Below are 141,138 nucleotides of genomic sequence, written 5' to 3'. Positions count from 1 at the left end.
TAATTAATAAGACGTTCCACTAGTTTTCGAGTTTCAGAAGAATACAACTCTCCAAAGAAAATAGTCTGCATGTTCAACAACAAAACAAGAACCATCAAATCAATATTTATGGAGGAAAGCAAGTTCATCGATATGATAACCAACGAGGAATCAAAGGCACAATTCCATATTTGAGCTATTCTGCCCAAGTGATATGGGCTAGACACTATATATATATAAAAAAAAGGGCAGGAAACTTATAAAAGATTAATGTAAACAATGCTAGGTATGTTAGTGATGCCACTTGCAAGATATTGAGGCTTGAATTCAAATTTTCAGTCCATGGATTCCAAGAATATCTTTTCCTAGTTCCAGTAGCCTTGAGTTTTTATAAAGCTCGTCTCTCTTTATCAAATAAGAAGACTTTACTGGAAAAGAATGAAGCAAAAAGTACAGCGAGGACATAACATCAAGTAGTGCAAGTAAAGGCGATCAAATCAGAAGGGCTTCCTGTTACATATCTAACTTTGAAAACTCCCCTAAATCTCCCTAAGCAATAAATCATAAAGAGACCAAAAGAAAACATCCTATGTGCACAATAATTAATCATTCTGCTTACAAACCCATACAAGAACAAGATGGCATCCCATTTCTTTCAGGCAGCAATTTATGTGCTAACTTCTATTCTAAAGCAATAGCCTTGTTCCTTTAGACACAATATGCACACCATTAGACAAGCAATAACAACCCAGCAAGCATGCAAACTGTAGAAAATCATAGTATAAATTTATAAGAATCGTATTTCACCATATTTTTGTGTCATAACTTAAAACTTAAGTAGATCCTCCTACACAAATTGCTCAAGTCACTACATAAATCTCTGAAGATAAATATTAAAAAATCAATAGTTATAAACCAGAACCGATTTGGAAAAAGTTGAAAGAACTCACCTTGAGACAAAGATTGAGTAGTAGAAATACATTGAATACAAAATTCACCAACAATGCAATGGTTGCATAAGAACTGAACAGAAGCTCAAGCGCACGGTTGACATTCTCCGAGTTGATAGAACTCTCACCAATCAAACCATCTGATCTCAATCTACCTAAAGACACCTCCGTCCAACATTGAAGACCCACAAAACTCAAAGCCGTACAGACTGCTGAAATCGCTATATAACTCAAACCCATTTCTAAGCTAAAACAGCCTCTACACAAAAACCCACCTCCCAAAAAAAAAAAACCTAACTTACATGCCTCTTCCCAACCAACAGTCACAACTTCACATTAAACCACAAAGAGCAAGACTATCAAATGACTCAATCAGCTTGAAACTCGAGCCAGAAACCAATATATTATATTACCGATCTACAAACCCCTCCCCACACACACACACAAAAACCTGCAGAAAAAACAAATAATCAGCAATCAATCATTAATTTTGAAACAAAAGATGAACATAGAGTTTTCAGTTTTCAGCATCAAATCAATTTGATTAAGAAAAAAATCCCGAACCCCGTTTTCATTTAGACAGAAACGTTAAATAAAACAAGATGATCACATGTGACAGGATCAATTACAATTAATCAAACTTACAACCAAAATTAGGCAAAAAGAAAAAAAACAACCTAGATTTACATTAAAAAAAAAAGACATTGAGAATCATTTGATTGATTGGAGAAATGTCAAAGGAACCTGATTTGATCCAATAAGGAGAAGAAAGTGTTGGTGCTGGTGGCGATGCTGGGTGGCAGAGAGAATAATAAAAAGGGCTATTGTTTTTAAAGAGAGGGCGAGGGGAGGGAGATGGGACTTCTGCGGGAAAGCAAAGGCAAAACAAAGAGCTTCATGTCGAGTTATGTGTCATAATACATAATTACATATACTCTGTTTTTTATTCAATTATTTAATAAATGATATTTCAAATGTTGACAGTCTGTGTTTTTTATGGTAAATTATATTTTTATCTGAGTAAAAAAATATTCTGAAATCAGTATAATCCAAACTAAGCTTAAATTTTGATTGAAGACTTACTTTTTCCTATTTACAAAGACTTGCAGTACTGCGACTTTATAAAATGATGATGTTTCGGTTTTGTCCTTGCCTTGGGGCAGGTAGCTCGTCAGATTCTTGTTCTTCATTCCATATATTGTTCCTTTCTCGGGTCATATTTAATGGCAAGTTATCCTCTAGAATTGTGGTGATGTTTTGATCTCGGACTTGAATGATACAGAAAAATTATGAAGAAAACAAACTAATTGGTGCATCCATTGCACTCATTAGCCATGTTGGTCGCTTAGGCTAGGTCCAAATGATTAGCATTTCAACTGTCAAGTGACATGTTTCTTAGTTGATATAAATTTGGTATTTCAAGCATTGATTTAATCCGGACTCACCTTGACTCATCTTGATTTGTCTAATCTTATCTCGACACGCACCTCTATGTATTTTTTAAAAGTTTTCAAGAGTCGTACATATAATTTTTTATTCATGCATTGCTTTTTATAAGCAGTGCAGGTACCATATTTCTAGTCAATGATTATTTTCTTATGCTATAACTTGCCAATATCTCCACCGATGATACACATGTCATAACACTCCTCAACTTTCTAAGAAACTTTTGCCACGAATATCACCATTAATGGCAACATTCAATAATTCAATTTTCTAGGAAAATATTTTCATTCTCCATGAAGTAAGTTTAAAAACCAGGTGTATAAATATCTCAGTTACTTGTAAGAATAAACAAGTCTTACTTCTTTGTCTTTACACACAACCATTAAAGTTATGGCCATGCAATCTTATACATAACCATCAACCACCCAACAATCTCAAGAACCAACAATAATCATTCACGACTATTAGAGTCATAAACAACCACCAAACAATTTCTAGAACCACAAACAACCACTCACTGATTTATATAACATATAACTTCTCTTACATTTTCCAGTTATTTTTCTATTTACCATACATTATTTTCTCCTATTATATTTTACTAACTTAAGCATTGGAGTGTCCTCTATGCCCACATGGGACTTGTTTTGCAGGAAAGCTTACGGACCAGCCCAAGATTACAAACCTTGGAAAAATCAATTCTTATATAAAGTTTTTCTCGACTTCATAGTGGCACCGCTTGTTGGAAACTGAACAAAAACTAGTTTATTCTCTTTCACTAAAAGCTATTTCAATGGCTAGCGAAACTCTAGGATATAAGAGAATAATTTATCTCACCATTATAATAACTCCCTCGTATCTCCATCTACTCCATTAGTGCAAGTGTTAAAAAATATTGTTCTAGTCATATAAAAATAGCTTCTCACTTTTCTATTTCATCAATAGAAAATACAACACACGACTTCATCATATACACTAAATACATAGAGATAACTTAAACTTCATGAAGAAAAAGCATAAAACAATATGCAAAGCATGGATGATATTTCTACTATATAAATAAGGCATTCTCGATATAAAAGGCACTTTTTAATAGACAATAGCCATAACCATGGCTTTTACCATCAAAGATTTTTTAAAATCTCACTCATATGCCATGCTCTTAATAAACAAGACACAAACACAAATGAGATCAATAAATACACGAGTTATTTAAAATGAATATCATCACCACTAAATATAAGACTTTTCATCGTGTCATCGAGTGTTACATACTTATTTCTTTAAAGACAGTGTCTCTACAAAGGCTAACCTAGACAACTATAATGGTCTTATAGATCCTATAGAGTACATACAAAATATAAGAAGCATCATAAAGCTTGTAATGCAAAAGAGTGATGTTATGTGCAAAATCTACTAATGGTATTTTGTAGATATGCTCAGGTCTAGTATCATAACCTTAAGTCTAACTCTATCATTGATTTTCATGATTTTTATATTAAGGCTCATCTTTTATCGCATCACTAGTATTTCAATTAAAAAGAGCATGCTTAGAGTTTTTTTTATCACTTAATAAAAAGATAAAAGCATCAAAATATATCTCTAGAGATTTTGACAAGGAAATGCTAAACATGAAAGAACTTGTAACGGCCTCAACATTTAAAACATGATTTAACATATTCAAGGTATAAAATAAATTATTTCTATTCTTTCAACTTTTCATTTTATATTCTACATACTAATCACTGCACATTTATCTTACAAAAATTTAACATAAACAAGGTATAGAAGATTAGTAAATTAAATCCCATATATTTCTGTCCTACAATGTGTGATCATCCTGCAAAATGTATAATCACAAAATAATAAACGGATTTAGTACTTAATTTCATGAAATGAATTTGATAATAATAGGCAAGATCAATAACTTTTTACATCCATATCTACATTCTAACTTTTTCATTCCAAACCTTTTTACTAACTTCATAAATTTTTCTTTTAAATTCATTCATATTTTTCTTTTTGGTTGTCCTTACCAATGACCATCTATTAACACTCTACTATAATTAGATATTGTCAATATTTTTTAACTTTACCATTCATTTACCTCCGTCCATGACAACAAACTTAACATTCAATAACTTCCATACAAGGCAGTAAGTTTAACACTTATTGGCTTCCATAAAAGATGGCAAGCTTGTCTTTCATTGGCTTCCATCGAAGATGACAAGCTTGTCTTTTATTTCACTTTTTTATTTCACTTTTTTTTAACCATTTCATTTCTATATGTTACCTTCATTTCTCATATATCCTCTTTATTTCCCTTTTTGAATACCATAATAAAACAATATAAATTAAAGAAACTTATAACAATAAAATAAAGAGATAAGGTGTTAAGCACCTACATGTTCCTCTAGTAGAAAATAAAGAAACTTATATTTTTTTTGTATTTTCTCTTGGCTATTGGTAATTTCGTACAACCTTCATGAACTCTAGTTTACCTAAAGTTTAATCTAAGGTAGAACAATATGTCAGGAGACTACTTAAAAACTTTCAGTCTGATCCAGCAATTGAATTGAGAGTTATGTTTTATAGTGTAAAACTAGATAATAAAAAATATTTTTACTCAAAAATCCAAATTTGCATATTTATTTATTTATTTAAATCATCAAGATTTTCAAACTAATTTATTTGAGATTTTCATCGCTATTTATCCCTCATAAAAACTCAATTTCAATTAATTTCATCCTTATTTTATTTTTATTTATTTCCTATAATAAAATTTTACCACTTATTGACAGAACTCACACATTTTTTTTTGTACTGAAGAGTTTGTATTTATTTTGTCCGATTAATACATATTTGAATTGATTTAAAAGCTTTTCAATAATTTCTTAAAATTTCAATCTAGGGGCTTACAAAGAGTATTCCTAATTTTTGCATTGGTAAGTATAAATATTCCTGATTCTGACATAAATAAATATTAAGATGATATTCTCAATTTTAGCATTGGTGGATAACAATCCAAGTCGATATTCCAGACTCTAGCGTAAGGAAATAAAAAAAATAAATTGAAAATATTTTTTTCATGAAAATTATTATTATTTTTTATTGTTCAAGATGGCTTGTTATAATTCCATTTAACAAATATTTTTTATTTTAAAAAAATAAGGTTAATGGTTTTATTATTTTAAAAATCTAGGTATATCGGTCCAATGGTCTTAACAAACTTGTTATTAAGTACAATTATGCAAGTAAAGAATTTTTGTATTTTCTTCATTCATTTTTATAAATTGTGTGAAAATGCTAAAACAAAATACTTTATCAAATGTTGACATGTGGCAATATGCTTTTTCTTCTTCTTCTTCTTCTTCTTTTACGTTGTTACTTTGTAAAACGGCTAGAAAAAGGCATAAATAGATGCAAATGCATTTTTTTGGTGATTTTTTTTAGGACTTGGCCATGCATTAATTTTGTTATAAAAAAAAACCTTGATGAACACTAATTTTATTTTGAAGGAAAAGGAATTTTGCCGACCCGCAAATAAATTAATTGCAACAATTGAAAGACGACCATCTCCACAAACCTTAAGGATTGGCCCACCCTCTGCTCAAATAAACAGATAAAACGTGGATTGAAGCATGCCATGCAGAGAAGAAAAATCATGACAGCATGATGAAGCACTCAGCAAATTAATGAGACAATGAAAATAATTGAGGCTGTATTTTCACATGACAAGAATCAAAAACAAAAGAAGGAAAATCACCGTCACTCAGATAGGACCACACCACCACCTACTTGTTCCTGCCCTAACATTGTTAAATGGCGTTTACCAGGTCTTGAAAATCAGCATACAGCACCCCAAAAAAAAAAAAAAAAAAACTCAAGCACTTTAGGGTGTTCTTGAGTATTCCATATTTTTTTAAGTGTTTTTTATTTAAAATATATTAAATTAATTTTTTTAGTTTTGTAAAAATTATTTGTGATATTTATCTGTAAAAAATAATGTCAAAACGATATGAAAATATTAATTTAAAACATTTAAACCAACCCGTACATGCTCCTTTCCACAAAACTCCTTGCGCTTATAATAAATAATCCTTTTCAGACCCAATATATATATATATATATATATATTCTTTTACTGTACAGTCTTCATGGTCTCAGCATATATAAAAGTCTAAACATGGTCCCATAAAAAACATGATCAAAGGTTGATAACATAAAGATTGAACTTTGGAACAGTGAATAAACTTAACATGAAAGGGAAAGGTAGAAACTTTACCTGTCAAGGTAGTTTCTTTTGCTGTTCAGATGAGAAAATATTAAGGTCCACACGATGTACATTCCATTGTGAAACCAATGTTAGAGCAAGTGAGCAAACGGGAGAGGCTTGCAGTCTTGGAGTTAGAAGGATTGGCCCAGCTAGCAGCGTCTCCTCAAAAGTTTTCTTGGATTCTCGAGGGATGGTTCGGGGGGTGGAGGTTGGCAGTGGTGTTGGCTGTTGTTTTTTTTTTACAGTGGAGGAGAGATGAGGCATGTATTGCTTTGACCAAATGGAAGGAGCGATCGAGGGCACGGTCCTCCTCTTTTCTCTTTTCTCTTTTTTTTCTCTTTTTTTATTTTTTTTGTTAGTAAATGTTTTCGTGTGGTTTTATAAGGAAGGGTAGGAAGATTCTATAGCTTATAAAATGGGTAACAGGATGTTATATTGCTGGGAAATATATTAAAATAATATTTTTTAAAAAAATTATTTTTAATATTAGCACATCAAAATGATATGAAAATATCAAAAAATATTAATTTGAAGCAAATAAAAAATAAAAAAATAATAATTTTTTTCAAAAATAATTTTAAAATACAAAAACAAACAAAAGTTTTTGATGTTGTTTGAGAGATAAAAGTCTTTGATTGAAAATAATAACAAAGATTCTACTGAAGAGGATATTAAAAGTCCTACCAATTTTTTACTCTTTGAGGATGGATATTTGTTGTGTCAATGGAGCATTTCAAGGGCAAAGGAAACATATCACATCTATAAGAATTGAAAGAGATAATCTAGGCTATGATTTGGGGAAGATTTGGTGCATCTTGTTCGGAAAAATAGGTCGAACCAAAAGGGCTAACATGGCTACTCGAGTAGTTGTTTTATTGGTTCAAAACATGATAAATCAACGAGAAATACAATGAGCAGTACTAGATTACAAGTCATCTGATCTTTAAAAAAAAAACATATTGAAACAACATTGTTTCTCTCTAATACACACAACTTTGCCATAAAATGCATCGTTTCATCAATGTTGTTTCTTTAACCTATGTTGATTAGGGTTTTAACCTTTTCCAAGTCAATTTTGATCCTTGTTTTCTTGTAATCTCACAATCACACCTCCAATTGGTCCTAATATTTGGAAATCTTTTTAATTGTGCCTTTAGCCTTCTTTAATTGAGCCCTTAGACTTTACTTCCTTTTACAGTATGGTCTTTAGTCTTAAAATTCTTCAATTTTTTTCTAAATTGACTTCTAAACTTTGATGTTTCTTCAATTAAGTTCTTCATTGCTTTAATTAGACCAATCCAAAGTTCAATTAAGTCCTTATACTTATTCATTCTTCTAATTTTGATTAAATTAACTTCCAAACTTCATTTATCTTTCAATTTAGCTCCTGATTAAGCCAATTAAGCCTTCCCAAAGTTCAATTAGGTCTTTTGTTAATTTTTGCAATTTTGTCTTCATCTGTAACTTTGTTCTTAATTAAGCCTTCATTTATCAAAATTGGACCGCCAAACTTTGCAACCTTGTCCATGTTAGTCCTCAAACCTCCAATTTATGCAGTCTTGACAATATTTTCAGTCCATTTTCTAAAATTTCTTCAGCAAGACCCTAAATCATCCATCCATATAGCATGCTGACTAGTTTGTGAATTAAATGCATGTCTAATTCCGATTCAAAGTGTTATTTTTTTACCGATTCAAAGTGTTATTTTTTTAATATTGTTACTTTTTCTTCTTCTTTTTTTCTTTTTCTTTTTTCTTTTTCTCTCTTTATTTTTTGAAAGAAAAATATTTTTTACATGAAAAATAAGAAATTTTAGGAAACTTAAAATTAGGTTATGACAATTGTCTTCTCTCTTGCAATATTTATGGTGCAAAAGCATTGAAATATTTTTTTTTTGGGCTCTGTGCAGTAAATTTGTAAAGAAAAAAAAACAATAAAGTGAAAAATTTTTTTTACCTTGTAAAACTTCGAGAGTGGCCGGAAATGTATTTAATGAAGTAAGTTTGGTAAATTGTGTGATAGCTCAAGGCGGAATTGCATTGCAGATTAATTTTTATAATGACTTTTTTTATCACAATATTTGTCGTGACACTAATGTATTGTTTGGATATATCTTACCACTATATCATAAACACTTAAATCAACCATTAAACATAATAAAATTAAAATTTATAATTAGGAATATATGTGGTTAATATAATCTCATCATAATAATGCTCATCTAACTGCAAAATGCAACCAATGAGCTCCAGCTAAAATAACATTAATATCCCATCTTCTATTAAAAAAATCAATATCCAGTTCTTGCCTCTTTTTTATATAAAAAAAATTATTAAATGCAGAATAAATTTTATAAATTCAAGTGTTGATTGTTACAAAACCTTCCTTATATTAATGGAAAATATAATTATATTACCCAGCCATTTCCACGCATTGTTTGCTAAGCTTAGAATTCAACCATTGATGTGGCTGGAAAAATAGGGTTTTTTTACCCAAAAACTTATTTTCAATTTATTTTTTACCCAAAACATTTAGGAAACAACTTAAGAATCTTGTTAAACTAATCCATGGCTTCTAAAAACATAAAAAGTAATCCAAGACCCGAAAGCAACCCTAAACTCAAAAATCTTCTTAAGTCCAAATTTGTTTTTTTAGGTATTTTTTAAAGTAAAAAAACATGTAATCATAACTCTCCTCGTTATATAGAACCATTTGACACAAAGAACGATCATTTTGATGGATAAAATCATCACCAATGATAGCTTTCTCTCTCTACACTGGAATCTGACGACTAACGCTCTCTCTCCTTCAACCAAATAAGGATTTAAAAATAACAAATATAAAGTTCAATATCAAAAATAAATTTTTAAAAATTACAGGGACTAGTAACATAATATTTCAAAAAGATGAGGAACAAAAATGAATGTCCTTAAAAAATTTCAAACACACCCTTTATTTTACCCGTCGTTTTCATTTTAGTCCCTTGTCTTTTAATTCAACTCTTTCTCTTTAAAAAATATGTAATTGGAGGCTAATTTGGGTTCAAAAGAGCTAAATCGCAAAAAATAAAAGTTTGAGAATCAAATTGAAAATTAACAAAAAAAACACTGCTTTAATCCACAGTATTTTGTGAAAGAGTGAATAGTAACCAAAAAAACTGATATCTTTTAGTATATTGTATAATCTAATAATATCTCTTCTCTCCTCTCTTTTTTCTTTCTTTTTATTAAAAATAAAATACAACATCTTTAACACATTGCATAGAATTCAAGATAAAAAAAAAACACAACAGTATATATAAATATTGCTCGTTATTTTATCAATAATTATTAATACATATGTATAGGCAAGTAAATCTGATAGCTTTCATGCGCATGCATATTTTTATTATTATGTAATTAAATAAAAAAATAAAATTGTTATAACTAATTAAGTCATATATTTGATGAGTTAATCTAAGTTGATTCAAGATGTTATTGTATAGGCAAGTAAATCTGATAGCTTTCATGCGCATGCATATTTTTATTATTATGTACTTAAATAAAAAAATAATTTGAAAAAATAAAATTGTTATAACTAATTAAGTCATATATTTGACGAGTTAATCTAAGTTGATTCAAGATGTTATTGTCTGAATATTTAAAAAATATTGTTAAAACACCATCGCCTTGACTTTTTTAAAAAAGTAAAATTGAATTTTTACTAGGTCAATCATGCCGCACTTTGACTCCGACTGGATTAGTTTAAAACTCAGGCCAAGAAATAACCCAGCCCAAAAATATCTTTAATTTTATTTGAAATTAATTAAAATATTAACAGAACTGCAAAATTTTGTTTTGCGATCAAAACTAATTTTTAATCTGACTCACAAGCCCATGTAAACTAATTTTGGATTTTAATAGTAATTTTTAATCTGACTCACAACTAAGCCCATGTAAACTAATTTTGGATTTTAATAGTAATTCCTTTTTCTGGTCCTTCATTTTTTTTCAATCCAAATTATCTTAGATTTTTTTTTTCAATTTCAATTAAGTTTTTTTTATGCTAGAAAACATGTTAGGAACACATACATGTTTTATTTTTACATTTAAAATAATTTTAATTCGACCTGTAGCACGGTAGTTTATAATACAATGATTATTTTTCTCTATTTTTTTTCCATAAACAAAGCTTCTAAAAACTTTTTTTTTCTAAAAAAAATCGAACTCATCATGACATCTTTATCGGATCTTAACCATGATATTTTCTTTAATTACAAAAACAAAATTGTATCAATTTTTTTAAAAAAGAAAGAGGAATACTAATAGCAGTTAAGTTATAGTTCACGTAGATCTTAACCATGGTTTTACTTCTTCTTCTTCTTAATGTAATATTACTTTTTAAAGTATTTTTATTTGAAAATATTTTAAAATAATATTTTTTAATTTATTTTTTATATAACATATTAAAACAAATCAAAAACATTAAAAAAATTAAATTTTAAAAAAAATTCATTTTTTTCCTGTCCTTCATTTTTTTTTTCTATCCTAATTATCTTAGTTCTTTTCTTAATTTCAATCAATTTTTTACGTTAGAAAACATGCTAGGACACATATATGTTCTTTTATTATGTTAGAAATAATTTTAATATGATCAGCAACGCGGGTAGTTTACTAAAAAAAAACACAAGCTACCTCTTATCCAAACATTTTTAAAAATTCTTTTGCTCTTTTTTTTTTTATAAACAAAGTTTCTAAAAACTCTATTTCTTTTATTTAAAAAAATAAAAAAAAACTTCTCGTGACATTTTTATCTGATCTTAACCACGATCCTTTCTTTAATTACATAAAAACAATTGTAACAAAGTTTTTTAAAGAAAAAAGAATACTAATAGTAGTTAAGCTAAGACTCAAGTACATCTTAATTTACTTTTTGTTTTTCTATAAAGATCATGATTTAAGGTTTCGTGGAATAGTGATAGATATTATTTTTTAATATATTAAAATAATATTTTTATTTATTTTTAAAAATTTTATTTTTATATTATCATATAAAATAATCTAAAATTATATAAAAAATTAATTTAAAATAAAAAATTAAAATTTCTAAAAGCTGGACTAAAGAACCTTTTAGGCCCGGTTTATTTTTATGTTTTAAAAATATTTTAAAAAAATATAATTTTTTTAATTTTTTAATTTTTTTATATCATTTTAATACATTAATTTTAAAAATAATATTTTAAAAAAATATATTATTTTAGTATATTTTTAAATAAAAAACACGAAACCGAAACCATACTTCTATGGACTCCAAACCTCGGCTACTCCTTTTGTTATTTCTCCCGTTCTCTTCGGCCCGTGCCTGCCACGCCTACGTCGCTAAGAAAACGCCGGTCTCCTCTACTTGGGTTCCCGATCTTTCCACCAACCAAAAAACATCATCCCCGAAAAACCCTTATAGTAGAAGCAGCAGCAGCCGCGATGGGGATAATCAAGAGTGGCTTCTCGTTCATAGTAGGAACTGTGTGTGGGGTTTACATTGCTCAGAACTACGATGTACCCAACATCAAGAAGCTTGCCACCACTGGACTTTTCATGGCTAAGCTCGTTGAAGAGAAATATCGCAAGCCCAAGTCTCGAAATGATGGCGATGACTAGTTAGTTACCTTCTCAACCATCCCCAGGTCTTTCGTTTTTTGTAATTCTTGAATTGATGGGTCATAATACAAAATTTGTTGAAAGAGAACGGATATAAAATGGAATTTGATGTTAAAAAGTTTACTTTCGATCACTTCGTTGAATGAATTCTAGATATTTACTTGCCCTTTTGAAAAATAGATGTATATTCGAGAATGGATTCTGATTTTTATTGGATCCTTAGTTTTTGACAAATTTTTATGTTTGATAGCTGTCTTTGTTTGTTTAGAAGGCATAAAGGGTACCGTGTGATTCAAATAATGGTCAAGCTGTTGAAGTGGAGGTTTGCTAGAGAAAAGGCTTTCAAAATTTTAGATAATTGAAAAGAAGATGCTTTTATGGACACATTGAATAAGTTGGTTGTTGAAGAATTTAGAGTGCTCAGTTTGAAGGGCACAATCTATGATTCTATTCTGTGGCTGGTATCTGCCCTACTTGGGCTGATTTGATTTCGCAATTCAAAATGTAGGTATTGCTAAAGCAGGTGCAGACTGACTCCTGTAAGTCACACCGTATATCAGTCTGATTTTCAATGTTAGTTTGAACTCCTTCATTATATGTAGTAAATTCTTTGGCACCACCATGCTATTGTCTCCCGTAAGTTATACAAGTAATCACTGCTAGGCAGCTGGTATCTCTAGTTGTGACAGGCACAATACCAACATTGTCGTGTCTGGTTTAAGCTCCTTTTCCTATTCCTTTTCTCCCCAATGGATCTGGTCCATAACCATAGGTTCCTGTAAGCTTTTTCCGCTGGTTTTGAGCCTAGCATTATCACCATCCCATTTCAGCTTTTTAGTCATTGTAGCTAAAGCCAAGAGTTTTCTGGTTTTAGAAAGTAGTAATCTTGGTTTCTATTCATACCACCAACATCAGCTCTGCTGGATTTAGAAAGTAGTACAATAGAAAACCTGGTTTGTAGTTTACAGGGCAAGTGTCCTGGTCATGGTTCACATGGGGCAAAAGGAGGCAGTGGATGTCCAAGAACTCATGAAGAACTATTTGCATACCAACCCTGACATAATGCTTTAATCCTAAGTCTTAACCCCATAAATGCATGTTCATCTAAATGCTCCGACCTTAGGCTCAAAGTAGGATGCTGTGTCTCCTGAGATGTGGATTTAAAGGTTGTTGGTCATGCTCATTGCCTTGTATGATGCATACGTTTGTGACCTTTCAGATTAGAACTAGCATGATTCTAAGGATTTTCAGGTTGTTTGGTTTATTCTCACTATAAAATCTATATCTTATCTGGTTCTTGTGCTTATTCTTTAGTCTGAAAGTAGTTGGTGGTTCATTTCCGAAGACATTTTCATTCCCAAGTGTTTGGTTGACTTAATTTGAAGCCTCCACTACATAGTTGCTGTAGATTTTGTTAAAGAAAGTGTTGCAGGGGACAAGTAGTATCTGTGCATTCTTATTTAGAATCTGCAATGCAAAGGTAGATTCTGTAAATTCTGGACCTCGAAATTCTGCACACTTGTTAGAAAATGCAAAATTTCCCTGGTACTACTGTGTAACCTGTACTAGAATTCTTACATAGGTCATAAAAAAAACTAAAACGGAAGGTGGAATCACTGTTGCTCTGGACATAAACTACTATTCACTACAGCAGTGCTTATTATTTTTGCGTTTTGGGATCCTCTTGCCTGGGTTCTTCTTGGCTTATGTTAGCTTCTTTGGCTTGGTTGTGGGGGTTGTTGGCTTCTCTGCCCAGGTTATCTCTATATAAACCTCCATGACAGGCTCTACAATCCTTTTCCAATCACAATCCATTATCGCGACCAAGCAAGTCTCCCATTGAGAATCCCTTGTACACCTAAATCTTGCCTGGGTTCCTGTTATCTTATGCAATGCATGGATTTGGGTGTTATCTATTTTAGCTCTTGATTTTGTTGAGAAGGAGATGAAACAATGATTCATTTCTCGGATGAAATAGTGAATCATGTCTTCTCCTTGTGCCACCATGCAAAAGCAGCTTGGTCGCATGTAATATTTAGAACTTGGTTGTTTGACACTAAACATCAATTGAGATTGATGGGAGGGGGAGCCGGCTGTTACCCACAGTACATGTATGTGCTGGGAAATTTGGAAAGCCAGGACAAAATGGGTATTGGAAGGCAATGAAGCAGAGCCTATTAGAACTGCCGATGTAGCTGAGTGTTTTTCGAAGGAGCTGATGGAAGTAAAGTGCTTTTAATTTCCACCAAAAGTAAATCAGAGCCGAGCCTTGAACAGGATACCTACTCAATGGACGAGATGTGCTTTTGACCTGGATAATGGTAATATCAGACTCTCTCTTGTTATTGGATTACATATACAGACCGAGCATTTTGTTTTCCAGCAATTTGTTTTCCTGAGATTTGTTTTTCCGTTGTACCTCTTTCCATAGCCTCCATACCAACAACAAATGACGAGTGTTACAGTGCTCGTATAGCACTGTTCGCGAAGCTACCTCAGAGAGCCATTCGAAGAGCAAGGATAAGCTTGTTAGAGCAGCGCGCTGGTATGCTAACTTTATCATTCGGGGTTCAAAATCTAAGGAAAAACGATTGAAGTTTTTCCTTTTCTTGTGAACATATCAACCCGCTGTAAATCTTAAGATGAAAAGGAAAAAAAGTAAAAAAAAAATAAAAAACAATGTATCGTTCCAACCTTGTACCATAGCTTGTAAGTTGGTTTCTTGAAAGATTTTCTTTTCTTCTCCCTCTTTTTTGACAAGGATATCCAGGCAAATCTTTTGTTTATAAAAATGGGTTGGAGTTGTTTTCGATAGTTAGAGCGTGATAAAAACAAGGATCCATTATTCGGCCAGCTCCATTCCTTCGCCTCCTTGCTCCCGTGTGGATTTTGAATTTGTAACAAAGGAAATGATTTTGGCCATTGATGCTGAGCATACTTAGAAAAGGCAATCTAGCCTTTTTATTCTTCACCAAGGAAAATATCCCCAAGAGTTGACCAACCTTAAAGAAATTTCTTACGAGAATTGAATCCAAATCCTAGTTTAGCAGGTGTATAGCCAAAGTTTTACCACTGACCCCAATAGATCCTTCGAAAGTGCAACTTGATGCAAAGAAGACAGAAGCGAGCCATTTAAAAGCACCTCATTATTGGTGCTCCAAACAATTCCCTCTTGCTCATTTTTTAAATCAAAAGCATCCTGCAATTGATCATCGGAACCCCGCATGCAAAACAGCAATCGATAGTCTTAAGAAGTTAGCAGAATCTTAACAGCCCTTCTGGGTGATGTTACATTGCTTAAATTGATATATAACGTATGAAAAAATGTACATATACACAAAAAACATAGGAGTACAGGACAGACCCTGTCTTCCCTCCATTTCTTCTTCCTACCTCTACCCCCGGTCAAACTAATTCATGGAGAAGGTTTAAAAACAATCCTCTCTCATCTTCATCCCCATCAAGTGATTTAGGTTTAAAAGCATCCTCTCCCATCTTCATCCCTATCAAGAGGAATTTTCCTCGTCATTTTAATCAGCAGAGCTCATAAAACACTCTGAAAACCACTCGCAAATATAGATATAACCCCTGTTACCTCCCTCCATAAATCACACATCAAATGCAGCTGCCTGTGCTTTTGATGCAGGAGATCCTTGAGACCTCGATTCAGCAATCTTTGCAGCCACTTCAGCCACAACAAGTCTAGTCAATAGTAGACCTGCAACTAGAGCTGCAGCCATTAACATTGTGAAAACTGCACCCCAGCTCTTAGCAGAAATGTAACCTGTTAATAAAGGTCCGATTGCAGCTCCAACCGAGCCTGTTCCGTCTATGATTGCCGTAACAGTTGCCAATGCCCTCGAGTTCCCTTTCAAGGAACTGTGAGTTCCCAAGTCAGCTGAGACGGCTGTTGTTATAAGAGCATAAGGACCGTTCACAAACATGCCAGTAAGAAGCATAAAAGCAATGTTTAGACCCAAGGAAAGGTGTCCATAGCTCCGGTAGAAGAAAAGAGCAGGGATGGAACAATACATGAAGCTTGCTGCTGTAATTGCTCTGGCATCTAGGCGATCAGAAATGTGCCCAGCTAAAATCCCCCCAACCACCCCTCCAACATCAAACAATGTTGACAAGTTCCCAGCAGTTCCATCAGATAAGTACTTTCCGTCAATGGCTGCAAGATTGACGAGAATTCATGAGACCTCATCATAGATACTAATATGCGAAAGAGCAGCAAAATGAACACATTTCCCAGTTGCAAAATGACAAACACGAATATTTTAGATCTAAGATTATGAACGAGTATATTAGGATGTTAAGAGTTTCGACCAGAGTCATTGAAGTCTCATGAAACCAATGAATCTCATGTTCTCCCTTCATGTTTTTAGCACATTAAAGAATGCTACACAAATTCAAATTGATCACAAAATCAAAAAAAGCTAAGCAGCCCATTTTACCTGTTTGGCTAATGTAGAAAGGAAGCCAGTAGAGAAAAGTGTAGGCCACCAGTTTGGCAAAAAATAGACAGAGAGCAAAGGGCGCAACTCCAGGTATTTTCCATGCTTCAATGAACCCCACAGCTTCCTGTTTAACGTCAGAGTCCGATACCAAAAGGGGCTCTGTAACTTCCTCCCCAGCTTTATTTGGAGAATCCAATTCATCTTCATCTTTGTCAGCTCCAACAGCCTCGGGACTAACAGGCAGTAGTGCAAACACAAGCAAGCCAGCAAAAGCAATGAGGAGACCAGGCAAAACAAAGGACCAGCCCCATCCATAGCTCAACATTGCAGCAGCAATCAAAGAGCCTGAAATATTCCCAACAGAAGTGTGGGCATTCCATATACCCATAATTAGCCCTCTCTTCTTCTTCCCAAACCAGTTACCAACCACTGCAACCACTGAAGGCCATCCAGTTGATTGGAACAGCCCAGCAAGCATTTGCACTATCAAGTAATAGTAAAAGTTATGCACATTTGCCCAAAATCCAACACCGAATAATGAAGTAAATATACCAGTTCCAACCATTCCTATTGTCAAAAGCATCCTTAAATTCATTCTATCACCCAGGTGCCCTGAGAAGTACATTCCCAAGGCATATATAGCAAGGAAAGCCAAGTCGAGTTCACCAAGCAAGGCTGTCCCATCCGAGGCATTAAATGGAGCCCAACCATCTCCAAGTTTCCATGAAAGACTTTTTCTTTCAACTGGTTCACTTAAGTAAGTAATCCTCCATGGGACAAACTTCAAACCCACCTCGGAAGACTCTGGATCAAGGGTGCTCTTGACAATGCTCGTGGTTTTCCGAGCAGCATGGTAGCTAGTGTATGCCAAAAAAGTTACAATCAAGACAATGGCTTGGTGGGTTCTGTAGGAAAGCCTTTTCTTCTTTATGCTCTCTAAGAATCGAATACCAATAGGGGGCTTATTTTGGTTTCTTTCAGCTGCTTCGCGAAATGGACCCATGTAAGGATTCTTAACTCTTCAAGGAATGAAGAGGAGGTAGGGATTCAACTTCCTCTCTTAGAACAAAAGCAGCACGCTGCAGCACAGATAAACAACAACGTTTAACATTTGTTCACAATCATAACTTGGTAACAGCAGCAAAAGGAGAAAAACACTCAAGTCTGGAACTCTTCTTTTATAGAGTTCGAAGTGACTCTTTGCAGACTCTTGAAATAGAACATCACGAACTTCACATACTGCATACATGCATGAACTCCGAACAAATGACTCTGTATTTTCTAGATCAATTCCTAACACACAATCCAACTCTGAGTATTATACAAAATTATATTTTTTATACTATTATCTAATTATATGAAATAATTTCTAAATTACAGAAGTTACTTCAGTCTGGTACAAGCTTAACAGAACTCATAGCAAATCAAACGAAGAAACTCAATTGACACAACTTGATAACTTTTCATTGTTGTATAAGAATGATAAATGAAAAAAAAAATACTCAAATTAAATTTGCATCAATTGACCAGAGGAGGAATTCAATTACAATTTTTTTATATATATATATAAAAAAGAAACTCTCAAAACTCTGTCAGTTAATATTTGAAAAAATAAAAAATAAAAAACCCCTGAAACTCTCTAAAAGCTACTGATATCTCCGGTTTCCAAAGTTACTGTTACACCTATGTCCAGAAACTATTTTTAAATTCGGGTCGAGTAAAAGCCGTGTTGAAGAAGACAACAGAAAGAACTATGCAAACCAGAAAAGACCATCTCTCAGGAAAAATTTCAAACTTTACTTCTGCAAACACAAGACTTGATAGTCTATGTATCCACTATATTATAACAGATTGAATCCAGAAAAAGAAAAAAGTCCACAATACACAACAACCAGAAACAAAAATTCAATCAATGGAAAAACTGATCAACAATCAGACACGAACCCAAATTTTTCTTTGGCAGTAAATTTTCAGTTCAACAAAAACCCATTTCTCAAAATCAACTTCTGAACACTCTCTCCTTGACAAAAAGAAACACCAACAATGAAATTAATAACCAAATTTCAAAACCGAAAATATGAAAAACATACATGAATAAACATAGAAACTGAAGAGTAACAACATACCTTGTTTTGGAGTAACTGAGCTCACAGGAGAATGTTTGCTGTTGCTTTCTCGTTGTAGAAAACTATCAATTTCTCTCTCTGAAAATAAAAGCCCCCCCTGCTTCCTTCTCTTTGTTTCTGATTCTTAACGAAAAAGAGACGCTGCCCACTGGTTGCTTATAAACGGGTGGATTCTTAAGCCTGGCGTTAACGAATATTTTTCTCCTTTTTCAGTTGTCGACTCTGTCCTTGGCTTCATTTAGCTAAAAGTTGTTTTGCTTTTATTTTATTTTGTGTTATTTAACGGAAATGCCCTTGACTAACTAAATCTCTCCGGATTAAGGGAAATGGATTAGTTTTTTTTTTTACTGTTATTTTTTTTAAATGATAGTATTTATTAAGTAAAAATTAATCTGAAATACTGTTTTGGTTTCAATTCCTCCTTTATATTTTCTTTTTCTCTCCTCGTGCTGCATTAAAAATGACTTCTATCATTTTCAAATCGTGTTTATGTGATTTGAAAGCAATTGATTGCAATCCAATGAGGGTCTAATTTCCTTACTAGGGTGCACGCACGCGCGGTAGCTTTTTTTTTTTTTTTTTTTATTCTCCCTTTGATTTTTTTCTTTCATTGTCGTTGATTTTACCTTTTAATATTTATTTAATTTTAAATTTGTTTTTATAATTGATTTGATTTTTTTTATAAGGTTAATGAAGTTTCAAACAAATATCTCTATATTTTATTTGTATATAGTTTGTATTTTATTTTATAAATATTTATTTTTATTATCATATAATTAAATAAAAAAATTAAAAAAGTTTTTAAATTTCATAGAGTCCATCACCTAAATCACATATTTAGTTGGTTAAGTCATGAAATCTAGGTCGATTCAATATATTTTAGTCTTGATATTAAAAAAGTATATTTATCTTGAATTAATTTTTTAAGTCAAGTAATACTTTTTATCAATTTTTTGAGTTGTATTTAGACCTTTCAAATCAATTGAATTACATCAGAATAACTTCCATATAATTTAATTATAACTCAACTAGATAAAGCAACAGGTCATAAGAATTCAAGGTTGGCCCGTAAATAAATGTTTAATAACAATATTAAATAATTTTTAATAACCTATATATTTTCTTTATATTCAAGAACAAATTTATTCAAATCGCAACATAGCGTGGTCATTTAAACTAATTATTATGTAGATATTTCATTTCCTTTTTCCCCAACTAGGAACATTAAAGATTATCATTTAAAAAATAAATTTAACTATTTTTAAATGTATTAAAATGATATGAGAGTATATATTTAAAATTATCAAAAAAGAATCTTCATTTTGATTCACGTGTAAATTAGTTTAAAAATATTTCTAAACATTTCAAAATTTAAAAAAAAAATGAAAAGGGTTTAAGATGACATTATAATTTTTTTTTAATATCTTGGTATAATATTTAATCATGTTTGCGACAAATTTAGTTCATTTAGATAGAAAAAAATAAACAAAATGATAGGTTGAGAACTCAGTCATTTTACAAATATAAAATTAATCTAGTTAAAGATATAGAGATAGATTTAAAACTATATATACAGGAATGACAATAGGTACCCTAGTGTTGGGTTTCTCTATATCTATATCCTATTGGATAATGAATTTAGATATTCATGCTCTATCTATCAAGTTTCAAGTATCAATTATTTAATATCAAATGCTAGCCTATAAAACTCTTAAACACCTTAATAAACTCGTTAATGACTTTAAAAAACCAAAACAACCACATGAATTAACCCTAAACTAAAAATTTTTTCGAGCTTATTCATGTTTTTTCAAATAATTTTAAGCTAGAAAAACACTCAAGTAGAACTCCTCTTGCTAAATAAAATTCACTGCAACCAAAATCATTGTTAATAGTGATTTTTTTTATCTGTTACCAAAATCTAATATGTTTCTCTCTTTTCTCTTAAATCACAAACCTAAAAATAAAAATAATAAAGTTTTAGATCAAAATTTATTTGTTTTGAAATTCTAAAAATTAAAGACGCCTAATTTTTAGAATTTGAAAAATACATGAACTAAGTTGAATTTTCACTAAAAATCTTTAAAACCACTTGTTTCTTTGTTTTTTTTTTCACTTTGATCTTCTATCTTTTAATTTTACTCTTCCTTGATAATTTTAGTTAAATTAGCATTCAATTAGATCCCTGACGAACAAATTTAAAAGAAAAAAAAAAGAGAAGGGATGAAAAGAAAACTCACGAGCACAATAAATTTATAGGGTTTATCAGTGTGTGTATATAGTGTGCTGGGGAACCATATTTACCCTTTTGGGCACTGATTGGAAACGCAGAGTTCCATGAAGATAAAAATAAATGGTTTAAATTTAACTTTTTATGGTTTTAAAATTATTTTGATGTGTTAATATTAACAACCACAAACATATTTTTAAATATCCTAAAAATCTTTTTAATAATAATTTTGTAAGATTGGCAGGTGAGTTCAAATGGTCCAAGCTAGTGCTGAAAGCTAGCATTTACGACTTTGCCCGTACGCTGATGCCAAGCCCTCCTGCCTTCTGTTATGATGAACGCGAAGCTTCAGTTCAGGACCACAGAAGCGCATACTTTTTCTCTTTTGCTTGCATGATAAGCTGGTTCGTGTCTGTTCGTTAGGTGTTCTGGTCAGCTGATTAGTTAAGACATCACTTTCTTGACAATTGACACAGTAATTTTCAAATAACTTCAGAATTAGTTGTTATCTGGATTATTTTCCTGGCGGGTGAATTAATTTAAAAAAAACTATTCAATGTGTTGCTATCATATTTTCAGGAAAAAAAAAGGTAATTTTGAATTTTTCATAGATTAATATGATATAACCCGGTCTATTTGGTAAGTTCAAAAACAACATGTACAATCAGAAAAAAAAACATAATTTGATTAAAAAAGATTTTAAAATGATATTTTTTTTAAAAAAATACTTAGATGATAATATATTTTATCAACCCGGAACAACCAAAATTAATATGTAAAATTTGCGATCCGGGTCATTGGATTGTGACAACTTCATAAAAAGTAAATTAGAAAACATATTGAATCTCAATTCTCAATTAACCCAATTTAAAAAAAAAGAAAAAAAAAGAAAAAAAAAGGACCCAAGTCAACATGGTGTAACTTGATAAACCTAGATCATAAGATTATGATAATCTAATAGAAAACAAATCAAAACAAATTATAAATATTAGTTCTCAATCAATCTAATGTTGAAGGATGAGATTGAAAAAAAAATCAATAAAAAATAGAACAAAAAAAAACTCAAGCCAGCTCGTCAAACCTTAACTCGGTAATGAGACTAAGATAATCTCATGGAGAGCAACCTATAATAAAGTATGAATTTTAATTATCAATCAACTCAAATATTGAATGATGATTTTTTTTTAAAAAAATCAATTATATATAAAAAAACTTGAGTAATCAGATTAACTTGCAAAACTCGTGATCTAGGTTATAATACTGAGATAACCTTAAAAAAAGTAAAATAAAATAAATAATGAAGTCAATCTCTAATAAATTTAATATTAAATAAAAAAATAAAAAACCTTAAATTTTAAAAAATAAAAAAACAAAGTACTTTTTCAATCAAATACTTTAAACGAAGAATAACAGTGATTTCTCACCCTCAATTAGTTGTGGTTACTGAGAACATATTTGGAAACGCGGTGCAAACTGCGTTCTCAAAAAAATTAAATTTTTTTTTGTTAAAATTTAATATGATTTGTACGTTTTGAATCGTTTTGATGTTCTAATGTAAAAAATATTTTTTAAAAAATAAAAAAACATAATTGACATATATTTCAGTACAAAAAAATATTTAAAAAATAACCACTACCAAACTGTCAAGCACCCTCTAAATTATTTAGGGAAAAACAAAAACTTAAAGCAAGAGAATTGAATGAACAGAGGACTTTCTTTGTTCTGCAAAAACCCCTTTTCTATTTAATCCAGAAATCACCCAAAAAAATAACAAGAACAGGACTTGACAGCCTACGAACATAAAGGTCCCAGCTCGAAATCCAGAAGGGCAGATTAGTCAAGATGCATAAAATTATTAAACAGGACGCTGTCATTATTTCACAATCGCAGCAGGGCTATTCTTGTAATTCCAGCAGCAGCGCAACTTATCAATAACGGACCGCGGGAACGCATATTCGCATATCCAAGAAGAATTATACTTAAGGGGCAGGGGATATCCTCCAGCCAAAACACTCCATGGCCCCGTGTCCACGTGGAAGTACGGAAACATGACGTGGCGAGATTGACGGATGCAGTAGAAGAGGGTGATGGGTGCACGTGGCAACTGGCACTCGTTCATGGTTGTGCAGAGAATAGTTGTCTGTTTCAGAAAGAAGATGGAAACTTCCTTTTCTGGCTTGTTTCGATGTCCATTATTATACGGGAGCTTGTTTCTACTGTATTGGTCTTTGGATCTTGCGCTGGAGGGTATTTGGTCAGGATTGTAGGGGCAATCCCCCCCCATTCCTCTTGTTCTTTATCCTTTTATCTGATCAGTTTTCTGATAGCAGAGAGCTCACAATTATCGAGCTTTGCGATTTGTGATTCGAATCCTATCGAATTAATTATGGGCCCGCGATTGAATTAACGTCGTAGGTTGTCATTTTTTTTTAATTAACTGTTCAGATTGTTTTTTACCCAGATTTTACATCCTATGATTAAGTTTTTTCGATCAAATGTTAATTAGGCTAATCAAGATTTAATAGAAACCATAAAAAAAATGAGATTGGTTTTGAACACATGATTAAATCCACAATTTCTAGACTGTGGATTGTGTGTTTCGAATTCAAAATGCTTTTTAGATGAGGAGGTAACGAACTGACTTTTTTTTTCCGTACTTTTGATGACAATCTCTCGATCGAAGATCGATCGAAGATGATGATAGATGAATGAAGTTTGAAGTATAATTTATATTATTTTTTAAATTAAATTTTTTTAAATTTAAAATTTGTATGAGCTTATATTATTATGTATTTAATTTTCATTAAATAAATAAAATAATAAAATTTAAATTCATAACCGTTTTAGTCTCTAAAATTATGATACTATGTTAATGTATTATTTTTTATTTTTTAATATATTCCTCAAATTAAAATTTTTTAGACTTGAAACTTGTATTAACTCATATTATCATGTGCTTAATTTTCATTAAATAAATAAAATAATAAAATTTGAATTCATGATTGTTTTAGTTATTAAAACTATGATATTATGTTAAGAAATTAATTTAATTTAAAAACTTAAACTATTAAGTGAGTTATCAAAATATAATTTATATTATTATAATTTTTATGGTTATTTAAAGATATTATAATTACATAACTTAAATTTTATTCAAAAGATTTAAACACCCGATGAAAATTAGGAGGATCAGAAATCTAGTTCATAGAACAACCTACGCCCAACAGCTCCAGCAAACCAATCTGCTACACATTTCGCACTTGTAATAGTAGCTAAAATTATGACATCAGGGTGCTGTGCGAGCAATGGCTTGAGATCCTCCACAAAATCATCCATCTCGCATTGAACAACTCCATTAATAATAATAATAATAATAATAATAATAATAATCATAGAATCACAGCACTGTCTCCAAGCACCTAGTCACTTACTTGAAAAGGAAGAACAAAGGAAAAGTCTCGGCATGCCCATTTGCAGCACGCAGGATGGGGCCTTTTGTACCATGCGAGGAAGGCTGCTTAGATAAACCGCCGGCCATGTGCAAGCTACTATATGTTAAAAATATATATGTTTGGAATAATGCAATTTATATGTTTTAATAGTGCAACCTCAAAATAAATAAACTCAACATGTTACATGTTAAGATATAGATAAAATAAAATGTGAAGATTACGTTGCTGGGAAATAATGCAACTTGCACAAATATTTTAAACATTCATTAATTTGGACAAATTCCTCCACATTTGTTTTTAAATATTCAATAGATTGTGCTATTAAAAACAATGTAATCTTAAAAAAAATATAAGTTGTTTTAAAAAAAGCAGCCTATGAATTTTATAAAAAAAAACTAGATCATCCCCCTGTGATATCTCATGTTCAAGTTCTGTGGTTGCTAATAGTGATAGTCACTAGAGGTTTATATTATTGTTAACTTCAGAACCCGTAAAATTAGTCACGACACGCATAAATTGACCTGAACATTCACATTAATTTAAAAAAAAAAAGATTAATAACAACACAATTTATACATTACTTTGTTCTAACACACAATTCATGAGCCTGTAATATTTCACCAAATATTTTTTTTCTTGCTGGTTGCCAAAATTATTTTAATCAGTACTATTTCTATTTAAAAAACATCAATTAAGTTCCTCATTCAAAAGTCAGGCACGCCACCAAAGATATAATTTTTTGTTGTTGCTTAAACCGCACTATGATTTGCCACATATAGCGCACGTTCTTCAACATAAATAATTTGTGAGACATGTAAGAAATGTTCCTTCTAATTTCAACTAGTTTTTATCCTAAAAAGTAGTGTTAGTTTAATCAGACACAAGAGGAGGTGGGTTTTTTCTGGCTTTCCTAGCTCTAGACAACGATAAGTCAATTTCTCGGCACCACATACGAGGGCAGTGGTGCTGGTTACATTAATCCGAACTTCAATTTGCAGCCAGGCCAGTTGAAAGTTTTAATAATGGCCATGGATTTATGCCAATCAAGTTCCGTGATGGATGGCCCTTATGAGCACAGATACAAGAAAAGGTGGTCCTCTGTTCTTCATGGATGGTGATATGTAGCAGATCCAATATATTTGGATAAAGAAGAAGAAGAAGAAGAAGCAGGGGTCGTGTATGCATATAACTTTAATGGGCTGGCTAGCCTTTGGATGATGATTGAGGTGATTGCTGGATTGGATTCCAGTCGAAGAGATATACGTAGATAGCCAGGTCGTCTTGATGCTGGTTTGTGGACAGGATTGCTTTCGTTAATGGCAAATCGTGGTCCAACATGAACATGGCAGGCATATTCATTTTTCAATGAAAGTATTTTCGAAGCTGGTTACATTTTTTCTCCCCAAGACAGTCATTTTACAGTCAGCGTTCTGACCCGTCGTGCAACCCTTGGATTGGGAATATGTTTGCTTGAAATTACTTTGATAGCATTACAATTACAAAAGAAACTAAAATATTCAGGGTTTCTGCAGAGCAAAAACACTGTAGATGATAATAGTGCCACCTGTTCTTTCTTTTTTTATTCACCTAAGTTTTCCTATTCTTTTCAAGTTTTTTCTTTCAAATTAGGTTGATTGTGGACCAAATTAGATGATTTGCTTTTGATTGGTTTCATGTAGAGTTCTCGCGGTGTTGGAGAAAAAAATATAGTATTCAACTAATAATCAATTTGATAAAATAAAGTTTAATATATTTGATTTAAAGCAATTAAAGCTTTAAGAGCTGAATTTAAAGCTGAAATAAGTGTTCATAGATCGAATTCGACAAAAAAGAAAAAAATAACTCGCGCGTGTAACACGCGCATTGACAACCAATGCACTTGGGCAGCCACAACTTTCGAAGACGGCCTTTTTTGGTATCGTTTCATTCTTATAAGCGTGATCTTTCTTCTAAGATTATGAGTGCACACATCGAAGCTTTGATTTGGCTTCGGTGGCTCATTCTTTTTTTTTATTTATTCTTCTTTCTCTTTTCTCTCTCCTTTTCTTAGTTCACACACCTCACTCTCTTTAAAATAACAAAGTGGGCTATCGTTTATTTTTTTATGTTAAATTTGATTCTTATTTTTTGAATATAGTTTTTTTAAAATTCATCATTTAACATTTGGTTGGTTGGAAATTGGGCTTTGTAATTTTTTTGACTTGTTTTCTATGAGATTATCTCGGTATCATGACTTGGGTTGCATGTTAACTTGGGTTGTTTTTTAAGTCATTTTTAATTGCTTTTTTTTTTAAATTTTATCATTCAACATTGAGTTGGTTGAGAATTGGGTAATGCGATTTTTTTATTTTCTTTTTATAGGGTTATCTCGATATTGTAACCCAAGTTGTGTATTTGGAATTTTAGTCTGAATTGACTTGGATTATTTTTTTCTAATACTTTTTATTATTTTTTTTTTCAAGTTCATCCTTTAATATTGAGTTGGTTGGAGATTGAGCTTCATGATTTTTTTTAATTGTTTTTATAAGCTTATCTCAGTTTTATAATTCGGTTGACTTAAGTTTTTTTTTGTTTTTTTTTTCCAATTTCATTCTCCAACACTGAGTTGATAGAGGATTAGGCTTCATGATTTTTTTTGTTTAATTTATTTTCTACAGAATTATCTCATTTTCATGACTCAGGCTGTAAGTTTGAGGGGTTAATCCTAGTTGACTTGAGTTTTTTTTTAAAAAAAATTGAATGATTTTTTTATCAGTTTTGTCATTCAATATTTTATTGATTGAAAATTAAGTTTTATCATTTATTTTGATATTTTTTTCTATGAGATTACCATGAACTCATGATCTGGGTTGCGGATCTCGCAAGTTATTCAAGGTTAACATGCGTTTATCTAATATGTTCCTTCTAAATAAGACATTAACAAATGCTTATGCTTTTTTTTATGCTAAACAAAAAGGTAATCCAGCTTGCAACATAACACATGTCAATGATCTAGTATATACTTAAAGATCTAAGGTTTTTTTTTCCCATGTACTTCACTGTTCATATGAACACTGAAGAAACTTGGGTTTTTTCTTTCATTTTCAAGCATTTTTTTCTTGTAATTGAATCCTTCTATAGCCTAATTTGATTGAAATAGGCTTAAGAATATGAAGAAAATATACTAAATTAAAAAATAGAGGATTGAAATGTAAAAAAAGAAAAAAGAAAAAATATGCCTAACCCCACACTCTCGACAATTCTCATCTTGATTCAAAAGTTCATTTCATTCATCTTTTAGTTCCTGAATTTGAGAGAGGAAAAAAAAAGTCACCAAAAAACAGTAAAGAAAGAGAAAATCATTGGTTGGATCACTTTTTGACAACAAAACTTGTCGTTTTTGGTGTTAATGATTTTTATTCGAAAAAAAAAGTTTGATTAAGGTTATTTTGAACCTTCATCTTGTATAGAAAAACAAATCAGGGTTGAGAGAGAATATTTATTCTCAATTTAATCTTGTATTTTTTAGTCATTTTAGGGGGTTTTTTCGCTTGATAAATTGGTTTTTTTTATAAATATTCTAGGGGTTTTTCATATCAATAAAATCTCAACCTTGATTTTCTAGTTATCATAGTGGTTACTAGATTTTAGGCAAGAAACGTCTTCTACCTTAAGTTTTTTCAAAAAAATTAGGGTTGCCCGCCATTAACAAAATAAAAAGGTCACATTAGCTCGGGCCTGGAAGCCCACCCCATGCTTATACTCCTGGGTTTTTTTTGTACGGTCTAGGCGCATTGGGCCACCAAACCCATATAACTGGCTTGTTTTTTATAAAAAAAATTTCATTTGCAATACCACTTTTTTTGTTAATTGAGTTTTTTAGATAATCTAGTTTTACAGGAAAATAAAAACAAGCAAGATAAATTTTTTTATATAAATAACATGGTTTTTTTTGTTTAGTATTTTTCTCCTTCTTTGTTTTTTGTTATTACATTATATCTTTTCAATCTCTCCTTTTTACATCTTTTTAAAATATATATTTTTTACATTTTTAAGTAAATTCTCACTTTGTTATTTTTAATTGGATGATAATTTTTTATTGGTTTGGGTTTTAAAATTTACTTCTTATTTTTATTTTTACATGCATAGTTTTATTTTTTAAGTAATGATTTTATTAGTCAATGTATAATTTTTTAACAAGTGTCATATGATTTAACATAATTAGTTGAATAGAATCACAAAAGATTTTCTTACAGGAAAAAAATTCCACCAAAAAAAAATACAAGGGAAAACATGCCATTCACCGGTTTTAATTGGTTAAATGCATAGATAATTAACACTTGGTATATTAAATAAAAAATAAATAAAAGAACATAAATTTTAATAAAAGTAGCTTTTTATACATATGATCAATAAAATATATATGATGACAATGAATCTTCATAATTTAAAAAACATATACCTGGACTTGTGTGGCCATTTAATTACAAGTAAAAAGAATTTCATGAAGGTTATTAAGCTAAATCACTTGAATATCACACACAAGATCCATAAGTAAACCATTATAACATAAGTAGATCTTTAAAAGAAAATAAAAATTAATGATATTATTAATAAATATAAAATTATACTTGTTGTTAAAGATTTTAGACAACAACAAGATGTGAAATATTTTAATATATATTTACTCATGTCAAGAGTAATTTCTGTCAAATATTAATAGCCATCACAATTATTAACAAGTTTGAAATACATCAAGTGAATATAAAAACAACTTTATTAAATGGTGATCTTGATGAGAATGTTTATATAGAATATATCCAAAAGGTTTGTTGTCAATAAATGATAAAAGAAAATATGCAAGCTTATTAAACCATTATATGGTTTGAAATAAGTACCCAAACAATGACATACAAAAATTAACAAGATTATGTTGTCAAATGAATACAAAATCAACGAAGTTGATAAATGTGTTTATGTGAAAAATACAGATAAAAATTATATCATTATATGTCTCTTTATAGACAATATGTTTATTTTAGACATAATGACTACATAATCAAGTCTACTAAAAAAATATTAACTAATAAATTTGATATAAAAGATTTTAGGGTTGCAAATATCATACAATTAATAAATATTTCTATGATATCTAATAAAATATATATGACTTTCTTCGTAAGGTTGGCCTTTCTAAATGCAAACCTCCTCCTCTATAAGTAAGGGTGATCATTTTCGATTTGATTCGGTCCGGTTTTTACCTTTAAAAAACAACCAAACTGAAAAAAAGAAACCCAAACCGAACCGGAACTGGTCCAAACCAACGGTTTCGGTTCAGTTCTTTAGGTCCAAAACTGGAAAAACCTATGGTTTTTTTTCTGGCTCCTTTTTGGCTTTGTAATGGGCTTTTAATGGGCTTTTAGTGGATTTCTGATGGGCTTATAATTGATGTTAATAATATCTAATTTTCTTAGAAGATTCCAAAGTATATTTAATTTTTTTGCCACTAAATATTCGCTTGTATTAAGTTGTTATTGCCAATCTTGTGTTCAATATATTTTTTATCTTCTTAATTTTTTTCTCCTGTTTCAAAAAAATTTAAATAACATACAGTCACACACCAATAAGTTAAAATCCAAATTATAAACCATTGCCTTCAAAGGGCTTAAAGAAAAAACAATAAATAACATTATCATAAAATACTCCAAGCAAAAAAAAAAACAATCTTAATTTGCACATCGTCTCAATAAAAAAGCACATCAAGAACATTGCACTTTGATACCTGAAATGCAAAATATAGAATTATAACATGATAAATTAAATTAGAAGATATAAAATTAAAAAATAGTATTTTTACCATATGTTTTCAATAAATGCATCAATTTGTGAACTAATTATCATCTGTTGTTAGATGCAACTTTCCACCGAATTCTACAAAATAAAAAATTAAACATGTTAGAATAAAAAATATAAATGAGTTAATTAATAAATAATTTGTATGGATGTGTTGTTTAAGGTTCATGATCAAACTATATTCCAACTTGAATTTTCAACGTGGCAGTGTGAATTTTACTGGTTGACATGAGAGCATCTTATTATCGACATTCTTCTCTGAATTATGATGGAAAGAATGATCAATTGATAGTTTTACTGGTTGTTTTCTCAGGTCATTCCTTTTGATAATAAAAGACAGCTCAAAGAGGCTTTTAACATAAGGTATGAATCTTCTATCCAATTACTCAACATCAGTTCTATGGATAAACCTGCCAATGACCTATCTAAAGAATATATGAATATGCTTATGAAGACCTTGGCTGTGAAGTTGATGTCCAGTATATTGGATCTGGATTCCTATATTTCAATTGCACATAACGCATGTGTGTGTATGCAATAACCAGGCGTGATTTCTCTTAGGAAGCTGCTTTCTATTAAATACCTGGATATATATTAGTGAGACAATTATAACAAAGGCTATCTAAATTGCTATAGAGAAATAGTAGAATGATGGAAGTTAATTTTGAGGCATTGCTCTTTCTAGGAAAGGAGGGTCTCCTCATGCCCATGCCCTATAATTCTATGATGTCTGCACATAGGTTTATGGTGAAGAGGCCGAATTTATCATTGAGTTTTATTGTTTCTTCATTATATGCTTATATAATAATTTGTTTATCATGTCTTTTTTACAAGGTCCGTTGTTTTCCTTTTGCATCCTCACTTTCAGAATGTAGTTCTTTCAAATATATTTTTTAGGTTTACAGGTTTATTAAACCATTGGGATATCACAGCATCAACATTAGTATCATAAAATTGATTATGAGCATTAACAATATTCAACCCAAACAACCTTAAAACATAGTAAACCAATTCATAATCATGCAATATCTCAAAGCCACAGTAAATAATGGGGTCAATTTTCAAATAGATAACTTCGAATAAAAAAATAAGGACATACTGTTTGCGATTGATCGTCTTCTGAGACAAGGACAAAGATTTCAATTTTCAATCCAGATTGTGTTTTTTCGTCTACCTTTATTTTTACATTGTTTAAAATAATTAACACATCAAAATAGAAAAATAGAAACAATATAAAATCAATAAGCAACAATTAATTAAATCTGTAATTACATGACAAGATTACTTGAGCGATGTAATCGACTTTGATAGAAGCAATAGATTGAAGAAGCTTTGGAAGCGGTAACAGTTTCGCCACCTCACGCATGACGATTTCTTTCAAGATACGAAGAATAGTCGCCTAGGAATAGCCTAAGCTCGTTGATTGGTGAAGATCAAAGTAGTTATGGTGTGGCACTGTGGATTGAGGACTGAGGAGGAGAAGAAAGACAGTAAGACATTGTCTGTGTCTCTAAACTTTTAGAGGGAGATGGCGGCTGTTAATGGGAAAGGACGGGGGCGGCTATGTGAATGAAAGTAGGGGTGATCAGAGGGGGTGGTTGTGTCACTGTGAAGTGTGAATGAAAGGGTTGAAGGGGAGGGGGCGGCTGTGTGAAAGTGAAAGAAATGAAAAATGGTATGCTAGGGTTAATCGTTGATGCCTAATGGCTAATAGGAGGGAGGAGGCGGCCCCCGACTTGGTTTATTTTTTTTTCATTTCTAAACCGAACCGGTTCAGTTCGGTTTGAGTTGACCGATTCAGGCACACTAAAATCAGAAACCAAACCAGATATTTTTCTAAATATTTTAACCGGTTTTTTTACCGGTTCGGTTTTTTCGGTTAATTTTTTTTAGATTTCTCGATTAAATCGGTTTTCAGTTTTTTTGCTCACCCCTATCTACAAGGATGTATATTTCATTCATTAACATAAATAAATATTTGTAATATATTAAAATCAATAACATGACTCTCCTAGTAATTCCTTTTTATCGAAATGTTTTTTTTTATATAATGATCACATATATATATATATATATATATATATATATATATATATATATTCTATTTTGTTGAAATGTTTTTCTTAGATTTTTCTTTAACATGATAATTTATAGTTGAATTAGTACCCGTAATCTTCTCTTTTAAAAGATTTGGAACTCAAACATCTCAATCAATAAATAGAAAAATGATTTGATATTCAAAATTTATCGTGAAATAAATTTAGTTTAATGCACGTGCATCCACTAAGGCCTGAATTACACTAGTCTTAAAACATTCCACAACTGATTTAATATTCTGGAAGGAAAATATTAATTGACTTTACAAGAAAGCAAAAGCCAAAAAATAAAAAAATAAAAAAAATAGGGAAGTTTGTTTTTCTCGTTTGGTTACAAAGGAAAAAGAAAACCGCCAGAATAATTTTCCTAAACCAGAACAGGAATATACCTGTATCCAATCCGAGGAAAGAGATATTAAGCAAAGCCGCACCATTCCCTCGTCTTCAAAGATATGACACCCTATCCAAATTCATAACCAAACCCTAAAAAGTAACAATTCCACTTTCATTTTTCAATCCTAAAAAAAAACCTAGAAAAATTAAAAGAAATCCATTTTCAATATCAAAAACCTGTTATTTAGCCTAATATCAGTAATTCGCACCATTATCAGCTCATGGACCTTCAACGAGCCATGCTAGATGAACTCATGGGTGCAGGTAATAAAACCCTAATTTTATTTTTCAATTTCATGCATTTACATTGACGAAGCTCTGATTATTTGATTGATTATATGGGGCTGTTAATGTGTTTAGAATTTTGGGTTTTTTTTTTCTTGTGTTAAAAAGATCGTAATTTGACGGAGGAAGAGAGAAAAGATTACAAGGAAATAACATGGGATTCAAAGGAGGTTTGTGCTTATTATATGGCTCGGTTTTGTCCTCATGACCTCTTTGTCAACACCAAAAGTGATATTGGTAAGTTATTGTATCTTTAAGTTGACTAATTTTGATTGGATTATGTTAACTTTAGCTTGTTTCTAAATTTTGGAGATTTGAATTCTCATTATATCTGTGCTTGATTTGTACTTTGGTGATTAAGTTGAGCTTTGGTTTTGATAATTTGGAGATTTTTCGCTAATTGGTTTTTGCTCCTTTTGTTTCTGCTGCCAGGACCATGTGATAGGGTTCACGATCCAAAGTTGAAAGAAAGGTAGTTGTGGGTGTTTTGATTGACAATGCCATGACATTGCTGCATTCTAGTTCCAGTATGTTACTGACTAAACGTTCTCTATGGACCTGTTGCCTGAGATCAGAATAATGGTGGTTCTTGATTGATTGTTGATGTGTTGCAGGAATTTTCCAAGTGCTATGTTTGTTCTTAGTTGTTGAGCTCTGTATTATGTCATTTGACTCTATATGTTTATTAAATTAACTACCTCTTGATACTGTTGTGTTAGTTATTAATTTGGTTCTTTATAAGAAACTAACTGCTTTGTAAGTGTAACTGAAGATGAATCTTGGATCTGCAGAACACTGTTGGTGTGATATTTTTTCTTCTTGATGTAACTAAACTAAAATGTTCATAAGGTTGTTGTAAGAAGAGGAGAATAATTTGTGCTGTTCAAATCAGTCCATAGTGTCAGTGATTTACATATTTTGATTTTATTTTGTTTTGATACTTGTGCTTCTAGTGCATGATTGTTCAAAATTAGGTGTTCTATCAAAGTTTAGTTGGTCTTCTTCATCAGAATTTTCTCATACTCTCTCCATATGTACTCAAACTTATCTAATGGCTCTATTAAATATTTTCTGACTTAAGCTTTGAGAAGTCCCCAAGACATGATGCATATCTGGCTAAATTTGAAGCAGAACTTGCTCAGAGATGTGAGAAATTGGTAGGTCTCTTACTTCTTGGTTTTGGTTGCTTGTTATTTGTGATATGTAGTTTTATATGTTTACATGGGATCCTTTTCTATGCAGGTTATGGAATTGGATAGAAGAGTTAGGCGTGGACGAGAACGCCTGGCACAAGGGGATGAACCTATGCCACCTCCTCCGCTGTCAGCTGACAAGTCTGAACGATTATCTGTGGTGGAGGAGAAAATAAAAAACCTGCTGGTGCAAGTGGAGGCCCTTGGCGAAGTTGGGAAGGTGGATGAAGCTCAAGCGCTTATGAAAAAGGTGTTCTTAATTTGTTTCTAATACCAGCCCATTCCCCACCCAGACCTGAAAATAACAAAAATATAAAAACAATGCATTCATGCTTTTATGTTGCAGTTCCTCCTTTAAGTATGATATTGTGTTAAACCTTCCTTTTCCTTTTTTTTTCCTGAAATATGAAATCGCTTGCCCAACCAGTGACTTAAATCCTGACTTTTTGCGACTCTTCTAACAGGTGGACGAACTTAATGCTGAGAAAGCATTGATTCAATGCCAGAATGATAAAGTATTGGTGGTTCCACAGGAGAAAAAGATGGCTTTGTGTGAGATTTGTGGTTCCTTTCTGGTTGCAAATGATGTTGCAGAGAGAACCCAGTCTCATATCACAGGGAAGCAGCACATCGGATATGGGATGGTCCGGGATTATATCACCGAGTACAAGGTGAGTTAACTTCGCTGTATGAATTCAGTGTACAATATATTTGTTTGTTTTTTAGTGAACTGAGAATGTGGAATACACAGGAAGCTAAGGAGAAGGCAAGGGAAGAGGAAAGATTAGCAAGGGAAAAAGAAGCCGAAGAACGGAGGAAACTGAGGGAGAAGGAATATGAGAGTAGGAGGAGTGGTTCAGGTGATAGAGATCGGTATCATGATCGAGATAGAGAAAGGGAGCGGGACAGGCACCGAGATCGTGAAAGGTCAAGGGAGTGGAATGGTAGGGGTAGTCGAGATGATTGGAGGGCTAAGAATGGAAGGGATGGTGGCAGGGATAGGCACCGTGATCGGAGCAGGTCATGTTCCCCCGTTAGGCATGGTCGCAGGAGGTCACCTAGAAGTCCAGTTCGCCCAAATTAGAGGATTATGTTCATAGATATCTGAGTTTAAAAATTATATGAGGTAGACTTTTTAATCTCAAAGTTTCATGAACATGTGCTTTTGGAGACTCGCGTTAAATGTCATCATGGGTAAAAAATTTCTTGTTATCTCACAGCTTTATTGAGAGTTTACCTCACTTTCATCAAATATTATTAGAGGAGAAAAGGGTTGAGGTAGGTATTACTTAATGCTGTTGTAACTATTTTGTGTTCTTTTTGGACTTTGTTTGAACAAATTTTTGACGCCTTTGTCTCTGGAACATTGATTCATAGTCTAGTATCTGTCTCCTATCTTTGGTCATTGATGTTCTCATGTACTTAAGAGTACAGATTCAAATATATGCTTGAGTGACACTGCTGCTGAGACCGATGATGGTTTAGTGTCTCAATCTCAAGGTAACAAATAAATCTTGTTTTCTAACATGACTTGCGCCTATAGGTTGACTTCGCCTTACTGTAGAAGGTTTTGGGGGGGGGGATTTTTGTTGGCAACTGCTTCTTGGTTGACTAGACAGGGAAAGAAATTTGGGAATCCCAATTTGTAGTGTTATTAACCATGCCCCATTTTAATTGATCTTGCATTTCAGTTTTAGCATGTTGATGATCTAGTAGGCAGGAAAGCTCATTTGTCCACTCAATTTTGCCTGTACCATTGTCATATGGAACTCAAAGTGACTGGGCTGTGTGAGTGCTTTGCAAATAAATAGGCAGTCTTTGAGGCCAGATACATGTGTTTTTGGGTGGTTATCCGACCTGGAAACCTCAAGAATTCAATTTCATGGAAAACTGATTTTTTGTCTTACAGAGTAGTGGGTACCTTTGGAGTAAAAAATTCAAAAGCCAGGATCGGCCAACAATAGGTAACTGCCCCTTACATAGTATCTTTTAGAGCCAAGATGTCTCTAAAACTCAATTACTTGGAACAGTTCTTTCTATGCTTGTCTGGAAATCTACTTCAACGGACTGGAACTGGATGCACTATAACTTGAAATGGTGCGGGAACTGGAGGTAACTTGAACCTATATGAAATTTCAAATAGCATATTTCTGTGACCAGCTTGCAGGAAAGACATGCAATCTGTTGAACTTGGATGGTAGAGTTGCCGCGGGTAAGTAAGCTCCTGATGTAATCTGTGGATGGTTTGTGCATGGGAATATTAAAATTAAGTTAGTTCTATCTTATTGGAGGTTCAAATTGAACAATGCCGAATTGAAGAATTGGAAAATATGTAATGACAACTACCTTGCATTGTTTTTTTTTTTTTAAGATTAATATGAGTGTCCGGCCGAATTTGTGCGCATCTCGATTAATTTTATGAACCTGCAATGTTGAAATGATCTAATGTTGGGATGTGTTTAGATTTCATTTGATTTGTCAATCTGATGCTATCGTTTCAAAAGGTTTATTATCAAACATTCCCGGTACAACTTGCTGCTTGAGCTTGTTCATGTTAAGCGACGATATTTTTTTCTCTTTTGAATTGGAAAACTGAACGATGTAAGTTAGATATCACTCGGCACATGTCAGCAGCTCCATCTTTTGTCAGATATCATCTTTTGTTAAGCTCCTTCCTCGTTATGGAAGGTGTGATAAACAGCTGATGGTTGCATGCTCTAGCCCTTGCTGGCACAACGCTATTGATTTTGTCTTCTCGTTGAGGAATGTGGCAACCCCGCAGAACTGCAAAAAGGTGGACTTGAATGTGAGAGCTACAATTTTATTTTACACCTCTTACAAGTCTGAAAGGAATTCACACTTCTGCTTTAGCCAAAATTCTGAAAAAAGCAATTGACAGTTAATTTGCACAAATTATTGTCAACTCCATTATTTTGGGTATAACCTACTTGGTGCCATACAAATAGGGTTCCTTGTCATCGAAAAATGTAGCAGTTGCCTGACTGGGTTTCCTAGAAAAATAAACATTTAGCTGGCGGCATAAGGGTCCTTTTTTAACTTCGCCCTTTTTCGTTTCTTCCCTGGAGGGAGAATGACTTGATTACATTTGGGTTCTACCTCACTTCTCACCACAGAGTCCAGTGTAACAGGTAAATCATCTTCATTGTTACTATTATGCAACCGACAATAGTCAATGGAAGCTTCGTTGTACACAAGGCAAAGAGGGCCTACAATCAGACAGCATACAAAAACATTAGTAACACAATAGAACTACTGGTAATGAGGAGGAGCAAAACAAGGTCCAACCATTTGTGTACCTTTACGGAATTTTATCCATGAAGGACATAATCTGTGGCTCTCGTTTTAGGTTTTTCATTGTTCTCAAACACTGCTAAGAATAGCAAATGAATAACTTTCCATTGAACTCATCACCATCACCAACAGCAACAATTACCATTTAGCATCTCAGGGCTTCAACCATGAATGACACAGTGGACAAGCTGGTCATCTTTCTAGCAAAGAGAGATGGCATAGATAAGCTTGTCAAGACTTTCCAGTATGTGTCCAAGCTTGTTCACTGGCATGTAGAAGCCACCCATCCAGACGCTGCAATGAGATTCAAGCAATGGGAAGTTGCTTCTGGCCTTGGCCGGAAAGCCTTCAGAACTGGCAGGTTTCTCACTGGCTTCAATGCTCTAAGAAGAGGCCCTGGCGCAACCCCGGCGTTAAAGGTCTTAGCTGTTCTTGCTAATGCAGGAGAAATGGTCTATTTCTTTTTTGACCATTTTCTTTGGTTATCAAGAATTGGAACTTTGGATGCAAAGTTGGCAAGAAGGATGAGCTTCATTTCAGCATTGGGCGAGTCTTTTGGCTACATATTTTTCATTATAGCTGATTTTATTATAATGAAAGAAGGGCTAGAAACAGAGAGAAGGCTCATAATCTCTTCAAAAGAAGATGGTTCAGAAGATGCGAAAGAGAGCACGAGGAAGATCAGAGCAGAGAGAGTGATGAGGTTGATGGCAGTAGCAGCTAACGTTGCAGATTTGATTATTGCACTGGCAGATATTGAGCCCAACCCATTTTGCAACCATGCTGTTACTCTTGGCATTAGTGGGTTGGTGTCTGCTTGGGCTGGTTGGTACAGAAATTGGCCCTCGTAGTCGTAGTTCAAATACCTCTGTTACACTTGTGTTGTAGTTGCGATGGAAATTATACTCTTTTACTTGAAAAAAATCTTGCAACGAAGTGTTCCATTTTATCATCTTAGTGGTTCATGGCTTTACGTGGAGAGTTTCTCAAGTCGTAGCAGCCAAGTCTTCAAGATGGATGGGAAATTTTTCATTTTTTTTTGTAGGCTTTGGAAATAATACTCTGCAATTATCATATTGGACTAAAATGATTTATGTCATTAGAATTTGAGCCTTTGGTAAGTTGAACCGAATGAAATTGATAAAATTGCCATGTAAAGAACAAAGCAATCGGGTTCGATTAAAAAAAAATAATAAGAAAACATCATATGATAATTGTGCTTCTCTATGGATAATTTGGAAACGTGTTTTTTAAAAAAATTAATTTTTTTTTATCTTTTTTAATCATTTGATGAATTGATGTGAAAATAATTTTTTAAAAATAAAAAATATTATTTTGATATATTTTTAAATAAAAAAACTAACCCACCACCCAACTTAAATAATTTAGTCTCAATTAATTCATGAGCTTTGTTCAGGTAATTTTCACAAATTTAAAATTGAAAAAATCTTCAAGTTATATGAGAAAAAAGAAATCATTTATTTTACTAAAGAAAAACGAATGGGGGCAGTTAATTTTAACTCGCAACATATTCTCCTGGTAGGTACCCAAATGCATTCGGGCCAGGAAAGGGTGAGTCAAAGCCTGGTAAGAAGTCGTAGTCTTTGAAGAAACCGAATGCCTGCTCCACAATCCACATTCAAGTGTAATAAAGATGTAGAAAGTTGACCTCGTAATCTCCTTACACTAAACCCCCCACCTATTCCTTCTTGATCGGAATGTAATCTAGCATTTCCATCACTTTTAATTATTAAAATTAGATTAAATATTCTCTTTCGCAGGTTTGGTTTTCTATTTTTCACCGTTTTCCCACAGATATTTCTTGCAGTGTGGTGTTTGCTTCTAATCCCCCGAGTTTAGCATTAATCAAGATTAACTTTATTTTATATATATAAACAAAACACTAGAGTTTGGCTTTTTTCTTGTTGGGTTTCTTTTATTTTGCATTTCTCAGAGGCTAAACAGAGGTTTTCTGGGTTTTGTGAGATCAGATGGCTGAAGGAACCGCTTCAAGATATGTGAAGTTAACAAAAGAACAAGCTGATGTAGAGGAGATTAAGCCCGGTGAGCTAAATCAGCCCATTGAGGTTCCTCAGGTCTCAATCTTTCTCTCTTTAATATCAGATTTTGTCACCTTCTGTTTCAAGTCTTGAAATTTAAGTAATTTTAATGTTTTAGTGTCAGATGGGATGGTTTCGAAGTTTAGAAGGGTTTAGCTTTTCAACTTTGATCTGATATTGCTGTATCTACTTCTCTTGGGTCAAATTATAAATGTGTTTCTTTGTGGGATTTGAATGTCGAGGCTAAATTTGTGTAAAGATGGGATCTTTTGGATCACTGATTTTTTCTCGGTGGGGCAGTTGACCGTTCGTAAGTGTAATGAATGTGGGCAACCTTTACCTGAAAACTTTGAGCCTCCAGGAGATGAGCCTTGGACTACTGGGATTTTTGGATGTGCTGATGATACCGAAAGCTGTAAGTACGTTTATAATTTAGTATTATATAGTTTTCAAATCAATGTTCTATGATGTGGGGCGTATCACATTTGGATACGTTCAGAACTTGTTGGAGATGAATTGCTTCTGTTATTGTGATCTATGTAGTGCTTTGCTGCTTTTCATTTTATTAAGTTAGAATTTATGACATGGACATATGTACTTAGCTGATCTGCTTTGCCCTTAATTCGGACGTATTGAACTATCTGGTAATTATCCAGTGCATGAGATAAATGGCTTTGGCCAAATCTGAGTTTGTGCTCATTGCATGTGCTTGAAAGGAAAGTCATGGCAGTTTCTCTTGAAGCTCCTGCCCTAGACAGATTATGAGCATTACTTTCTTGACATGGTTGTGCCCCTGAGTTAAGTAAACATCTGTTGGAGACATAATTTCATCCGATAAAAAATTGTTTATTTGCCCATATGGCAGCTCCATTTAGGATTTGAATGCAGGCAGCTCAATTGTTTCTGTTTTTTGTTGTTTCCCAAATCAATGATTTCTTTTATTTGTTTTCTTTTCTTCTCATTTTTCTCAAATCCTTGTGGATCTGAAATGGAATTCGTAGACTTTTTGTATTACAACTTGTCTCTTGGTGTTATTTCCCCATTGCTGTTAGTATAGAAGAAATAGTTTTTCCACAACTGTGGAACTTAGATGCATGGATGCCATTTGAAGAGAGCGTTTGGGAACGCAGGCCAACCTGTGTTTCCAAAAAAATCAAAAAAATTGTTTTGCTAAATTTTTTTTTTTTTTATGTTTTGAATCGTTTTGATGCGTTGATCTCAAAAATAATTTTTAAAAAATAAAAAAAATTATTTTGATGCATTTCGGAATAAAAATCACTTTGAAAAGAAACCACACTCCCAAACAGGCCGAAATCCTTTACAGATTTTACAATAGGCACAGTTCAAATTTTTTATTCATTTAGGAACATGGTTTTGAAAAATGGCTTTGATTGACCAAATGAATCGTGAGATTTTGGAAAGTGACAGTTATTGTGCTCTTGTGTTGTTGTCACTTGCCATAACTGATCGAACTTTTAGGTCTAATGTACTTCTCAATGCTGAATTGGAATTCTATTTTGAAGTTATGATCTAGTGAAAAACTTAAAATAGGTATCATTTAGAGTTTTATGCGATGTACAAGTCTTCAAACTCAACTGATTTAAACATATAATCCTTTGTTTTCCTAGTTTTTCCTTTTCTTTCCTGTATTTATTTTTGAAACAAAATATAACTGGATATTGCAAGTAAAGTTTTATGGACGGTGTTAAATTTGTTTCTCATAATTAATAATGTGATGATGACATAGATAGTACAATGCATATGAAGACAAAGGTTGTTCTCTAGAAATCAATTTATTGACTTGATTCAAAATAGTTTGTACAAAGTTCCTATTTAAAGGAGAATACAAGGCATGAAATCACGAACCAAATCAAATCATATATCATAATTAAGAGTGACCCCTAATTTATAATCTATTTCCTAATTTATAGACAATCTAATATAGGATCTGCTATTTTACAACAGCATATTATTTTAGAATCCATACCATGCTTGGGAAGGTGTGGTAGGCTGTCACTAGTTTTTATTATTCCTTGGTTAAGTGGATGTTATTGTCTTTTTGGCAACTTTATACAATTCATTCTCTTGTATTTCATAGTTTCTTCAACAAGTATGGGTACCATTTTTTGACTGTTTTAGCTAGTTATTTATGCAAGGCATGATGAATTAATACTTCTTATTTTACACCTTGAAAGGCTGGACAGGACTATTTTGCCCTTGTGTTCTATTCGGTAGAAATATTGAGAGCTTGAGAGATGATACTCCCTGGACTACCCCGTGCATTTGCCATGCTGTTTGTGTTGAAGGTGGCCTTGCACTGGCCGCAGCAACAGCAGTTTTCCATGGCATTAACCCAGGGACATCATTTCTCATTTGTGAGGGTTTACTTTTTGCATGGTGGATGTGTGGCGTATACACTGGTCTTGTCAGGCAGTCTTTACAGAAGAAATATCATCTCAAGGTAATCTCAATTTGTCAATTTAATATTCATTGTATGAATTGAAGACGACACTGATCCTTGAACACTTTGTTAAGGTTAAAAAAAGCATCACATGCACATTTTGTAGATGCGGACAAGATGACTGCTTCCGAATTCCTTTTGTATGTCATGGGAGCACTAATAATTATAAGAGCTGTAACATATGGAATACTAGGGGTGTGCATAATTCGGTACCATGAACCATTACCCAAGAACTTGAACCTGAACATGAGAATCAGGTTGATACTTTTGTGAACCTGAACCTGACTATCAAAGAATCTATAGGTTCGTTTAACCTAAGTTCAAATTTGGTTTTTAGGTTAACCTAAACTCGTCCTAAACATGTGCAATCCTTCAAATAAGAACTTAAAAATCATAAGTCATAGGTTAAACTTTTATAATCCAGCGGTTAGGATTGGATATCATGTTCTTAGGTTATTTTGAACACCCCTATGGAATACTGTAATTAGTGATATTATTCCTTGAATGACTTGATATTTTAATGTGCTCTCTTATGGTGAGAATTACTTTTTCAGCGCATAAATTTGTTTAGTTCGTGATAAAGTGTGCTGTTGGAAGTTGATGTCAATTAACAAAGCATAATGAAATGGTAGTTATATAATTCTGTAAATTTAAAGAGCATTCTGTTCCTTCAAGAAGTAATAAAATATGAGAATCGCAGAAGAAATTTTTTTTGTCCAATTCAAATCTAGTAGTTGCAAAAGCAGCAAAGAGCATTAAATTTGAGCCTTTGCGAAAAGGATGTCAACTGCTTTTTTCAGTTAACCAAAATCATGTAGCCTGTGCGTGCCAACAACCAGCATGGCTTCCACTGTGCTGCCGAATGGAGCCTTGATATTGGGGTTGCTATAGTGCCAACGCCTAAAGCTTAGGCATTGCATACTCCCCATCATTATTTACATTACTGTTTACTTGCATTTGTTTGGATTGCAGAATTCACCTTGTGACCCATGCATGGTGCACTGCTGCATGCACTGGTGTGCTTTGTGCCAGGAGCACAGGGAGATGAAAGGTCGTCTATCAGATAACTTTGTCATCCCAATGACCGTTGTCAATCCTCCCCTTGTTCAAGAGATGAGCGCCACCAACGAAAACCAGGATTCTACTCTTTCCTCTGATAAGGGCACCAGCTTGGAGATGCAGCCTCTGTAAAATTCAGTCATACAATGGCATACTATGAAAGCGAATTTGATCTTGAAACTGGTTTTTTCTATCTGTTAGAAACTATTTCCTTACACGAGAAATTACAGCATCCCCCTGTGCATTAAAAGATCCAAACAGTTATATTTTCTGTCCTCGCTGATGCTTTTTTGTAGAGTGAACTTTACTTTTGATTAATGTGGATGCATTATCATTCAGACCATCTGTTTATACATCCACATCTTTTGAACTCAATGCTATATATGTTCGTACCTCTCGGTTGTTGTGATGAACCAGAAAGAGTTGCTTCCATAGCCTCAGCCTCAGCCTCAGTTTTTGTGTTTGCGCATCTAGCTTATTGCACAAGAGAATCTGTTGGTGCTGAATTTGGTGATTTAGTCAAGTAACTTGAGCATGGGATGGATTGATTGATCCACCATTCTCATGTCCAACACACCACCAATTAGCCAAATAGCACTACTCTTTATGGATAGTTGCTTCACCAAGTCTTTACATGGAAGAGGCCTGCAATGCCTCCATAGTGGATGGAATCATGGATTATTGGATTAGAAGAAGATAGTTGGTGTCGCTTGCCCTATGCTTTCTGTTCACTGAATAAATCAGGCGTATCCAGTGGCCTGTAATAGTAAAGTAGGATTCACAAATGATAGACATAAGTTATTGTTGTCACAGCTTCCAAAGCTGAACAAGCTAAACCAAGGACTGTCCCACAGCTCAGTTTTTTTTTTTTTTTTTTTAATTCTATTCGCATAGCAGTTCAAATTATTTCTCAAATTATCACGCTAAGAAATATATATTTTACTATAACACAGTAATACAAGTTACTCATGAGTATAGCTTAACTAGTCAGACTTTAAATTTGCTCTCTAAAGGTTACTAGTTCGAGTCTTGTAAATCTCAGGGTTCAGAGCTACTAAAGACTTACATGGTCGTTAACTTCAGGGCCTATGAGATTAGTCAAGATACGTGCAAGCTGACCCAGATATTCATGTTAATTGTTGCTACCCAATTTTTGACCCATCTTTTGATAATTTTTTAGAAAAAAAACCAAAAATAGCAAAAAAAACAATGAAAACCCAAAAAAATGCATTTTTGATATATTTGCATCGTTTTTAGCATTTTCAACATCATCTCAAAAGAATTTAAATTTTCAAAGGTATTTGAAACGCGTTCAACTTTTAACGCGTAAATTTTATGATCATTGATTTTCCTTGTTGAGTTGACGTTGATATTGCTCGCTTTCAAAAATACAAAAAAAAAAATAAGAAAAATCAAAATTTACAAAAAAAAAGAGAAAAAGAGAAGGAAAGGAAAGGTTGAGGGATTAGTTTGAAAACCTAGTAAAACTTTTCCTATAAATACCATGCTATACTGATTTTGTGAAGGAGGGGGGGTATTTCTGCAATTTGGGGGAGAAAATTTACAAAGGGGAGGGGGGGGCAGTTTGGAGAATGAAAAAAAGAGGGGAAACCTAAATCTATCTCTTCTCCAAGCAGCCGCCGCACCCCCAGCTTGGACCCGTTGGTTTCTTCTCCTTCACCCATCTCCACCAGCCGCTGCCCACAAACCAGCCACCCGAAGACTCCACACAGCCCCTTTCCTCTGCACACAACCTCTCGGCCAGCACCATATTTTTGCCAAAGACAAACCAAACAGATCCCCCTCTTACAGTCACTTCCCCTCATCCCAAAACAAGCCAGAACCGCCGCTGGAACCTTGCCCCCTCTCGGCCGCTCACTCCCCTGCTCCCAGCACCTTCCTTCTTCTTCCGGCTCTCTCGGCCGACCACCGTTTTTCCCTCTCTCGGCCGACCCAGCTCCAGCAGCGAGACCCACGAACAACAGCAGCGAAGGAAGACCATCAACGCCGGCCTCCAGCGAGCACCACAACAGCAGCAGCTCCTCCCCAAAACAGCCGGCCACGATAGCTTCTCCTCCGATCTCCATGCCCGGCCACAGATCCACTATCAGCCAGCAGCGCCGCCCGAAGCAGAGGAGAAGGAGATGAAATCCATAGCAGCAGACCCGAACGGGACAGATCCGGGAGAAGAACCCGAGAACAGATCTAAAAAAACAACAAAGAAAAACAACTAAAATCAACTGCCTATGTTGCGTTTTTGGTTGATTTTGCAGGTCACCATCGGCAGAGAAGAGAGAAGGAGAAAGCAGGGCAGATCCGCCCATTTCCGGGCACTGTCAGCGGCGGCGCGTGAAGCCACGCGCCGCCACTGTTCCAGAACTGTTCAGGCAGTTCCAGAAGTGTCTCCCTGCAATTTCTGAAGTTTAGGGACTATTTTGTAATTTTTAAATTATGTAATGTAATTTTTACGGAGTGTCTAAATTTTTTTTTTAATTTTGTAATGTGATGTACAAAAAGAACAAAAAAAGAAAAGAGAAGAGAAGAGAAGAAAAAAGAAATAATAATAGAAAAAGAGTAGTGTGTGTTTGTATTTTTTTTTTGTTATGTATGTTATTGAATAAAAAGAAAAAAAAATGAATTTAATTTATATGCACAAATATCTAAAGGACAGATAAAAATCATGTTGTATTTCCCATGAAAATGTAGAACATGTATCTACGAATATTTTGGGAACTAATAACTGATTTATCAAAACCTTAGAGTTGGGCTAAAATTTTATTTTTAAAAATACATCAAGTCCACGAAGCAGCTTACCTCAGGTAGGGTGCATTAGGGGTGCTCATACCTTTCCTAATCACAACCAGTCTCTTACCCGTGAATCTCTGACAAGACCAGTATATCAGGTTTCCTAGTAGCCCTCAATAAATTACTAGGTGGCGACTCCAACGAACCAATCAAATCAAATCAACCGAACAACGATAAAATCGCCAGCCGATGCCGCGCGGACGGATTTCTGACGTGCGACAGAATGGCGACTCCACTGGGGATGGTATTGTTTTCAACTTTATTGGACTAAGCTTTGTGTTTTTGATGTGTTTAAATTTTTTGCTTTTTGTCTTATTTTTTTTTATTCATGCATTGTGTAGAATTGTCTCATGCATCACATATTGTTATTTTTTAAAGCACACACAAGCTTCATGTTAGGTGGGGGACTAGCAGCTTACCTTACGACTTTTAGTCAAGGTTTAAGTTTGTGTAAACCCCAACTCTTCGTTGAGTGCTTAGACTGGTAACAGTTGGTACATGTGCCATCTCATTACCTACTGAGCCCCTATATTGCCTTCAAGAGGGTGATCACTGGGACAACAAGAGACCCTTATTAGAGACCAAGTAGTAAACCTACCTTTTGTCTCACTTGAAAAGATTAGAACCTGCCGTTAGGATGTGTGCTTCGTAAATAGTTGTTTTGCATCTGAGCAAGCCCTTCTTGAAGCATCTTGAACTCAAGACTTTTGGGTGACCCAATGGCCGTCACTTAAAAAATTTTCATTGTAGAGTTTGGGGCAAGAATCAAGATTCTTGTTTCATCATACAAGAGTTACGACCATATGTCACCCCTCGAAGGGCGAGTTCATCATATAGTTTACATGTTCATACATTTATCATGCATGTACCGGGTTGAAAGATAGGTTTCCCCCACACAAGTTGTGCTACACGTGAATGAAGAAAGATGATAGAAGCAAAGAAAGTTGTCGGAGAGAGGCTCATTGTCAAAAGAAAGTTGAGAGCATCAGAGGTGAAGTAGCTAGAATCAGATCTGCTTGAACAAGTGTAGAGTATCAAAGGAAAAGGGAATGTCTACACAGTCTTCTGTGGGAACACTGCTTGTCCATGTCCCATTGAAGTTACACCTCCTCTTTTCAGTCATGAATAATTGCAGCAATGCCTTTAGTCATCAGCTAATGACAACCTTTGTTCTTGTTCAGTTGCACTGATAATTATTCATCGCCTCCATATCTGCTAATGGAACCAAATAACTGCTAGCCTTCTGTGCATGGTGTGTTAGCCTTCTTTGACGTTGCCCCAACTGTTAGCTCAATTCTAGTTCAGCGGCACAAGATGTAAAAAGAAAAGAAAAGAAAAAAAACCCCGAAAAAAAAAAACCGAAAAAATCCATGATTCGACACTGAACTTCTACGTTGCAGAGCTCTCTCTGTAGAGATTTGTTTGGGGATCTGCTAGTGGGGCATGCAAGAGGGGATGTAGTATTTTCATATGCTATAAAACTTTGTCTCATTAGTTTCAGCACTGAAACACTGGAGTAGGCCGAAGAGTCAGACCTAGTCTGAAAACATGAGCAGTCATCGAACTTTGACGTGGCAGAGCTCTCTAAAAAACCCGTTTATGGCTCTGCAAGTGGGGAATGCAAGAGGGGATGTAGTAGCTTCAGACAATGTGAAAATTTACGCCACCAGTTTCAGTACCGAAGCACTGTAGTAGGCAGAAAAGGCCAGACCTGAGCTAGAAAACAGGGGCAAACATCAAACTTCAACATAGCAGAGCTCTCTCGACAAGAATCTGTTTGTGGATCTGCAAGTGGGAAATTCAAGAAGAAATACAGTAGTTTCAGATCACCTACAAGTTTCTCCCACCACTGTCGGCATTAAAACACAAAAGTTGAGAGAATAGACAGACCTGGGCTGAAAAACAGGAAAAGACTGAAACTTCAACAGAGCAGAACTCCCTCTATAGGTGTTTGTTTGTTGCACTGTCTATGAGCTATCGAAGATGAGGCCAAGGAATTTTTTATTCATTAGTTTCTCCTCCAATTAAAACAATGCATCACTTCACACATTGACAGTGATAGCGCTGCATGATTCTATGCGCTGCCAAGATTACCTAGCGGTTGAAAGGTTTCCAACAATCCTCAACCAACCACAACAACATTGGAAAATTGACATGATGTTGTGAGGATTTGCCTAAAGAATTGAGCAAGCTATCAAGATGGAAAAGATTGAAGGATCTGCCATGGATTCCAGAACTGTGAAGGGAGTTGAATCCGAAGATGACTCTCAAATTGAGAAACCGTAGTTATTTTGCCTAGTCAGGTCTTGCCATAACATCAACTGCTCAAATATCTTTGCCAAGATTGACATCCCTCTGCCACTCAAGTTTGTTTACCAGCATCTGCCAGATTCCAGACTTAGTGCCCCGGACTTCGACAAATTACATGCAACCACCGTGGTATAATTCAAACCAGATGTGAATATCATGGAGAGTTCCTGGACCGTTTCAGTTGAACAGACACAAGAGTTTTAAGAATCGAGCTGAGTTTGTGAAAGATGATGTCATCAACCATATTGTCACCAAAACATCCTCAGAATGACGAGTGATCGGAATTGCTAGAAAAGCTGATTCAAGAATGGCGATGAATTGTCAATCATATTGTTATGGAATTTTGCATTTTTGTTTTGGGATCACATTTCATCCTTTAACGCAACATGTCTTTTCTTTGTCTTTTTGTTGTTTTGAAATCAAGAGATGCTTCTTTCAAAGGGTATTTTGACAAAAATATTTTTTTGATCAAACTCCAACATACAAAATTAAAGCTAGTCAATCCTGAAGATTAAAAGTGTTTTGATTGCGGAAATGACTTGATGCTTGAAAATGACATGAGGTGACCAAACAATTTTGAACTCATACCTCTTGAAACTGAACCACACATCATATAGCTAGTTTTAGCAGTATGCATAATGACATGTAGTGGATTCAATAGTTATGGACTCGTGAATCATGATTCTTACAAGTCCAAATCATTACACTGGACGAGGTCAAAATTTATCGGTTCTAACCGACCTTGCTTGAAATGAGAAAAGGCCATCTTTGTTATCCTTTCACATTTCTTGAAATATTATCCCTTGTGGTCCCCATTTGAGCCTGGTAAAATATTTTCTTTCAAGAAACCCTGACTAGGATCACTCCCCGCACTGGGGGCAAATAAGAAAAGACAAAAGTGAAAGAGAAGGCTTAGAACAAAAGTCCAACGTTTGAGAGTTAAAAGAAAGAAGACCTAGACTGGGGGCGTGTTAGAAAACTATGAGAAATGATATGTGAAAGCCATGACCTTTGGCGTCCATGATAAAGCCCTGAAGTTATCAGATGATTGAGATTGGTTATTCATCAAAGGAAAGTTGGATTTGCATTATGACCTATGTTAAGAGAATTCTGATATTTGAGATTAACAAGGTTATATATCACTTTCTCTACTATGACAACAAGAGAAAGAGAGTTGATGAATAGTTGATGTTGATCCTAGGTCTTTGAAACCCTCAAACACCTTTTGAGCTTGTGAAATCCCTTTCTTTCATAGCCATGAACCATAGCCTGCATTACGTGCTCTTAAAAGCCCTTTTTAATCAAGTAAGCAATCTGAACCGATAAATGGCGATCTCAAAACTTGAAGAGTTTTCCATAAGAGTCGTGACTTCATGAATTAAGCTACTGATTATTATGCATGTTGATAAAATTGGTGCTCAAAAGAAAAGCAACCATTTCTTGATAAATCCTCAAGTTTTGACTTGAGCCTTTTGTTTCTTGAAATTCACAGCAGGTCACCTCATCGCAGACCATCAAAAGATATACCCAAGATCAAAGATTAAAACTAACACAAATAACCATGAAAAAAAGTCATTTTAATCTTACAACGGGTCATTTTTGAAATACAAGACAATCAAAGGACTGCATTGAATAGTGTGTGTTGGATCTTTGACCGAAGAAACTTGATTTTCAAAAAAAATACTTTCAAAAACTGACATCTCTCTGATTTCATTTCAACAATTAGACTTGAATAGATATGACCGTTGAAATATGAGATTTGATTCCAGAACAAGAAAGATTGTGAAATAAGAACATCAGGCGAATTTGCAAAATCCTTGACAAGAATGACATCAACATTTCTCGACATTCCTTGAAAGTTGACCACCTGGGGGCAATACAGTGGACCTTGAGAAGGAAAACAAACAGTATTCAGATCAGCTGGGGGCAAAGAAAGAATCGAACGATGAGTTGGCGAAGTCCATCAAAGTCATTCCTGGCGATCACAAAAACCATTTGGTTATAGACAGAAGAATGAGCATGTTCAGATCATATTGGGGGCAATGTTGTTCAAAGACAATCCCTGATTTAGTGAACTTCAGCAGCAATTGATGGGCAACGCTGCACTTGAAAGATATTTTCATATCTTCATCTTGGTTTATCATCCCCAACATGGCTATGACTTTTGAACGATGTTATCACATAGTCGCATTTGAATGAATGTTTGAAGGACGCACCCACTAAGGCTGACTGTGGGGCCATTTGTTTTGAAACCTAAAGATGCATTTCACCGCATGAATATGGGTGATGAACATCATTGATGATGCCAAATCATTTCTTTTTATAAGCTGATTTGACAAGCCAAGAGGAATCCATTGAGAAGAGCATCGGGAATGCAGCAAAGGGCCTTTTACGGCAAGTTATGAGAGGCATGTCTAGACGACTTGGCAGTTTCCAAGAAGGTTGATGATAACATATACTTGAAAAGTATTGTTTCAACTGGAGGAAAGTTCATGACTGATTGACAATCTTGATGGGTGTTGGCATGATGCACACAATCAATCAGAGGGTAATTCTCAGAAGAATCCAAAAGAGAAAATTCTTCATGATGAATCAATCAACACCACACTTGGGGGCATGGTCAAGCTTGATAAACAGCGAGAGCAGTAATCGTCGTGGACAGCCCAGGATGGGTACTGCACTTACAGCTGAGTGGATGGCTAGCACATGAATGAGCCAATGCATCGAAAGAACAAATAAAGCTTTGGAATGCAAACAAAGGCACCCTATGACGATGGATCATCAAAGGGGGGGACCTATATTTCACATCAGGTAAGGATGCATGCATGTCATCTAACCTCAAAGCATTGCACATACTTGTGATTTGTTACAGAAAGATCCTCAATGAAGTCCAGCAAGATTGTGGACAAAGAAAGAATCATTGAGTTGATGATAACAAAGAATCGGTTTAGATCCTGGAACGAGAAGAGAATGAGATGAACCCTGCTAGTAGGAAAATCTCAAAGAAACGAGGAGATTAACCCCGTCATCAAGAGGAGTCTTCAAGTCAACCTGCAACTAGAAAGTGCCAAGTTTGTCAGCCTTATCCTGTCAGGACTTCGCCTGCCAAGTCTTTTTCCTAGGTAAGTCACATTTTTCCATCTGGGTAGGTCACCCATCATAATGAGACCATCATCTTCCATTCGGGTAGGTCACCCATAACAATGAGACCACTTCATATTTTTTCTATCTTCCATCTGGGTAGGTCACCCATTATAATGAGACCGCACCTCATATTCTTTCCATTTGGGTAGGTCACCCATCATAATGAGACCGTTTTTCACATTCTTTCCACCTGGGTAGGTCACCCATTACAATGAGACCATTTGCCACACATTTTTTAGTTCCAGTTTAATGAGGTCGCCAGATAGGATCTCATGTAGCTTTGGTTAAAGGAAATCGCCAGATGGGATTTCAGGTTGACCGAGTTACGCAACATTTTTTGGTTTTGGTTTAATGAGGTCGCCAGATGGGATCTCATGTAGCTTTGGTTAAAGGAAATCACCAGATGGGATTTCAGGTTGACCGAGTTACGCAACATTTTTTGGTTTTGGTTTAAGAGGTCGCCAGATGGGATCTCATGTAGCTTTGGTTAAAGGAAATCGCCAGATGGGATTTCAGGTTGACCGAGTTACGCACTTTTTTTTTGGTTTTGATTTAAAGGAGGTCGCCAGATGGGATCTCACGTAGCTTTGGTTAAAGGGAATCGCCAGTTGGGATTTCAGGTTGACCGAGCTACACACACAGGAGTTTTGGTTCTGGTTGAAGGGGATCGGCGAAGGGATCTCAGTTCAGCCTAACCATAGAGGATTTTGGTTCTGGTTAGAGGGGATCAGCGAAAGGAATCTCAGTCTATCCTAACCACAGAGGCTCTGGTTAGAGGGGATCGGCGAAGGGATCTCAGTCTAGCCTAGCCACGAAGAGACTTTGGTTATGGTTAAAGGGGATCGGCGAAGGGATCTTAGTTTAACCTAACTACAAAGGATTTTGGTTCTGGTTAGAGGGGATTGGCGAAAGGAATCTCAGTCTATCCTAACCACACAGGAGTTTTGGTTCTGGTTGAAGGGGATCGGCGAAGGGATCTCAGTTCAGCCTAACTACAAAGGATTTTGGTTCTGGTTAGAGGGGATTGGCGAAAGGAATCTCAGTCTATCCTAACCACAGAGGATTTTGGGCTCTGGTTAGAGGGGATCGGCGAAGGGATCTCAGTCTAGCCTAGCCACGAAGAGACTTTGGTTATGGTTAAAGGGGATCGGCGAAGGGATCTTACTTTAACCTAACTGCAAAGGATTTTGGTTCTGGTTAGAGGGGATTGGCAAAAGGAATCTCAGTCTATCCTAACCACACAGGAGTTTTGGTTCTGGTTGAAGGGGATCGGCGAAGGGATCTCAGTTCAGCCTAACTACAAAGGATTTTGGTTCTGGTTAGAGGGGATTGGCGAAAGGAATCTCAGTCTATCCTAACCACAGAGGATTTTGGGCTCTGGTTAGAGGGGATCGGCGAAGGGATCTCAGTCTAGCCTAGCCACGAAGAGACTTTGGTTATGGTTAAAGGGGATCGGCGAAGGGATCTTACTTTAACCTAACTGCAAAGGATTTTGGTTCTGGTTAGAGGGGATTGGCGAAAGGAATCTCAGTCTATCCTAACCACACAGGAGTTTTGGTTCTGGTTGAAGGGGATCGGCGAAGGGATCCCAGTTCAGCCTAACTACAAAGGATTTTGGTTCTGGTTAGAGGGGATTGGCGAAAGGAATCTCAGTCTATCCTAACCACAGAGGATTTTGGGCTCTGGTTAGAGGGGATCGGCGAAGGGATCTCAGTCTAGCCTAGCCACGAAGAGACTTTGGTTATGGTTAAAGGGGATCGGCGAAGGGATCTTACTTTAACCTAACTGCAAAGGATTTTGGTTCTGGTTAGAGGGGATTGGCAAAAGGAATCTCAGTCTATCCTAACCACACAGGAGTTTTGGTTCTGTTGAAGGGGATCGGCGAAGGGATCCCAGTTCAGCCTAACTACAAAGGATTTTGGTTCTGGTTAGAGGGGATTGGCGAAAGGAATCTCAGTCTATCCTAACCACAGAGGATTTTGGCTCTGGTTAGAGGGGATCGGCGAAGGGATCTCAGTCTAGCCTAGCCACGAAGAGACTTTGGTTATGGTTAAAGGGGATCGGCGAAGGGATCTTACTTTAACCTAACTGCAAAGGATTTTGGTTCTGGTTAGAGGGGATTGGCGAAAGGAATCTCAGTCTATCCTAACCACAGAGGATTTTGGCTCTGGTTAGAGGGGATCGGCGAAGGGATCTCAGTCTAGCCTAGCCACGAAGAGATTTTAGTTATGGTTAAAGGGGATCGGCGAAGGGATCTTAGTTTAACCTAACTGCAAAGGATTTTGGTTCTGGTTAGAGGGGATTGGCGAAAGGAATCTCAGTCTATCCTAACCACACAGGAGTTTTGGTTCTGGTTGAAGGGGATCGGCGAAGGGATCTCAATTCAGCCTAACCACAGAGGATTTTGGTTCTGGTTAGAGGGGATTGGCGAAAGGAATCTCAGTCTATCCTAACCACAGAGGATTTTGGCTCTGGTTAGAGGGGATCGGCGAAGGGATCTCAGTTTAACCTAACTGCAAAGGATTTTGGTTCTGGTTAGAGGGGATTGGCGAAAGGAATCTCAGTTTATCCTAACCGCACACAGGAGTTTTGGGTTCTGGTTAGAGGGGATTGGCGAAAGGAATCTCAGTTTATCCTAACCGCACACAGGAGTTTTGGGTTCTGGTTGAAGGGGATCAGCGAAGGGGTATCAGTTCAGCCCAACCACACAGAGTTTCGGTTCTGGTTAGAGGGGATTGGCGAAAGGAATCTCAGTCTATCCTAACCGCACGCAAGAGTTTTGGTTCTAGTTGAAGGGGATCGGCGAAGGGGTCTCAGTTCAGCCCAACCACACAGAGTTTCGGTTCTGGTTAGAGGGGATTGGCGAAAGGAATCTCAGTCTATCCTAACCGCACGCAAGAGTTTTGGTTCTAGTTGAAGGGGATCGGCGAAGGGGTCTCAGTTCAGCCCAACCACACAGATTTCGGTTCTGGTTAGAGGGGATTGGCGAAAGGAATCTCAGTCTATCCTAACCGCACACAGGAGTTTTGGTTCTGGTTAAAGGGGATCGGCAAAGGGATCTCAGTTTAGCCTAACCACGCAGAATTTAGCTTTGGTTAAAGGGAATCGCTAGATGGGATTTCAGGTTGACCGAGCTAGACACCAATTTTTGTTCTTGTTAGATCGCCAGATGGGATCCCAGATAAACCCAACCAAAAGGGCAGGTCGCCCGTGAAAATAGACCCGTGTGAGTGTGTGGGCAGGTCGCCCCTGAAAATAGACCAAAGTGAGTATGTGTGGGGAGGTCGCCCGTGAAAATAGACCAGTGTGAGTTTGTGGGCAGGTTTGCCCCTAAAAATAGACCACTTTGAGTATGTGTGGGCAGGTCGCCCGTGAAAATAGACCAGTGTGAGTGAGTAGGCTGGTCGCCCCTGAAAAGAGACCACTTTGAGTATGTGTGGGCAGGTCGCCCGTGAAAATAGACCAGTGTGAGTGTGTGGGCCGGTCGCCCCTGAAAATAGACCACTTTGAATATGTGTGGGCAGGTCGCCCAAGATAATGAGATCATTTTCCTTTTCTTTTCTTTACAAAGCTTACTATGCAAAACATTGAGGAGTTTTGCTTCGTAAGCATTGTAAAGAGGGGGCATCTGTTGCTACCCAATTTTTGACCCATCTTTTGATAATTTTTTAGAAAAAAAACCAAAAATAGCAAAAAAAACAATGAAAACCCAAAAAAATGCATTTTTGATATATTTGCATCGTTTTTAGCATTTTCAACATCATCTCAAAAGAATTTAAATTTTCAAAGGTATTTGAAACGCGTTCAACTTTTAACGCGTAAATTTTATGATCATTGATTTTCCTTGTTGAGTTGACGTTGATATTGCTCGCTTTCAAAAATACAAAAAAAAAATAAGAAAAATCAAAATTTACAAAAAAAAAGAGAAAAAGAGAAGGAAAGGAAAGGTTGAGGGATTAGTTTGAAAACCTAGTAAAACTTTTCCTATAAATACCATGCTATACTGATTTTGTGAAGGAGGGGGGGTATTTCTGCAATTTGGGGGAGAAAATTTACAAAGGGGAGGGGGGGCAGTTTGGAGAATGAAAAAAAGAGGGGAAACCTAAATCTATCTCTTCTCCAAGCAGCCGCCGCACCCCCAGCTTGGACCCGTTGGTTTCTTCTCCTTCACCCATCTCCACCAGCCGCTGCCCACAAACCAGCCACCCGAAGACTCCACACAGCCCCTTTCCTCTGCACACAACCTCTCGGCCAGCACCATATTTTTGCCAAAGACAAACCAAACAGATCCCCCTCTTACAGTCACTTCCCCTCATCCCAAAACAAGCCAGAACCGCCGCTGGAACCTTGCCCCCTCTCGGCCGCTCACTCCCCTGCTCCCAGCACCTTCCTTCTTCTTCCGGCTCTCTCGGCCGACCACCGTTTTTCCCTCTCTCGGCCGACCCAGCTCCAGCAGCGAGACCCACGAACAACAGCAGCGAAGGAAGACCATCAACGCCGGCCTCCAGCGAGCACCACAACAGCAGCAGCTCCTCCCCAAAACAGCCGGCCACGATAGCTTCTCCTCCGATCTCCATGCCCGGCCACAGATCCACTATCAGCCAGCAGCGCCGCCCGAAGCAGAGGAGAAGGAGATGAAATCCATAGCAGCAGACCCGAACGGGACAGATCCGGGAGAAGAACCCGAGAACAGATCTAAAAAAACAACAAAGAAAAACAACTAAAATCAACTGCCTATGTTGCGTTTTTGGTTGATTTTGCAGGTCACCATCGGCAGAGAAGAGAGAAGGAGAAAGCAGGGCAGATCCGCCCATTTCCGGGCACTGTCAGCGGCGGCGCGTGAAGCCACGCGCCGCCACTGTTCCAGAACTGTTCAGGCAGTTCCAGAAGTGTCTCCCTGCAATTTCTGAAGTTTAGGGACTATTTTGTAATTTTTAAATTATGTAATGTAATTTTTACGGAGTGTCTAAATTTTTTTTTTAATTTTGTAATGTGATGTACAAAAAGAACAAAAAAAGAAAAGAGAAGAGAAGAGAAGAAAAAAGAAATAATAATAGAAAAAGAGTAGTGTGTGTTTGTATTTTTTTTTTTGTTATGTATGTTATTGAATAAAAAGAAAAAAAAATGAATTTAATTTATATGCACAAATATCTAAAGGACAGATAAAAATCATGTTGTATTTCCCATGAAAATGTAGAACATGTATCTACGAATATTTTGGGAACTAATAACTGATTTATCAAAACCTTAGAGTTGGGCTAAAATTTTATTTTTAAAAATACATCAAGTCCACGAAGCAGCTTACCTCAGGTAGGGTGCATTAGGGGTGCTCATACCTTTCCTAATCACAACCAGTCCCTTACCCGTGAATCTCTGACAAGACCAGTATATCAGGTTTCCTAGTAGCCCTCAATAAATTATTAGGTGGCGACTCCAACGAACCAATCAAATCAAATCAACCGAACAACGATAAAATCGCCAGCCGATGCCGCGCGGACGGATTTCTGACGTGCGACATTAATAAAAAAAAATTTCGCATGTACTGCAAGCTTCACCTATTAACATGCATGTCTACTGGTTGGAGAACATGTGCGTCTTAATTGATCGCTCATGCAGTATATATGAGATCTATAACAAAGCTAGTTGTTTATATGTCTCAATACTTTTAGCCCCCGACCAATAAAACAATTTCAAAGACAACAAAATCACAAAAACAGCAACTCAAAGCTCAACAAGTTCATCACAACAAAATTCAACGCAACAATTTAAAAAAATTTACCTAATTTCATAGCAACTAATTTCATAATTAAAGAAACTAAATTACAACACCATAAAAATTCATTACAATAAAAAATATCAATTCAATTATAAATTAAACTATATAATTACATAATTATTCTACATCTAACAAATTAACTCATCGATAGGCTTGCACAATTAGAACCACGAGTATATCGTCGTTGTGCATGATAAACAACTTCATTCTCCTCTATTGCATTGTCCAAACATTAAGTCTCCCCAACATCTTTAAGTGAAAAATGACATGATGAAAACAAAGTATTGAAAGCATCATGCATAACATCACCGGTAGCATCACAAACTATGATCTCAGTTCTTTTACCCTTGTATCCTTGTATATATGTGATCTATAACAAAGCTAGTTGTTTATATGTCTTAATACTTTTAGCCCCCGACCAAGAAAACAATTTCAAAGACAACAAAATCACAAAAACAGCAACTCAAAGCTCAACAAGTTCATCACAACAAAATTCAACGCAACAATTTAAAAAAATTTACCTAATTTCATAGAAACTAATTTCATAATTAAAGAAACTAAATTACAACACCATAAAAATTCATTACAATAAAAAATATCAATTCAATTATAAATTAAACTATATAATTACATAATTATTCTACATCTAACAAATTAACTCATCGATGGGCTTGCACCATTAGAACCCGAGTATGTTATCGTTGTGCATGATAAACAACTTCATCCTCCTCTATTGCATTGTCCAAACGTTAAGTCCCCCCAACATCTTCAAGTGAAAAATGACACGATGAAAACAAAGTATTGAAAGCATCATGCACAACATCATCGGTAGCATCACAAACTATGGTCTCAGTTCTTTGACCTTTGTATATTAAAAAATTCACCTAATATATGAGAAAAAAATATGTTATCATTTATAAGATATAAATAAGAATTTTATTACATTTTTTTTTAAAAAAAACTAATCCATACATATCAATTTATTATATCTTAGTGCACGAGACTCATAATTATCCGGAATATATTTTGGCTTACACGGAGTGTCATGTTGACATCTCATAACATGTTCTCATAGTGGTGTTATGAATCGTCTTATTATGTTCATATAACAAGATATATAGAGATCTAACTCAATAGGCGGGTATCACTCCGTAAATATGTGATCTCCCATCGCATGCCAGAGATTGATATATTCTACCTGAACCATCGACCAATCATCGTCCAATGATTAATAACATGTAAGTCATCAAGTGTATCGATATCATTAAGTATGTGTTAATGCAGTCTAAATTGATGTATTGCCCAATCAGGGCAATGCACCTCAATAATGACAAAACAATGTATAAGGACCATTATAATCATAACTCAGTACCCTTCATATATAATGGAGATACTCTTCCAAAAACATTGTCGATGCATAATGTCCATATCACCTACAAAACCACACTATATATATATATATATATATATATATATATAAACATTAACACCCAGAAAAATAAAGTTAAATAAAAAAATTAAATAATTGAGTTCACGCACATTTGGTGAGGCTTTTGTGAATCCAACTTGTCCTAATTAAACTCGTGAATATGAGTGAGATTTTCTGTAAAACACCTAGATGTCTCCCCAACCTAACTAACATGAAAAATAATTATAGTTAATTTAGACATTTTTTTTATAGAAAATTTAAATTTTATAAGGTATTCATAATTATCATTTCCGAGCTCCAATTGAGAGTTGCGTTCCCATAATCATGTCTAGTATTTTATTTCTCCAAAAATCAGGGTGACCAATGTAGAGATGCTCCCACAACCATAGCTTCATATTCACGATAAAAAATTAGTAAATATTTAAAATAAAAATATTTTATAGAACTTAATATCAAATCATACATGTAGGAACAATAAACATCCACCAATTTGTTTCATGTTTGACATGCATGCGTGACAAAACTGTCAGTACAAATATGCAAGTATCATCAAACCCCAACCATAGTTATGAATGGCAATAAAGTTTTTTAGAAGTGATAGAAAGCAATATGGAACTGCATTGCCTATCAAACTAGTGAAGATCATGACCTCAAATATATGCATTATGTATGCTCTAGCATAATAATGCAACACAACCTTTGTAACACCCTCTAGTGAAGTCTCAAACTCTCCGTCAACCATGTCAACCTAATATAATCTCTTTTATATCCATTGGGGGAAGATAGTCTTCCCAATAGATGAAGATATAATTAACCTTTATTGAAAGTTGTGAGGCTTGTAACAAGAGCTCTATCTATTAGAAGGCTCAGTAGCATGACTACATCTTGTAAGATCGGTGTCATCTCTTCAATATCAAAGTGAAATGTGTGAATCTCTTACCTCTACCTCTATACTAATGCTGCAATCAAACCATTATAGACATTTATACCTTTTAAATGACTCATCTAAACAAATTTAGCTATAATGATATAAAAACAGACAAATAAGTTTAATCAAACCACTCTAATATTTTCATCAAATAAATATAAACATAAGTATTAACAACATTTATAAATTTACCGTATAACCATGTTATATATATAAAAAATTAACTTACTTGTCGACCTCAAATATCTTTAGAGCAGTGTTTAAACTATAATTTCAATACGAGAAATCATCAAGACTTGGATATAATAAAGATTTGTTCTCTCACTTGCCGCAATATCCTCTTCCCTAACTCGCACTACGACGTATACCAATGGAAAAAAGTTTGAAGGATAGAGAATAAAAGCATAAAAAACCAACAAATTAAATAGAGAAATGGAATGAAATAAAAGTCTCAACTTTAAATAAAAATTTCCGTTTATGTGATCCATTTCGGCATGTTTTCCTATTAATCATTACACGACATAACTCATATTTGTTTTGTGTTCGTTCTTCTCTGGAATCCATCTCGTTATGCGAACGAGTGGATCTGCATCAACTTTTGACATCCTTCAGCACCGAAGAATGTAACCAAAACGGTTATGTACATCATCCAAAAGCAAGTGGACCCCTCCACGTTTTCAAGTCACGTGTGGGCACACTCTTATTATCATTACTTATATTTTTATCTTGTATGAAAACACCTTCTCTTATTTTGCGTAAAATGGAACGCTGTTTCACTCACCTGTCTCTTTCAAAACCAGAATCAACGCTGTTTCGCCCCCAGTCAAAGTTTTAGTCCAAAACATTACTAATAACTACCTAGTCCCCCCCCCCCCCCCCCCCCCCCGAGACATTTGCGACTCTGTCCAGGCTTGATCCCATGGATAGACCACAGTCAGAGATCGGAAGGAGGTGGAGAATGGCAAAGAATAAAGAAAGGGTGCAGTGCCTGCCACCTGTGCCTCCCATGGTGAGACCACCACCACCCAATCCAGTGAAGCTAGCAGCAATAGCTGTAAACTTGAACATACGGCTGAGATCAGCAGACATGCCTGATGCAATGCAAGAGCGTGCATTTAGGTGCAGTAGAACACTCCTTGATGCTACAAGCCTCGAGAGCAAGAAGCCGAATCCCTCACATATTGCCATGTGTCTGAAGAAGGTATGCAGACTTTCCATGGCTTCAGCCTTGATAAATGATGTTTGTGTGTAAAATTTGCTCTAGTACAACAGCCTGAGCAATTTTTGTAAGCATAACTGCATAAGTTCCAAATATAGCATCATTTTGATAAAATGAATGTGGCATCTATTGATACTAGCTAGTTCAAGTGAATGCACATTTCAATTTGCTGGTAGGAAAAAAATTGCTAGTCTCCCTATTATTAGTTTATTAGATGGCTCATTAGCAAGCAGATAGGTCAAGCAGCCATACCCCCACCCTCCTCTCCTCCCCTTCTAATACTTTTCCTGACATGAAAAAAGATTGCCCCACAAACGTTAGCCATGACTAATTGACTAGTGAGATCAGTCATTGAGGAGGAGTACAAGTATTAAGGGAGCAACTTTTTTAGGGAGAACCTATAATGACTGTCAAGTTAGGCAGCTCTAAAGACTGGATAAAATAGTCTATGGTTATCAAGTTAAAAGGAGATTATAACTTAGGTTTGAATTACGCATCAATTCATGATGTACAGATTTTAGGCTTTTGTCGTTGCACTAAACAATGTACCTTTATTTCCTTACTGGCATACAATGAATTTTTGTTCGAGATTCTTGGACAATTAACTATGAAGCCCAATGTTTGCAAACCTTTTTGAGATTTCTTGATGTAGCTTAGCTGCCAACAACCAAAATTATTTATGTAATTGACCTTAATTGGCTTCAGCATCTTCTCCTTGTCTCTTCTTAACCAGTCCTTACTTACAGGCTTTTACAAGGAACCTTTGGCACTATAGGTGTTCATCAGGCAGACCAATTTTTTTTCTTGTTTTCCTTCTCATTTTCAGGAGTTTGATGAAATTTATGGTCTGGCATGGCACTGCGTTGTTGGAAAGAGTTTTGGATCATTTATTACTTGCTCAAGTGGTGGGTTTGTGTATTTTTCTGTGGACAACCTGTCTTTTCTTCTATTCAAGACAGAGGTTCAACCAGTGAAGAAGCCACCTCCATTGCGCAAGCTCGATGCATAAAGTGGTTATGCTAATGTAAATGTCTGTTTCAATTTTAGGCCCATGAGTCTGCGTTTTGTGGTCAAGGAGTAGGTTGTGCTAGTACAGTATATGTTTGACCTGTGCAAATTATAATTCTGATGCTTTATTAATTACCTTTTCTCCTTCCTTTCTTCATTTTTTGGTACGTTTAGTTTCCATTACAAGTGGCTAGATTTTCTTTATTCGAGTAACATTAAAATCTTATAAATCCTATTTGAATTTGGATTCGGGTCTTTATTACTAGTATTGGATTACTACAAGGCAAAGAACCGGCAATGTTTTTCAAAAACTACACTCTGACTATAATTGATTTGATCAGAAATCTCGTTAGTTTCTCGCTGCTAAAGAAATATGAAGAACGGTGAAGACAGTCAGCCAATTTCCTTCATGGCAACAAGGGACGGTGATCGTGATTCGTGAAGGTGGCACAAAACCATGCAGAAGCAACTCTGCTTCTTCTTCTTCTTCTTCTTCTTCTTCTTCTTCTTCTTCTTCTTCTTCGTATATAGAAACTTTTGCTAATTATGATTCTTCTTCCAGCTCAAGCTCATCAAGTGTAGCTGTTTATTGGGAATCCTGCAAACCTTCTTTCCAATGCGTTGATTTGGGATCAGAAACTGTTGTAGACAAAAGTTATGGAATGGGAGACCAAGATAAACAAAGGAGATGTGGTGTCTTCTAAGGAGTAGAGGACAGAGATCGGGAGCTCCCTAAAAAATGATGGCTTGTTTCAGATTTTTTGGTTTCTATTCTGTGCTTGATAGCGTTCTATAGGTTCTATGTTCCAATTCTGTTTTGATTCGTCTCAGCGAACTAAACTTTAGTTGCTGGTTATTATGTCTAGGATTCAAGGCTGTTTTTTTAGACAACCTTGTGCCAAATGTGTTTTTTCTTTCTGATTTCATGGCTAGCCACGAGCCAACTTTTCCTCATGTTTATTTGATGATGATATCGTTTGATTAATCAACCAACATCGATTGCTAATAATAAAATGGTGGGAGGTCGCGGATGAGGAGGAGAATGTGGATGTGCTGGTGGTGCTTGTGTTCGGGATGATTATTCTAATTATCGCTTTTTTGATGATGAAGCAGTAGTGCAACCTATGAACCAATTATTTTCTGTACACCATAGCAATACTATAGTTTTGCATTGTGCAGTGTTGATGGCTCTTTTCCTTTGCCTGCAAAATCCAATGATATTGCTGCAAACAAGAATGGACAAGGGATGTGATCTGCCTTCATACAGTGTTTCCAGTTCTTAAATATTTCTAGCAGCTGAATTAATTAATGGAGAGGAACAGAACATCGTTTTTGTTTTAATTCTCTCTTTCTATATGTGTGCGTGTGTTAGGAGTACTGTTTTTTTTTTTTTTTTCAAGCAATTTATGTAATTGCTCTCATTAAAGAAACAACAAATTGACAAAATATGAAATACTCTTTGCTTTGATTTTTCTTTGGTTCAACTCTCTGCGAATTCAAATCCAAGATGATAACCTCGAAAATAAACCCACATCCCACCTAAGTCAACATGTCAAGGTCTATTTTACATAAAACAGGACTGTGATTGATTTATGTTTTTGCCGTTTTCTGAGAATTAGAAATTTTGATCTGCATGATATTGAAATTAACGAGGTTCAACAAAATTGATCTTATACCATGATCACTCTGTTAGTGTTATGTTTTGAAGTAAAAGTTCATCTAGGGAATTTTCACAAATACAGAAGGATGGCAACTGTACAAACTGCTAATCACAGAAAGTAGCAATGAAATTCTACCACGTATTATATAGCGGTTAATTTTTGAATCATGGGTTGGCAACCCTGAACAGACGCACAGATATGTATATGAACATTGTTGCAATCTCTCTATAACTGCTTTACATAAAAAAGGGTTTGGAATTTCTCTCTAATCTCCTGCCTTTGAAAAATCCTGACTTGAAACTCTTGTCTTGGCCACATGTTGATATTTGGTAAAATGGCACCAACATCACTGACTGCACGTTTCCAACAATCTGTCACTCCTGCTTCTCTTAGAGCCTATCTTGCAGAGTTCATCTCCACTTTCTTTTATGTGTTTGCAGTTGTAGGATCTGCCATGGCTTCAAGTGAGTGTTGAATAACACTTGTATTCTGTTTAGTTAAAAGGGGTTGTCGTGATTATCCATTTCTTGTTGTAATATGTCAGTCTAAATAATCCTCGTTTGTATTTAAATCAGTATCGTTTTTTTCTTTTTTCGAACGCAATACTAACATGTAAAATGGAAATTCAGGACCATTTGTCAATTCTGGTATGGTTTGTTTGATGATTTGTAAACAGAATTGAATTGGTTGGTCATGAAATAAGCTTAGTTGTGGACTTCTGTGGTTTTGTTCTAATGACATGCAGAGGTACTTCCAAAATATTGATCTGTGTTATCAAATCTGAGTGACTTGCTAGAAAGTTTAGTCCCTTTCTTCTTCTTTCGCACTTGAAATACACTAGAAAGAGCAAAAGACATGATTTAGTACTTTTCTTGCAAGTAACGGTTGACAAGTTTCAAGGCTGATGTTTGATTTGGGTGTGTATGTCAGGGAAATTATTGCCAGATGCAGCAGCAGATCCATCCAGCCTAGTGATAGTAGCTATCGCGAATGCTTTTGCACTTTCCTCGGCGGTGTACATTGCTGCAAATGCCTCTGGAGGACATGTAAATCCTGCTGTCACATTTGGCATGGCTGTTGGAGGCCACATTAATGTGCCCACTGCTCTATTCTACTGGATTTCTCAGTTGTTGGCCTCTGTTATGGCTAGCATTTTCCTGAAAGTGACCACTGTAGGACAGGTAATAAAATCCCTTCGCATTTTTTGCAAGTTGGATTGGATAGCATCTTCTACCTGGTTGGAATTATGCACTAACAATATTTGCTTACATTTTCTTGTCCTGCACCATCACTAAGACGTAATTTCTATTCTGGAATGTTGTAGCATGTTCCAACCTACACAATTGCAGAGGAAATGACAGGATTCGGAGCATCCCTGCTAGAAGGTGTGATGACATTTGGTTTGGTGTACACTGTTTATGCTGCTGGAGACCCTAGACGTAGTTCTTTGGGTGCCATTGGACCTTTGGCAGTAGGTCTCATGGCAGGAGCCAATGTCTTGGCGGCTGGACCCTTCTCTGGTGGCTCGATGAATCCAGCATGTGCATTTGGGTCTGCAGTTATTGCCGGAAAGTTCAAAAACCAGGCAGTTTATTGGGTGGGACCCTTGATCGGAGCCTCAGTTGCCGGGCTTCTCTATGACAATGTTGTGTTCCCTACTCAAGCTCCTGATTCTGTCAGGAGGGGGGTTTCAGAAGGTGTTGGAGTTTAATTGCGGTTTGCTGTGATTGAAACTTTGCTATATATTTTCTTATTATTTGCTGCTTTTTTGGTCTTATTTTTAATCTTAGTGATGACAATGTTCCTATTTATTTAACTTCTAATCGTTAATAAATTAATCACCATTTATTATTTGTCTTCTCGTGTATTGGAATCGTGGTTGTTTCCTCATGTTTACTTCTCTCATACATATAATTCCTTTACTTGATTTTTGGCGACCGTTTCTCATCATTTCCAGATCATAGCTGCAAGCACACATTTTCCATAACAAACAAGCGCTGCCTTTCCTTTCTTTTTCATTTTTTCCCAAGAAACAACTATCAATCCATCCTAAAGCGTGATAAAAATCGATTCTTTTAAACTCATCTTGGTCATCATGAGCCATAGCAAACCCATCTAAGAAAGCCACACTGCCCTTCTTCTTAATCCGACCCAAAATTTCTTGTTCAGCTTCCCTCGTCTCCTCCTTGACCTTCTCATGCCCAGGGCCCCAGAAGTACCTCGTGCTTGCTCTCGGATATAATGGGCCTATCACCACATAATCAACCCCATCAACAGCTGAGATTACCCCATCCTTTTCTGATTCAACTTGATGTTTAATAAACAAAACAATCATCATCAATCCATACTTAGAGGCCCTGGCAAGCAGGTTTGCAGAACTTCGTTGCCCAGCAGGAGGGTAATGACAACAACAGCCAGCCTTTTGGGCTGTGGAATGTTACAAAATCCTGTAAAGGCAATTCAAACATGGTAGTTTCAGAAGTTTCATTTATATATAAAAAGATTCGATTGATACCTGCAATGTCAAGGCAATTCAGGATTCAGTTTACACTAATTTTATATTTTTTTTTATATACGTAACGTGAAAAAAGTGATGTGCTTGTACTTTTTATATTGGTTATATTTTATTTTCTATTCCAAAAATAAATTCACTTCTTCCATATATTTAAGACGCATGGGTTGACTCTACTATTTTTCATTTACTTCTTCCATATTTATATACGATGAAGCCTCTTTCTTAATCTTAAAATAAAATAATATAGAAGATTCATATCCAAGAACAACCCTAGTTTTTCCAAAAGTTTTCTTCTGTCTCTAAGTCTTTTTTAGTTTTTGTAGAAACTCGTCTGCCTTCAATTCGAGACATATCATCAAACTTCACTAATCTATTGATATCTTCAAAGCTATAACCAACCTTGACCGAAAGCTTGTAAGAGTTGGGATCAAATCCATTTGCCTATTTATTAAAGAGTTCTTTGAGATTTGCAACCATTGACTCAACTTGATGAACAAACATTTTCAATAAAGATTTTAAAAATTTAGTCAATACGAGATTGATAGCTTGCAAGGTTAAGTTTTTTAGTCCTTTGAAAATCTCCTTTTTATCCTTAGTGGAAGAAGATTGACCCTCTTCTCTTTTTGACACTAGGATATAGTGTAAGACCATGGCCTTACTTGATACATTATTATGAACCAAGTTTTTTACTACCTTTTTTTTATTATTATTTTTCATCGGACAAGTCATTTTTTTATTTGAAGATGACTTAGGCTCTTTTGAGCTTTTAGAGTCAACTTTTTTTTTTAATAGTAAGGTGGGAATCATAGTTTTTTCATCATAGTTGCTTTAAAATATAACTATGTGATGGTAAAGTGAATTTCAACTATGGTAAAAGAACTGTTATCTAACACTATCTTCCTCACTTATCAATTTAATAATACTTACAGTATTGATGAAGCGTTGAGGAGATAACACCATTTTCGTGTATCCATGATCATCCAAGTACCATGTTATACATAGTTTTAAGGTTTATGATGTGAAAAATACATTGGACTCTATATCTTCCATGTGTATCACAAGTCTTATCTTTCCCATGATATTTTTCTTGATTAAAGTATTGAATCATTAGATAATTTGGGAAGAGTTCATTAATAGAAATCTCAAGCTTTTTCATGGTTTTAAAAGGTACTATGTTTATAGTTAAGCCATCATCCATTAAAATATGATTCATCATCTTTTTGATGACATAACCTTTGATAAAAAAAAATGATGAATATAAAGTTTTGATCCAAACAACCTGTCTTCATTGTGGAAAGATATCTCGGTGAAGCATCATGAGGTAAGTTTGGAGAGTCATCATGGATTTTCTCTATGACTTGTTCAGTAAGAATTTTCACTCTACCAAATTAATGGCAAGCAGCGAATACATTTTCCATTCTTCTTAGCTCTTTTGGCATGTACTCATTCATTTTAATGGGCTTTCTTAAGCTTTAAGATGGAAAAATCTTATTTTTAACTAGTATGGATTTTCATCGTATCTTTTTGTGTATCGACTCATTAATTATATTCTTCACCATCAAGATTCTTATTATAGTTGGCTTTATCATCTATACATGTTTTTTCCTTTCTTTTTTACGAGTGAATAAAGTTTATTCGTTGCCACAATACTAAGATGAATTAAGCTTTAAGTAGCAACTTGAGGTATAAGAGTTGTACACAAAGCTTGACTTGAGGACACGTCAAAGCTTATAGGAAAATTGATGTTAAGTTCTATAGATTCAAAGAAGCCAAAACTTATTGCAGAGAATGAACTTAAATTCATTATAGTCGTGGTGTTGGAAGCTTCTATTTTTTCATTTAAAACAATGTTTCTATTCTCATGTAGCCTCATTATCTTGTCATTTAACACAAAATATTTCTTTAAAAGATGGTTGGTCAAATGATGGTAATTGTAATAATTTATGTTGTATATTTAATTTGTATTTTTAGAACGTTGATACTTGCTTTGAGCAAATCATATATAAGAAAAAAAAGTGTTTTTCTATGTCAAAATGTAAATAATATCCTAGAAAACAAGTTAAATTGAATGCATGTTCTATTATGTTATTTTTTTCGAACAAAAAATAATATAATATAAATACATTTTTCAGTTTTCTAAGTTGAAAAAATATTTTGAAATTTTTAAAATGAATATTTTTTTTATTTTTATTAGAAAAAAATTAAAAAAAAAGAAAAAGAAAACTAAAAAAATAAAAAATATTTTTTTTTACCGAATAGAGCTATAAAGCTCCTGAAAAAGCAACAACGAAGAAAGACTTGATCCCACGCCAAGGATTTTTTTAAAACATTATTCCTTTTAGTTTAAATTATTTTTTAATTATTTTAATATAATAAAATAAAAAATAAAAAAAATTAATTTAATATATTTTTAAATAAAAAATATTTTAAAAAATAAAATCCACCACGCTCCCGTTAAACACCCAGAGAAGCTCATGGTCATAAATAAGCAATAAGCAGATGCTAGAGCTGCGCTTTCATAGAAGAACAACTTTGATCTGGACAAATTTAAAGTGTAAGATTTAATTTGAACAGCTATAAAAGTATAAGGACCATGCATGATTTTTAGCCATTCACATAATCCATCCTCATCCATTGTCGAGTTAAAAATGAAACCCCGCAACTCCTCCCCACATAAACCCTCTCTTCTCCACTTAACGGTCATCCATGGCACCTAAATCCCTCTCCGCATTTCTCTTTCCACTCTCTCTCCCCCATAATCTCACATACTTCACCCCTAAATTCATTAGAATTTACACCAAACCCTCTCCCATCCTTTGCAGATCACAGCAAACGCCAACAGCGACAGCCCACTCCTCTGTTTCCATACCCGACCAGGATGGCACCGGGGCAGCTGCTCCTTCCCGAGGAGACCAGTTCCTTGAGCGTCAAAAATCGTTTGAGGCTGCTAAGTTGGTAATGAAAGAGGTGAAGAAGAGTAAGAGAAGAGAGAAAGGGAAGGCTTTGAAGCTCAATACGGCTGTTGCTAGTTGTTATGGATGTGGAGCTCCGTTGCATACCTTGGATCCTGATGCTCCGGGTTTTGTCGACCCGGATACTTATGAATTGGTATGTTGAAACAATGCTATTTGGTTAAAAGGATTTTGTGGGCTTTGTTTATTTGGTGATTTTAGCAGAGAGACATTTGATTTGTTTGGTCTTGAGAGCTGAGATGTTTTATTTTGAAATTATGTCCAGACGATAAGTTTAGATATCAGTTGATCATCACATGTGAGAGATTTATTGGCATGTGAAAAAAATGTGCAATTTTGATAATGTGAGAGTGGTTATTAAAGCTTTGATTTTCTTGGGGTTGCAGAAGAAGAGACACCGCCAACTTAGAACAGTTCTTTGTGGAAGGTGCAGGCTTTTATCTCATGGGCACATGATAACTGCTGTTGGTGGAAATGGTGGGTATTCAGGTGGGAAGCAGTTTGTTTCAGCCGATGAGCTTCGTGAAAAGCTGTCTCATTTGCGGCACGAGAAAGCCTTGATTGTCAAATTGGTAAGTGCTTACTGTTTTATTACATTTTCTTAGGAAGAAGTTAATGCATTACTTTGAAATTTTTTGTTCCTTTATTGTGGGTTGAAAATGAGATTCACAACGTCGCAAATTGTTGTTATGATGTGTTGATGATACATGGGCATCTGATATGCTATGGATCTCTTGGAGAAGTAGGTTGATGTTGTGGACTTCAATGGCAGCTTTTTGGCTCGCTTGCGTGATCTTGTTGGTGCCAATCCGATAATACTAGTTGTGACTAAGGTAATATTCTGCAGGTTGGTGATTTGCAACTTTGTAATGTGAATGTTTGGTTTCTACAGCAAAGTTTCTCAAATTCCTCATTGATTTACTTTCAGGTTGATCTCCTTCCTAGGGACACTGATCTTAATTGTGTTGGTGATTGGGTTGTAGAGGCCACTACAAAGAAAAAGCTTAGGTAAGTGTACTCACTCTGTATAGGTCACATAAGTACTATGGTGTTACATGAGTTCATCAAATATTTCTTTGAAAAATTTATGCATGCTGATTCCTTTTACTTGGTATGGAACTCTGAGGTGTTGTTTATATAAATCAAATAAAGTTGATTTTTTTAAAAGAATTTAAAACTTTCCATAATAAGGTTACTAGTATCTTATTATGACTTGAAAGCCTGGATTTGCATGTTACTGAGATAGATTGCTTTCATTGCAGTGTTTTGAGTGTCCATCTCACCAGCTCTAAATCATTAGTTGGGATTGCTGGAGTTGTGTCAGAAATTCAAAAGGAGAAAAAGGTTTCTACCTTTATTGCCTTGTATAAATGTATGTTCGTACCCATAAATATGTAGCTCTACTATTCCACTTCATAACAGCCTGTGGTTTGGCTGAGCTTGATGACAGTCAAATTCTACCTTTTGGATCCTATTTATGAGTTGATTTCACATTACATACAGCGATGTTGACATGTAAAGAAGGCCAAATTTGTTGCCAACTAGCTAGCCAAGTTGTCTTATTCTTGGTCATTGTTATATACCATCTTTATACCTCTCTCTTATCATCTTAATTTATTACTACAGACATGCCTTTCCTAACTTGCGATTGCATGATTAAACTTGGATATTATATAAGAATGATTTGTTCTTTTTTTTCTTGAGGTCAATTTATGTTCTGAATGTTGATTCTTGTGGTGCAGGGCCGAGATGTTTACATTCTGGTTAGTAACTCTCTGAATTACAAGCTTCACTTTAATTTGCAGAGCAGGGTTGAAACATCAAAATGTTGTCTGTACTAGTAATCGTGGCATCAGTGCGCATGTTTCATGGCCCTCTCTCAGTGATGATTTGAATGCTTGAACAGTGAGAAAGACTAATTAATGTCACCCCTTTTTTGTTTTCTTTCCAAGAAAGGGATTAAATTTGTAATTAAAAAAAAACAGAGAGAGGCTAATCCCCCTACTGATCAGAAGGAAAAATAAAATGCCCTCTTGCAAGCCTGTTTCCTAGTTTAATTGATTGAATGCAAGAATTTATTGCTTTTATCATCATGGTTTTTGTTCTCATTGTCCTTAACACCATTCAAGTTTGAATTCCTGGAGACATGGACTGGTGTCTTTTTTGGAATAATGCATAGGCATATAAAATCATCATTCCATTCAGCAACATTTTATGCTCTAAAGTTATAAACAAGCAAAAAAGGAAGAAAAGGGCAGGTTTTACTTGGACACTGTTTGCTTTCACAATAAGAATGAAAGTATTGTATTAGATCAATCGTTTTATTACTAATTTGTTTGGGAAGTGGGGATATTTGGTCTGACCAGCCTGGCTACTTGTGATAAAAGTCTGTCTATGCCTCAGAACCTCAAGTACCTGGTCTCAGGAGTTCATTGTCCGTGCTTTTCAACAATTTTTTTATTGCTTAACTATGAGTTGGCTAATCCAATAGTTTAATTTCACCTTTTCTGCAGGGTTCAGCTAATGTTGGGAAATCTGCATTCATCAGTGCTTTACTGAGTAAGTCAATGCTATTTTCCTATTAAGTGGAAATTTAAATGAGAGAAAGCGTGAGTAACAACTTGTATCTAGGGAATCCAATTTCAAAGATAATAGGAAGGTCAAACTCGAATTATAACTATAAATTGTTCCAGAAGCATTATCTTCATCTTCCTTTTGAGTTAGGTTCATATCTTCCTTGACGTTACAATTCACAGTGGGAGCTGATCAAATGTTTCGGTTTGTTTATTTATTAATAATCCAACCCTGTAAGAGGGAAAACACACACAAACCCTCGAGCAGGATCCTACTCTTCATTGATGTTTAAGATCCTTTGCAAGTCTTTTCCACTTCTTCCCTTTTCTTTTTTTACTTGCATTCTTCTATACCTCAAGTCATTTAAAGAGATTTTAATTTTTACTTTATTTCTTATTCTTTTTTCCCATAGTAAGTGTTTGCCCAATCTTTTAATATTTGGTTATTGTTTAACATCAGAAACAATGGCACATCGGGATCCAGCTGCTGCTGCTGCTCGAAAATACAAACCAATACAATCGGCTGTTCCTGGAACGACCTTAGGTCCAATTCAGATTGACGCTTTCCTTGGAGGAGGGGTATGCTGTTTTAGTCAGTACTTATATGCACGCTAGGATGCTTCCCTTATGTAAATACATTTTGTGTTTTGATAGTGGTTTTGGCGACAAGTTATAGCCCAGATAATGGGCAGTAATGGAGTTTTTTGCTCTTATATTTGTTTAAATTAGTGTTTTTTCCAAGCCTATAACTCAACTTCTTTTTCTGCAGAAATTATATGACACACCCGGAGTTCATCTCCACCATAGACAAGCTGCAGTGGTTCATTCAGAAGATTTACCTGCTCTTGCCCCTCGAAGTCGTCTCAAGGGTCAATCTTTTCCTGTATGTACTCATCCAAATAGACTAAAACACTAGCCTTCCAACACTACACCATTTGAAGTTTATTAATGGCCTTTGACTGTGCTGTACCAGAACTCTAAGGTGGCCTCTGAAAACGGGATGGCAGAAAAAATCCAATCCAATGGCTTGAATGGATTTTCAATTTTTTGGGGAGGTCTTGTAAGAGTTGATATCTTGAAGGTTATACTCTGATCTTTTGGATTCTCTGTAGTCAGACTGATTTTTCTTGCCTGACTTTTCTGGACTTCACATGCTGCAACTATTGGTGCTTTCAGGTTCTCCCTGAAACATGCTTAACATTTTATGGCCCCAAGGCTCTGCAGATTCATGTAGTACCCACTGATAAAGCTGATGAGTTTTACCAGGTAATCGAAATTTGGTCTGAGTAATCATCACTCATGACCCATGCATGTTTATCATTTACCATTCTTCTGGTGAATTACTTGCTGTGGGATCCCGTACTGTCTCTTTTGGCATGGTTCAATGAAGACATGGAACCCTCATAAGGTTCTTTGTTTAGCCATATCAAATCATCAAGGGTATATACTTCTTTGTCCTTGGCTATTATTTGTCTTCGCATTTGACTTTCTTTTTATCTTGTGAACCAAATAGTTTTATTAACACTCTCTGTTGAACAATCTAAGTTGCACCAGATATATGAACTAAATTTGAAGGTGCATTAACAATCTTTGTGTGATAAGATATCTTTTGCGTGTCATGCTGCACATGAGCTTTATGTTAAACTTCCTAGTGCCAGTGAGTTTGAAGCGCAAATAGTTGTCTTCTGGTCATAATATATGGACATAGACATCAACTCATACTATGTGTTGCTTCATATGTTGGGCAAAAAAATGTTATTTGGAGGACTTCTGTTTTTTTCCCCCATTCGATTATGTCCTCTGGATGCCTGGGCTTTTCATATTGCATCATTCAGAATTTACCATCTACTTTCCAATGCTAATAAAGAGGTTACCTAATTGTTACAGAAAGAACTTGGAGTTCTATTGACACCTCCAACTGGAAAAGAGAGAGTACAAGATTGGAGAGGACTTGAATTAGAGCAGCAGTTGCAAGTAAAATTCGAGGAAGTGGAAAGGTTTAATCTACACTAATAATTGTTTGAAGACCTTTGGTTGCCTTTGCTTTGTAAAGCGGTCATCTAAGTCTATGAGTTTGTTCTTACCTTTTCCTTTGCATGGACAGGCCTGCTAGTGATGTAGCTATATCAGTCTATGAGTTTGTTCTTACCTTTTCCTTTGCATGGACAGGCCTGCTAGTGATGTAGCTATATCGGGTCTTGGATGGATTGCTGTGGAACCAGTAAGCAAATCATTTAGGCGGTCCGATATAAATTTGGAAGAAACTATCAAAGAACTGCATTTAGCTGTGCATGTACCAAAGCCAGTGGAGGTTTTTGTCCGGCCTCCTTTACCAGTAGGCAAGGCTGGAGCAGAGTGGTATCAGTATCGAGAGTTGACAGAGAAAGAAGAAGAATTGAGACCAAAATGGCACTACTAGTGGCTGTGCCTCTTTGATGTGGTCTGTGCAATCAATGTGCACTGTTGGATAGATAAATATGTCATATTTTATTACAAATTTTGGAAATGTAACTTAACCGAAAATCTACCAACTTTGTAAGAAATTTGAGCTATTATATAAACAAAATTTCCCTGCGAAGCTGGATGTTGAAAGTCTTCTGTTTTTTTTAAAAAAAATAAGTTGTTGAGGGCTGACCAAGTTGAACCCCCGTTGGATTTATCAACCTCTGCGCTTATTTTCTGAGATTGCAATCTCTGTACCTACTTCGCCACATCCATCTGCAGCAAACTAGCCTTGATTATAAAATATTACGTAAAATAGATTTGACAAGATATTGACTGACTTTTCGGAACATGATAAACAATTTCACTCTCTTAAAGAAGAACATGGTGGCCTCAGATTCATTACTCTTTGGAATAGAAGAATGTAATCACGTTTTTGTTCTCCAGACAAAAACCAAGTAAACTGGCCTCGGGGAATTTTTCTGGATACATCTGACATTATACAACGACAAAATTTAACGGGATGGTAGGGGCTTTGACATCATTAAAAAAAAAAAAAACAGTAAACTGACATTAATGTCCTTAAAGATAGAAATTATAAGGCCAGGGGCTTTTCCCCTTTTTTTTTTTTCATGTGGTTTTTTTGTCATTAACAATTATGGCATATGTGCATGTACCAGCATGTAAGCGGCTCCTGGATCTTTCAGGTGACACATAAACAATTTTTAAGTCATCAAATGAAAGTGTTTGATTCGCTGCAACATTTCTTTCTTCTTTTTTTTTTTTTTGATTATCGTGGGTGTCCGGGCCAGCTTGCGCGCACCTCGACTAATCCCACGGGCCCTGAAGTTAACGACCATGTAAGCCTCCAGTGGCCATCATATGAGCAGCCATAGGGTTTGAACCTGAGACCTAAGAGGGAGCAAACCCCTTAGTCCCAAGCTCTTACCACTAGGCCACCACCTAGATGGTTGTTGCAACATTTCTTGAATGGGTGACTCGATAGCCTCTTTCTTTTCTCTCTCCACCTTAATTTTTAGACCTATCATCTAACTTTTCAAATGAGCCCTTCAATTGATTTTTTCCTACACATTTGATTTCTTTTCTCCTAATTACTATTTGCTCAATTTTGAATGATTATGTAATTGGATTTTTTTTTTAATTTTATCCCCTTTCAATTTTTTAAATGGTCAAATCTCATTATTTTAGTGGTTATTTTATTTTTTATTTAGGATGATTTTTGAAGTTGATTTGTTTTGCAAATTCATCCTCTTTTATTTTTTTATATCAATTTCGATCCTCATTCTTTTTATTATTTTAATTTTTGATCATGAAAGATTTTAAAATTGATATTTTCTTTTTATTTCATATTTCAACATTAAATCTATTGGAAATTAAGCTTCATGATTGAGCTCAAATCGAGATTTCACAAGCTCTAAATTTAAAATATTAACTTAAATTTAGAAGATTCATTCAAGTTTATTTTTTTTAAGCTAATATTTTTCTAGTTTTATCCCTTAATATTTATTTAAATAGAAATCAAGCTCAATTATTATTGTTGTTTTTTGTTTTCCATAAGATTAAAGATTTTTCATTAACTTTAACAATGGCCCACTCTAGCTGATAAAGTACTTGTCTAGTTCACTGGCCCAATTAAAAATGACAAATAACAAAAACAAAAATCATTTTCCCGCTTCTTCTGCTCTAATTCAAAATGTATTCAGAATCCCTCCATTTAAAAAAGAGAAAAAAATCTGCACACAAACAAACCCCTCCATTTTTCTCCGATCCCAACTAACTGATTTCCCGGGTTTCTCAACTCGGAAACCCTAAACCGTCCAAACCACCACAATTCCATCAACTCACAGCACACACTTAAACTCCCTATTCAAATCCAAGGTTTTTCTCTTTCAATTAAGAATGTATGTAAAGGAGATATGTTTAGAGGGGTTCAAATCTTACGCAACAAGAACAGTTGTACAAGGATTTGACCCCTTTTTCAATGCAATCACGGGGCTGAACGGGTCGGGCAAGTCGAATATTTTGGATTCGATTTGCTTTGTTTTGGGTATAACTAATCTGCAGCAAGTTAGGGCTTCGAATTTGCAGGAGTTAGTGTACAAGCAAGGACAAGCAGGGATCACTAAAGCAACAGTGTCAATCGTGTTCGATAATTCTGACAGGAGCAGGAGTCCTCTGGGGTACGAGAATCATTCTGAGATTACTGTTACAAGACAGGTTAGTTTTCTTCAAAAAATAAATTAAAGGTTTATAATATGAGGACTTGGTGATTTTTTGAGAGAATGTAGTCTTTTTGTGCAAGTAATAGCTATTCTTGTCAGAGGCGAGAGAAAGGTTTGGTTTTGTTCACGCAATCACACATTCTGATTAATAAAAGTTTCTCACTCATAAAATAAATAAATAAATAAATATTTTGCAAGTGGGTTTTTATGGTGAAGCTGGTCAGCCTCCATAGGCCTTGTTTTAATTGAAAAATTATGGTTTAGTATGTTTTGCTGTATTTGGTGATCGCTTCAAAGACCAAACTAGAATGTTACTGAAGTGAACAATATACTTTAGACATGAGAGAATGGCACTGATACCTGGTGATTGCGTATCTTATGCTCAATAAATAAAGGTTGGTGGCTATCACGAGGTTATCGAGCAACCCATGGAAAAAAAGACACTTTCATAGTCATGACTCTTTGATTTTAATTCAACTTGTTTGCTTTGATGGGGTTGATTTGATATGTGAAGGATTTATATTTGTATTTGTATTTGCAGATTGTGGTTGGTGGAAGGAACAAGTATTTGATCAATGGAAAGCTAGCCCAGCCTAGCCAAGTTCAAAACCTTTTTCATTCGGTGCAGCTGAATGTTAACAATCCACATTTTCTCATTATGCAAGGACGTATTACTAAGGTCTTAAATATGAAACCTCCAGAGATCTTATCTATGCTTGAAGAGGCTGCTGGGACAAGAATGTATGAGACAAAGAAAGAGTCTGCATTGAAAACACTAGAGAAGAAACAGAGCAAGGTGGTTGAAATTAACAAACTTCTTGACCAGGAGATACTTCCAGCTCTGGAAAAGTTGAGGAAGGAGAGGATGCAATATATGCAATGGGCCAATGGCAATGCTGAATTAGATCGACTCAAAAGGTTTTGTGTTGCTTATGATTATGTTCAAGCAGAGAAAATCAGAGACAGTGCAGTTGGTGAGGTGGAACAAATGAAGGCCAAAATTGCTGAGATTGACCATAATGCAGATCGAATGCGGGTGGAAATACAACAAAAGGAGACCGAAGTATCAAAATTGACTGCTGAAAAGGAAGCCAGTATGGGTGGGGAGGCAAAAACTCTGTCAGAGAATGTAGATGTGCTCGCTCAAGATCTTGTGCGAGAGGTATCTGTGTTGAATAACAAAGAGGATACTTTAAGGAGTGAACAGGAGAATGCTGAAAAGGTGATGAGGCAATGCTTGCTAATTTGGATGTTAATTTTTTTGTATGTGCTCTAGCTTTGTGTATTTGCTTCTAGTAATTGTTGAAGTTTTCTTCTTGCCGTTTTGTTTTTTAATGATTTTTTCAATGACCTGGGAGTTTTCATATCACATTTACATTTGGCATTTTGATGCTACCAGATTGTTCATAGTATTGAAGACTTGAAGCAGTCTGTAGAAGAGAGGGCCACTGCTGTTAAAAAGTCTGAAGAAGGAGCAGCTGATCTCAAAAAGAGAGTTGAAGATTTTTCCAAGAGTTTGGAAAATTATGAGAAGGAATACCAAGTAAGTATTCATGCTTGCTTATTTACTTCATTTTACTCCATTGAGACAGATAGCTAATGCATTTGATGAGCAAACCAAGTAATGAATTGAGAGAGTTTTAGCTTCTATGGATAGGGTGTGCTAGCTGGGAAGAGCAGTGGTGATGAGGAGAAATGCCTTGAAGATCAACTGGGTGAAGCGAAGGTTGCAGTTGGAAATGCTGAGACAGAATTGAAACAATTGAATACAAAAATTAACCATTGTGAGAGAGAGCTGAAAGAGAAAACACATCAGTTAATGTCAAAGTGTGAAGAAGCTGCTGCTGTACAGAATGAGCTTAGTGCTAGAAGGAAAGATGTGGAAAATGCTAAATCGGCAATGGAATCTCTTCCATATAAGGAAGGCCAGATGGAAGCTTTACAGAAGGTCTGCTTGCTTCCTCATGATGACATTTCGCCTTCAGCACCTATACATTTCCTTATAGTTAAATGCTTTTGTTAATCAAAACTTTTCTTCAGGATCGTGCATCTCAATTGGAACTAGTTCAGAAGTTGAAAGATGAAATACGAGACCTTTCAGCGCAACTATCAAATCTTCAATTCACATACCGGGATCCTGTGAGAAACTTTGATAGGTCGAAAGTAAAAGGCGTGGTAGCTAAACTTATTAAAGTAAAGGACAGATCCACAATGACTGCCCTAGAGGTCAGGAATGCATATGTCACATAATTGGTTGTCACAAAAAATTTGTTTGAGTAACAGCTCTTACTTGAGTTGATTATCAGGTTACTGCAGGTGGAAAGTTATTTAATGTTGTTGTAGACACTGAGAGCACTGGAAAACAACTTCTTCAAAATGGTGATCTCCGTAGAAGAGTCACAATTGTCCCCTTAAATAAAATTCAATCCCATACTGTGCACCCTAGGATTCAGCAGGCTGCTGTTAGATTGGTTAGTTGTTGCTTTCACTACCTTTCCATGATTTAGTGCCATTGGTTTCTTCTCCTTAGTTGATTTTTATCATTGTATTTTCAGGTTGGCAAGGAGAATGCAGAACTGGCACTTTCTTTGGTTGGCTATGATGAGGAATTGAAGGTGTGTCACCACAGGCCTGCTTATCACATCAAGCGTGTCCACTTCATGCTTCTCATTTATAGTTTGATGGTTATGCTGATTGTGGAAGATCCACAAATTATTCATGCCGTGAACGAGCCATGTCATGCAATTATTTGTGCACATTTTTTAATCTAACTTTATCTGAATCTAAATCTCCTGTCTCTTCGGTACTGTTTCCCTTCCACTTTCGATTTTTGCTGCAGACTGCTATGGAATATGTTTTTGGTTCAACATTTGTTTGCAAAACCATGGATGCTGCAAAGGAGGTATGGCTTGCTAAAGGACTTGTTTAGATAGTTCGAATGTGTGAGAATCATTGGGGATCGGAAGATGTGGGGGGGGGGGGGGGTTGTATTGTGATAACCTTGACCATTTAGAACCGTTACTATTACAGAGTTCCTGCAACTTTGTTTCTTCTTTGCTTATAGTTATAGATACATCTTTCTTCCCCATCATTCTCAGAGCAAACTTTACTTAAAACTTTTTTTAGGTTGCTTTCAGTCGAGAAATCCGCACTCCTAGTGTCACTCTTGAAGGCGACATCTTCCAGCCAAGCGGTCTTTTAACTGGCGGAAGCCGCATGTAAGTTGCTTTTTAGCCTACTTTTACAGATGAAATTCCTTACAGTCATGAACATGATGTGAAAGGCCTTTTCTTTTGATTTGTCACCTAAATTTTATTTGTGTTCTTTTTTCTATTATTTGCTCCACCAAACCACAGCTATTATTTATTTAAATTTGCATTAAATGAAGCTTTCAAGGTTATACACATTCTTTCTGTCACAGGGGTGGAGGCTATCTGTTAAGGCAACTCCATGAATTGGCAGAGGCTGATTCAAATCTTCTACTACATCAGAGAAGGTTATCTGAAATTGAAGCAAAGGTAGAGTTCATTCTCTTTGGTCATGCATAAAAATGAAAGGAATAGAAGAAGATAATTGTTGTACTTGTAAAGATATTTATTCCCTTTGTCCAACATTTGAAGGATGCTTTCTTACTTCACATCACGTGGAATCTATCTGTCTATTTGAACCATTTATATCCTTTCTGAAGCGATCAATTGGCATATTGATGCACTATGTGTTGAATAAAATATGTCTCACTTAAAGCGATGATTAGAAATTGATGGTAGGATTTGCTGGAAACTTTTCCTCATTAAATGTTGATAGAAGTTGCTCCATCAGCTGATTTCTGATATGATTCCTATGCTGTAAATCAACTCTAGTCCCCAACTATTATTTGTTTATTATGCCAGCATTTGAGAGTTAATGCTGTGATTGACATGGAGGATGCTGATTTGTGCTTTATTTTCCTTATTTAATAACACACCTTTCATTATCATTTTTAACTGTTCTGAGTTTTGACATTCAAGATTCACATTGCTTCTCATCTTAAAATTGCAGATTACAGAGCTCTTGCCAGTTCATAAAAAGTTTGTGGACCTTGAAAAACAGCTAGAACTTAAGTTGTATGATCTTTCGTTATTTCAGGGAAGGGCTGAACAAAACGAGCACCATAAGGTTTGTCATTTTTTTTTTTATCTCCGTCATAGCGTGTCTTAACCAGTTTATTTTGGTCATCATGCTGTCCCCTTCATGTGTCAAGCATAAGTTCACTTACATTTTTTTGGTTCTTGTTTGTTGGTTTCTTTTGTGGGGAAATAGCTTGGTGAAGTGGTAAAGAAGATTGAACAGGAGCTTGAAGAAGCAAAGTTTGCAGCCAAAGAAAAGGAAATTTTGTATAATGAGTGTGTTAGTACTGTGTCAAAGCTTGAGAAATCAATCAAAGAGCACGATAATAACCGAGAAGGCAGGCTCAAAAACTTGGAGAAACAAATTAAGGCTACAAAAGCACAAATGAAGTCAGCTTCAAAGGACCTCAAGGTAGGTTTCAATATTTCTTATCTTTTACTGGACTTTTTGTATGGAATTAATCTGCTATTCTGCATATTTTATACCTTTTAAATTGTCGCAACTTCATTATTTCTCACACGGCAATTAATTTTCCCTAGCCAAAAATCCTGATCAGCAATACTGTAGTTCTTCATGCCAGTTACTTGTGGAATTTATGATGCAATAAGCCTTTATTGGACATCAATATCTATCTGACCTTTCATATGTTTGTCTCATCAATTTGAACTTATAGTCCCTTTCCACAAAGTATATGTGGAGATAAATCTAGTTGGACTTGTACTTTGGGACAGTTGAGGAAAGGACACTTGCTTGGATGGAGGAAAGAAGGGAAATTAAACCATTTTTTGGCAACTGTAACTTGAATCCTATATATGCTGTCTTTTTTAGTCAATTCAGTGATTACTTAATAGCTCTTTAACACCTCATGCATACTTTTTCTTGCTATTAGGGGCATGAAAATGAAAGAGAGAGACTTATCATGGAACAGGAAGCAGTCGTGAAAGAACATGCATCTTTGGAGAGTCATTTAGATTCTTTGAGAACACAAATCAGCCGTCTCAATTTTGAAATAGAAGAACAAAAAGCCAAGGTAAACTGGGATATCTGATTTGGAAAATTTGTCAGAGCCTGCTGTACATTTTATTGCAATTTTCCTTCTTCTTGCAGGTTGCTTCCACACGCAATAATCATGATCAGGCTCAATCTGAGCTCGATTCAATCCGTCTAAAGATGTTGGAATGTGATTCCCAAATTAGTAGCATTCTCAAGGAGCAGCAAAAACTTCAACATAAACTTGGTGAGACAAAGCTTGAAAGGAAGAAGTTGGAGAATGAGGTAATTTGCTTAGAGCCCCCCTTATGTACTGTCCAAACTGTGACATTTTATTTATGCATTTCTCAATTTATGCAATAGGTGAAAAGAATGGAAATGGAGCAGAAAGATTGCTCTACGAAGGTAGATAGATTGATAGAGAAGCATGCCTGGATTGCTTCTGAGAAGCAGCTATTTGGGAGAAGTGGGACTGATTATGAATTTATGTCCCGCGATCCCACTAAAGCAAGGGAGGAACTTGAGAGATTGCAAGCGGAGCAATCAGGGTGTGTAACTTGCAAAGTTTTCAATTTGTGATTGCTCTAGTTATTACTGTAGTATCACTACTAATATTGTTATCTTTTGTGTCTCAAGAACATTTTTTTACCAGCCTGAGACCTTGAACCTTTTGATTCTGTGTCACATTTTCTTTTATCATTTGCAGACCAGAGAGCTGATTTCCTTTTCTTTTGTCTTTTTTTCTTTTATTTTTTATGCTGTATTTTCACTGCTATGTAGGCTTGAGAAAAGGGTGAACAAGAAAGTTATGGCAATGTTTGAAAAGGCAGAAGACGAGTACAATGATTTGATGTCGAAGAAAAACATTATTGAGGTTGTTTACCCTGAATATACAAGCATTGTTGTGCCTTAGCTTTTCTATTCTTGTGCTCATTTTGTGTTTACCAGAATGACAAGTCTAAAATCAAGAAGGTGATTGAAGAGCTAGACGAGAAGAAGAAGGAGACTCTCAAAGTTACATGGGTTAAAGTAAACAAGTGAGGGGTTTTTTTTTCCTCAATGCAAGATTTCTTGCTTCTGATGTGGTGTTTTAATTTTACCCCAACACTCAATTGTTTTCAATATTTGTGATGGATGTTCTGATTCTGGATTTTACAAATATGGCCATACACATGCTTAAAAATTTCAATATTTTTCAGTGACTTCGGATCTATCTTTTCCACTCTGTTGCCGGGCACCATGGCAAAGCTAGAACCTCCTGAAGGTTGCAGTTTCCTAGACGGTCTTGAGGTTCGTGTTGCTTTTGGAAGTGTCTGGAAACAGTCGTTGTCAGAACTAAGTGGAGGCCAACGCTCTCTGCTTGCTCTATCTCTAATCTTGGCATTGCTTCTCTTCAAGCCAGCTCCGCTTTATATTCTAGATGAGGTATACTTAACTAAAATATTGCATTATTTTTTTGGCTCTTGGAGAATTCCCCTTAACCTTTTTTACCCTTTTAGACACGTTGGATTTATTACCAAGTATATGTCATATTATGCCAGATAACTCCATACTTAATTTCCATAATAGCTAGTATACGAAAGAGAACATTCTTTTTATAGTGGCTTTGTTGACAGAACTTTGAAAGGCACTCAATGCTTGTGTACATCAAAAACACACATGCACAGGAATAAACTCACGATTTTTCTATGCCTAGCTATTTTATGGAATGCTTATGGTTTTATTTTTTGTTGGCCTCATGCTTGTTGGATTTGTAGTAGAAAGTTTTTACAAGATTGATTTGTCAGTGATCTGATTCTTGAGGTTGTTGACAGGTTGATGCGGCTCTTGATTTAAGCCACACACAGAACATAGGGAGAATGATCAAAGCTCACTTCCCGCACTCCCAGGTCCAGTGATTCCCTTCCGTGTTTAATGATAAATGAAAAAAATTCTAACACTGATAGGGCATCAAGTCTGTGTTATAACTAGCAACAGTGCAAAATTTCTTTCCTGAAGTTCATCTTTATTCTTAAGCCTACTTATGCCTTAAAGTTCTTTCGTTTGGATTGTATATTGTAGTTTATCGTGGTTTCACTGAAAGAAGGCATGTTCAACAATGCTAATGTTCTTTTCCGGACAAAATTTGTGGATGGTGTTTCCACTGTACAGAGGACTGTTGCCGCTAAGCAGAACAAGTGATTGCTTTAATATGGTCAGGTTCAATTGGTTATATTGCTTTAGTTGTATTTACAATCACTCTTTTATCGTTTACTTCAATTAATGTTGCTACTGATTATACTTGGGCAGTAGTGTAATACCAAGTTACTATTTTTTTTTCTTTCTAGAAAAGGGATGAGGAGTTTCAACCTTCTTAAATTCATGTTCTGAAGTTGTATAGTTTGTAATTAAATGTCACTCGATAATATTGATGCGGAGTGCTTGCCTTTCAGTCTCAAGCAACTGTCAAACTAAAATCTGTGCTATATGATCCATGGGATTTAAAAGCTCTTTTTATTGAATTAATTTATGTCTTTGGGTTGTAGCGGTTCATTTTCCTCCATCAATACTTGACCATATATTGTATTGTTTATCCACCATTACCAAAACTGAAATTGGAGAACAACTACATCAACATGATCCCTAGCAAGGGTTGATGAAATGATTAGAATAATGATGTTACATGCACATTTGATTTCTCCCTTATGATTGCTTGTGTCCTAATGATTCAAATAATGATTCAGACTTTTGCTTGTTATGTTTATACAGCTTGTTTGTACCCTAACTTGCCAATGGAGACTGCCATGGGGGTGCTGAAATTTAGCTGATTTTGAAATGCTGATGTTTTGTTTCAATGTCTCATCACACCATGTTAATTGTGAAAACATCTCGTTCTCTGTAGAATGTTGTATTTTGGTACCTCATAACTTATCTTGCTAATGAAATTTTCACTAGTCTCTTTCAATGTTGAAGCTAACCCTTGAACAATTGGGATTCTATTGACCAGTGCCATGGATGAGATGAAGCTCCGTTTGACAATCATTCCTTTTGATCAAACTGGACAGTCAATAACATCTTCAGTGCAAAATCAACGAGTTTGCTGAACCACCCAACTTTAGCAGAATCTGAATTTGAGATGATATGGATCAATTGGCTTGCTAACAACTAACTGGTCTTACTACCTATTATCACGTGCTTGCCAATTGACTTTCTTCACACGCTTATTCTTCCTGCCGCAACATATTTCTTCCAGAACCAAGGTTCATAACAAAATTCTGTAAAACAGTCTCGGTTTTCTGTGTGCAAAGATGGTCAGAAAAAGTACCTCCAACTTCGCATGCACCACAAGTTGTAAGCTCAAGTGTGTTTTATACGGTGTTTTCTTTTGTGTCGATGCAACAAATTGATCAATTTCTGATGGTTGCTGTCCTTCAAACTGAATGTTGATCATTCTTTTGCCAATTATTTACAATAGTCGACTGCCTACCATATATTATTGATGATGCACTATAGTGCCGGTAAACCGGACGTTGATGGGTGGCCTGTTCATGAGATTCCATTAAAAGGCATACTTATATCTTGCATGATAACGTAACTGTTAAAGTTAGTAAAATGACTGGGAATGCCAAAAACAAAAATAAAAAAATTGAGTAGTTCTAGAGGTGTAAAAAATATTGTTTTTAAAATGTTTATTTATCTTGTATAAATATAATATTTTTAAGATATAATTAAATTCTTTAAATCTTCAAAAAAATAAAAAGAAAAGATATAAAAAAAAACATGTTTGTTTTTTTTTATATATTTTTTTTTGTATAGTAACAAATTTATATAGACTTAAAACATTATAAAGAAATATTATGACTGTAAATGAAACTATATGTGTTTTAAAGAAACAATTATATTTTGAACTCAACTGAATAGTTGTTTATTCAGTTTAATCCCAACAATTACAAATATTAAAATTAATTATGAAAATAAAATAAATAAATTCAAAAAAAAATTAATCTCACTAACATATTGAGTTTCAAGTCTCAAGTGCTATTTTTTGATATTATAAATATCCATATAATAGTATTAGAAAACCTATTAAAAGAGTCCATCCATCATGACTTTTACTTAATTTACTACACAATAAAAATCCACACTTTTAAACACTTAAAAGGCATACTTATATCTTGCATTATAACCTATGGAATATGGGATAATTGTTTTTTTAATTCATTTACAAACTACACCAATACTAACCTTATATGCAAAAATGAATAGCACATAAGTCATGGTTTCTATTAGATCATTGGCTTGGGCTATGTTACATATTGGATCAATTTTTCTTTAATGTGAAATAAAATATTTAGATATTGTTAAAATATTTTCTAGAATAAAAAAACAATGTGGAGTTGACCTGATCAACTTAGTGGGTCCAAATATAATCTGGATGATCGGTAAAAATATAATTTGACTAAAAAAATAATTCAAATCAATTTTTTAAAAAAATATTAAGATAACATATTGAATTGACTTGGGTCAACTTACTAAATCAATGACTCAAGTTATGAGGCAGTGATAACCCTATAAAAAAAATCAAAATAGATTATGAAACACAATCCTCAATAAACCCAATGTTGAAGGATGAAATTGAAAATAAATTTAATTAAAAAACAAATAAAAAAGACCCGAGTAAATTAAAGCTAACCTGAAAAACCCGTGATTTAAGTCATGAGATCAAGACTACCTCATAGAAAACAAATTAAAATAAATTATGAATAAACCTCTTGTTGAGGGATGGAAAAAAAACCAAAGTATTGTTCTAGTGAACAATCTATAATCATTAAAAAAACAAAAAAAAATTACTATTTTATTTATAATATTTTAAATTAAATAATTTTCAAATAATTTAATTTAAAGCAATAAAAAAAAGGAGCGTGCCTACCTTAATTAAAAAGCCCAACATCTATTTTTTTTTTAAAAAGCAGAAAATGCGTTGTCTATTTAAAAAAAAATTCGGTCGCCTACTATAATGTTTTTTATCACATCTAATGACTGGAAAATCAATATCCGAGTTTTTGGACCCTAAAAACTTAAATTTCAAGTTATTTGTACCTGAAAACAACTCAAAAACACCATAAAAACTTTTAAAAATCATTTAACAACTCCAAAACACCCCAAAATCACTAAAAAAACAAAAACCAACCAAATTAGGTAGTGTTTGGGAGTGTGGTAGAGATTACTTTTTAAAGTATTTTTTTATCAAAAATACATGAAATATTTTTTTTATTTTAAAAAAATTATTTTGAAACCAGCATATCAAAACGATCAAAGAGCACAAAAAATTACGAAACAAACAACCCCTAAAAAGTCTAAACCAATATGATCTACTTTTTTCAGCATGTCTATAGAAAAAACCCACCATCATTAAACTCTTTTCATCTAATGGAAGCCATTGACATCAATATTATCTATTTTATTTGTTAAAATATGGACAACTAATAACTTTTTCTCTTATCCATCATTTTTCGCTTTCTTTTCTCAAATCTAGAGACTAAAAATGAGCAAAAAAAACTTGTTGGATAAAAAATGCAATCCCGAAAACTACAAGGAATGAAAAGGTAGACAAAGTAAGATAGAGGGACTAAAAAGCACTTATCCTCGTGAATTTGAAATTAGCCATAAGGTTTCTTCTTGTTTTACACTTTGATAATTTTTTGGTTGAATTTGTTCTTTCTTTATCAAATGATAACAAATTGTTCAATAATTTGTTCCTAAAAGGTTGTAACTGGAAAAAAAAGTTTAAGGATGAAATTGAAAAAAAAATTTGGTTATTTTAGATTACTACATGTTTTACCTATATGTTTTAGTATATTTTCTAATTAGAAAAATAGTACGCGCTACACTGCGGGTCATACTAAAATTTTCTTAAACATACAAAAAGAATGTCTAGGCCACATAAAACTCCTTGATATTGCCATTAAATTTAGCATAGCGGCTCAACCTTGAAACTTTCTAACCCAACTCTTTACTTTGCATGAGATTAAAATAAATCATTTAGGAGTTGTCATGATGTGATCCACTTGATTTGACAAATGTAAAGACAACATAAATAACAAATAAAAACATGGTTTGAGTTTTAAAAAAATCTAAGATGAGATTTTTTTTTAATATATTGAAATTATGATACATTGGATTGACTGAGTCAACCCTTCAAATCTCCAAACCAAGTCATGGACACCACCAAGTGTAATAAATTTATTTTTTTAAACTATTTTTTATTTAATTATAAGATAAAAAATAGATTCTCAAAAAATAAAGCACCAATCTAATAATGAGACATTTATTTGAGAGCACGATAATTTTATGGAAAACAAACCGAAACAAATCATGAAACTCAATTCTTAATATACTTTTTTTTTTCTAATTGAGAATCGAAAAGATGCTATTTATGCTTTTTAAAAAAGATTAAGAAGTATATGAAATGATAAATAAAAAAGAATTGTTAATACTAATTAAATATTAAAACGAGAAGCTAATCTTCATAGTTTAAATAAGAAATATATGTAAATGTTTTACATCAACTATCTCTTTTGTATTAAGTGTTTCCATTCATATTATTTTAGCAGCTATTTATTGTTGCCTATAACAAATGATTTTTATAAAATATAGCTAATTTGTATAAAATATAAGAGGAAAAAGGATCAATACAAATCAAACTAAACTCTTCAAAATATAATATAACTAAAAAAATATATAAAAATCAATCATTATTTAAAAAAACTAATTTAATAGAAACAATTAAGGACAGAAGATTAAAAAAAAAGCCAAACATTGATGGGCTAAGCCTTAATGAAAAAAAAACCCAAGCATGCCTAGGCTGAGTTTTCTTCTTCTTCTTCTTTTCCCTCGGAAGTTTGCTCTTGTTATTTTTAGGCAGGTGAGAGGTTACATATAGTGAAAGGTGATCTGTCACTTAATATTATATTTTTCAGTCACCTCGAGTGATTGGAAATTGATGTTCAAGTTTTCAGACATTAAAAACTCAAATTTAAATCTTTTTTACATGAAAACACCTTAAAAACACCATAAAATCCTCAACAAACCACTTACATTCCCTAAAACACTTTAAAATCACTAAAAAATAAAAATCAACCAAATACAAAAAATCTAAATTAAATCCGATCTACTTTTTAAGGCAATGTTATAGAAAAAACCATAACCATTGAATCTCTATTATCAATGAAACTTATTAACACTAAGAACGATAAGTTTCATCATTGAGAAATGACTATTTACTAATTTTCTCTTTTCTTCACTATTTTCTTGCAATCTTTTCTTTTATATCTCAAACTCAAGGAATGAAATGTTAAGATAAAGAACTTATGCACTAAAATTAAGATTTCAAAACCGAAGGGATTATAGAGTAATAAAAAAAGTAGGTGGACTAAACAATTTTTTTTTTCATTGAATTTGAGATTGACCTTGAGATCTTTTCTTGTTCGCACTTTGGTCATCAAAACTTTTTTTTTATTGAATTTAAGTTTGACCTTGAGATCTTTCCTTGTTCATACTTTGGTTATTTTTTGTTAATTTTTTTTTCTCAATAATTTTTAATAAATTTATTATTAATTTGGATATAAAAGAAAATAAAATATTTAAGGATGAAAATAATTTTTTTATTATTATGAATTACTACGGTATTTTAATAAATTTTGTAATTTTATAGCTCTTCATCACATTTTAACACGATTTTGAAAAAGAAAAAAAAACCCTGCTTGTTAAAGCGACCGCATCTACAGTAACACTGTACAAGAATTTTCCGAAAACATTTTTGCAAACACCCCCTTGACACACTCAACATAATGGCAAGCGCGTACCTTTTCTTTAATGTCACCATGGCCAAAAAGTCTAGACACGTAGCGGCCTTGTAATTGAATGGCAACGGCTTCGACTTTGAAATCGTCTTGGTTCTCAGTTTTTCCATCTGAAACAATTTTCTTTACAAAGATACGTGATCAAGGAGTCCATGTTTGCTTATTATATATACGTATGTTCTTAACAAATGTGCTTTGTATTACAAGAAAAATGGCTTCTAAGAAATTTGTGTGTTCTTGGAATGTTTTCTTGATTGTCATGCTGCTTCTGGTCTCTGCAATGGGATCAAGGGATCTGCCAAAGACCACCATGCCTCGTATGACTCGTAAGTAGTATCTGCGTTCTTTCTTTGTTCTTTAGAATAGTGAAGTTCTTGCAAGTATATAAAAGAATACTTGAAACAGATTATTTGAACATCTTCCTAATAACATATCTAATAACAGTGAATTATACGATTTATTTATTTGTGTTCATACAGGCGAAAAGGCTTATCATCCTAGGATACTTCAGGGACAGAAGAATCCTAGAGGAGGAGCTCCTTGGGATGGCCATTACTAGGCTTCCCTTCCTAGGGTTCAATTAATTATATTTTCTTAACTCATCTCCTGATCTGTGCCTGGCATTGACTATGCATAAGGGCTGAGCCTGATATCAAAAAATCCTGCCAGAATTGTAGCCGGAAAGAGAGAAATAAATGACTGAAGATAATATCTTTTTTTTTTTAATAAAAATGTTGCAAAATATGTCTCTCCTACGAGCTAAGATTTATTAATTTGTTATGATTTGATGGTTAATCTTAACATCAACGTACAGATCAGACCATGGTATAAAACCAGTTCTTAATGATCTCCTGGCTGCTGCCAATTTCTGAACCGAGAATTGGTCGCTTGCATTGATGGATGGGAGACAACTATCTTTTTAATGGCTCGCAAAACAACATCTAAAACTCTGTTTGAGTATGGAGATGGGGGAAATGGAACACAGAGTTCTGCAACTATATAGCAAAATGAATGATTAAAAGCCGACTGTTCTTGATATCTCTTTCTGGCTTTTAAACGTTAATTCCCCTGCTTCGTTAACTAGAGCAACGTGTCAACAAAATAAAGGTTTTCACTTTTCACTTCTCTTTCGGCCGGTGTCTATATTATGTCACAGGCCTGCTATCTTCCCCTAAGGCCTTTTCTGTTAGAGTTTGCTTGGGCGGACAGGGAAAGAGCTCAGGGTGAGTCACTAATGGCAGCATCCGAGTCACCAAGCAGCGAAGGGCACTTAACAAATGTCTTAAGAATGTTTCTGATAGTCCCAGATTCAAATTCAGTTTTTTTTTTCAATTAAGTCCAGTGCAGTGAGCCAAAAAGCTTTCGAATTACTAAGTTCTAAAGCTTGAATAATCACTACTGTTGAGCATGAACTCAATGCAAGGCCCTCTATTTTATCAATCATCAATCATCAACGCATCATTAAGGTTCGTATGAACTTGTTCATCCTATTAATTTGAGTATCTTTCTTCTGTGTACAAATGACTTTAAATTATCAACCGAGAAGATGACATCAAATTGAAGGAAAGGGGAAGGAGATTATCAACAGGTTGTATCAGATCACATAAACACAAGCCAGAATGTTTTTTGCACCGAAAATGAGCCTCCTTAAAAAAAGAAAAGCTTATTGGCTTCTGTTCTCAAGAGAGTTTTTATTTCTTCAAAGACCGTTTAAGCAAAGTAATAAAATGTTTGAAAGGGTACACAAGTCAAGAAGTCAGGGCTGCAATTTTTATGCATGAAATATCTTAGTCTCCTGTGAGCAAAGATAATTTTGTAATTGAAAAGGAAATAGTGCCTTCAATCGAAAGGAAAAGAGAAAGAAATTACCTGAGGGTTATCAGACACAGCAGAAACACAGGCCCGCGTGCATTCTGTTTGTGACTTTGTGCACCAGAATATAGGCTGTCGAGAGAAGTTTTTATTTCTTGGGAGATCGTTTTTTAACCAAGATAATAAAAGGTCGAAGGGTACTCCAGTCACAAGTGCTACGTCCAAAAAAAAAACCAAAAACTGCTGTTGATAAATTGATATATAATTTTGTTATCCAAAACTCCAAATCAAGTCATGTTCCTGTTTGCAGGTTTCATGACAATGAAATCAATTGTGATCTGCCATGTAAACACTCAGTATCTGCCGTGTAAATGAGGCCAAAAGATACAAAATTCAGAAAGATCATCAAGGGAAGGAATTTTGCCAACAGATTCTCAACCACGTTACTTTTGGTTCTAGAGTGAGTTCATCCTTGCAAGTAAAGAAGGGACATCAATCAGGAGTACACATCAAAATGAATAAATAAAAGAAATGATATCGGAAATAGCTGAAGTGCTGCTTAAGATTGGACCTTCCCATAGGCAATGAGCCGAGGGCGTGATAACTTGAGTTCTGCCTGACGGCGTCTTCTTTTGGCTTTCCTGGATAAGTTGCCAGTATCCACATTTGATTCGTCCAGCTTTTCTGTCCCATCTTGTTTGGAACCCAGAACTGAAGATGGCTTATCTTTCTTATGTTTTGTCTTGTTCTTCTTGTTAAATTTCTCCTGCAAACGCTCCCTAATCATCATCTTTTGCTGGTGTTTCTTAGTACTAGGCACCTTCCATTCCTTATCCACATAGGGTGCAAGTTTTTTAATAGAAACATATTGATTCAACTCCTTGTCATCCATCTCTAATATCTCTTCCGTCTTCAACCCAAACTTGTTAGGATCCACTTTAGCATACTTAAACCTCGTCTTTAAATCTCCAATAGTACCCTCATAGTCCAACTTGTAGTATTCTTCCATCATTTCCTCTTTAACTTTCTGCACAAGTGACATCTTTCGCTTCCTCTTCCGCTTACTTTCCTCACTCCGTTCTTCTCCACTTCCTTCTTCTTTCTCATAGACGTCGTTCCCTTTCTGCTGCTTCAGTTTCAAACTCCTTTCCCTTGCAGCTAAAAACCCATCACTAGAGTCAATCATGTCCCAATCTTTAGGAAGTCCAAGCAACTCATCCTCCTTATCAAAATCTGGCTTCTCCATCTCATCATTATCATCATCACTCCCGAACCCCGGCTCCACATCCTCTGCTTCATAATACTGCACATCGAAAGCCTTCTTCATCATCTTATCATACTCATCAGGATCAAATTCGTCCTCCAAATCTAACGGAAACTCATTATCATCCTTAAACCCTGCAACCTCCATCACTTTCTTCATCTTCTCCTTCATCTCCTTCTTCTTCAAATTCTTCAAATGCTTCAACTCCTCTTTCCTCTCCATTTCCGCAATCTTCATCCTCTCCTCCTTGTTCTTCCTCTGCTCTTTCCTCGAATTATCCTTCTTCCTCACCGACCCCTCCACTTTCCTCGAATGACCCAACACTCTATCCCCCACACTCTCCTCATACCTAAAATTATAGCTCTCCTCGTACTTCTCTTGCCTCTCGACCTCCTCCTCATCTCTCAACAACTCATCCACCTCATCTTCCCCAACATCATCCCTTTCATCCTTACCAAGCCACATCTTATTCTTAAAAAAATCCCTCAAAAACATGCTTCCCTCATCCAACTCCCCTTCCCCACCAAAATAATCACCCAGCTTCTTCTCAAACTCCACACCATCAGCATCAGCAGCATTCCCATCCCCACTCACCTCCTCATTCTTCCTCTCTTTCAACTTCAAAAACTCCTGCTCTCCATCCTCTTCCTCATCCTCCACCGCATCCAAAAAGGCCTTCCTTAACTCCTCTTGTTCGTCGTTATAACTCTTATCAGCCCTCTTAGTCTTAATTGACGACCCTTCCTCATCATCAAGCTCAGGCCCTTTCTCAATCAAATGCCTCGCCATCACATCCTTCAAATACATAGGTTTCTTTTTCGTATGTTTTTCATTGCCAACCTTAATATCTTCCTCTTCTGTATCACTACTATCAGATTCAAAGAGTTTGGCGTTACTATATAGAGAGGGATCACGATTTTTTACCTTGAGTAAATTATCAAAAAACTTGATATCAGTCTTCTTAATGTCTGTCTCATCCGATGATGATGACTCTGACCCTGATTCGGATTCATCAACCAGTCCTTCCTTTTGCAGCTGTTCGTATCTCTGGAGAGCTTCCCGTTTCTTGTTGTGCTCGTATCTTTTGGCGAACTCCTTGTCAATTTCAATCTTCGATACGACGTCGTCGTCGTTGTTGGCATCGTCGAATAGCTGCTTCAGCGGCATCCTCTTCTTGATTTGAATGAGGATTGTTTATTTGTTTTGGAGCTAGAAAAGAGAAAGGAGGGAACCGAGAGAGATAGAGCCGGCTGCTGATAAATGTTAGAGAAGGGGCAAAAGGAGTGAGGCGGAGGGGTTTTGGCTTTTAAAGAATTAGGGTTTCTGCGCTTGCGCTTTTTTTCTCGGTTTTGTCTAGTTTGAATGCGGACCTTTCTTTAATTTTTCTTCCCTTCTGGTTTCTTCTATAGCCCCGTACTAAAAATAAAGAGAAAGTGCTGACACGTGTCATATAAACCTCGTCACATCTCCGGCTTATTAAAATTAAATTAAAAAAAATATATAAGATTTTACTGCTCTGGCTACTGAGAACACACAGATGCACTTGAATTAAATGTTCAAGTCACATAAAATTATAATTGATCCTTTAATTTTTTTTAATATAATTTTAGATATTTACATTTTGATCCTCAAATTTATAATGGTTTTGTTTTAATCCCTAGACGTTGACGGAAAAAAAAATTTGTTAAAAACAAAAGATGCGAGAGTAAGATTTTGGCTAATCTTATTTCAGGCATTAAAAAAAATTAATTTTGATGTAGATATAATTTTATCATTTCATCATGATAAAAAAAATAAATTGAGACAGTAAAATTATTTTTTTAGTTTGGTGTGATATTTGGTTTTTAGACTTATTTAGGGGTGTTTTAGGATTGAAAATAAAGTTATTAAGTTTTTAGAGTGTTTTTTTGTGTGAAAACATGTTTAAATTTCGGTTTTTAAGATCCTAAAAATTAAATCCTGATTTTTAAATCATTACACATAATTAAAATTCATAAACAACATATCATATATCCTATTAAAAAAATAGACCTGATAAAAATATTATTTACGTAATTTTTTTTTTTAAATGCCCACCTAGCCTTTTTTTTTCAAGGTCAAATGTGTGCGCATGGCTTTTTTTAATGTCCCTTTATCTTATTTACAACATTTTCTAAATTTGTTTTTTAATTTTAAAATAAAATTCTCTTTGAATAAAATTATTAAATTGATAGTTAAAAAATTATCCAATTATTGAATGGTTTTTAAATAATATTAGAGCTTTTGATGATATTATTAACAATTATTTTATAAACAATTATATATGAACCTAATAATTAAGTTTTTTAAAAACATTTGCTCATAAGTATTCAGTAAGATTGAAATATTTATTTCTTTAAGTTTTTATTTAAAAAACAATTCTTCTCATAAAATAAAACATGTTTTCATCAAAATAAAAAACATAAATGCGTAAATAAAAAAAGAAAGTTTTGATTAAAAAGATATTTTTTTTCTTTGATTTTTATGAATATTAATTTTTGTTGTCTTTAGCTTTTATTAAAGAAAAAAACTTATAAAATTTTTTTTTTGTCAAAATAGAAAAAGAGAACGTTTTCTTCAAAAAACTTTTTCTCTACTGTTTCTTTTATTACAAATAATTATTTTAATTTTCATTGGATTAAATAAAAATATATTTTAAAAAGTACCTCTTGTGTTGTTATGCAGACACACTCAGTAATTAGTTACTATTAAATTGCTGGTCTCACCCCATACTGCAAGTTCGATTAATATTTATTTTAATGCAAAAAAAAAAAAAAGCAGGCATTGCGACATAATTGATTTAATGAGTGAACAACTAAAAAATCAACTAATAAAAATAAATACTAGTATAATTAAGTATCAATAAAATGATATAATATTTATTTAAAATCGTGATAATTTCATAGAAAATAAAACAAATTGTGAAAGTTTTTTTTAAAGCAAACCAAATGTTAATGATAATAATAACATGCTGAAGTTTGAAACCTATGATCTGAAGTTCGACATTGATATTTGTTACAGGCAGTAGTAAAGGGAATTGTTAGTAGATTGAAACAAGAACTCGAATCGAGACATGATGAATGAATTCTGTGCCAATAAAGGGAGCCTTTCGCTTCCCATCGGGGCTCTATTTTTCGAAGTCGCCCGAATGATGCTGTAGACCTGGAAAATTAATTAACTTGTTTTTCGATTTACATATTATAAAAACACGTCGAAAAGGCCAATATATATAATTGTTTCGCCTGTGGAGCCGGGTCAAATAGCAAGGGGGTCAAATAGCCAATCATGGCTTGTAAATATCGGAGGGAAAAAAGAGAGCAGGAAATATAAAAAAGGAAGTGGATATGCCGAAGATTAGCGGAACATGAGATAATCCTCACCTCACATGACAGGATATTTCAGATCTTGACACGTATTGTGGCGGTGCCTTAAAATATCACTGCTTTAACGCGACTGTGATCCTCTTCGGTTAAATTCAAGTGTAGAGACCAGGTCAGTTTATTTTGAATCAGAATCGGGGACACTTTTCAACCTGTTCTTGTTATTTACATTAATGACATTGGAGTTACTTAAGAACGAAATACTGACATCATAACATGAGACTCCAATATCTTATTACCACCAACAACTTATCAACCCACGCGTTAGTTGATAAACATGTTTTAAAGATCTTGAAATCTTGATTCAATTATAAAGGAATTGTTGTTCTTCCTTGTTGTTCCAATTACCTCAATTGTCTATTAACTATCCACTCTCTACAGGACTCCATATCTTGACGAGGATCCACGAATGAAACTTCCTAACTTCATTTACTTTAGCTAGTTTCTTTTACAAGTCTGTATCACATCTTTTATGTTTTTTTTTTTCCTTTTCTCAATCCAAACTTCTTAATGATCCCCTTGGCCTGTTCATAACCAAGTCTATCCTCATAATAGTCAAGAAACAATCTTTATAAAAAAAAAAGCTAAATAAAAAAAATCACAACTGAGGGATGGTAATTGAAACATAAATTTTAAAATTATTTTAAAAAAAGATATTAGTTAAAAAAAGCAATGTCAGAAAAAATAATAATAGTCTGTTGTTATCATTTTACTTGTCAAACTTGTGATCTGAACCATGAACTCAATCGGGTTCAATATTTTTTCCCTTAAAGTTATATTTAACCTAAAATAAAGGGTGAAAAGGAGCCTAGACTCGTGGGTTTATGGCATAGTGTGTCTGGGCCACTGAAATGAAGAGCCTACAAGAGCCAACAGACTTGGGTTTATTTTTTTAAAAAAATTTTCTAAAAGGGTAGGTGACATTTGAAAAAAAAAAGTTGGCAACACATTGCTTGTCAAGGCAAACAACATGCTGTTTTGTAAGCCTAGATCTCAGGCACCACAATGGTGACCAAAGAATCGAGCAGCTAGTCTTTTGGCCTAAAAAACCAATTTTCAAGCTATTTCAAACCAAAAACACCTCACTAACATCCTTATAACACCCTAAACCATTTTATCAACTCTAAAAATCCCAAAAATGGTCCAAAAAAATGACAACCATCATAAAGCTCCTCTCATCTCATAGAACATGTGGATACCAAGAAAACCATTTTGATGGTCGAAAATGGAGTGAACGGTAACTTTCTCTCTCTTCGCCAAAATCCAGCAACCTTTATCTCTCATCTTCCTAACCAGGAACAAAAAAATAACACAAATAAAATTGTGTGTCAAAATTGATTTTTTAAAATGTAAGGGGACCTCAATTGTATACATTGCATTATTTTAAAGATTGGGGACCACATTGAACAATGTTTTGTGTTATTTTGCATGAGGACCAAATTGAATTATAAAAAAGTACAGTGCCATCTATAATATTGTGTGTGTAAATAGTGCTGGCTCCACAGTAAACACCCCCATGCTTTTTAGATTTTTACGAGATGACATGCTCGCGCGCTGCTGCGGGCTTATAAAACAAATGTACTTGATAGTGTTATAATTGTGAACCAACGCTAGATAAGTAATAGAAACTAAAAGTATGATGGAGCCAATATTTCATGACAGAAAAAAAAAGTTGTGTTGGTGATCAAAAACTTAGAGACTAAACAAAATGATTTGTAGCAATCTATACTGTTTTGTGAGGAAAGATACAATGTTTTCGCCACATGATTTAGCTTTTCTGTTAATAAAAAGCAAAAAAAAATTACAAAGCTAAATTCTCTACCAACTTAAAATCATAAAAAAAAAATATGGAAAAACATTGCAACAATTCACAGTGTTTTAAAGAAAAAAAATTACAAAACTAAATTTTCAATCAGCTCAATATTAAAAAAATAAAATCGACAGAGACAATTTTTGAAAAAATAAAATAAAAAAATACAAAAAAAAACAGGGAAAAAAAACCTTACTGGAAACATTGTAGCAATTCACAGTATTTTGTGATGAAAACTACAGTGCTTCCCTACATGATTTAGCCTTATTTGTAATGGCTTATAATTGTAATTCTCAACCAGCTCAATATTAACAAAATAAAATTGACAAAGACAACTTTGAAAAAATCATAAGAAAAAAAAACTATGTGGAGAGATACTGTAGTAATCCACAATGTTTTGTGAGGAAAGCTATAGTGCTTTCCCCGCATGATTAAGTTTTATTACAAAGTTAAATTCTAACCAGCTCAATATTAAAAAAATAATATCGACAAATATAATTTTGGAAAAAAATATTACAAAAAAAGAAAACACAGAAGAAACCGGAAAAAAACTATGCGAGGAAAAACTGTATTAATCCATAGTGTTTTGTGAGGAAAGTTACAGTGTTTTTCCCACATGATTTAACCTTACTTGTATTTACTTGTAATTGTAATCCTTAACCAGCTTAATATTAAAAAAATAAAATTGATAAAGATAATTTTAGAAAAAAATATAAAAAAACAAAAAAAAACTATGTGGGAAAAAACATTGTAGCAATCCACAGTAATTTGCAAGGAAAGCTGCAGTGCTTCCCTCATATATTGTAACTGTAATTCTTAACTAGCTCAATATTAAAAAATAAAATAAAAAAAATAATTTTGGAGAAAATAATAAAAAAACAAAAACAAAAAAAAACCACTTGGAGAAATATTGCAGCAATCAACAATGTTTTTTTTTAAAAATTATAAAACTAAATTCGCAATCAGCTCAATATTAAAAAAATAAAATAGAAAAACCATGTGGAAAAACACCGTAGCAATTTACAGTATTTCAAAGGAAAAAAATTACAAAACGAAATTTTTAACCAGCTCAATATTAAAAAAATAAAATTGATAAAGATAATTTTAGGAAAAAAAACAAAAAAGGAGGGGAAAAAGAAAAAGTGCAAAAAAAAAGAAAAAAGAAAAAGAAAAAGTGACAAAAAACAAAAAAAAAATGAAAAAAAATGAAAAATTAAAAAAAAAGAATGATTACTATAATGCTTTGAATGTGAGTAAACATAAAATCCCCACAGCCTTTAGCTTATTATTACTTAATCTAATGTTGTGTTGTCAAAATAGATAGGAGCTTATTATAATTGGGCCGCAGGTTTGAAGTTGAAGTTAATTCTAAAATAACAGGAAATTATTTTCATACAAATTTAGAGGCAAAACCCAAACATGTGAACTTGTCACATAAACAGCAGAAATCCGATAGACTTCTACGATGAAACTGATCGATTATAGCATTTCTATCTATCTTACTTTCTTTTTCTTAATTATTAAAAACTTCATCAACTTCCACTAATTCGAACCTGGTCCTGCTGAGAGTACTGCCCTTCATATATAATATTAAGAAGGCGACTGCATATTCAATTCTATTTAAAACCGCTAGCTAGGCTTTCTAAAACACCCAGCCATAATTAAAGAGAGAGAAAAAAAGGAAGAAAATCCCCTCAAGCTCGAAGGTGAGATTTAAAATTTGGAAGTCTTAGCATGTAATTAATTTATGGATGCATGGATAGGAGCTGAGAACGAGATAGTGCATAGGATTATACGAACAGAAAGAACTTGAAGGTCCGACTAATTGTTTTTTTAAGCGCGCACAGCTTGTTTCATTCTCCCGTGTTAGTTTATACGAGGAAGAAAAGATCTTTCCAAGATTTTATGCTGTTGTTATTTCTGTCGCAGAAAAAAGAATTGCCGACCAATTGCGAAGTGCATGCATTAGAAGCAACAAGGAGAGGCCTGATTTGACCTGTGAACATAAAGTCAACTGGGAGTGTAGGAAAATTGTTTTGACTCGTGATTTAAGAATTATTTGAGAATTGAGAGTGTAGCTTGACTTGCAGTTCAGAAATAATTGAGAGGTGGTTGACATGTATTAATGTCAACAGTACAGTTGTTTAAATCATAGTTTATAGTACGAAGGGACAAATGCAGTTCCAAGAAAGGGCAAAGTCAACAAAAACCCATTAATTAAAGAGGAGTAATTTAGGTTGCAGACTGTATTAAACAGTTTTGATGACACATGAGAGGGAGAGGGGGGAGGTGGAGATGGAGACGGAGGGGCGGTGGCGATGAATACAATTATGAAGAGAATAAACGCGTAAGGAATTCTTGAAGATTCCATAGAGGCCACCGATCTCTTTAGATGATGGATTGGGCCATCTAATAAAATCCCAAGAGACATGGAAAATCCCTTGCCTTGTGATATGCTACACCAAATAATGAACCCTAGCTAGTAAAACGGTGATTTATATTGCTGATTTGTCTTCAAAACGCAGTTAAGTGCAGGCAGAATCAAAACAAGTCCAGAAAATCAAGACTCAATCCTATCGAAACTGTTCTTGTTATACATGTTAATACGAAGCCAATCTAGATTCTCTTAGGCTATTAATCACCAGGGGACATGATCAAAAGTTTTCAAATATATACTGATCCATATTTATTTATTATTCTTTTTAATAATAATTGTAACACTACTATATTACAGATTTGTTTTTTTTTTTGTTAGAAAAGTATTCCAAACTCTTACCAGAACGAGTAATTGGTTGTAATTGAGTGATACTGAATAGAATCTCTAGATTTTAATCAATATACCAAAAGCTAAAAGACCTTGGGGATGCACTACTAAGTATGCAATCATATATTTCATTGTAAATTTACACAGTGAAATTAATATTTTGTTCTTGATAGAGAAATTACTATTTCCCACAGTGAAATCTAAAAAGTTTTGCCTTTGATATTTAAGGTGTTTTTTTTGTCCTTTATATTTGATTATTTGATAATTATTGGATGTCATTAAAAAAATCAAGGTAATTTGATAAATGTATGGATTTTTTAAAAAAAAAACTAGAAATGCGTAAACAATACCTACCAAATTTAAATGGTGCGTGTGAAATTGTTCAATGGCCGAAACTTTACTTCTAAAACAATGATCGAAGCATCTCAACATCCCTTTCTTATACAAGCGACATATGTCATATAACTGAATTGGTGTGTGTAAACTTTTTTTTTATTTTTTTTAAATATTAATATTGCATAAATATTTTTTTTATATTGGTAAAAAGTAATTGTATTGTAGTTTGACCTATCTATCTATTGAGTGGTATATCTAATTAAAATCTATGATCTTAAGTTTTTTTTAGTTGATTGTTCATCTTCAAGTTTTTTGGTTCAAATATATGTTCCATCCAGAAATACTTTATTTTAAAATTGTTCATCATCATCATTACATCTTAATTTCTTGTATCTCTTTTCCAAGGTTCATTATTGTTCTATAAAGTGTTAATTTTTTCTTTGAAAATGTTGTATCCGTACGTTATGAAAAATTATGTAACAATATATTAAGAAAATTACATAAATATTGTTCCAAAAACGTGTTAACCAAATCAATGAGCCTTTGGTGCATTGTTAGCATGCCACCCTAAGAGATCACGAGTTCAATTTTCTACAAATATTAGGAATTGAACTTATTTATACTTCATGTAAGAGGTGGGGTGCTCAAAATTAGCCCTTCATTTTTTTTATGTGGTGAAGATATAAATCATTTTCCCCAACCAGTAGTAAGCTTGGCTTCCCCTCTCTTATAATACTAATAATTAACTACTCATATATATACAATGGTAAATAACTAGTTTAATATAAAGCATCAGGTTCTGGGAACACCAATAATTTTGAAAGAAAAAAGAATAATCAAGTCCTACAACGAAATTCAAGGACTTTGATGTTCTTGTTAATTAATTAGTATATATCTTTGTAACGTGCGTATTAATCACAAACTAATAGATGCAACAAATAATGTATAGTGCTATGTAAGTAACATATTTTATTCCTACATATATATGTAAGCTCTCTTGAATGAGTTGGGATGAATGAAGTCATCATACATAAAGAAATCATATTTCTATCAATGAAGTTGACTTGGGGTGTGTATATATACGGGGGAAGAGAGGTCCAAACTCCCATGGTGAGTTAACGAAGAACAGAAAGAGAGAGGAGACAGAGATGATGAACAACGAAGTGCGTCTGAATTGCGGCATTAACATGCCAGTCCTGGGACTGGGCACTTATTCCTACCCTAATGATAGGCAGACGACAGAGCTGGCCATCGATATGGCACTCAAGGTACATTTCGTGCGCGCGCGCGCACATATCCTGTCCCTTTCTTCTTTCCTTTCTGCAGCCTTCGATCTGTTTTTCCTCTGGCTCTTCCTATCTTTTCATTTCAAGTGCAGTGCATTGCGTTGCAGTCCATCTCTGATAGACACTGGAGCACTAATGATAGCACTAAATAAAGCATGGCTGAACCCACTTGATTAGAGCATTAATTTTGGACTTCCATGGCTTAACTACCTCTTCATGCATGCCCACGTATATAGGTTTTGAGTAATTAATTACCCAGATGGACAGTTTGCTTGCATATAAATTCTTCCCAGTATCCATTCAAACACCGGAGTAAAAGCTTTTAGTTCTGGTTGCCAATATTTTTGCGTGAAATGTCGAAAACTTGTTGGTTTGTGGCATTGCAGATGGGTTACAGGCATTTTGACACAGCAAAGATTTATGGTTCTGAGCCGGCTGTGGGGCATGCTTTAACAGAAGCGATTCTTGATCAAACAGTAGACAGAGAGGGGATTTTTGTTACATCTAAACTGTGGGGGAGTGATCATCATGATCCTGTCTCAGCACTCAGGCAAACTCTAAAGTAAGTAGGAGCACATAGCCATCCTTGAGATCGTTGGGTTCCATGCATCAGGTTCTCAGCTCCATTTGATTAGTACCCTATAGTACTTTAATCAAGTGAAGTTCCCATCTTGTTAAATCTTCATTGAAATTGAATTCATTGAGTTTATACGCAAATCTAGCTTTAGCTGCATGTGGGTGGTGGGACTTTTGGGTCTAATCTATTTTGAACCAAGATCATATCAAATCTCTCATTATATATATAGATCTAGCTAGTGTAAACAAAATGTAGAATAAGATCATAGGCAGCCACTAAGATTGCAGGGGATCCATGAGGATCTTGAAAATATTCGACCAGGATCTTTTTGGGTTTTCAAGTGCTTTTGCTTCTTGTTATAGGAACATGGGCATGGAATATTTGGACATGTATCTAGTGCATTGGCCAGTGAAGCTGAAGCCTTGGAATTACTCTGCCGTGCCTCCTGAAGATGACTTTGAGCCGTTAGACCTTGAGTCCACATGGGCCGGCATGGAAAAATGTGTGGACTTGGGATTGTGTAGGTGCATCGGCGTCAGCAATTTCTCCAGCAAGAAGATCCAAAGCTTATTGGATTTTGCCTCGGTACCTCCAGTTGTCAATCAGGTACCCTATATAAAAAAAAAAAACGCGTGAACAGTTTAACTGTCTTGAGAGGTTTTGGAGATTTTCTTTCTCTTGGAATTTTGGTGTTAGAAGAAACTAATTGAGTTAATTAATATTCGAATGAGAAACAATTAATTACAATCAGTATAGAGGACAATTGAGGGACTTCTTGTTTATTTTGTTTTTTCTTCACTGGAAACCGACAAAGAACATCAAAATAATTTGAAACTGGTTTTTTCAAGTTTGTGAGTTAGGTTAATTTATTAAAGTCAATTTTTTTTATATATAAAAACACTGCTGAAATCAACATGTAAAATGAGGTCTCTCCGCCATGCTCTAGAAAAATATCAAATAAATGTGATCCATCTCATATTTTTTTTTTATCATTTATGTATTATTTTTATAGCAATTGAAATTACATTTTCAACAAATTTTTTTTAAAAAATTATTTAAAATTAATTTTTTATATTTTAAAATTATTTTTATGTGCTGATGTTCAAAATAATCTTTAAAAATAAAAAAATATTTTAAAAAATAACCGCTAGCATACTCTTAGCCAATCTAAATCTACTTCCAATGGAGATTATAAAAAAGCTTGCTTAATTATGATCATATGTACAGCTCATTGTGAAACAATAATAATAATAATAATAAGAAGACAATGTGTGAGGATAGTCAACTGCAAGAAGCCACATAAACACAAATGCCCTCCAGATGAGATGAACCATCTCTTCTCTTATTTGATGACCGCATAATGTGTGTTTTCTTTCTTTAATTTCATAGGTTTGGGAAGGGGATATTCATTGGCTACAGTAATAAATAGTAATCCTATGTTTTTTTAATCGCATATTGAATTGAATGATGAACTGTGTGGCAACGGTACGTGCAGGTGGAAATGCATCCAATGTGGAGGCAAAGAAAACTAAGAGATTTTTGTGCGGACTACAAGATCCATGTAAGTGCTTATTCGCCACTTGGTGGCCCTGGAAATGCATGGGGAACAACCGCCGTGGTTGAAAATCCAATAATACAGTCCATCTCTCGCAAGCACAAGACGACCCCAGCTCAGGTAAAGCCCACGAATCTATCATAATAAATGAATTCAGCTCTAATACATTAAGGGGCCTCTGAAAACAAGCTTTCGTCGTGAATCTTTGAAGGTGGCGTTGCAGTGGGGGCTGTCAAAGGGATCAAGCATGATAGTGAAGAGTTTTAATCAGAAGAGGTTGAAGGAAAACATGGAGGCCTTGAATGTAAAACTGGATGATCAAGATCTCACTGACATTGAGAAACTGGAGGAATGGAAGATCATGAGAGGAGAATTTCTTGTTAACGACTCAACAAGTCCTTATAAGACAATTGAAGATCTATGGGATGGTGAGATTTGACACACCACCCCACCATGCTTACGCTCCACTACCCTTGTGGCGGCTATTATTATATATGCTAGCATGCCAGGACAGGCACGGCCGTTCCGTTCATATTGCAGCAGATAGTTAATGTAATCTGTGCGACGTGGGAACAAGGAAATATGATAATATCAGCTCCATTTGATTAGTGTAAACTTAGCTAAGAGATCTGTATGCTTTAAGGAGTTGTGCATTCTTATTCACCCAAGTATAGAAAATCTGTTGCCTGCATGCATATATAGCCTCCAGAGCAATGACCACAGGACCATTGGATTTGAATCTAGAGGGTCGTTTTTCTATCTTACATACCAGTATTTTAGACTTTGCCCAGAAACGGACTTGAGGAACCAGGTTCTAATGCAAATTCGGGGCTGAAACCAATGCATTGACCACAAGTGCGAAGAACAATGACAAAAGCCATTTCAAAATCATCGACATTTTAGATATACCTTGAGCCCCAGGACACCTATTCCGTTATGCATGTGCGTTGGATTCTTTATTCATCTACATTTGCATTTGCAGAAATATTTAATGGAGTATCTGAGCTAGCATATAATGCGTTGCCCAGATTTTCATGGTGAAAGTAATCATAGAGGCACGTCACGGTTATCTAACAAACCAGATGAAGAATGTTGACCAAACGGCCAGCGAGACTGTGGCCAAGGCATTGGTCCATAGCATGATCACAGAGCATTCGGTTAGGCCAACTCCAAACAACTGGCTCATTGTAGCTGCCAAATCGGTGCCGAGAGAACAAGTTAGGAGCAAATTCATCCCAAACGTGCATAGACATGGTTGAGCTCTGTGGGGATCTTGTAATAAGGGTATATAATTCATCAATGACAATTAACACACCTACGCTGTTTGCTGGAGGAAGTGCAAACTGGAGGAGAAGAACAAACTGAGATAACGGATCTGAGCGCACCAAGCCAAAATGGATTGCATATTTAATGATAACTACTCCCAAAATCGGCAAAATTATGTACCTAATGGCCACTATACCAATAATCACCAAGAGTGGCACCTTCGAGCCTTTCAAACCTGAGAACATCGACAGCGATAATTATTCCATGCTTTCAACAATGCAACTAGTGAGAGAAGGCAAGCCAGTTGGGATACAAAAATCGAACAGTCACGCTTACCCTTCAGAAGATTTGCTCCCAAAATCAAAGTAATGATTGGAATGGCTGCCTTCCTGCAAACATGAAAGAATGCTAGGGAAATTAGGTAGCTGAAAATAGAAGTAAAGATTCTTGTTAATTTTCTTGGGAATCTTCATATCATCAACGACAAGATACTGACCCAACCATGTCTGCAGAGTCTTCAACCGCATGAAGAGGAGCTCTATCACCAATTAGTACTTTTCTGAATGGAGGGATGATACCAATCATCAATCCGACAATCTATAAAAATAGAACAACAAGGGGGATCAATCCTCACATCAACACTGGATCGTAATGCGGCATGTTAGTTATGTTTTGATCTATAAATGTCAAATATCTTAACGTGGCCAGGAAACTAACGTGGGAAAAAAATCTGACTAAAATCTACAAGCTGCTTGCTAATGCCTGTTTCATGGCAATGTTGGAGAGAATTTTTTCATGTAAGGGATTTGATCCTCTATGTATAATAACTTCCCAAAATTAGAACTTGCCGTAAGCATACCGCTCCAATAATTGCCGGTGCAAACAATCTCCTTATACTGGGTTTCTTTATGAAGCTTCTCTTAATGTTTTCTGGAAATGGCACCTGTCAAGAAACATTGATAGGTTAGATGATGATATTTTATTCAATGAAGAAAGAGGAAAGGAAGAAAAAAAAGCCGCCAATGATAAGATCATGTGAAACCTTCAAAGCAAAAATGTGCCCATAATGAACATGAACAATACAAGGAAGGAGAGAAGTGCATGAATAGAGAAAAGAAGATATTATATTGAGGTTCAAACAACCTTCGCCTTCTCCTCTGACACTGAACAATTAAGCTCCAAGTGCTGACTCTCACCAAGTGAGGGATCTTCTGAAGGAAGTGGGGGCCCTGTGCGACACTTTGCAGATTCATTTTTTTCTCCAGCAGACTCTGCACCCTCCGGTAAGACATCTGGTTTGGCTTCATCAGAATCTTTACTTGAATATATACGCACAATATTGCACACATATGACCAGATGTACAAGGATCCAATCTGAAATCAAAGAAAAAACTACAAAGAATTTTAAGCAATTACAACTTTTGGATGAAATTCAAGTTAGAAAGTACAATGGTCATACTGCCACAGAGAGTGAAACATATGCCATTCCATTGCCGGTACAGACATCGGAAACTCCAAATGGACTGCCTTTTTCTTTACAGACAGCTAGAACAATTACGAGAAGCATGTTGTCCAGGTTTCCTGTTCACATCAACACCTATCATAAACTAGAATTCAAGAATAAAAGATCAAAATATAATGAAAGCATGGAGCATTGGTTCTTGATATTGACTCATTGAGACAAATATAGTGCTGCTGCAGCCATCATCGTAGAGCCTGGTTTTTCTTTCATTTACTTGGGCTCACAGTCTGACCCATTTGTGGGTGTATGTATATATTCTCACTAATTCCAGGGTTGGTGGATGTGCTGTCCAACAGGACTATTCTTAAACATGTAAATTATTGTGTTATGTGGGTGTTTGATTTCCCTCCCTTCTTATTCTCTTTTATTCCATCGCTCTACACTAGCAACTAGTATAATCTTCCTCTATTAAGGTAAAGCCAGATAAGATGGAAGAAGTGGATTGAAAACTTCTTGACAGAAAGGTTTTAGGCGTTATCCATTCAACCCTGTCAAGATTAGTTGCACATGATGCTATCAAAAAAAGACCGCTGCGGAGCTAATGGCAGCAGCCAGCATGTATAGAAAGTCTTCAATGAATAACAAGGTGTATGTAACGAGGAAGTTGTTCAATCTAAAAATGACAGAAGGAATATTGACGTGTGATATATAGACACTAATAATTTGATTAGAGCTTCCAAAGTGTTTCATCAGAGCATAAGGTGTGAGATGGATAGCAAGATTGGTTCGCATTCATTTATGTTCATTTCATTACTAGGAAAGAGAATGTCTGCCTCTTCTCTAAGGTGGGATGGTCTGCATGTCTTGGAAGGGGAAAAAAGGAGAGCAGGACAGAACAGAGTAGGGAGAATATGCTAAAACTTGCTTGTTTGCATTGAAGGATGACAAGCCAACGAAGTAGATAACCTCATTGGCATGGGAAGAATATCTGGCAAGAAATCTTGAATTGCAATTACAAATTGTAAGAACAACTTTGATTCGAAGTGAATACGATCAGAACCTGATTAAATTGATTAAACTACTGATGCTCAATGCCAATGAATAATTAAACTACTGCTTTCTTATTTCAAAAGACTATAGTGAATCAACAAATATTTTTTTTTGCAAGAATATAATCCAGAAAGGACACCAAAAATTTGTAGATATATATATATACCTTTCATTAGCCAAAATAATAAAACCTACCGGCAGCACAACATCCCATGATCACTCCCCGAAGACCTATAGGAGCTTTGGTGATTTTTACAAGTAACCATCCAAGCACCGAGCCAATGACAAAGGTGATGAGAACATTTAGTGGCATGAACCATCTACATAATTCGAAAAAAGTTGGATTTAGGGAAATAGCAGGAAGGGAAAATACACACACACCACACCGAAAGAAAATAGGCCCGGAAAATTTGACCAGAGAAACTCACAGCTCAGGCAAGCTTCTTAATGTTATGTATTTTGCCATGTTGCTGCCAACAAGTGCTGGACTCAAGACAAAAAAACACAAGCTGCATAACGATTGAATTCAAAATTGCACATTATATTCTTGCGGAACTCAGAATGTTTGTCAGGTCAGTAATAGAAGTATTGTGAAGGTATAAAACAAGAAGAGCAATTAAAACTTATACGCTGCTTCTCCCACTTTGTGTAAAAAAAAATGTAAGTTTACGTTCTTAAAATGGATGATGTTTCACAGAACTTCAAAAAGAATTGATCATTAGACTCAATAATCAACCGTTCATCTCTTAGATTAATTTTTCTTTACCATAAAAAAATATCTAAATTTTGCTAATATTTTTCTAGTGGAAAAAAACAAATTGAGCAGGGGTTGATCCGACAAGACCCGGTTGACTTGGCAAATCCAAAGACAATCGGAACGACAAATGAAAAAATAATTTGACTCAAAAAATTCAAGACAACTTTATTTTTTAAATATTGAGATGACAACATACTGAATCGACCCGATTAAACATAAGTTAACCTGTCAAATTCACAATCTAGATCATGAAATCATGATAATACAATATAAAATAAATTAAAAAGCTCAATTCCTAATAACTCAATGTTAAAAGATGAAATTAAAAAAAAATAAGTAGAAAAAAAACATAAAAAAGACTAGAGTTAACCTGCTAAACCCATAACTTCATGAAATCAGAATAATCTCATAAAAAGTAAATTGAAATAAATTATGAAATATATTTCATAATCAACTCAATATTGAAAGATAAAATTGAAAAAAAAATTAAAAAAATTAAAAAAATAAAACAACCCAAGTCAACACGGGTTAATCCACAAAACTTATGACCTAGATTCGAGACCAGAATAACCTCATAAAAAATAAACTAAAAAAATAACTCAAGTCAATTCGGGTTAACCTGCCAAACACGCAACCTAGGTCATGAGACTGTGATAACCTCATAGAAATCAAAATTAAAACGGTATATTGTTGAATGATGAAATTAAAAAAAAAATCAATCTAAAAAGAAACACAATAAAATTATCAGAGTCTACTCGAGTTAATCTGTAAAACTCATTAGACCGAAATAATCTCATAGAAAGCAAATAAAATAAATCATAAGATAATCTCATAGAAAGAAAAACTGAAACAAATTATAAAACTTATATTCTTAATCAACTAAATGTAAATGGATAAAATTTTAAAAAATAACAATTAAAAAATAAAAAACTCAAGTCAATTGAGTTAATCAATCAAATCCACAACATAATCATAAATAAAATAACACATAAAAATTAAATTGTAATAAATTATAAAGCTTAATCTTCAATAAAAATATATAAAATTAAAGGCAAAAATAAAATACAATAGTGTTCCCTGGTTGAACGACAGGAAAAACACTTCTTCAGGGTTTTTTTTTTTTGTTAATTAATTGGCGTGCATCTAAAGTGATTCATCATATTATGTTGTTGTTGTTGTAATTTTGAGTAAAAGTATATATTTATAAATTTCTAAAAATGAAGTTTGTAAATCTTATTCTCTGTTCTCAATCCATATCCTGCTAACATATTGTTACTGACATTATTCAAATGCTTTCGAGCATCCGCCCCCAAGATATCCACACGCTGGATTGCGAGAAATACTCCGACGGCAGTGATCTGGAGTACATTCAGAACTGGCATGAGTGCAACAATAAACAGATTCCAGATCCCCATAGCAGCAACCCAAGATTGTCTCAGATTCAATATTAGCAACCTGCTCAAGAAAAAACGAAAGAGTTCAGAGCACAATAAGAGTCTATAAGAATACAACTGAATTTATATACCTACAATAATATAAAAGACGGTTCTCATAAACAACAACATTTCTGAATTCCCAGCAAAAACCGATAGATCCACTTCCATAAATTTAAGTAATGATTGCATGCGGTGCGTGCAAATTGCTTCAGATAAAAAGAACTCACGGTGACTGAGGATGCTTTAGAATAGCCAGCTGAGGGCAGAGACTGATGCATGAGATGCAGTCTATCAGAAGCAGGCGATTGATTTGAAGTTCAGAACAGGAAGGTAATCATAAAGAAACCATCAGGAATAATAAAAGTAAAACCAAAACGGAGGAGTTAGCTTGCTTCCACAAAAATCCACTTCCACCATCAGAATAAAACTAAAATAGGGTAGACAAACCCACACGCAGAGCTAGAATCATACCGCCGAACTCAGAAAGATCAAAGTGATGAGAAAAAAGAGTAGAATTAGAACAAAACAAAGATGGTTCCCGGCCCATCAATATAAAAACTCCACTCGTACCAAGCACGCACGCAATGCAGTGGTAGGTATCTGCATGATTCTCCACTACAATTTCACACGCAAGAAACGCACAACAAAAGGAGATGATGAGACAACTGAAATGCTTTTGAGATCTAGTGGATCAGCTAGCTAGGAAAAAGGCTTTTTACAGGAAACAATACAAGGGTTGTTCTCAACCCTTGAAATGAAATAAAATACAGTTTCACTCTTTCTTCTCTTTTAAATATTTTCTTTTTCCCACAAGGTGGAGTCTATCTCTAAGATTAAAGTTAAAAAGAAAGGTCGGCCGGACGGAGACGTATCCCGAGTAACGATGCACCACCAAATGTTTCGCTTAGTCAGAAACCGCATGGACTATTGGAGATTCTTTCTGGCACGTAGATCTTCCATTACTAAAGACTGAAAACTATGCCAATATTCTTAAATGTTACATTATGTTTCTTTCCTGTTTATTTTTGTACTTTAAAAAGAATTTAAAAAAAAAATTATATATATATATATATATATTTTTATTTTTTATTTTAAATTAATATTTTTTGATATTTTTAAATCATTTTGATACATTGATGTAAAAAATATTTTTAAAAAATAAAAAAATATATTATTTTAATATATTTCTAAATAAAAAATATTTTAAAAAACAACCGCAACCAATTACTAAACCTTTAGCTACACCCATGTTTTTAGATGGCCTTGGTTTTTCAAATAAGTTCTTTTAGTGTTTTTTTATAAAAAAAAAAACTGCTTTCTTGTCCAGTAGGTCATCTTGTTGATCTTGTTACTGGTATATTTATTGGAAAATAAGTTTTTTATATTTGATAATATTATGAAAAATAAGATAGAATTTTACTATGTCATTGAAAATAAATTAAAAAAACATTTATTATTATTTTATTTTTTTAAGTTTATCTAAGAACATTAAATATAACTATTTGACCATTTATAATGAAAGGATGAGATATAAAAAATATAATAGTGAGAAAAAAAGAATTTATTATATCATATATTTATATTTAGTTTTTTTTTATAAAATGTAACCAGATATATAATATAATATTTTAAATATAATATTATAGGCATAGAACTATTTTTAATTTGGTGTTGGGAGAACATTCAAAAAAAATTTCTATGGTATTCTAATTTTATAACACGATTTTATATGATTTAAAATGGATGACTATTGTATAATATAACATATTTTGTATTTGAATGTATTTCTTAATGAACAATATTATCTAAATTAAAGTATTATATGAACTAATATATTAAATTAATATACTTTTATAATATATGATAATATATCCTATTATATTATTTCATATATAAATATATTATTAATTTATTATTTTCTAATAATATTATTTTCATATATATATAAAGAAAAAAATAAATATTATATATATAAAGAATAATAAAGTATTATATAACCAACATATTTTTTTGGTACTTCATGAATTGAGAAGTATTTTTCAATCTTTTAAACTGAAAAATATTTTCCTTCATCTAAAATTTATGTTTTTTTTTACCGGAAAATAAATTATGTTGGTCTGTTTTCTACAATATAGTCAATTATTAAAAAAAAATCAGAAAAACACTTTCCAACCATCATTAATTAATCATGGTGACTAATAATGGCCTTTGTGAATTCTTTGGAAGTGGACTCCCACAGCTTCCCCTGGCTGAAAACCTCACCTTAGCTTTTGAGTAATTAGAGAAATGCCCATTTTGCTTGTATAGCATCTTCTTCTTCTTCTTCTTTTATCAATCCATGCAAACACCTAAAATTAGTTTTTACTTGTTACCATATTTTTGCTTGAAATATTTACTTTTTTTTCTGTGGCATTCTGAGATTTCTTACACAGCAAAGATTTATGGTTGTGAGCCAGTTGTAGGAACAGAAACAGTTCTTGACCAAACAGCATACAAAGGAGAAGTTTCTGTTACATTATTACATCTTAACTTTAATCATCACGCTTTTGCCAGCTCCAAACAACTGGGTCATTATACCTGCCAAATTATGGCCAAAACAACGAATGAAAAACAAATTTCAAGTAAAAAAAAATTTCAACCTGTAGCCAAATACATGAATATGGCTGAGCTTTGCCTGGTTCTTAATTCACCAATGATAAATAACAGACATAGGCCGATTGCTGGAGGAAGTGCGAATTGAAGCAGAAGAACAAACTTATACAGTGGATCAGAGTGCAACAAACCAAAACGGACTGCATATTTAATGATAAGTGCTCCCAAAATCGCCATAATAATATACCGGACTGCCACTATTCCGACAAGCACCATGAGTGGCACCTTTGACCCTTTCAAACCTAAGAACATCAACGGTGATGATTGTTTCCATGTTCCCAAAAATTCTACGAGTGAATGAGAAGGCGCTTGAAAACATTCAAAATGGTTAAGCATACCCTCCAGAAGATTTGCTCCTAAAATCGAAGTGACAGTCAGAATGGCTGACTCCCTGCAAACATGAAAGGAATACCAGGGAAACTTTTTAGATAGCTGATAATGAAACTAGTAACATTTTTGGTTGATTCAGAATCTTCATATCATAAAAATAGGATACTGACCCGAGCAAGTATGCATTGCAGAGTCTTCAACCGCATGAAAAAGGGGCCAATCACCAATGAATTACTTATGGGAGGGATGATACCAATGATAAATCCAATAATCTGTAACAATATAGCAGTAAAGGGGATCAATCCTTACATCAACATGAAACTAATTTGAAGGTCTTATTGTGCATGTGGAATTTCGTAAATTTGAGCTCAATTCAATGGTGGGATCAAAAGATATGCAGGTTTTCTTCATTCAAATTATTTGGCAACACCAAGCCTCTTCTTAGTTTTGGACCTATCCATCCAGTTCAAAAATATACATACTAGGCTTTCACGTGTTCCTAATATAATAAATCTGTTGTTGATCAATCAGAACCTCTTGCATTAAAGACTCTCTACTGCCCATGTTGTTACTCATCTGCTGCTGTTTCCTTGCTTTCCTAACACATCTTACTCTGTTGCTTTCTCGCCCAAAGGAAGCTGCAAGCAATTTTTGTCAGCTGACAGGGGCTTATGCTGCTGAACTTCCCCTGCCGGAGCTGCTGCTATTTTTGTAGGCTTACTTTGCCTTTTGCTGCAGTGCTTTTTATCTTCCAAGAACTAAAATGACCAAGTTTAAAAGGATTTTATTTGACAGAAAAAGTTCAATATTGGTGGTGGTTTTTCACCTTCACCTTGCCAAAAAATATTAAATGAGGTTCGAGGTCTTTTTTTAAGACTAGTTAATTTATAATTGTTTTGAATTGACTGATTGATTTATTGAAGTTTCTAAGATGTTTTTTAAATATTCTATTAAAAAAATAAAATTTTTAACCTAAAAACACATCATTCTAATTTTCTAGTTCTCAGGTGGTTGGAAACTGAACTGTTATTAGCTCATTTGTGTGAGTATAGTTTTTCAGGTCTAAGTTGAGCTTAGGCTTGAATAAATGGCTAGGTAAGAGGGCCATTTCCTAACATTTTTTTATTACTTTTTGCAAAACTTATAATTAATACCTTAAGTATTTTTTAGTTTACCTTAAATTTTTTTATTTTAATTTAAATTATTACCCTCTCTCATATTTTTTAAATTATTTTGTTTATTTTTTTAAATAGAAGTTGTTTTTTTTTAATTATTTTGTATCTTATAATGTTTCAAAGAGATTATTGTAATTTATATTTTTTTTTATTTGATATAAATAAAATGTATTTGGATGATGTATATTAAAAAAAATTGTTTGTTATTAATGAGAAAATATTAACATCTAAGATAAAATATATATGCATAAATCCAAAAGAAATGTGGTATTAAATATCTCAATACTTATCTAAGTAGCATTAATAACTCTTTCACGGCTTTTAAAATTAGTAAAAACTAAATAAAGAATCACTGGAACAATTAAAGTTATAATTTAATTAATTCTCGGATGTGTGGTTTAAAATTAAATATTGATTTGTTTTTTATTTATTTAAAATTAATGTTTCTAAGAAAGAAAATAAATTAATACTCTTTTGCATTTTCAAGAAAGAATTAAAATAAGAGTTTTTTCTTGATCCGAAGTCGACCCCAAATTGAAAGCAAGCAATCCTTTTCTAAGAAGAAGACTTGACGATCACTCCTAGCAAAATATCAATTATTTTAGGGTTTTCTATTTTTCTAATCTTGTTCGGTTTAAGTTTTTCTTACGTGCCCATATATATACAGATAAAACCCTAGCTAGTTCAACATATTGAGATATCTGACGGTTGCTATTTGAAAATTTTCTGGTAGTGCTCTTTTCAGTTTTCTGTTTGATTTTTTCTTCGTTATTCAGTCAGTTTTACATTATCTTTGCTCAAAAGAGATCAATCAATTAAGTCTTATCAGCCATGGATGTACGTCAAAATTCAGTGTATTCTGCCAAACTTGCTGAACAGGCGAAACGCTACAATGAGATGTTGGATCACATGAAGTATACTGCAAAGCTTAACGTTGAGTTGACAACCGAGGAGCGGAATTTGCTGCGTATTGGATGCAAGAATGTAATGGGCGCAAGAAGAGAATCATGGAGAATGCTTTCATCCATTGAGGAAAAGGAACAAGCCAAAGGGAAAGAAGTTAATGCGAAGAGGATCGAGGAGTATAGACGGAAGGTTGAGTCCGAACTCACAAGTATATGCAACGATATCATACAATTGATTGATGATCATCTACTCCCTTCAACTTCCCAGTGTGAATCCTGTGTCTTCTATCATAGGATGAAGGGAGATTATTACAGGTATCTAGCAGAATTCAAGGTTGGCATCGAGATGGAGAAGGCTGCTTCAGAGTCAATGAAAGCATATGATAAAGGCATTAAAGCTGCATCCAAGTTGGCTCCTGCAAATTTAGTTCGACTGAGTTTGGCTTTGAATTTTTCAGTGTTATTGTATGATATCATGAAGTTTCCTGAGAAGGCTTTCTTTCATGCTAAGAATGCTTATGATGAGGCTATCCCAATACTCGACAATTTGAATAAGGAATCACAGAAAGACAGCATGTTGATATTGGAGATTCTTCTAGACAACGTCAGGTTGTGGAGTTATGACATCTTAGAGAATTGAGATGATTCTTATAACAATTGCAGGAGTTAGTTCTTAGGTTGATGATTTTTAGGTAAAATGCATGCTGTTTCAGTTTTTTAATATATATAAATATGCAATTCTATTTGAGTTGTATCTCAGAACAATTTTGTTTTTGGCAGTATTAATGGAAGTGTTTGAGCTTGAATATGATTTTCCAACCTAGCTTTTCTAGAGGACCTAGATTGAATAGCTACGGGCCTTAAATTTCCCATTGCACGCACAACTAGTCCACTTAAGGTACTAACAAAAAAAAAAAAAATCACTGCAACTCTGCAAGATTTCAGGGAACTTTCTTTGTTGTTTTTGAACAATGAGTTGTGTTTTCAGCTCTTGATCTCGCTAGCAATGTGACTAGAAGATGTTCCTCTTCTAGTATTTTGCTATTGTGCTTGTGGCTTTCTGCATCGGAAGGCCTTGAAATAGTTGCGGAATCTGATCTTTCCTGCTGCTGATATAATGATTTGTGCATCAACAGTCTTGGTTATCTTGACAGTTAGCTTAAACAAGGGCGAAATGGTTTTATTATTATTATTATTATTTATTTTCTTTATGGTGCTTTTTAAATTAATATTGTGACTGAGCAATAAAGAGTAAGGAATGGATTGCCGAGTTCTATGTTAAAAGCACGTATTGCAGCCTGGCTCTGGCTGTCTTGTACACTACTGGGATCAAAGAGGTGGCTTTGGCTCTTGAAAATGAAACCTAGAGATTTGTGGCTTCGTGTTCCTCTTCATACTAGCTCTGTGATTAGAACTTACTTTCTATCATTCTCTGAATGACAAAATAGGTCCCAAAAAAATGAAAAGAAAAGGAAATTAACTACAGAGGGCATGTCAAAATCACAAACATGTTAGTATTGAAATTTTAACTATAACATTAATAAGCGCAGTGAACATGGCATATCTATCTCTAGTTGTGAGAACCCGAGTGATAAAAATGTCTGTGATACAACAAATTATCTTCACCGAATTTGGTGGGCAATGTTTGAAGTTTGGTCCATCATATGGGGCGGCCAAATTACAAGAACTTGCAAGTACTGCCATCACAAGAAGCTGCGGAAACTCTTTCATTGCCTGATAGTAGCTTCCCATTGCCTGGTAGGTTTTTCATCAAAATTCTGCATCAAGTGTCATGGCAGTTAAGTATGCTCTGTACAAGAAGACAGGACTGTTAAAAGCACGCAGGTAAAAGTCGTCCACGCAAGAGCTAGTCAAGTTATGTGCACAAAACCAAAAACCACTCGTATGGGCAACAAAAATCAGAAGTGAAGTCAGCATAGAAGTTCATGCGTTTTTGCCACATTGACAAAAGCATGCAGCTGAATTCTGAAAGGCCATTTAAAGCGTGACGATAACAAATAGGCACCCCACAGATACAAACAAAGACACGGGCAGATTTTACATATGTTACTTATATATTTTTTTTATTATTCATTTTGCATGAGACAAGAAAGATTAGTCTTTCTTTTTCTGGTAGGACACTGCTTTACATTCAAAATCAATTAAATGCATTTGAAAGTGCATTGCATTTTATACCTGCATGCAAGGTCCGATTCATACCTGTCCTGCTCAAGCTAACATCTGCAGGTAATCTAATTTTGAGCTTGATGTCTATCATTTTCACTGGACACCGATGAAATGCCATGCTCAATACTCTGGATAGTGAAAACAATTAGCAAGGAGAAACTAGAAGAAAATCAACTGCTAATATGTTGAGGGATCATTTTCTAATGTTCAAGGAAACAAAAACAAGTCAGCAAAACTGGTGACACCTGATGCTTGAATGTTATTTCTTATTGTCCACAGTACTGGAAAGAAATGGATGAGTAAATCAATCAAAGACAAATACTTCCTAATTTTTGTCAAACCTAACCATAATCTTTGGTGAAATGCTACCAAGTCATTGGAGAACTAAGAAAGGAAAAAATACGAATAGAAAGAATGAAATGTACAAGATGAAGAAGATGAGAACTATTCAGAAGATAATGAAGCAGTAAATCAACTGCCTCACACTCAAGGACAGCAGCTTTTCAAATTCCTTGCTGACGTGGGAGGGCAACAGCAATACAATCTCCGAACAGGCAGTTGATCCCCAGGGCATCCAATTTTCCAGGTGAACAACATGTTTGGTGGTCAACGCATTTCAGATACACAAAGCTGATTAGAAAACTTTACCTGAAGAAGATAGCCATGCAGCCAATCCAGTGTTTGAGGGAATGTTGTGGCTGATATATTGGCAACAGTCAGACCCTGTTCCAAGAAAAACTTGATGTATTTTAGGAGGAAAAGAAAGGGTGGGGAAATGGTACTTATAAAACTTTCAAACACATAGTTAAAGTTTAGAGAAGTCGATCTCAGTCAGCTGGTAGAATGACATTCAGAAACAAATAACACTAGGAATAAAATTATACAGTCACCACCCTATTCTTTCTGTGAGATGTTAGTTGTTTTCTTCATTTCTTTCCTTTGAAGCTCAAGTAACCTTACAAGTAAGAGCATATTTGGACTAAATCATAGTTTTGGACAAACCAAAACACTTATCTTTCAAACAGAAAAGAAGAGTCATGTGTTGAGTAATTGAAATAGATCACCCAGCCCTGTTCATATGACTCCTCACTTCAATTTAAATCAACCATAATGCTCTCCAGCCCAAATCAAAATCTAGTGCCCAAGCATGACAATGATTCATGGAATTTGTATATTGCTATGGCCCAAGCATATGATATCATGAATAACAGTTCCCCCAATTTTTCATCAATAATTTTTGTTGTGCAATTTCACAAAATATGTACCTGATTTCATTGACTTTATTGTCCAAATTAGCTACTTGGCCATGTTGTCAAATACAATAAATCTAAAAACAAGACATCAAAGCAAAACTTGTTCTCTATCAACATCATAATCCAACTTTTGAGCACAATATTACTAAATTTAGAATCAGTTATTTCAAAATTATTAATAAAGAAGCAAAGCCACAAAACTCTATTGCATGCTGTTAACCAACAAACACACGTGGAGAAGCAAACCTGAGACTTGAAAGAGCAAAGGTAGTCCTGAATGATTTTCAAATTGGTAATTAACCTATCTTTTTCCTGAAAACATAAAACATGTATATGTAAATACTCTGAATAAAGTTCAACAACAAATTATTTATTGGAAATAATGAAAAACAAGACAATAAGATGAACATTTGTGAAATCGGTGAAGAATCAACACAAGGATATGGAATGAAAGAAAATCAATCGGAAAATTCTTTCTAGAAAATCTTGCCTCACTTTTGACCTGAACAAAGGGGCATAAATGTTTCTCTTCGATACTACTACAATATGCTTTTTACCAGGCAACTGCACAATGGTAAAATAATTTGTAGGAATACCAATATAACCAATGTATTCAAATTTATATTTTGCTAAGAAAAAACTGAATAAATTTTATATTCTATATTTTTTTCGTTAGCAAGCAAAGTGTTGAAACTAGAAGCTTTTTAGTAAGATAATACTAAGGTAGACTTTTATTTATTGAAGTGAATAAGGAGGTACATTTCCAGCCAGCTTCCATGTATTAAGCAAAACAAAAGTGTTAAGAGGGAAAACGAGAAGCTATTATCTGTCATCTTAATCCAGTCCAGAATTATTTGAACTTGGCAACATCTTGGTTGCTTTCGCAATTTTCTATTGTTGATCCACTTCACTGCGCATGAATATGTCCAGGAGTTACTGCATTTTCCATCGATGCTTGATCTTATTACCATTCATTGTTTTCATCATGCTAACCATTATGCTAGAATTTTCAAATGCCCTCTATCTTTAAATTTCAAAAACTTGGAAGTGCTTCACCAGTGTCATTGACCATCAATTGACTTGTGCTTCTATTTTTGTTTTTGCACTTGAATGAAAAACCATGTTACTTCTACTACTTGCACTAATTAACCACATTTTCAACCAGATCTGTTAAGGTATTAGGTAACAATGAGATAGCCTCTCACATCCCCTAAACTCCCTCCCATCCATCCCCAGATATGTATGTACCTGACAATGTGAGGCCTCCTATTTGGAAACCCGAGTTTAATCATGGATTGTCTCATTGATTGTTTGCTAATATTTAACCCTTTTAACTTACTAAAACTTGGTGAATTGCCTAAGTTTGACATTGGCAAATGACAATAAGAACTCAGCAGCCTTTGGTACCTCAACAGGGCATTTATCACTAAATGAACGAGTTGAAATCCACTCCTCAAGTAATGCCTGCACACGACAAGAAAAGATTGATAGACAAGACAAATAATAAGGATATAAGATTAAATATGCAACCTTGAGAAAGTGAAAAATAATGTGGGAGGGAAGTGGGACAAATATAATTCCAATATAGGAACAATGTACCATCCATTTGATAAATAATGAAGGAAGGGAAGTGGAACTATATAATTCTGATATAGGAACAAGTACCATCCATTTAAATCAAGAATATGAAGAAATTTTTGACACATCAAGAATAGAAGCACAAACCTTATGGTCGAATTCAGCCATCTTCAGAACTATTGGTATAATTATTGGTTCAGGACCAGATTTTAAGCTAACAGAAGTCTTTCTATCTCCCTCAAGACCTTTAACAGTTTCACCTGCATGAACAAAAAATCCAGGAATGGACACTGTCACCCTTAAGTCACTCATGCATGCATTCATCATCAAGCAAAATTACAAGTTAGAACTTGTCATCAAGGAAAATTATAAGTTAGAAGAGACTAATAGAATACTGGGCTTGTTATCAAAACCCAGAGTGAGAATTACCTTTATTGTCAACAATGCTTCCAGCTTTATCTCTAGATCCCTGAGAATCCACAACTTTATTCACCTGGTTAACAGATTTCCCTTCTTCTGAGGCCAAATCCCCAGGAGTGCAGTTGATATTTTCAGTATGATTTCTACTAACACTTGTGGAATTATTTTCCATCTGTCTTGCAGGATCGTCATCTGGAGTCACTGAAACAGGGTTCATCTCAGATTTTTCTGGCATTTTAGCTGGTAATTTATTTTCTTCATCCATCAAGTAAATGCTTGGATCCAAATGTATCCCCTGTCATTATTTGTCAGAAACAACTGCAGATCAGATAGGAGTGCTTGGAAACATTACCATGACTATCAATCTGATAACAAGCATCTCAAAATTTAACAAATTGTTTCCACCAAAAAAAAAAAGTTAGTGTATTAACAAGCCAGTTCAACAGTCATTTCAGTTTTTTTGTTTTAGTCACAACCTAACTGCACCAGATCTGAACACAAATCCTCTCTTGCACTACCTCAACTTAGGCAGCAGCATCAACAGCTGGTCAGAACTACACTTTTTTTCTCTGTCTCCCACAGGGAATGACAGAAGGCATAATTTCTCATCTTTTCAACATCAATTAGTTCCCAATCATCTTCTTTTCTTTGATAAAGTAAGAAAATATTATTGAAAAGAGACTACAAGATTATGGAAGCAGGATACGAAATCACCCTTAAGAGAAAGTGCAAATGATGCAAAATTGAAACAAATTAGCCCTCCTGTGCCAACTAAAGTCAAATAAGTAAGGCCCCTTCAAAAGCCCCAAAAGGAATGTACAACAAGCCCAAGGAGACTAAACAAAAAATTTTACAGTTTCATTTTATCTGAAGACTCAAATCATTGCAATGGTACCATACTTTCCGTGGTATCACAACATAAGACCATTTAATGCATGGTTTGTTAGAATCTTTAGCAGAATGAATGACAGCATACGTGTAGATGGTGGATATTATACAGCAGAGTGATCAACAAAGAAATAGGTGTTGACTGGAAGTTTTGATGGAACAGTCTAATCTACAACCAACATAAAAACAGAAAATTAGACATACCTCAATTATTATTGGCTTTCCATCTTTCATTGCTTTCTTCAAATCACCAGCCAAACCTTTGAAGCAAGCATTAAATTAACAAATCAAAAACCTACGCGCTTGCAAAATTAAAACAATTTCCAAGGGAACAAAGAATACCTTTGAAATCCAAGAAAAAAAATTACAACCACCATGAACATGAAACAAGTTGGAGAGGGAAAAGAGAATTATTCAAATAAGAAAGGAGATCAAAGAAGCACGATAGCAAAATTGACAGACTACCTTTACGAACAATTCTGCATTCTCTACAAAATTCAGTGATTAACTCCTCAGAAGAACTGAATTCTCGTGCCCATACAGGAGTAGAAGCCAATGGTGCACTGACTCAGATAAAGAAAGGGAATAAGTGATCTTGTACTGTCCACGGAATAAAAAGAATAAGCAATTTTTTACTGTCCAGAGAATAAAAGGAATAAGAGCTAGCTAGCATGACCAATAATCTTCATCATAGGATACAGTATCATGTACTGGAGACAACAATATAGTGTCAACAAAATTGAAACCAAGTTATATATAGTTTCTGAGTCCTTATTCCAGTCAACAATGTCTATGTTTGTAATAAGGAATCTTCCTTGTTATAACTTTCCTTGCTCCTTTTTTGGATGGCTCAGTATGCTGCTGATATTCTTAATTCCTCTAGATAGAAATGCTTCTAACATCAGAAATAGAAACCATGGAATTAAAAATAGAAAGGGAATAAACATACTCAGTTGACGTTCGCAGCAATTCATACACCATATCTGTCTGCGACATTAAAAATAAAAAAATAAAAACCCATATGTTTCAAAGGCATCAGTATTGAACCCAAACGAATTGATACATGAAAAGACAATAAGGAAGGCCAGATGCTTCATGGCTAGGTGGAAGGCAGCACCTGTAAGACATTAGGCAAATTCAGCCGTTGTGCGAGTTGGGTAGCTATGGTAGACTTCCCAACACAGGCAGTTCCACAAACAAGGATCACCAAGGGCACTCTTTGATGATGAAATCTAAAAGCATATGACCAGGAAAAAAATCATTTTTTTCTTTTTCAACATAAAATCAGCAAAAACCTTTCATCTTTGTCATTTAATATGAAGAAAGTGATAATAAGGCAATAAAACTTCTGGGCGCGGATACTGTGGGTAGAGCTCTTAATTACCTCGTCATCATCTTGTAACGATTTATGTACTCTTCTCCATACCCCCGCCGCTCCATAAGCTGCAAATAGACTCCTAAGTATGAGGAGGGAGGAGGGCGTATGAAACTAAATCCAATATTGAGAAAAGTCTCAAAAGTATTCTAGTGCTCAGTGTAGTCCCTCCATTACGGCCATAGAAAGAAAATGGCATGCTAAACTCCTCTTATATAGCAGATTATGCCACTTGCTATCCATAGCCACCTAAGAATTGTAAAATAAAAGAAGGAAAGGTCACACACCTTGAATAAATTAGCTTCCAAATCAGACTGAGATCTGCCAAAATAATACAAGAGGTTGCCCATTAGTTGAAAAACAAGGAAAAAAACAAAAAAAAAACAATGATCAGTGAAAAACCTTCAAATATAGCCATGGGGTACATTTTAGACTTTACCCGACTACTGCATAAAAGGATAAAAAGAAAGAAAAGGGAAGATTGTCATTACACGTCGAGAAGGCTGTTATCAATGAGCAGCTTCTTGAGCTCAAGAGCAATTTTAATAGCTACATGATTCGGTATCTGAAATCACCCACACACAGAATAAAACAAACCCAAAACCTTAGTCACGATCATCTTCTCAAAACCCACAATTCAAATGTAATATTCGGAGAGAAAAACCCAACCAACTGTTCATCATCCACACTACATATATATAGGTAATTCCAGGAAAAAAGAATTTTAATAAAATTGACAGAGAATAGTTGGAGACCTTAGTGACAGTCAACATTCTGCTGAGCAAGAATCTGGATAAAACATAGTAGTGATCAGCGTTATCACCTAACCACACCCTCACCTGTATATATTTATTTATATATACCAAACAGGAAAAAAAAAACAATCAATTGAATTAGATTGAATTAAATAAGGGGTGGTGTCTGTTTTATTTTGGTTTTCAGGAGCAAGAACAAAGGGGGGCTGACCTTGACAAAGTCATATTTAGAGGAAGCATTTCGGGAAGAGAAACTTGGGAAAGAGGAGAATCGTTTGTTGTTTCCGGAGTGATCGAAGCCGTCTTCTTCTTCATCATCGTCTACGCCACTGTTGTGATTGCTGTAATGGGGGCTTGTTGATATCACCACTTCCTTCCCTTTGCTCATCTTCAATATTATTCACTATCACTGCTGCTGTATAAAAATGTTAAACAAGACTTCACTGCTTTCTGTCTCCGATCTCCGATCTCTTTTTTTCCTCCTCTGCCACGGACGCTGATGTTAAAACTCCCTCCCTCCCTCATAAGAATTTTAGGCACGGTTGGTCAAACCTTCAATTTTTAAACTTCACTACTAGTTAATTCAAAGTGGTGCAGTAGTGTTTATTAAAATAGTATTTTTTATTTTATAAAAATTATTTTTTATATTGTTATATTAAAATAATTTAAAAATAAAAAAAATAATTTAAAATTGTAAAAATACTGTTTTGAATGACGTTCCAAACAACTTCTAAGAGAGATTTTTTTTTGTTATCCAAAATCAAAACTTCTACTTTGTTTGGAATTCACGTTGAATATATTTATTTTTTTTGTTAAAATTTGAAAAAAAAAAAGTTTCAAATTAATTATTTTTAATATTTTTGAATTATTTTAATATGTTAATTTAAAAAATAATATTATTTTAATTTATTTAAAAATAATTTTTACCACGTGGCCTTGAAAGCACAAGTGAAGGTAGGATTCTAACAAAACAGTCAGTATCCATGTGTCAAGATTTCTGGAGCATCTTAGTTATTAAACTTAGTGTATGCTTTACGGTATATTTATATAGTTGTTTTTTAAAATATTTTTTATATTAAAATAATGTTTTTTTTATTTTTTAAAAAATTATATTTAAGATTAATGCATAAAAAAATTCAAAACATATAAAAAATTAAATTTTTTAAAACCATAAATTGATTCGCGTTTTCAAATACTCCCTTAGCCTAACCAAGTTGGATCAATCCAAAAACCGGTTAACCAGCTTGGTATATTAATTTGGTTTTTTTCAAAAGACCCAGCCAGATAAACAAACGAGGAAGAAGAAAACACTCGAAATAACTAAATAGAATCGGCCGATTTTTTGGAGACTCAATTGAATCATTTGATCGGCTAGAACACACCCCTCTTTAACAATTAAAATTCTTGTACATTTGTTCCTGACTACGAGATCTAAAAAAAGGTTTGTCGTGCGCAAAAAAAGCACAGCATATGTCTTTTGATTTATAAATTAAATAAAATTAAGACGTGCGATGATTCTATTGTACGTGGATATTTTTTTATAACTTATTATGGATTAAAATAGTTAGTTTTTTATAAATTTTTAATTTGATTTTTGACCTTTTCTTGCATGATTGAGCACTTCTCAGATAAAACTAATAGTCAATCACATAATTTTTTTTAATTGATGATAAAATTAAAATGTAAAAGATCAAAGTAAAAACATATGAAGAAAATATATGGTAACCTCAAATTTCATTCAAAAAAAAAGAATAGCTTGGTTCCGGTCCTTTTCAGTTTGTAAGTGATTGGTCCCTATAATTGTTATAAATTTAAATTTGATATTAAACTTTATTTTCTTTATTTTTCAACTCATTTTTTTTATGAGAAGAGAAAAATATTCATCAAAAACTAGTGTAGAAAAAATCGTTGACACCAATTTCAACCATTAAAATAGTTGAATTGGTATTAATAGGATTCATTCGATAAGGAAAGTCTTGTAGTAGTTGTTTTCAGCCTCGATAAAAAATCATATCTAAGTCTAGAATGAGAAATTTTATTTTGGTTGATTTTGTGATTTAGATCTCTTTTTTTAGTTTATTAGCTTGATAAATTGATTTGTTGATGTTTTAAGAGTGTTTTCAGGTTAATATGGATGTTTTGGATAAAAAAAAAACTCACAAACTTGATTTTTCAGCCACCACAATGATGATCAAATTCTAAGTTGGCGAACGACATGTCGTCTACCATAGATTGTGACGAATCATATGCCTCCTTTTTTCTCAAAAATAATTGAGTTGGATGACAAGTTATCCAACCTTTTAAATCAAATCAAGAGAGAAAAAAAAAGATTTACAGGCCGAAGTACTTGGCCATGACCCCATACTGCAGGGCTATATTTTGGTCATTTTTCTTTGTATTCAGGTTAACTATAGATTTATGAAAAAAAAAATTAAACTCAGTTGATTCTATGACTTAGATCGCAAGTTCAATGGATTAGGTCACAACATTCCGTCTATGTATTTTTTTTTTTTTGGTTTAATGAATTGTTTTTGTCCCTCAATTTGAAAAAAAAAGGTAATTTTATCCTTTGTTATATAGATGATTTTTTATTTAAATTAAAACAAAAAAAACAATTTGATTCTTTAATATCAATAATCTACTTTTTCTATCTTAGTCCTACACACCTATCATAGCTTTTTTTTTCATTTAAAAAAATTCATGCAAAAAATTATCATATGTTTTCTTGTCATATAAATTTATTAAATAAAATATAATTTATGGGTAAAAAATAATTTATTGAATCTGATGGCGTACATAACTTGCGTTGTGAGATTGGTTGGTTAACTCGAGTTCACATGATTTTTTAAAAATGAAGTTTTGTTTTTTTATCAATTTTATCCTTTAATATTAAGTTAGATAGAGATTTAACTTTTCAATTTGTTTGTTTTTTAAATTATTCTAGTAAGTTCCGCATGTTAACCCGAAATGACCTAGATAAATCTAATATATTTCCGACTTAAAATTAAAAAAATTATTAAATATGCAATTAATTTTAAATTTAGAATTAAAATTTATATTTTTGAGTTTGATTTTTTTTTTTCACTCCACCCGACATTACAGATGATAATGGGCTAGTTCATTAACAGATGTATTTTTTTAGCAGCATAGTTATTAAACCCGGTCTGGGGGATGACCCGGCCAAGGGGCCGGGTCTCGGGTTTCATGGGTCAACCCGGGAAAATTAAAAAAAAATTAAAATTTTAATATTTCATATAAAAGAATCTATGTAAATATAGATTATATATATTATGAAGTTTAAAAGAATATTTTTAAAAAAATTTTATTCCACATTAAAAAGATATTATGTTAAGCTTTTAAGTTAATGTATTTAAACTAAAAACGTTTTTTATCCCACATTGAAAAAACATAACTTTTTCTTTGGAAACATAGAGTATATATATACTAATAGGTTTCAAATCCCACATTGAAAAAACATAACTTTTTTCATGGAAACATAGAGTATATATATGAAAGGGCTTCAAATCCCACATTGAAAAGATATTATGTTATCCTTTTAAGTTGAAGTATTTAAACCAAAAGGTTTTTTATCCCACATTGAAAAAACATGATTTTTTTCTTGGGAACATAGAGTATATATACTAAAGGGTTTCAAATCCCACATCGAAAAAACATAACTTTTTTCATGGGAACATGGAGTATATATTTGAAAGGGTTTCAAATCCCACATTGAAAGATATTATGTTATGCTTTTAAGTTGAAGTATTTAAATCAAAAGGTTTTTTATCCCACATTGAAAAAACATGATTTTTTTCTTGGGAACATAGAGTATATATACTAATGGGTTTCAAATCCCACATAGAAAAAACATAAATTTTTTCATAGGAACATGGAGTATATATATGAAAGGGCTTCAAATCCCACATTGAAAAGATATTATGTTATGCTTTTAAGTTGAAGTATTTAAACCAAAAAGTTTTTTTATCCTATATTGAAAAAACATGACTTTTTTCTTTGGAACATAGAGTATATATACCAATGGGTTTCAAATCCCACATTTGAAGAAAAAAAACAACCGGGTCTCATCCGGGTTCTCCCGGGTTTGGCCGTGCTGTTGCCACAGCCGGTCTTTTATTAAACCCGGACCGGTCCAGCCACTGAGTCAACTAGGTCTTGGGTCGACTAGCCGAGCCGGGCCGGGTTTAATAACTATGTTTAGCAGCATAAGATGTGCACTTAGAAAAAGCAGATTGTTAAATTTTGATACAGTGAATTATATAATATAAAAATACTGAATTGTTTTCTCTTACTTTAATAATAATTAATGGTTTTTATAAAAAAATTTCATTGTTATTTGTTTAAAAATAATATAAATAATATCTTAGAATTCATATATTAGCTTAAGCCTTTTCTACTCTATTGAAAAATAATATAAATTATATTTTAGAACCTTAATATTTAAGTCTTTTAAGTTAAAATAATTTTTTAACATGATATCGGAGTCTTATTGATTAAGTAATCACGCGTTTAAATTTCACCATTCTTATTTTATTTGATAAAAATTAAGCACAAGATAGTGTGAATCTGTACAAATTTTAAGTCTAAATTTTTTAAAAAAAATTATATTAAAGAATAATAAAAATTATATTAACTTAAATCTTTTAGTTGAGATAATTTTTGACAATTCTCGTTCAATGATTTTTTTGTGGGAATAGAAAAACTATCATTACATTGTTATAGGAAACAAATACCAACAAGTTTGGGTTAACAGTATTTTTTTCCACATGGAATAGCAACCTGTTCTGTAATGTCTCACAGGATGTGAGGAATCTCAAATTATGTTCATAAGATGATTGGCTTGGATCTACATTCAATCGTGATTTGAATTGCCAGAAGCCCAATTACCACGAAAGTTTTCAAATCAATGCAAACTCCGTTAACAGTCTTTCCAAAAATCGACGAAGCTACCACTAATGCTTGATAACTTAAGCTATTATTAGATTACTTTCCAAGCAATACGTGCTATAAATCATAAACCTGAACCGGGAAATAAGCTGTGCATTGTGCATTCAACATTCTGAAGACCAGTTATCTAGGTCTAATTAAAGAATGAATAGTTTGGTATTTCGTTTGATATAACACCTGATCCCTTTCCATGCAACGACGGAAGCATAATATAACCTCTCTCAACATCATGTTCACCGGCTACATGAACATAGATGATTACAAGATTATACAGCATTTCAAAACAAAATCAGGAACCCTCAAAAAGTAGCTGTGTGAATCATCTGCGTATAATGATCGAGGCGTGGACTCTTCTTGAAAAATTTGCCTCCTTTCTTTCCCATGCCAGTCCCCATAAGACTTGATGCAAGAAGAGATCTGGTATCTGGCCTCCATCTCAACTCTTTAAGAACAGAGAAAAAGGTTGAAAGAGCTGGAGAGACTTCACCATCCTTTATGTTCTTGCATGACTCTATTCTAAAATGTTGAAGTTCATTCCAGGTAAGAAGTACTGATTCCAAGCCTTCTGTTGTCAACAAGGAGCATCCTTCCAGAGAGAATAACTTTACCTTCCTGTAAAATAATATAGTACACGCAACTATTTATATCCCAACCATGTAAACTTCAATATACAATGATAGCCCATAAACATCAACTGGCTACAGCATAGCCTTCCAATTATAGGTGTTTGCCAAGTAGATTATTCAATCCAAGTAATTTTCAAAACGCCAGCCCATCAACCATCAAATAAGCTTCACTGTAAAATTATAGGCTTTCTTTTCCTGTGCAGTTGAACTAATGAATTATTTCGCTTTTCTTGTCTTTGCCCTGTCGAACTAAATCTACACTGGGATTTTTCTTGTGACTGTTAGACTAAGTTATTAATAGAATTGCATCAATTTCTTTTACAATTTTGGCGCAGTCATCATTGCTGCGGAGAATCTAGCATTCTGATGCATCTAACAGTAATAAAAAATCAGTACTTTCACTAATTTCAAATCCAACAGCACCAGTTAAGTAAGTGATTGTTTGGGAGCTTGGTTGAAGTTGCTAGTTAAAGTATTTAAAAAATATTAAAATAATATATTTTTGATATCATTATATTAAAACACGATCCATAAAATAAAAAATAAAATAATTTGAAGTTAAAAAAATTCAAAAACTTTTAAAAGTATGATTGAACCGTAATATAAAAGGCCAATGAGTGTGGCACATTCCAGACAGGCAGTTAAATACAAATGATTCACTATCAATTTCAACTTCGTAAGCCAGAGCATGTCAACAATGCAAATTATTGGAATATATAAAAATGCATTTACGAGCTTTAATGGATGTGCAACAGAAGTTCATCTGCGATAATTCAAGAACCTCTGTAATTGTTAATATGTACCCTGAAGGACTGCAATAATTGAATACCTTACAAGTTACAAACATTACCAGGCCTCAAAAGCAATCAAAAAATCTTTAAACAACTCATTACCTGCAAATACTTGCCATGCTAAACAAATCATTATCCAATCCCCAACAGTCCTGAACAACAATCTCCCTCACAGCTTCGCACACCTTAAACAAGGCTTCAAGGCTCTTTTTATCTCTCAATTGACACTTCCGCAAATGCAACCTCTCAAGAGCTGGACAACAACCCAAATACTCATCCGGCCCTGGGCTGGGATCAATCCTCTTACACGAAAAAAACCTCAAAGTCTTCAAATTCTCACAGTATGAAAGCCCAGCCAACCACCCACAATCCATCCTATGATCACAAATAGTGAGTTCCTCAAGCATCTGACAACATTGTCCAATGGCCTTAATCCCATCAAAACTACCCTCACACCCACTTAACTCAAGCTTAACTAACCTCTTACAGCCTTGAGCCAAAATCGTTAACCCAATATCCGAAACCATAGAACCATAAAATCCATCCACATTTCCAACAAGTTTCAGAATTTGCAAATTCATACAAGCAGAAATCCCGCGCAAGGCATCATCATTACACTTATGTAACTCCAATTCTTGCAATGTCAAACAATCTTCAGCAAAACTTAACAACCCTAACTCACTGGCACCAACCACTACAAGCTTTCTCAAATTCGGACAACCTGAAGCCAGAACTCTAAGCCCTCTATCAACAACCTCAACAGGCAACAAATTCTCTTCGCAAACACGCCAATCCGGTAAAAACCCAGAAACCCCAGAATTTATTTCCATCTGAAAAACCCTATGACTCAACCAGACACAGCAATCATTGGGTCTAACAACACATCCATTAAGCAAATCCACATGGGTCAAATTTGGGAATCTTGAAAGTAAACGGCCAGACTCAAGAAACTCCCAATCTAAAACCTTTAAAGACCTAACAAGAAGGCCTTGGAGATTAAGCCACCGTTTACAAACAAGTGAATTAGGGTTTCTTTGAGAATCAGGCAATTTAGAGAGGATTTTTAAGAGGAGATCATCACCTAAGAGAAGTGTACGGTCAATATCGGGGAGATTGGAGATGAGGGTTCCTGTTTTGTCTTTGAGTTTGGTGTTGGGGTCTGCTTGTTGTTGCTGTTGATGCTGTTGTGGTGTGGTTGTGGGTGTTGGCGTTGGCGGGCTAGAGACAGACTGGAGCTGCATAGCGAATAAAGCATGCTTCAATGGTTGTGTGTTTTTGAGCCACAGGTGTGACCACCTTGGTGGTCTCTTCTTCTTCTTCAACGTTTTCTCGGTAAAAAACGACATCGTTTCCGTGTTTGTTTGTTGGTGGCGGCAGTAGTTCCAATTTGGGTTTAACGCATGTCTGTGAGGTACTGAGGTTTGTCTCTGTGGGAGTGTTGACTGACTTTCTGGTAATAATGGCTCCAGGGATTCGGAGGTGGCGGGTGATGGAAGTGAACGGGTGTTGTTGTGATTTTTTGTTTTTGTTATTATTTGTTTTTGGGGACTGGCGCTTTTTTTTGTTTTTTACGTGAAGATTTGAAATGGGTGGCCTCTGCTCTGCTCTGCTCACACCTCTCTTCTCGCTGACTGTTCGTTGAGATTGTTTCCTTTTTTCTTCCAGTGTACCCGAAGACCGTAGTGGTGCTGCTATCCACAGCGCAACCACAATTCTCAAAAGTTAAACCTCTATTTTTCTTTTTTTCTTTATCTTTATTATTATATGGTAGAGGATGGTTATTCATTGTATATTCCTAAATTCATTAATCCTAGCCATTGTAGCTCTCGTACAAGAATTTAGAATTAAAAAATTTATTTTTTCTATAGTCTTAGATTCAAACCCTGTAGTTACTGGTCACTGGAGACTTACATAATCATTAACTTCAGAACCCATGAGATTAATCGAGATATGCGCAAACTAACCTGAACACCCACGTTAAACTAAAAAATTCATTAAGTCTTAAAAAAAAAAAGGAAAGTAAAAGGAAAAGTAACCTTACATTTCTTTGTTTAGATAGCCTTCAATGACAAGTGATTTGATTAAAAATGCCTTAGAAATTGTGTTTTAAAATATTTTTTATTTAGAAAAATATTAAAATAATATTTATTTTTTATTTTTTAAAAATTAATTTTTAATATTAATATATTAAAAAATTATAAAAAATAAAAAATATATTTTTTTAAAAAATAAAATTTGAAAACGCAATTCGAAACCACCCAAGTACATCTTCTACGGTTTGTTTGACAATGTAGTTGCGGTTGCTTTTCAAATAACTTTTCGTGTCAAAATGCATGCTAATGATATTTTTTTATTTTTTAAAAATTATTTTTGACATCAGCACATCAAAATGATTTAAAAATACTAAAAACATATTTATTTGAAATTAATAAAAAATAAAAAAATTTTAAATTTTATTAAAAATATTTTTAAAATGTGAAAACAGGTCCTAAAGATTGGGACGAAGTGAAGTACTAATTTGGTGGGACTTTTTTTTTGTCTGTTTGCTGATCTGATATGGGATTCATAATATTGATTACAATGCCATCCCTTACAATGATTGCTTACGTTACTCGTGGAATTTTGTGCTCTAGTTTGGATATATTTAGAAATATAATATTATTTATTTTTTAAAATATTATTTATTTTTTAAAAATTATTTTTAATATCAATATATTAAAATAATTTTAAAACATAAAAAATATTAATTTAAAATAAAAATAAAAAATAAAATTTTTTTTATTTTTTTTAAAATATTTCTAAAATGTAAAGCCAAACACAACCTAGTTCGTGGATAGCTTGTACGAAGCCTTGGCATCATCTCTCCCTCCCCTCTTTTGCTTTCTATGTTGCATGAAAATCTTACTACCACCATCTCTCCCATAGGCCCCTGAAACACGCAGACTTGACACTGAATTGCTTCGCACCGCATTGCATCATTATTTGTTTATTTTTATGTTTTAAAAGTATTTTAAAAAAAAATTAATTTTTTTAATTAATATATTTTAGATTTTTTTAAATTATTTTAATGTGTTGATATTAAAAATAATTTTTTAAAAATAAAAAAAATAATTTTAATATATTTCTGAGTGAAAAACACTTTAAAAAGTAACCACAACCACATTTTCAAATATGTAAAATGTAATGGAGTGTCCAATCAAAATGACCGTAAATTGATTCTTTTAAAGTGTTTTTTAAAAATGTATATTAAAATAATATTTTTTTATTTTTAAAAAATTATTTTTGATATAAAAGCTTAAAACAATTTGAAAATTAAATAAAAACAATTAATTTGAAGTAAATAAAAAAATGAAATGAAATTCCATTTTTTTAAAAAAAATTGAAACGTGAAAATAAATAGATATTAAAACCCAGTTTACCACAATAAGGGATAGAAACCCAAAATAAATAAATAAATAAATAAAACTAATGAGAAGTTAAACATCTCTTTGAAATTTCCTTAAAAAAAATTAAAGCTATGCACGAAAGAATCCATAGCTAGCAGCCTTGGGTGGCCTCAATTTTATGATTCAACCATGAAGATTTGTATCTCATGTGTATTCCTCTCACAGTTCAATAGCTAGCGAGCAAGTGCATAATTTTTTAAGTATTTTTCTCATTAGTATTAACAAAGAATATATATATTTGTTTTTACAATCTTTTTTATACAGTTTTATCCAATTCATTGTTATTATAATTTTATAATTAAAATATGCTTTCATGAGAATTCAATCTTTCGACTACTTCGATGGATGCCTTGCTCAGATTCCATAAAGAAAGGCATGTATTTGTAATTTTTAAAGTATTTTTTATTTTAAAATATATTAAAATAATAATTTTTTTTAAAATAAAAAATTATTATTTTAATATATTTTAAAATAAAAAATACTTTAAAAATTACAAATACACTGACTCTGCATCATAGATGCCTTGCTCAGATTCCATGAAGGAATGCATGTCCTTCATGGAATTAATATTTCTATAAAAAAATATTAGAAAATTTGGCTTTTAGATGCGATTACTGGGCACATTTGATATCTAACTAAAAATAGAATTTCTTTTGAAGAATATTTTTCAATATAAATACTGTAATATAAAATATTTTTTAATATTCAAATGAGTTAAACTTAAAGATTAACTACTTATTTTAATTAAATAAAAAGAATTTTTTTGTAAATTTTGATTTTAAATAAACCTCATACTTATAATTTTTATATAAAAGAGAAGAAGTATGCTATGTAATATATCAAGATTAATTTATTAATATTTATATAGAATTATAATTCACATGATCTAACATGTCGTGTCACGTGTCACAAGACTCAAGCAAATAATAAGAATATGTATTATAATTATTAATCTATGATCATAATGTTTATAATATTTATTTTGAAGAGACTATCACTAAGATACCTTTATCATATTAACACTATATTTTTAGAGAGTATATATTTATCAATCTCAAAAACCAATTTAAAACCATTTTTTCTCAAGAATGAATCCGATATTAAGTTCATTTAATATCAACAACAAAAAAAACATTATTGAAGGTCAAAAAGTTTTTGAAAGTCATTTTTAATATGATCTTCCTAACACCTATTTGTATGTTGATGAATTCTCCATATACACTGTTCATTTCTTTATATATAAAAAAGAGAACATCCTCTTATTGTTTCATATATCTCTTATAGAGATAGTATCAACCCACCATTGCTTGGTGTTTTTTATTAGGTTGACTTTGAAAACAACAATAGATGTGTTCATCCAAAACCTGATCAATAAGATAATCAATCTCGTTGATATTGACTTTAACAATCATTTCTTTTATTGAGTTTCTTTGTTGAGCCCTTGGCTAGGTTCATTACCAAAAAATTAATAAATACAAATGTAAATACCGAAGGAATATTTTCATCGGAAATTTATCAACGGCTTTTACCGACGGCAATATTCTCTCGGTATATACCAAGGAATTACAATGGAAAACAAAATAATTAAAACAAAGCAAAAAAAACGTTACCAAAGGAATTACCGACGCAATAAATTCCGTCGGCAAAACCGTTGGTAAACTGTGAACAATGTTCATCATGTCAATTACAAAGGGAATCATCGACGAAAAATTCCGTCGGTATTTTTCAAAGAGCTTTGGAACTGTTCATTTTCTAATTACACTGTTAATTACTGTTCTTTACAGAAAAAATCACCGACGGATTGAAAAGTCGTCAGTGTTATTTGATGGTTTTCTGAAAAATTTAGATTAAATTAAAAATTTAAATTAAATATTACAAACAAAATCACCGACGGATTGAAAAGTCGTTGGTGATATTTGGCGGTTTCTGAAATTTTTTTATTAAATTAAAATTTTAAATTAAATATTACAGATGGAATCACCGATAGAATGATTAAAAATATTAATATTTAATTATCCATCGATAAAACCGTCGGTAAAATACCCCAATAAAAAGTCTCGAATCCCTAATTTCACAACAGGCCCGTCTCTTTTCTTCTTCTTCTTCTTCTTCTTCCCCATATGTAAAAAACATCAATATCCATTTCTTTTTCTTTTCTTCTCTCCTCAACTCCTCTTCTCCTCCATGCTCAAGTATGTCTTCTTCTCCTTTCTTCTCAGTTTTTTTTAATTAGTATACTTTACGAAAAAAAATTTCCTCTTCTTAGCTTCACTTGTAACTACATTAAGGTAAGATTTTTTTTCTTTTTTTTAATGTTTTTTTTACTATATTTGTTTTTTATTTTATTTTATTTTTAATTCTTTTTGTTCTTAATAATTGTATGAATGTTGTTGTAGGAATTGTTTTTTCATATGAGATCAATTTTTAGTTGATTTATTTATAGAATTTTTAAATTTTTTACATATGAATTTTTTTAATTGAATTTATTTGTTGCAAATTTGTTTGAGTTGATTTTCTTCTTCTTTTTCCCAAGCATTTTGAGTATTATAGAGTGTTGATTTATATTAATTTAATTATTTTATAGTTTTGTGAAAAAGATTTTTTTTGAATATTTTTAAATAATTACCGACGGAACTACATACAGTATTTTGCTGAGAGAAATACCGACAGAATAAAGTGGGTATTTTTTTTTGCTCGCTTATTCTGTCAGTAAATTCATCGGTAATAATATTTTTTATTACCAACGGATAAAAAATTACCAACGATAGATTCACTGATGGAACGTTTCCATCAGTGATTTCGTTGGTAAATTAATACCAACGGAATGACAGTGCAAATACCGACAGAAAATTCCGTCGGTAAAGCTAAAGATTGTGGTAGTGGTTCCCTAGCTTTATTACAGGTAAATCGTTTTCCACTAAATATTTTGGCAATACTTTTCTCTTTCTTGACAAGCTTTGTTTTTAGGTCTTTATTATGGAACTTCACCACTTGTGCCATAAAGTTTTCTTTAAAGGCTATACTAGAAGATTTAACTTATTTTCCAGATAACTTATTTTCCTCTTCTACCCTTAGCCTCAAAATGAGGTATGTTGCTCTCATTTCCTCACTCTTATGCTTAAGGTAATTCTTAAGTTCTTTCTAAATGGTGGCAATTTTACAACAATTGCTACCACTTAGAAGGATCCACTTATAATCATATTTTTAGCATAAATATCATGTAAAGTAATTTGAAATTCTTGAACTTGACTCATAATAATTCTTGAGTCAATCACATTAAAATCTAAAAAATTGCCAATCATGAACTTTTTTATAATAACAACTTTAACATTGAATTTTTTTTATCTAAAGCTTTCCAAAGTGCCTTTGCACTATTTATTATCCAATTTATTCAAGATGTAGTTCTTGCATATAAAATCACTTGGATTTCATTCGTCTAAAGCTACCACAATAATGAAATCAAATTTATTATTTGACAACTTTGATGTTTTTCCCCTAAAATAATTTATTCAAGTTTAAGGTGGTCAAATCTAATAACATTTTTATTGTCACCTCTTAAAATTCAATTAATTGAACTTTGTAGGAATCTCATCATACACCACAAATGGTAATTGTGGAATCCTCATTATCAAAATAATACTTGTCAAAGCAATATTATTTGGAACAATCAATTCTTGAGTTAAAGTCATGATAAAGATTTTTTTGAACAATAGCCAAAATTATAGAAATACAATTAGCTTCTCAAACAAGCAAGTTAAAAAAAATTAAAACAATAACAAAATCTTAACAAGCCAAAGTTTGATAAAATTCTATAACAAGTATATAAAGTTAAACAAACTTTTTTATTTGTTGAAGAACTTAGCATAAAATCAATCTAAGGATTTGTTGTTGTTGTTAAGGATCAATAATTTATCCTTAAGGCTTTATTCCTCATCACTTGGTACAAAATGATTTTCTTCAATAAGTCTTTAAAAATTCTAGCAACATCACCTTATTTAGATGCACTCCTAAACAACGTCCAACAAACCAAAAAAATACTTAGTAAAATATATCTCCACAAGAACTAATCTTAATCTTGAGATTATGAAGAAAATAAAGATATAAACAAGAACTTGAAATAAAAGAGAAAAACCGCAAAAATTAGGTAGAAGAAGAGTAAAACTTTCTGCAGCTATATTGTCTTAAACAATGAAGATAAACCAACACAAAACACTCTTCTTTAGCCCCTTTTTATATAGAGTTTTTGGAATAAAAAATGGATGGAATTCTTTCATTATCAGCTTTGATTACCGTTCCTCTATCAAATCAAAATTAATCCTAAAAGTTTTGTTTATTTAAATTATATGTCTTTTAAGCTGAAATACTATTAAGATTATGTAAAAACAATTTTGAAAAAATTGATAAGTTCCTCTCATCCAAGTGTTGGACAAAACAATTGGCATGACTAGAAAAAATAATTCTTTATGTACTAGATTCAAGCTCAAAATTTAAGAGAGCAAAAATAATCTCTTGTTGTGCAAAAAATTATTTTACAATTAACTCGAGATAGAATCTCATGTGGGTTTGAGCTTGAAACATTTCCTTTGTTTAAGTCATTTCCTTTATAAAAGCTAGGGTACATTTTGGATCAAATTTTAACTTTTTACTTTCTACTATATATAAACAATAATGATAGAGGTTCTCATAGGGTTTTTGGTTTCTACATGAACTAATGTTTTCAACTTTACCATGATATAATTATAAACTTATTCTCAGTTAACTCAATGATCACCTGGTTTAATTAGAAACCACTTTTCTTTCCTAAATTCCAATCATTATCCCTTTAATTAAATAAACATTTACTATGCATTTGGGAGATGAAGTAAAGCATTGGGAAAGCTGTGGCTATTGAGATCAAAAAAAATTTCCTAAACATTTAGAGATGAGGTCTTTTGTATCTTATTTTTCTATCTTTTGATGATTTTTTTATAAGAAAATATGATTTAATTGATACTAAAAATATATAGAATATGATAATTACAATCTTAATAAGAAAAAATTACAAATATAGAAGTTGATTTTAAACAAATGAAAAGATATATGATAACTATTTATAACAGTAATCATTGACTTTCAAGTAGAAACTATATCCTCTGCATTTTAGAATTTTCAGATGAATTATCTAAGTTTTTCTCTTTGGTTAATTTTTAGTTTTGTTAGTAGTCTTGAATTCTGAAATTTCTTATTACCATTAATTAAGGAGTGACGATGATATAACCAATTTAGTAAAAGGAGGCAAATCTTTTAATACATAGAGTTAGACAAATAAAATCATTATGCAATAATTAATTTTTTCTTAGTAAAAAATATTAAAAATTTCACCAAATTAACACAAAAATAAAAGAGCTTATTTATTTTAAATATCTATATAAAGTATAATTAATAAGAAGTATATATATATATAGGATTCAGGAGGGACAACTATCTTTTTTAGCCTTCTTGATTATTTTTTTTTGTAACCCGAGGTGTCCGGGTCAGCTTACGCGCACCACAACTAATCTTCAGACCCACTGAACACCCTGCAAGCCCAGTAGGCATGTAAGACATCGCGGGAGTGACAGGCGTGCACGCTAGGGCTCGAACCCAGGTGACAGAGGCAAGGAAACCTTCTTGATTTTGCTCATAAGGGAACATGTCACAATATTATCATGCTATATTAACAAAAATAAATAAATAAATAAATGAAATTGCAATAAAATCATAGATATAAATTTATAGATATTTGAATAATTAAAAATATCAGGTCTAGTTAAATTAAATGTTTCTTGGAGTAGTACTGTGGATTAGATGCACATTTTATATTTTATATTTTATATTTTTATATAATGAGGTATTATGTTTGTTGAACCAATTGGTTTCGATACCTTTACAAAAATTTATTTTACATGATACTTATTTTCAAACATATATTATGCATGACAGATATATGCTCTAATTAAAACTTTTTATTTTTATTTTTATTTTGGATAGAAGCTATAATTAAAACTCGATTATGAGATAAATGATAATGTTTCCATAAAACAATAAAGAATTTCATTTCTTTCTATAAAAATTTTCCATGTAATTATTTTTACTTCCACTCAATAAAAGTGCGCACACACATATAACACAAACTGTTTGAAACCTTTGAATTTAATTTAATTCAGATGTTTTAATAAAATTTTGTATTTAAAATTATTTTGAGGGTGAAGAATTAAATTTCAAATAAAATTCAAATTCTAAAAATAGTATAAAAATAAATTAGAGTCAATCTCTCTCATTTACTATAGTAAAAAGGAGAAAAGGAGAAATTAATGTTAAAACTAACTTTCAAAAAATACTACTTTTTTTTAAGATTATCATTGAGGGAATATGATGAAGATAATATAAAAAATAAAATGAATAGAATTTTATTTTGTTAAACATGTGAATGTAACTTATTTATTAATTGAGTTTAAATTGAACAAAATTTAATTATATAAAATTGATTTTAAATAACCTGTAAAATTCTAATGGCATGTTATAATTGGTTCAGGATGCCTATATCAGCATTTATATATGGAAAATAAAGATAAATGTTTTAATTTAACCCAAAAAAAGCTAGTAGTTGTCTGCGTTTCGGAAAAGTAAGTTTTTTATTTATTTATTTTTAACAGTCCTATGGCATTGAAATGCAATTATGAGTAAAGTTGGCTAGTGTATTTATATTTACAATTTAGGGCTCAGTAAGTATTTATATCTACAATTTTACTGTTTTCTCTTCTCATTAGTGTGACGATGATAAGTTACATCGGACTCCTACTTTCTTTCATATCTTACAATGCAATATTGTTTTTTTTTTATTATTATTATTAAGGTGGATGTTCGGACCAGTTTACGAGTATCTCGACTAATTTCACGGGTCCTAAAATTAATAACCATATAAATTTTCAGTGATCATTATATTAGCAATCACATAACTCGAATCTAAAACTATAAAAAAAATAAATATTTTAATCTCAAGCTCTTATCTTATTCTAGTAACCATGCAATATTGTTGATTTCATGTATAAAGCTTCAAATATGATCTTTAATATATATATATATATATATAGGTTTTTTTCTCGAAATAAATTCATTGGACTGCTTTTTTAATTATTTTTATTTTTTGTTTTATTTTTTATCGTATAATGTTAACCATAAATAAGGCGGATCTCATAGGTAGATCGCACGAAAAAACCATTATTAACTATTAAGTGGTAATTGGATTTTCAGAAAAATTATTTAGCAAAAAATTCAAGAGAAATAATTAACATTATTTAACTTTATATGCCATATATATATAAAAGGGGGTTGGTACCAATTATAACTGCTCGGTAAATAGTAAATTAACATCTTTTTTTTTTTTTTCTTTTGAAAAATGTAAAAAATATACTTTTAGCATTCCTTTTAAAATTTTGGTATGTGTCAATCAATATCAGAATCACTTCTGTATCTTCTTATTTTTGCCTTTTATGAACGCTAGTCACCTACTCTTTTAAACTCCCTGCAGTACTATTGAGCACATATACCCTACCCTTTCTTGAGTGATAGAGAGAAGCGAAGTGTAATTAAGCCTTCGTTTTCTTCCATGGAGAAAACGCGAATCTGCAAGATCTGCAACAGACGGTTTGCCAATGGCAAAGCCATGGGTGGACATATGAGATCTCACCTTGCTAGACTACCCCTTCCTCCAAAACCAATCCCACCCCAAGAAACTTACAACACTCCTAAAAAATCACCACCGTCATCTTCTTCATTAAACTATCCTTTA

The 141,138-nt window shown here is 33.7% G+C and overlaps 17 protein-coding genes and 1 long non-coding RNA gene across 31 annotated transcripts in view; 12 read left to right on the top strand and 6 right to left on the bottom strand.

The window, feature by feature from the left end:
• LOC133676132 (E3 ubiquitin protein ligase RIN2-like) overlaps positions 1-1,838 on the bottom strand; it is a 7,999-nt gene extending 6,161 nt beyond the window's left edge. Inside the window, exons 1-3 of one of the 2 annotated variants that reach the window (XM_062097734.1) lie at positions 1,674-1,838; positions 930-1,380; positions 1-65 (exon numbers count right to left, since the gene is read on the bottom strand). The exon at positions 1-65 is cut by the window's left edge and continues 13 nt beyond it. In XM_062097734.1, the coding sequence (XP_061953718.1) occupies positions 1-65; positions 930-1,169 (305 nt within the window). In that variant the 5' untranslated portion in view covers positions 1,170-1,380; positions 1,674-1,838. The remainder of the gene's footprint in view (positions 66-929; positions 1,381-1,673) is intronic. The other variant, XM_062097725.1, reaches the window with a different exon arrangement.
• Positions 1,839-11,928: 10,090 nt separating this feature from the next.
• LOC133676077 (uncharacterized) lies at positions 11,929-12,521 on the top strand. Its single transcript, XM_062097652.1, has one exon. It carries the CDS (start codon positions 12,111-12,113, stop codon positions 12,285-12,287), a length of 177 nt encoding a protein of 58 aa, XP_061953636.1. The 5' UTR covers positions 11,929-12,110; the 3' UTR covers positions 12,288-12,521.
• A 3,027-nt stretch (positions 12,522-15,548) lies between these two features.
• On the bottom strand, positions 15,549-19,046 carry LOC133676066 (putative glycerol-3-phosphate transporter 1). The gene is made up of 3 exons (XM_062097642.1): positions 18,874-19,046; positions 16,745-17,826; positions 15,549-16,461 (listed from the first exon to the last, which is right to left on the bottom strand). The coding sequence occupies exons 2-3, from the start codon at positions 17,748-17,750 to the stop codon at positions 15,896-15,898; spliced, it is 1,572 nt and encodes a 523-aa protein (XP_061953626.1). The 5' UTR covers positions 17,751-17,826; positions 18,874-19,046; the 3' UTR covers positions 15,549-15,895.
• Positions 19,047-32,884: 13,838 nt separating this feature from the next.
• Positions 32,885-35,759, top strand: LOC133676045 (uncharacterized). 2 transcript variants are annotated; one of them, XM_062097622.1, is made up of 8 exons: positions 32,885-33,140; positions 33,270-33,398; positions 33,594-33,633; positions 34,243-34,318; positions 34,404-34,604; positions 34,819-35,025; positions 35,106-35,480; positions 35,575-35,759. In XM_062097622.1, the coding sequence occupies exons 1-7, from the start codon at positions 33,098-33,100 to the stop codon at positions 35,436-35,438; spliced, it is 1,029 nt and encodes a 342-aa protein (XP_061953606.1). In that variant the 5' UTR covers positions 32,885-33,097; the 3' UTR covers positions 35,439-35,480; positions 35,575-35,759. The 2 variants fall into 2 exon arrangements, with proteins under 2 accessions (XP_061953606.1, XP_061953599.1); XM_062097615.1 differs by having other exon boundaries at positions 35,106-35,759.
• A 153-nt stretch (positions 35,760-35,912) lies between these two features.
• LOC133676057 (peroxisomal membrane protein 11B) lies at positions 35,913-38,618 on the top strand. The gene has a single exon (XM_062097635.1). It carries the CDS (start codon positions 37,834-37,836, stop codon positions 38,515-38,517), a length of 684 nt encoding a protein of 227 aa, XP_061953619.1. The 5' UTR covers positions 35,913-37,833; the 3' UTR covers positions 38,518-38,618.
• Positions 38,619-39,199: 581 nt separating this feature from the next.
• On the top strand, positions 39,200-43,589 carry LOC133680867 (cell number regulator 6-like). 3 transcript variants are annotated; one of them, XM_062103885.1, is made up of 5 exons: positions 39,200-39,338; positions 39,658-39,762; positions 40,027-40,141; positions 41,922-42,187; positions 43,160-43,589. In XM_062103885.1, exons 2-5 carry the CDS (start codon positions 39,658-39,660, stop codon positions 43,376-43,378), a joined length of 705 nt encoding a protein of 234 aa, XP_061959869.1. In that variant the 5' UTR covers positions 39,200-39,338; the 3' UTR covers positions 43,379-43,589. The 3 variants fall into 3 exon arrangements, with proteins under 3 accessions (XP_061959869.1, XP_061959868.1, XP_061959867.1); XM_062103884.1 differs by having other exon boundaries at positions 39,275-39,386; XM_062103883.1 differs by having other exon boundaries at positions 39,290-39,447.
• A 16,925-nt stretch (positions 43,590-60,514) lies between these two features.
• LOC133690486 (uncharacterized) lies at positions 60,515-62,022 on the top strand. Its single transcript, XM_062110746.1, has 2 exons — positions 60,515-60,839; positions 61,684-62,022. Exons 1-2 carry the CDS (start codon positions 60,558-60,560, stop codon positions 61,864-61,866), a joined length of 465 nt encoding a protein of 154 aa, XP_061966730.1. The 5' UTR covers positions 60,515-60,557; the 3' UTR covers positions 61,867-62,022.
• Positions 62,023-63,860: 1,838 nt separating this feature from the next.
• Positions 63,861-65,237, top strand: LOC133690987 (probable aquaporin TIP5-1). The gene is made up of 3 exons (XM_062111278.1): positions 63,861-63,990; positions 64,457-64,707; positions 64,851-65,237. Exons 1-3 carry the CDS (start codon positions 63,861-63,863, stop codon positions 65,235-65,237), a joined length of 768 nt encoding a protein of 255 aa, XP_061967262.1.
• A 3,436-nt stretch (positions 65,238-68,673) lies between these two features.
• LOC133686666 (NO-associated protein 1, chloroplastic/mitochondrial) lies at positions 68,674-74,164 on the top strand. Its single transcript, XM_062106990.1, has 13 exons — positions 68,674-69,149; positions 69,400-69,585; positions 69,760-69,846; positions 69,942-70,021; positions 70,276-70,357; positions 70,756-70,776; positions 71,527-71,572; positions 72,047-72,165; positions 72,356-72,469; positions 72,560-72,667; positions 72,763-72,852; positions 73,474-73,583; positions 73,756-74,164. The coding sequence occupies exons 1-13, from the start codon at positions 68,748-68,750 to the stop codon at positions 74,003-74,005; spliced, it is 1,695 nt and encodes a 564-aa protein (XP_061962974.1). The 5' UTR covers positions 68,674-68,747; the 3' UTR covers positions 74,006-74,164.
• Positions 74,165-75,751: 1,587 nt separating this feature from the next.
• LOC133699691 (structural maintenance of chromosomes protein 2-1) lies at positions 75,752-84,850 on the top strand. Of its 3 annotated transcripts, none has more exons than XM_062123074.1 (21): positions 75,752-76,266; positions 76,813-77,493; positions 77,671-77,814; positions 77,929-78,219; positions 78,312-78,497; positions 78,578-78,742; positions 78,827-78,886; positions 79,111-79,173; positions 79,398-79,489; positions 79,693-79,789; positions 80,310-80,426; positions 80,571-80,789; positions 81,268-81,408; positions 81,486-81,653; positions 81,732-81,916; positions 82,149-82,242; positions 82,317-82,405; positions 82,568-82,793; positions 83,183-83,257; positions 83,430-83,562; positions 84,348-84,850. In XM_062123074.1, exons 1-20 carry the CDS (start codon positions 75,949-75,951, stop codon positions 83,547-83,549), a joined length of 3,531 nt encoding a protein of 1,176 aa, XP_061979058.1. In that variant the 5' UTR covers positions 75,752-75,948; the 3' UTR covers positions 83,550-83,562; positions 84,348-84,850. The 3 variants fall into 3 exon arrangements, with proteins under 3 accessions (XP_061979058.1, XP_061979068.1, XP_061979050.1); XM_062123084.1 differs by lacking the exon at positions 84,348-84,850 and adding an exon at positions 84,117-84,330; XM_062123066.1 differs by lacking the exon at positions 84,348-84,850 and having other exon boundaries at positions 83,430-83,900.
• Positions 84,851-89,261: 4,411 nt separating this feature from the next.
• LOC133676027 (uncharacterized) lies at positions 89,262-89,951 on the top strand. The gene is made up of 2 exons (XR_009835541.1): positions 89,262-89,535; positions 89,689-89,951. It is a non-coding gene; the product is annotated as an uncharacterized LOC133676027 (long non-coding RNA).
• Positions 89,952-91,360: 1,409 nt separating this feature from the next.
• Positions 91,361-93,688, bottom strand: LOC133676017 (uncharacterized). Its single transcript, XM_062097593.1, has one exon. The coding sequence runs from the start codon at positions 93,450-93,452 to the stop codon at positions 91,581-91,583; it is 1,872 nt and encodes a 623-aa protein (XP_061953577.1). The 5' UTR covers positions 93,453-93,688; the 3' UTR covers positions 91,361-91,580.
• An 8,001-nt stretch (positions 93,689-101,689) lies between these two features.
• Positions 101,690-104,670, top strand: LOC133702173 (NADPH-dependent aldo-keto reductase, chloroplastic). The gene is made up of 5 exons (XM_062126430.1): positions 101,690-101,861; positions 102,266-102,441; positions 102,819-103,062; positions 103,952-104,131; positions 104,223-104,670. Exons 1-5 carry the CDS (start codon positions 101,742-101,744, stop codon positions 104,448-104,450), a joined length of 948 nt encoding a protein of 315 aa, XP_061982414.1. The 5' UTR covers positions 101,690-101,741; the 3' UTR covers positions 104,451-104,670.
• A 221-nt stretch (positions 104,671-104,891) lies between these two features.
• LOC133702160 (protein PIN-LIKES 3-like) lies at positions 104,892-110,513 on the bottom strand. 2 transcript variants are annotated; one of them, XM_062126420.1, is made up of 10 exons: positions 110,210-110,513; positions 108,218-110,001; positions 107,985-108,109; positions 106,737-106,858; positions 106,421-106,651; positions 106,137-106,220; positions 105,774-105,874; positions 105,614-105,666; positions 105,327-105,512; positions 104,892-105,202 (listed from the first exon to the last, which is right to left on the bottom strand). In XM_062126420.1, the coding sequence occupies exons 2-10, from the start codon at positions 108,253-108,255 to the stop codon at positions 105,078-105,080; spliced, it is 1,065 nt and encodes a 354-aa protein (XP_061982404.1). In that variant the 5' UTR covers positions 108,256-110,001; positions 110,210-110,513; the 3' UTR covers positions 104,892-105,077. The 2 variants fall into 2 exon arrangements, with proteins under 2 accessions (XP_061982404.1, XP_061982394.1); XM_062126410.1 differs by having other exon boundaries at positions 104,892-105,512; positions 108,218-108,298; positions 109,827-110,001.
• A 4,457-nt stretch (positions 110,514-114,970) lies between these two features.
• LOC133691595 (14-3-3-like protein D) lies at positions 114,971-115,684 on the top strand. Its single transcript, XM_062112175.1, has one exon. It carries the CDS (start codon positions 114,971-114,973, stop codon positions 115,682-115,684), a length of 714 nt encoding a protein of 237 aa, XP_061968159.1.
• Positions 115,685-116,555: 871 nt separating this feature from the next.
• LOC133678575 (uncharacterized) lies at positions 116,556-124,064 on the bottom strand. Of its 7 annotated transcripts, none has more exons than XR_009835998.1 (16): positions 123,712-124,064; positions 123,501-123,584; positions 123,237-123,310; positions 123,033-123,066; positions 122,755-122,813; positions 122,488-122,602; positions 122,320-122,357; positions 121,836-121,933; positions 121,575-121,630; positions 120,492-120,777; positions 120,210-120,322; positions 119,892-119,948; positions 118,731-118,796; positions 117,880-117,954; positions 117,241-117,359; positions 116,556-116,854 (listed from the first exon to the last, which is right to left on the bottom strand). XR_009835998.1 is itself a non-coding variant. In XM_062100938.1 (16 exons), exons 1-15 carry the CDS (start codon positions 123,886-123,888, stop codon positions 117,297-117,299), a joined length of 1,395 nt encoding a protein of 464 aa, XP_061956922.1. In that variant the 5' UTR covers positions 123,889-124,064; the 3' UTR covers positions 116,556-116,854; positions 117,265-117,296. The 7 variants fall into 7 exon arrangements, 4 of the variants coding, with proteins under 4 accessions (XP_061956922.1, XP_061956932.1, XP_061956952.1 ...); XR_009836000.1 differs by having other exon boundaries at positions 116,556-116,822; XM_062100938.1 differs by having other exon boundaries at positions 117,265-117,359.
• Positions 124,065-128,501: 4,437 nt separating this feature from the next.
• Positions 128,502-131,609, bottom strand: LOC133693880 (F-box protein At5g07670-like). Its single transcript, XM_062115243.1, has 2 exons — positions 129,985-131,609; positions 128,502-129,077 (listed from the first exon to the last, which is right to left on the bottom strand). Exons 1-2 carry the CDS (start codon positions 131,226-131,228, stop codon positions 128,765-128,767), a joined length of 1,557 nt encoding a protein of 518 aa, XP_061971227.1. The 5' UTR covers positions 131,229-131,609; the 3' UTR covers positions 128,502-128,764.
• A 9,231-nt stretch (positions 131,610-140,840) lies between these two features.
• Positions 140,841-141,138, top strand: part of LOC133688626 (zinc finger protein ZAT1-like) — a 1,177-nt gene continuing 879 nt past the window's right edge. The window contains exon 1 of the mRNA XM_062108177.1: positions 140,841-141,138. This exon is cut by the window's right edge and continues 879 nt beyond it. Coding sequence (XP_061964161.1) covers positions 140,956-141,138 — 183 coding nt within the window. The 5' untranslated portion in view covers positions 140,841-140,955.

The sequence above is a fragment of the Populus nigra genome, chromosome 1 (assembly GCF_951802175.1).
Source record: "Populus nigra chromosome 1, ddPopNigr1.1, whole genome shotgun sequence".
In the NCBI taxonomy this organism is placed as follows: domain Eukaryota; kingdom Viridiplantae; phylum Streptophyta; class Magnoliopsida; order Malpighiales; family Salicaceae; genus Populus; species Populus nigra.
Note: the sequence above shows the minus strand (reverse complement) of the source record. Positions and strands in the feature narration are given on the sequence as shown.

Coding starts and splice junctions, on each gene's coding strand:
- LOC133676077 (XM_062097652.1), top strand. CDS start 12,111: ATGGGGATAATCAAGAGTGGCTTCTCGTTCATAGTAGGAACTGTGTGT.
- LOC133676066 (XM_062097642.1), bottom strand. CDS start 17,750: ATGGGTCCATTTCGCGAAGCAGCTGAAAGAAACCAAAATAAGCCCCCT. Junction 16,462..16,744: donor TTTCTACATTAGCCAAACAG/GTAAAATGGGCT, acceptor TCAATCTTGCAG/CCATTGACGGAAAGTACTTA.
- LOC133676045 (XM_062097622.1), top strand. CDS start 33,098: ATGGACCTTCAACGAGCCATGCTAGATGAACTCATGGGTGCAG. Junction 33,634..34,242: donor GATCCAAAGTTGAAAGAAAG/GTAGTTGTGGGT, acceptor TTCTGACTTAAG/CTTTGAGAAGTCCCCAAGAC. Junction 34,605..34,818: donor CTCAAGCGCTTATGAAAAAG/GTGTTCTTAATT, acceptor CTCTTCTAACAG/GTGGACGAACTTAATGCTGA.
- LOC133676057 (XM_062097635.1), top strand. CDS start 37,834: ATGAATGACACAGTGGACAAGCTGGTCATCTTTCTAGCAAAGAGAGAT.
- LOC133680867 (XM_062103885.1), top strand. CDS start 39,658: ATGGCTGAAGGAACCGCTTCAAGATATGTGAAGTTAACAAAAGAACAA. Junction 40,142..41,921: donor TGCTGATGATACCGAAAGCT/GTAAGTACGTTT, acceptor ACACCTTGAAAG/GCTGGACAGGACTATTTTGC. Junction 42,188..43,159: donor AGAAGAAATATCATCTCAAG/GTAATCTCAATT, acceptor TTTGGATTGCAG/AATTCACCTTGTGACCCATG.
- LOC133690486 (XM_062110746.1), top strand. CDS start 60,558: ATGGATAGACCACAGTCAGAGATCGGAAGGAGGTGGAGAATGGCAAAG. Junction 60,840..61,683: donor TTGCCATGTGTCTGAAGAAG/GTATGCAGACTT, acceptor TCTCATTTTCAG/GAGTTTGATGAAATTTATGG.
- LOC133690987 (XM_062111278.1), top strand. CDS start 63,861: ATGGCACCAACATCACTGACTGCACGTTTCCAACAATCTGTCACTCCT. Junction 63,991..64,456: donor AGGATCTGCCATGGCTTCAA/GTGAGTGTTGAA, acceptor TGTGTATGTCAG/GGAAATTATTGCCAGATGCA. Junction 64,708..64,850: donor AAGTGACCACTGTAGGACAG/GTAATAAAATCC, acceptor GGAATGTTGTAG/CATGTTCCAACCTACACAAT.
- LOC133686666 (XM_062106990.1), top strand. CDS start 68,748: ATGGCACCTAAATCCCTCTCCGCATTTCTCTTTCCACTCTCTCTCCCC. Junction 71,573..72,046: donor ATTCATCAGTGCTTTACTGA/GTAAGTCAATGC, acceptor GTTTAACATCAG/AAACAATGGCACATCGGGAT. Junction 72,668..72,762: donor TAAGAGTTGATATCTTGAAG/GTTATACTCTGA, acceptor TGGTGCTTTCAG/GTTCTCCCTGAAACATGCTT.
- LOC133699691 (XM_062123074.1), top strand. CDS start 75,949: ATGTATGTAAAGGAGATATGTTTAGAGGGGTTCAAATCTTACGCAACA. Junction 77,494..77,670: donor AACAGGAGAATGCTGAAAAG/GTGATGAGGCAA, acceptor TGATGCTACCAG/ATTGTTCATAGTATTGAAGA. Junction 82,794..83,182: donor CGCTTTATATTCTAGATGAG/GTATACTTAACT, acceptor GGTTGTTGACAG/GTTGATGCGGCTCTTGATTT.
- LOC133676017 (XM_062097593.1), bottom strand. CDS start 93,452: ATGCCGCTGAAGCAGCTATTCGACGATGCCAACAACGACGACGACGTC.
- LOC133702173 (XM_062126430.1), top strand. CDS start 101,742: ATGATGAACAACGAAGTGCGTCTGAATTGCGGCATTAACATGCCAGTC. Junction 101,862..102,265: donor CCATCGATATGGCACTCAAG/GTACATTTCGTG, acceptor GTGGCATTGCAG/ATGGGTTACAGGCATTTTGA. Junction 104,132..104,222: donor ACAAGACGACCCCAGCTCAG/GTAAAGCCCACG, acceptor GAATCTTTGAAG/GTGGCGTTGCAGTGGGGGCT.
- LOC133702160 (XM_062126410.1), bottom strand. CDS start 108,255: ATGGCAAAATACATAACATTAAGAAGCTTGCCTGAGCT. Junction 106,859..107,984: donor CATGGGATGTTGTGCTGCCG/GTAGGTTTTATT, acceptor TGATGTGAACAG/GAAACCTGGACAACATGCTT. Junction 105,875..106,136: donor CACCGGCAATTATTGGAGCG/GTATGCTTACGG, acceptor CTATTTTTATAG/ATTGTCGGATTGATGATTGG.
- LOC133691595 (XM_062112175.1), top strand. CDS start 114,971: ATGGATGTACGTCAAAATTCAGTGTATTCTGCCAAACTTGCTGAACAG.
- LOC133678575 (XM_062100938.1), bottom strand. CDS start 123,888: ATGAGCAAAGGGAAGGAAGTGGTGATATCAACAAGCCCCCATTACAGC. Junction 123,311..123,500: donor GAATGTTGACTGTCACTAAG/GTCTCCAACTAT, acceptor GGGTGATTTCAG/ATACCGAATCATGTAGCTAT. Junction 123,067..123,236: donor GATAACAGCCTTCTCGACGT/GTAATGACAATC, acceptor TTATTTTGGCAG/ATCTCAGTCTGATTTGGAAG.
- LOC133693880 (XM_062115243.1), bottom strand. CDS start 131,228: ATGTCGTTTTTTACCGAGAAAACGTTGAAGAAGAAGAAGAGACCACCA. Junction 129,078..129,984: donor AGCATGGCAAGTATTTGCAG/GTAATGAGTTGT, acceptor ATTATTTTACAG/GAAGGTAAAGTTATTCTCTC.